The sequence below is a fragment of the Diabrotica virgifera genome, chromosome 7 (genome assembly GCF_917563875.1).
Source record: "Diabrotica virgifera virgifera chromosome 7, PGI_DIABVI_V3a".
NCBI classification, from domain to species: Eukaryota; Metazoa; Arthropoda; class Insecta; order Coleoptera; family Chrysomelidae; genus Diabrotica; species Diabrotica virgifera.
The window spans coordinates 24,888,848-25,015,241 of record NC_065449.1 but is presented as its reverse complement, the minus strand read 5'-3'; the positions used below and the strand labels follow the sequence as shown (position 1 = coordinate 25,015,241).

The following is a 126,394-nucleotide window of genomic DNA, read 5'->3' as shown; positions in this document are numbered from 1 at the left end:
ATGTAAAAAAAACGTGTATTTTTGGATGTTAGAGGTGGCATTCGGATTTTTGCAGATAAAGTTAGGTGACACCTTCAGTAATAATTGACTTATTCTCCTTCTCAAATATGCCCGGAACATTAATAAAAAAATTAAAATATTTAAAAATTTTGAAAAACATCGATTTTTTTCTGCTTTCTTTGCTTATAACTTTAAAACGATTCGTTTTGGAACAAAGTTGTACAGAAATAAAATAAAGATAATTGAATTTTGTATGATATGCGGCTGGTCAAAAATGTCTTAAGGTATTACCTTTTCTGCAATATAGTAATAAATACAAAATAAGGGGGCAAAATACGCCTGTTGTTATTTAATGTTTCTTAACCACTTTGGTGGCACTTAGAACCTTAGTAATTCGCTTAGAAAATTCTTATAACTTACTTAAATGGTCTAGGGGATTTCATTAAAATCGATCTAATAGATTTTGCATAATAAATTTGCAATATAAATGTTTTTAAAAAAGTTTTTAATTTTTTAAAATCTTTCTGAACAAAAAGAAGATCATTTAAAAGTTGGCTAATTTTCTTACATATAAAGAGGTGCTCTACCTATCTAATACACTTTACAGAATTTAAATCGGATTATTTAAGGGGCCTCAGCAATGTATTAAAAATATAAACAATTTTTTGGCTTATAAACAAATAGCTTTGTTTAATAATAAAAAAATGAATTTTTAGCAATGCAAATAATTAAAATCGGTATAATTTGACTAAAAATTTCAAATGCTGTCAGCAGAATTGCTATTCTATTTTTTAATCAAAAGTTATTCTCGTTCAAAAATTGCAATTTTTCGATTTTTTGAATGTTCCACCGCGTTTATCTCAAAAACTATGCATCCTACGAAAAAACTTGCAAGAACATTTCTTGCTTAGAATTACCCAAGAAATACAAAAAAACGTTTTATTTTGCGAAAAATCGATGCCATGTAATTCCTCAAGTTCTTTGTTTATAACAATCTTATCGACATCCGGATCAACTGTCACCCAAAAAATTCGTGTTCTACGGGTCAAAATACATAAAAAAACTTAGGTAAGTCCATCTAAATAAAGGAGCCAGTAGCACCCCCTCCTGGACACAGCACTAATTTGTTTATAAGCCTAAAAATTGTTTATAACTTTAAAACGTTGCTGAGGCTGCTTAAATAATCCGATTTCAATTCTGTAAAGTGCATTAGATAGGTAAAGTGCTTCTTTATATGCAAAAAAATTGACAAATCTTTGTATGTGTTAGTTTTTGTTGTGCAAGATTTTAAAAAATTTTAATTTTTTAAAAAAAGTTTAGATTGCAAAATTATTATGCAAAATCTAGTAAGTCAATTTTAATGAAATTTGGTGGACGATTTAAGCACATTACAAAAATTTTCTAAGCGAATTAGAAAGGTTCCAAGTGTAACCTAAGTGATGGAAAACATTGAATAAAGACAGGCTCGTTTTGCCTCCTTTTTTATATTTATTGCTATTTTGCAGCAAGGGTGTTACATTAGACATTTTTAACCAATCGTATCTGATAGAAAATTTAATTATCTTTGTTTTATTCCTATACGACTTTGTTCCAAAATGAATCGTTTTAAAGTTATAAGCAAAGAAAGTAGAAAAAAAAAACGAAATTTTTTGAAATTCTTAATTATTTTATTTTTTTTATTAATGTTCCGGGCATATTTGAGAAGGAGCATAAGTCAATTATTATTAACGAAGTTATCACCTAACTTTATCCGCAAAAATCTGAATGCCACCTCTCACATCCACCTAAAAACAGATCCTTCCTTGTCTATAACGAAAATCGTAAAAAATGACAAAAATCGCAAAACGATGATTTATTTAACAGCTTATTTTAAAGCGACACTCTTCACCTTTAAAACACATTTTGATTTTTGTCGATAAGACACTCTGATCGAATTTTTACCGTAAAATTTTATTTAAAAAGATGATATCGCGCGCGTAACTGATATTCCAAATGGCCGGTCACTTCAAGCGTTATTTGTGAGAGAACGTTTCATTTTACACAAAAAGTGCTAATAAACATTTTTGTTCAAAATTATTTCAGCTATATTTCTTGTTTGAAACATTTTTTCCACGGCGTGTATATTCTTGATAAATCTCCTCCACTACGAAGGAGGCTTTAGGGGGAACCCTGGAGGTAGGAGTGGCAAACTTTTTTGCACCTCTTTGGGGTTACAAAATTGAGATTCTCATTGTGGTTCAGTGACATTTTCGTCACTGACAACTGGATTATAAATAGAATAGAAACATTTTTGATGTTAAGCGAAAATTCGAGAAAAACACATTTTTTCTACGGCCGTGCCAAAAGAGCCGCTTTCACGCACGCATTTCGTTTCCGAAAGTTGCACTTTCCCGCATAGCGTGCGTAAAAGTAAATTTTCTCACACGGCGTACGGGAAAGTAAAATACCTTGTAATATGGCATTATAATATATTATAATACATGCAATAAACTACTATTTAGATATTATTTACTAATTTATTTCAAATTAATCTTATTTTGTTCATGTTTTAATGAAATCAGATAATTAGATGAAATAAAATTATTTTGACATAATGTTTAAACGTTAGATCAATAGACAATTACAATGGTTTTGAATCGTCGTCATGGAAACCAATATCGTCGTCGTGGTAACCCATTATATTGAAAGTTTGGTTTTGACAACCTTGTCAAAGAATTAATTTGTGTATTTTCACTTCTAAATAAAAATTGATATCTATTTTTTGTGGCTTTTTTTCAAACGTACGTCCCTAGAAAAAATATTGTTCCTAACTCATGCGGAAAGTGTCTTCCCCGCACTAGACTGCTTGCCCGAACGCCGCTATCGCGTCGTTCGGGTCAACGGCAGTCTCGTGCGTGAAAGTATCACTTTTCGCACTAGTTAGGAAAATACCTATTTCGCAATAAAAATATCTATGTATAGGTAGGTAGCTACCTTCTAAGTCAAAAGTCAACTACATGAGTGGCGCGCCCAAGGGTGGTTTTGGGTGTTAAATTTCCCCTCCCTAGGGCATATGAAAAATATATGAAGAATAGTAGGAAAATGTAACTTGTCTTTCACAAACAATATAAACAATTTCTGTGCCCAAGCCCCCCCACCTTCAGAGGAAAATGGTGCGCTACTGACGTATACCAAAGTTACTTTATAGTGGTGCTATTTGTTTCCTTGTCCATGCCATTGGCAGGGCCGCCAAGAGGGATGAGCGAGCCCTTGTAAGAAGTAAAAAGCGGGCCCCCGGCAAAAAGTGAAGAGCGAAAAAAATTGGTCAATTCTTATCGCTTTTGTCGTTTCCCCATTACTGAGGATCGTGATTTTTTCCAATATTCCTAAGAATGTTTCTCCATTGGTCTCTATCTTCAGCTGCTCTAAGAGCTTCGCAGAATGAGTTTCCAGCTGAATGCTTTATTTGGTCGGACCATCTAGTTGGTGATTGCCCTCTTGTTCTTCTCCCCGGAACGTTTTCAGAAACAATTAATCTCTCCAAACTGTCGTCCCCTCTGCGAACCACGTGACCAAAAAGTTGCAGAATTCGTTGCAGACATATTGTGGACAGCCTTTTTTTAATATTGAGTTGGTTTAGAATGAATGGTTCTTTGTCCTATGAGCTATCCAATGTATGCGCAGCATTCTTCTCCAGCACCACATCTCAAAGGCATCAATTTTTTGGCGCTCGCATGCGCGATGAGTCCAAGTCTCTGCTCCGTATAGAAATATTGAGAATACAAGGGCATTCACCAGTCTCATCTTGACATTTTGAGAGATAGATCTGCCTTTCCAAACTTTAGTTAGGCGACTCATCGCATTTTTTGCCATACCAATACGTCTCCGAACTTCTGCTTCACAGTTACCATCGTTAGTTATACTAGACCCGAGATAGACAAAGGTGTTTACTATCTGGTATTCCTGTAATATGTTAGTCAGTTGAATAGTGTCAAATCTGTCGACCACCATTATTTTTGTCTTAGCTTTATTGATTTTCAGACCAACTTTATTGCTTTCGTACTCAACTCCTCGCAGAAGAATTCTTATAGAAATGTATATTTTTTACTTTCATAAAATTATAGAAATGAAATTATAGAAAGTGATAAAATAATAATAGTGAAAATTTTTAAAATACAGGTGCCTTCTGAATTTTCTGATTGGCAAAGATGTCTATAATTGTCGAAAAATCGCATGATTTTATCAAGTAATTCTCAATGCACGAAGTTGCTAGAAAAGCATTAACCGATCCTGTTTGATTGTAGATCCCATATCTCATTTTTATGCGAGAAAGACAACTAAAACATCTGTCCTTTTCAGCGACAGTCACCGGTAATGTGCAAAATATTATTAAGGGGGTAGGCGTAAAATCTTGGTCCAATGCTATTTAAATGCCATTCATTTTTTTCGAATCGTGAGAAAACGAATAAGTATTTTTGAAAAATTTAAATGCAGAATGAAAGATTACATTATTACCAAGGGCCGAAAGTCCCTGAAAACTTCTATTTCTATTTGCATAAGTTACAGGGGTGAAAAAATAAAGATACAATTTAGTGTGATTTTTAATATAAAATATTTCATTCAAAAGAATTTTTTGTTTATTCTAAGGGACTTTCGGCCCTCGGTAATAATGTAATCTTTCATTCTGCCTTTAATTTTTTCAAAAATATTTATTAGTTTTTTCAGGATTGGAAAAAAAAATGAATGCATTTAAATAGCATTGGACCAAGATTTTGCACCTACTCCCTTAACGCAATAACGACGTTAGGAAATAATCATTCCAATTTGAGATGTTTAATTTTATTAAGTAAATCTATTGGAGAAAGTTGAGATTCACCAATATTATCCTTGTACATTATATCGCTCTAAAATGAAAAATTTCATCTTTCAATAATAATTCTTCACTGATGTATTCTTCATAAAACTCGCGCAATATAATATATCAATTTTTTTCTTAATATTGACGTCATCTTCATCTTGGAATGTCCATAACATGTTAAATAGCGAATGATTTTCATTTGCTGCATTAAATTTTCTGGTTAAATTGCTTATTATATTTTATTATGGTAGGGGAGCCCAAGCGGGGATTTTTGCAGTTACTCGAGCGCGTCAGATTAGCATATGGGGAGAAACCTGGTACCCTGCAGATGTACCTCTACCATATATTGGCGCTTAACACAGGGGAGTTCGTTAAGGGGGGCCCGAAAAAATAAATCTATCCTTAAAAAAACTCGAAATTGTCAGATTAAGATAAGGTAAGTTAAGTGCATGCAAAAGAGTGTATATTTCAAAAATCTGACTATTTGAACCGGGCGTAAGGAAATGGGTGAGTCCCAAAGTTTCACCAGAAAAAAGCGAATATTTCGCGAAATGAATGACATATCGAAAAACTAAAAAATATGTGCTCAATATTTTTTTAAAATCTATCGAATGATACCAAACACGACTTCCCAAGGAGAGGGGTGGGGGGAAAATTAAATATTTTTAATACGAATCCCGCGATATTTCGTGAAATGAACATCAGATCGAAAAACTGTAAAATACACTTATTCAATATTTTTAAAAAATCTATCGAATAGCACAAAACATGACCCCCCACGGAGGTGGGGTAGGGGGTTACTTTAAAATCTTAAATAGGAGCCCTAATTTTTTATTGCATATTTGGATTCCTTACGTAAAAATAAGTAACTTTTATTCGAAACATTTTTTCGAATTATGGATAGATTGCGTTATAATCGGAAAAAACGATTGTTGGAAATGGAAAATTAAATAAAAAAATGGCAAGCGCCCACTAAAATGGAAAACTTTACTTAACTTTTCTTGATTTTAAGACCTGCTCTTCACAACCCAATAGGTCCCCAAAGCGCTCGAGTGACTGCACATTTAGCATACTTTGCTCCCCTACCATTATACAATCTATGATAACATTAAATATTTCACAGTGAAATATTTCGTCGGGCTCAAAATTATCAGTCGTGTCATTACTAGGCCCAGGCAAATCATTAAAAAATCTGGCAGGCTTTTTGCGCCGTTTTTATAATAAAAATAAAACAATAAAATATATTTCAAAATAGAGGTAAAGGTCATAGTAAATAGTCGAGTATTAATTAAACGCATTATGCATATAAAGTGAAGAGCAAAAAAAAAACGGAAAAAATTACGTCTTTGGTCTGGTCGACGCCAGGCCCCTTAGATCGCCGGGCCCCGGTAAAATGTACCAGCTGTATCCCCCTCTCGGCGGGCCTGTGTATAGGAACAAACAACAAAATCATTAATAGTTTTCCACGCAATTACTTCAAATTTTATTGTCCGGAAACCTTTCATCGCAAATATTTTTCTAACACAGTGTGTAATTAAAAATAAACACCAAACTGGTGTGGCACGAAATCTAACGGAACGGCTTTAAGGAAAATGATTATTTTTATTTATAATCCATAGCAGTGATTAGAATGTTCAAATAGTCGTAAATTATTTAATAAAACAATATTACACGAAGCAGTTCTTTAAAGCGTTTCCTGGTATTTGGAAAAGTTGTTTATCGAAAGGTGTCCATGGACTGCAGTTGTTGCAGTTGCAGTTTGAACAACTGCGGGATAGATTCCCGATACAGAATATATATACATATAGTTACTGTACACCCCGATGAGGGGCTAAGTCGTGAAAACTTTAGATCCTATTTCTTTTGCTTATGTTATCTTCTTAACGATTTCTCTTAATTTTTTCCTATCTCTAGTTTTCCCCGACATTCTCCGACTCCTGCGTTTTTAAGTCTTCTTCAACTTCTTGCAACCGTTTTGATATTGGTCTTCCTCTTTTCTTTCTTCCTTCTGGATTCCATTCTATCATAGCATATGTCACTGCTTCATCTCCTGCCCGCCAGATGTGACCTAACTATCTAACTCTGCATTGCTTTACTTTGGTCACGATATCTTCTTTCAGTACTTTCCTAATCTCTGCGTTTGTTCGGCTTCTATATTCATTTGCTCTATTCTGACTGGTCTTGGTTCTGATTTGGTATGGTTCTCACGATCTTTCTCTCCACTATTCTTAAGTTTTCTTCATCTATTTTAGTCATCGTCATTGTTTCTGCTGCGTATAATAATATTGATCTAATTATGGTGTTATACATTCTTATCTTGGTCTCACAGTCAGCATTTTACTTTTAAGTAGTGTTTTATTTGCAAAATAAGCTTTATTCGCTGCCAATATTTTTTCTTTTATTTCTGGTATTCTTTCACTCGTTTTGCTTATTGTCACTCCCAGGTATTTGAAATGTTCTACATCTTCAAACCGTGAATTTCCTATTTTGGTTTTTCCTTTTATTGCTGTTTTCCCTAGTCTTAATATTTTTGTCTTTTCTTCATTCAATCTGAGTCCCATTGTCTCCCCTTTCTCTTTTAGTTCTTCTAGCATTTCTTTCATTATGTTGTTTCTATTCTTTCCAGTAATAACAATGTCGTCTGCGTAGACGATTATTTGTCCAACTCTTGTTCTTAGATTATATTTGTTTACATTTCGTAGTACATATTCTAAAGCTAGATTAAACAGTGTTGTGGATAAGGCATCTCCTTGTTTCACTCCTTTATTTATAATAAATTCACCTGTCTCGCCTCTTTGCGTTTTTATGCTAATTTTGGTAGTGCCCATTTTCATATTTATTAATTTTCTGAGTTTATGTGAGATTTTTAACTTTTCCAGGGCATCATTAGTTCTTTTCTCTTAATCGAATCAAATGCCTGTTTGAAGTCGATGAATAACTTTTCTAACTAGTTTGTATGCAGTTGCTTGTTCCATTATTTGTTTTATCATGTATATAGCATCTATTATTGTCGATCTTCCTTTTCGATACAGAATGCTCATACATAATATTGACAAGAAAGCTACAATGAAAATACAAATAGATGAGAAAACCAACGCTGTACCAATCAACAGAAGAGTTCACCAGGGAGACGTTATCTCACCAAAGCTATTCACACTGGGACTGGAAGACGTGTTTAAAGACATTAACTGGGCAGATAAAGGAATAAAAAATATTAATGGAAGAAAACTGAGTCATTTGAAATATGCTGACAACATTGTAATATTAGCTAAAAGTTTCGAAGAATTACAGACCATGATGACGCAACTACTCCTAGCTTCGGAAAAAGTAGGTCTTACGATGAACTTGGAGAAAAGAAAAATAATGACGAATACACCGATAATTAGAGAAATAACGTTGAACGACATAAATTTAAAATCAGTAAGCGAATACATTTATTTCGGACAGATAATGAAAGTCAACAATGAAAATCAAACTGCCGAAATTACCAGAAGAATAAGATTAGCGTGGGCAGGATTTGGAAAACTGAGTTGGATCTTGAAAAACACTAAAATCGAACAAAAACGATAAAATGCTTTATAATAGGTATATTTGTTAAAATCCTTAAAAAGGGCTACATCACAGAACAGAACTAGTTTTCGATCGGATGACCGATCATCATCAGTGTTTAGCTAAAATGTGTATAATTTGAAGAGATAATGCAAAGTATTTAAAATTTTGACTACGGTTTTAAAAAGTTATAGGTTATACGCACGTGAATCTAACATGCTAACCACAAAAATAAAAAATATGTGGGTAAAAACCCTTTGCAATTGATCCGTCATAGGAACATAGATGAAAAATGTGAAATTAAACATGGATGTTTAAAATAACCAATGTTTTATGCTCTAGGTACCATTGAGCTTGAATTTGACTTGTTTACGTCATGACTCTATGGTACGAAGTGGTAGTGACAGCGGAAATTCCGAACGATGACATGACAGAAATGACAGTTCCACAGGACGTTAAAAATTTCCCTGTTAGTTATGTGAAATCTATTCACAAAATCTATATAAATTTTTAGTTTCCTGTGGAACTGTCATTTCTGTCATGTCATCGATCGGAATTTCCTCTGTCGCTGCCACTTGCTACCATATTTATAGTCATGATGTGAACAAGTCAAATTCGAGCTCAATGGTACCTAGAGCATAAAACATTGGATATTTTAAACATCCATGTTTAATTTCACATTTTTTATCTATGTTCCTATGACGGATCAATTGTAAAGGGTTTTTACCCACATATCTTTTTATTTTAGTGGTTAGCATGTTAGATTCACGTGAGTATAACCTATAACTTTTTAAAACCGTAGTCAAAATTTTAAATACTTTGCATTATCTTACCAGGTTATACACATTTTAGGTAAACACTGATGATGATCGGTGATCCGATCGAAAACTAGTTCTGTTCTGTGATGTAGCCCTTTTTAGGGATTTTAACAAAAATATACCTTTTATAAAGGATTTTATCGTTTTTGTAATATATGGTATACAGCCAACTACAGGAAAACTTTTTCCTCGTGGATTTTTAAAATAGAACAATATTTGAAAACCAGAGTTTACGATCAGTGTATCTTCCCTTTACTTATGTATGGTTCACAGATGTGAACCAAGGCCAATATGGACAAAATAGTAAAGGCAAAAAGAGCGATGGAAAGATCAATGCTCGGAGAAAGACTTATAGACAAAAAACAAACAAATGGATTAGAAGAAAACCCAAAGTAAAAGAGGCAGGAGAACATGCTGTGCCTTCTTTTATGCAGTATTCGCTTGGTTTCCAAGTAAAAAACTACGAAGGCGTAAGCAGAAACTTGGTCTCATTAAAGGTTTTATTTCACCGGAAAAAACCTTCGAATTGCTTTAAGCAGGCGTTGCTACGGGATCCATGTCGAGTTATTTTGTTATGATTTGTTACTAGGAGGCTTGGTTTGTTTCACTACGTTCATAGATAGTCATATATACACCCTTTGAAGACCTTTGAAGAGAGTGAAACTAGTAAGGGCGTTTATGGTGCTCTCTGAACGAAGGGAAATATAACACGTCTCTTGATTTCGTTTTACAGCGAAAATTGAATATAAAACTTAATCTTCAACGTGTATGGACTATGGACACCTTTATTAAAGAAGGGAATAAACTTCCACACTCTTCCACAGCTAGTTTACAGATCACTGTCCCCTCAATGGAGAGAGGTGGTCGGTTAGATTTTTCCTAAAGCTTAGACCAGACCCAGACCACAGATCATTCTTCGTCGTTCGGGGATCGTCGGTTGACTTGATAACACAGAGTTTGCAGAGTATTGCTTCGAAGTATGTACTCCCAATCTTATAGATTTACATGTAGAAGTAGACGTTTCCCCATTTCTTTACAAGCCCCTATCAAATGAGTTTGTCAATTTCGAAATTCAACTCGTCTGAAGTCATTTTAGCTACTAATAAATTAAATGATAAAAAATCTCCAGAGTATGACTTGATCAATAGAAAAGTATTGAAAGAATTACCTCGAAAATGCATAAAACTTACAACGTTTATATTCAATGCCATATTAAACTTAGGTTACTTTCTCGATCACCGGAAAGTATCTCGGATAATAACAATTCTAAAACCGAAAAAATCTCAAGAAAAAACTACATCTTACGGATCAATTAGTCCCTTGCCAATCACGTCTAAAGTGTTCGAACAACTGTTCGTCAAAAGACTCGAACCCTGGATCAAAAATCATATTCCAGATCACCAGTTTGTATTTCGGTCTCATCACTCAACAAACCAACAAGTTCACAGAGTGGTAAAACATATAAATGCCGATATTGGACCCAAGGGGTACTGTTCAGCGGCATTTCTGGACGCTAGGCAGTCATTTGACAAGGTGTGGCAAGCCAAAAAGGACATTACCGCACAGCTTTTACATTCATCATCATCATTGGCTCGACAGCCCTTTCTGGGTCTTGGCCTGTTCCAGGATTCTTCTCCACTCTGATCTGTTTCGTGCTTTTTTTCTCCAGTTTTTTATTTTTAAGGTTTTTATATCATTTTCTATTTGTTCTAAATATCTCAGCTTCGGTCTTCCTCTTGTTCTTTTTCCTACTGGCATCTGTTTGAATATTTTGTTTGGTATTTCGCCTTCTTCCATTCTTTCTACATGTCCCATCCAACGCAGCCGTCCTATTTTAATGAATGTTATGATATCTGGATCCTGGTATATTTCGTATAGTTCAAAGTTGTACCTTCTTCGCCAAATTCCATTTTCTTTTGTGCCCTTATATATGTGTCGCAAGATTTTTCTTTCAAAGGTGGCTAGCAATGTTTCCTCTCTTTTAGTGAGTGTCCAGGTTTCTGAGCCGTATGTGAGTACCGGTCTTATTAGGGTTTTATATATTTGGCATTTTGTTTTCCTTGCGACGTTGTCTGATCTTAGTTGCCGAATTAAGCCATGATAACTTTTATTGGCAATAAATATTCGCCTCTTCACTTCCTCTGCTACGTTATTATCAGATGTGACTAGGGATCCCAAGTATGTAAAGTTTTTTACCCCCTCAATGTTGTATTCTCCTATTGTTATATTTTGTGGCTGCCTTATTTCTGTGTTTTTACTTACCTGCATATATTTTGTTTTGTTCTGGTTGATTTTCAGGCCACTATTTTGTGCAGCTCGTTCTATTTGATTGAATGCCTCTATCATTTCTCTTCTTGATCTTGCGATTATGTCAACATCATCTGTAAATGCTAGTATTTGCACGCTTTTACATTATCCTGAGTCATTTATTGTCATACATTTGTCAGGTAGGTGTTACTTCATTAACTAGCAATATGCAACTTTCAAACTCTATTCTATCAAAGCTGACGTTGCTGGGTAGCGTGCTGGGACCTACCTTGTATCTCTTGTTTATAGCAGATATACCACAACTCTTCAGGAACCACTAGAGGAGGGACCACCTTCAGAAGAAATGATACTAGGAACATTTGTGGACGACACTGCAGTCTTAGCCTCACATCCTGAACCAATTTATGCCTCGAATCTCGTTCAAGCGTATCTAAACAGAATACAAGATTGGTCCCTGGAATGGAAAATTAAAGTTAACAATGGAAAAGAGTTAATGATAGAGCAAACCCAAATAGAAAAAGTAAAGACATACAAATATCTGGGAACCTGGGTCGATGACAAAAATGACCAAAGCAAATAAATTAAAGTCCGAATTGAAACTGCAAGGCAAGCATTTATAAAAATGAAGACACTGCTTACAAACAACTTACAAACTCAGTTGCCTCTCAGATTGAGGGCTCTAAGATGCTACATATTTTCTATATTGCTATACGGAATGGAAGCTTCGACATTGAAGAGACAACACATAAGAAGAATAGAAGCGTTCGAAATGTGGTATTACAGAAGAATATTGAAAATTCAGTGGGTTCAAAGGATTGCCAATGTTGAAGTGCTACGACGTTTAAATAAGGAGTTAGAAATTATGAAGAGTATAAAAACTAGAAAACTGGAATATTTGGGTCACATTACCAGAGGAGAAAAATACGAGTTGCTGAGAATTATTATGCAATGAAGGATCCAAGGAAGAAGAAGCATAGGAAGAAGACGCATCTCCTGGCTGAGGAACCTTAGAGAATGGTTTAACTGTAGTTCATTACAACTGTTCAGAGCAGCAGAAAACAAAGTGACCATAGCCATTATGATATCCAACCTCCGATAGGAGAGGGAACTTTAAGAAGAAGAAGATGGAAAACCTATTTATGTCACCGTTACAACACGAAGAGGAACTTGCCCCCTCGTAACTTTAAATAATCATCTCTTCTTCTTGCAGTACCGTCTCCTATCGGCAGTTGGCTACCATCACAGCAATTTTATCTTTGTTGGCTACAGCTCTGAACAATTGTATTGAACTGCATCCGTACCACTCCCTTAAATTTCGCAACCAGGAAATCCTTCTATGTCCCACATTTCTTTTTCCCGAGATTATTCCTTGGATTATGAGCTTTAGCAGGGAGTACTTTTCGCCTCTCATTATGTGGACTAGATATTCCAGTTTTCTCGTTTGTATTGTTTTTATGACTTCACATTCCTTCCCCGTCTTCAGCAAAACATCTTGATTTGTTACTCTATCTGTCCATAATCATAATAATAAAAAATCATCAATTACCAATTACTTCTAATTGACTATCGGGACCTAGATTTCGTTGGAATTTTGCCACGCAGAATAGGCAGGAACTGAGGTGCAAATTTTAAAGCCTGCGTCTTCTTTTATGCAGCATTCGCTTGGTTTGCAAGTAAAAAAACCACGAAAGCGTAACGAGAAACTTGGTGTCATTAAAGGTTTTATTTCTACGGAAATAAAACTTTTTTTTTTTTTTTGAAAAATGGCTTTGGCAGAGCCAATTAGCCAGACTTGTTTGTGATTGATTGCAGATTCATAGTCATAAATTTCTTATAAACATAAGTACATGCTACAATATTATTTTTATAGATACAGAAATAAAACTTCGAATTGCTTTAAGCAGATGTTGCTGCGGCATCCATGTCGAGTTATTTTGTTATGATTTGTTACTAGGAGGCTTGGTTTGTTTCACTACTATACGTTCAGAGATGGTCATACATACACCCTCTGAAGATCTCTAAAGAGAGTGTAACTAGTAAGAGCGTTTATGGTGCTCTCTGAACGAACTGAAATATAACACGTCTCTTGATTTCGTTTTACAGCGGAAATTAAATGTAAAACTTAATCTTCAACGTGTATGGACACCTTTATTAAAGAAGGGAATAAACTTCCACAGCTAGTTTACAGATCGCTGTCCCCACAAATGTAGGCTACATTATCAACAATGGAGAGAGGTGGTCGGTTAGACTTTTCCTGAAGCTTAGACCATTCTTCGATTCTTCGTTGTTCGCTCGCGGAATCGCGGATCACCGGTTGACTTGATAACACACAGTCGTGGTATCGTATATGCACCGCGAATCACTGAAGCGGCTTTTTCAACTCCTTTCTTTCGGTGAACGTTCAATTAACTCTTGATTAACATACCTGTAACAAATGAGTGCTGAATGGTCCGATGATCGGTGTATTTTTGATGATCTAGACTTGATGAATTTGTTTATGTGCTGCGCGTTGTGATACTTTTTTCTTTGGACTACTTTTGCGAATTATGTGCTGCAGGCACTAGGACACTAGCTGTTTGTTATTGTTATGTGTTTAGTAAGGTAAGATGTGTTTGTTTTTGTAATTATCTCTAGTATAAAAGCAAATAAGGTCAGTAGGTAAGAATTAAAAAAATGGGCTTTAAATATTTGTCTTTTTTATATATTGTTATTGTGATAAAAATATTCATGATTTCTTTTTGCCTAATGCACCCTCTCTTCAACCCTATCTTACTCAAAAGAGCATTACAATTGCCTATCATTTTTGATGTTTTTGTATCTTCTTAGCCTTATATCGTCCACGTTTGGACGTAGGCCTCTTCCAACTCCTTCCATCGGTCTCTATCTTGAGCAACATACCTCCAATTTGTTCCTGCTACTCTTTTAATATCATCAACCCATCTCATCTGTGGTCTTCCTCTCGGTCGTTTACTTTGGTAAGGTCTCCAGTGTTGTATTGTTGCATTCCAACGTTGGTCTTTTTGTCTAGCAGCGTGGCCTGCGAAGCTCCATTTAAGTTTTGCAACTTTTGTTGTTATGTCCTCGACTTTTGTTTGCGATCTTACCAACTCGTTCCTCTTATTACCTGACAATCGTAGGTATACCTTCCATTGCTCTTTCCATTGCTCTTTCTCTTGTGGCTAGTTTATTTATATTTGCCTTGGTTAGGGTCCAGGTTTGACATCCATATGTCATGAAGTACATGATGATCTTGTATGTAGATATGTATTTGTAAGATCTGAATAAAACAAATCAATATCATCATCTGAAGCACCGACTGGTCGCCGCAGATATTACACAACGTCAATTGTCTTACCTTCTTTTTAACTTCCGCGTATAGGTAATATGTATGAGGATATTCGGGACAAAGTAGCAGAAATAACTGCAAAATATGGTTTAAAAGTGGATATTTAAGACAACACTCTTGTTGTCAAGGCTATCTATATTTTCCGTGATATGACTTGCTACTTGTTGTTTATTTGGGTTTATATGACTGCTCCGCGGACACTTACACTTATGCCTGGTTACACCAACAAATCTTAAGCTCCAGCTTAGCCCACCGCAGGATAGGGCCGCCTTTAAGTCTCACTTACGTTGCACTATAATTTTCGATTCTCATCTAAGCACGTCTTAACTGAGACGAAGTTTAAGATGCAATCCACATGGTGATCCATTGTGGAAAGCTGAAAATTTATCTAGGACTCAATGGTGCAATGTGTATGTTTAGTAAGCTTAGCTTTATCTCCATTATTGGCTGATATATTTATGGAGTATGTGAAAACTAAGATCATTTCTAAACAAAATTTAAAACTCACAGTATGGTGGAGATATGTAGATGATGTGTTTTCAATATGGCCTCATAGATCAGAATTGTTGGATACATTCCTGAATATTATAAATGATTAAGAAGAGACAATAAAATTTACAATGGAAAAGGAATACAATAACACTTTGCCTTTCCTCAATGTTTTAGTCTCAAAGAAGGATACTGGATATGAGACTCAAGTGTATAGAAAACCAACACATACCAACAGATATCTCAATTATAAATCAAATCACAACATCAACGTTAAAAGGGAATCATTAAATCCTTATATGATAGAGTCAAAATTACTTGTTCTAACAAAAATTCATTTTTAGAAGAAAAACAATTGTTAACATCTGTTTTATTAAAAAATGATTATCCTTTATCGTTTATAAATAAGGAATTGTCAAGATTGGATCGAATGGAACAGAACAACTTAGAAAGGGATCCTACAACATTCACAAGAAATATTACGAGGAAAATATCAATACCATAATATATAAAAGGACTATCCGAGAAACTTAAAACAATAGGAAATAAATTCAACATTTCAACAAGATTCAAAACAACAAACACATTGAGATCTATTCTATCTCAAACTAAACCTAACAATGAACAAGAAAGGACAAAGAATTGCATTTATAAAATACCTTGTGAATGTGAACAATTTTATTTAGGTGAAACATCAAGACCATTAAACGTTAGAATAAGTGAACATCAGTCTTATATTAAAAATAGAGAATTTGATAGAGCTCAAATATGTCAACACGCATGGGATAATGAACATAGAGTTCAGTGGAGAGATTCAAGTATAGTCCTGAAAGAATCAGATAGTAAAAAGAGAAAAATCAAAGAAGCGGCCCTAATTATGCTAAATGAAACCAATTGTGTCGCAAATTCCTCGGTAGAATGCAGTAGGATGTGGTTACCCATACTGAAAGAGGAAGTCAATAAAAAGAAAATACCACGATTAGTAAGAAATAACATATCAAGTTAGTACAAATTTTATATTTTAGTATTACTGATTGTATATGTATGTATTATTAATATTATTTATAATTGAAACATATTAAAGTCAGAATTTGGTATTAGTTTTTTGAAAGTAAATTAAATGTAAGACCAAATACTTACGACGTCGGAATAGTATCACGAGGTTTTTTCCTGGTATTCCCTCGTGATTTACTATGGAATCTCTAACGCGAGAATTTTACTGTCATCGTTGCATTTGGTTGTCTTTTTAAAGACAGATCACATGCTATGATTTTTTTGGTGACGGATATTCTTGAGTTGGGATTGATTTCATGTAATCGAATGAACTATCTTTTAGTAAAGTCGTCCCAGGAACGCAACTCATAAATATTGGCGATATCATTTTAAAGTCTTCTACTTTAAAATGTATAATATACGTCTGAATTGCCAATATAAATGAGTCAGATTAAATAAATTATTAGAAGAATTTTTTTTACTTAGCAACAACATTTTTGTTTATTTTAGTAGTATTTTGTATTTTGACAACGAAACCCGATTTGGGCTTCGAAACGTTAATAAAATCATTTTTGGTAAAATTGCGGCTTGTTTCCCATTAAAAATAGTTGATTGTAAAAATGCCACAAGGAAATAGCTTCAGAATAATATTAAGCTTAGCTAAGCCACGTTTTAAGCTTAAGATCTGTTTGTGCAACCAGGCATAAATCCATTTTATCGATTCGCCCATGAAATAACTATATTATTGGCAGTTACAATTTCGAAAATATCCAAAACATAAACAAATGTAAATATAGCGGTGTGTATGCATGTTTCATTGATTTCAGAAGACATTTGACAAAGTACCACATGAGAAACTAATCGATATCCGAAAAACACCAAAACCCGATGGTAAGGAATAAGATTAATCTCAAACTTATATCTCCAACAAAGAGCAGCAGAACGATTAGAAAATGAACTATCTGAGATATTCGCAGTCGGAAAAGGAGTTACACAGGGTTGCATACTGTTATCGGCATTATACTCTGGTTAACATCTTTAGAAAACCCTTGCATGAATCAGAAGATGGTATAGCAGTGAATCGCCAACTTATAAACAACATTAGGTATGCAGACGATACAGTATTGCTGGCAGATAGTGCACAGGGGCTTCAAAGGATGATGGATAATGTTGTGTAAACAAGACTATACCTTGTATAGTTGTTGACTATAAATTGTAAGAAGACCCAAATTATAATAAGCCTTACACTCTTACTTGTTAGATAAAGTGGTGAAAATATGCTGTTTGGTCTGCAATAATAATGATACTTGGGATCAAAGCTACAAACTAAAAAAATTATCTGCAACTTATCGTTAAGTATCAATATCTTCTTCTTTTTCTTTTTCTTCTTGTTTTTGTATAGACATGAATCTGTCTGTTTTTTGAATTTGGCTCCAATAGGTTGTCGTTCCATTGTTTTCGTGGTCTTCCCACTGATCGTCTTCCTATTGGGGAACCGTCTCTCGCTGTCCTTACTATTCTCTTTGTTGTCATTCGGCTTATGTTGTCATTTAATTCTACTCTTATGTTTCTTAGCCAGTCATAAATATAAGAATTCTTATGTCTTACTGTGAGGAAGGAACATGAAGGAACATTATGTTTCGTCATATACGACAAAGAGAAAGGGATAGCTTTAACAATAAATTATAAACGGTTAATTAATAATCATTTTTAGATAAAAAGCGATATTCTTCAGTAAGTTTTATGCCTCTCTATTAAATACCATAATAAATGATATCCTTTAGTTTATTCCAGTAGAAAATTGAAATAATATCTTTATTTGGTAATGCAATCAAAGCGTGAAATTGCCAATTATATCTGTATTACTAGTATAATTTTATGGTATTAGAATTACAATCGATTTGAATCTCTTTGATGTTTATTGAAATATTAAAGTGAAGGTGATTTGTAGACAATTCCTGAATTTAAAATAATCGTAGTAAGGTAGAAAACTTAGTAAGCCTGACTTGCAAGTTTATTCCTCTGGATTCGTACCTGAACTGAACTATACAGGATTCAAAAGCTATACAATATTCAATACTTCGTATTGATGTAATTTTTAGAACTGGTTAAGAAATGATCGTAAAACCACCAGATAATCTCTTTTCTTCTTCAGCTTGTTTGAATCCACTTCTGGACAAAGGCCTCCCCCTAAGTTCTCCATTCTTCTCTGTTTTGTGCTCTTTGGTGCCAGTTCCTCCCAATTTTTTGCTTTAATGTAGTCTAGCCGTCATCGTTGTGGTCTTCTTCTACTACGACTGTGCGTGGTCTCCAATGTACCATGTTTTTCATCCACCTTTCGTTGTTTTGCCGTGCCACGTGTCTTACCCAGTTCCATTTCATTTGCGCAATCCGTCCAATTACACCTTACACCTTCTTGGAATATTCGTATATTATGTTCCCTCAGAGATACTCCTAACATAGCTCATTCAATCATCCTCTGTATCGGAGACCAGATGCTATAATGAAAATATTTTAAAATCACATAAAAAAGGGTTGGAATTTTTAAGTTTAAAATACTTATCAAACTAAAACCAGGAATCAATTGAATATAAAGCAGAATTGAATAAAAATATATTGAGAAGGATATTGGGACCAATCCCAAGGATTGGAAGGATGAATAAGGTTCAACCACGAGTTGTATCAATATTACAAAGAACTTTCTCTAGCAAATTATGCAAAAATCAAAAATTGCGCTGGACAGGTCACCTTGTAAGAATGGATAATAACAGAAAGTCTATCAGAACGCTTAGTGGAACTATGGTGGTACTTCGGCCAGTAAGAAATAAGGGCCAAGAAAAAGATGGATAGACGAAGTGAGAACCGATGCTAAAGAGATATTGAGGGTGGATAACTGGAGGAGAGCAGCCAGTGACAGAGATACTTAGAGGCGGATGCTGGGTGAGTCCCAGGCTGTAGCGTCATAGGAGACAGAGACAATTTGAATATTTTTTTTATTATTTGCTTTAAGTTTGCCTTGAAGCCGACTTTGATCAAAGTATCTGTCAATGATTTATAGGCCAGGGTAATAAGACAAAAATTTACCCTGTTCGTGACACTTCAACAGCCAGGGTACTGAAGCATTTTTTCGACAGATAATACCTATAAGAATAAATTGTAACTATTTCCTGCGTGGGATCTGGCGGCCATTTTTATTTATAAACAATTTAGTGTCAAAAAACGGCTTTTTCCCTTTTTTTTCAAATTAATGGAAAACAGTAAAACTTATGGTTTTTTTTAGTACACACATCTTCGAGAGAATGGACAAAGCTTTAAAATGGCGTATTACAAAGTTTAATACAGTCATTTATTGTTAATATAATTGCGAACAAAGATCGAAATTTCAAAAAATTTATTTTGCAATAACTATTGTAAAAATAAGTATAGAGCTTTGAAATTTTTGTCAAATGAGTGTTCTTTTGTGCTTAATATGTGACAAAAATTTCAAAGTGATTCATTTAATTGTTTAAATATTATTCAAATTGTTTATCCCAGAGAGCTTTTTTTGCAATAACATAAGACAGAAAAAAATAATGTTACAACCATCATTCTACAGGTGTCAAATGAAAGAGCATAAACTAAAATTTCAAATTGGTTTAAAAAAAGTGAATAAAAAATGCGTTTATTAGTATAATCACAGAATAAATAACCACACAGAAGCGAATCTGACTGTCGTTTCCATTGATTTTGTAGGGACCCAAATATTTGACCTTGTGCACCAGTTACAGAATAGAACTTGATGTTCTAAAGAATAGACCATTCCAAATTAGGTAATATTTTTGTCAAGTATAAAAAACTGTATGGTTATTTATTCTGTGGTATAAATAAATTTTTCTTTTTTTGAATCCTTTAAACTTTTTGAATATCTTTTTTCAAAAAAATCTATTTTTTACAGTTTTTTAGGTGCATAACTACCAAGTAATGTTATTTATATGATAATTAATGAAAAATTGTAATAAATATTTATAATTTATTATATAAAAAAATTAAAAATTTATAAGGAAAAATTCAACATACTTTTGCATAATTATTTATTACTGGTAAATGCATTTTTTATTCACTTTTTTTAAACCAGTTTGAAAGTTTATCTCATTGTCTTTCACTTGACACCTGTAGAATGGTTCTAACATTATTTTTTTGACTTATGTTATTGCAAAAAGAAGTTCTTTGGGATAAACCATTTGAATAAAATTTAAACAATTGTTTCAAAGCTCTATATTTATTTTTACAATATTTATTGCAAAATTAATTTTTTTGAAATTTCGAGCTTTTTCGCAATTATATTAACAATAAATGAGTGTATTAAACTTTGTAATACGCCATTTTAAAGCTTTTTCTATTCTCTCGAAGATGTTTGTACTAAAAAAACCATAAGTCTTACTGTACTCAATTAATTTGCAAAAAAAGGAAAAAAGACCGTTTTTTGACACTAAATTGTTTATAAATAAAAATGGCCGCCAGATCCTACGCAGGAAATAGTTACAATTTGTTCTTACAGGTATTATCTCTCGAAAAAACGTTTCAGTGCCCTGGCTGTTGAAGTGTCATGGAAAAACCTTATTACCCTGGACTATTATGGGTTTGCTACAGCTTCGCGCTTTCTAGATTATCTTACAATATACAATACGGTCAATTTGATGTCAACTTTTGTATTTACCAAAAAACTACCATTTTATATACTTATTGCATAAACTTATTTATTGTTTCCCAATTCTTTTTGTATCACAACTTAGTGAAAACCAAAGTTACACCACCACTTATCTGTTCTGCATATCACTTAACACTCCACATTGAGCGCTTGTTCTATTGTTTTTAGATTTTAGAAAATTGTGTCGGTATAAAACCTATAATCAAAGTTGCAAAAGTGAACGTGATAATTTCTCGTAGGAAACACCTTTTTTGCTTAAATAATAATGTGGATATCGTGATAGAATCTCGTTTTTTACGATGTAAATGTTGGTATAACTTGGTTTGTCAGTGCTATTTAATCTCCAATTATTAATATACATTAGCAGTGATAGAAACTAGAAAGTGGTTGTTGAATATTAAAGACAGACATAAGAAGATATGTCTATATGTTTTTTGTTTATAATATTGCGAAAGTTGGTGGTATTTGCGATAAGAAGTCATTCTTTTAGCTTCTTCTTAGAGTTTTTTAAGGGTTTACGTTGATTGGCAAGATAACTTACTGTACTATATTTGCACATTATTAAGTCAAATAAGTAGTTTACCTAGCGATGATAAGATCTCCAACTGCTTTTAATTTTGTTTAAGAAAATTATTGTTGAGAAACACGGGCGCTCATATAAAAATTTTTAGGGGGTGGCCAAACAACGTGAAGATATTGTACATTATATTTGTATACTTTGGATAACCATATATACTTTAAAGCAGCCGAAAATCTAGGGGGGGGGGACACGGCCCCTCTGCCATGGGTATGGGCGCCTATGCTGAGAAGTAACAGAAAAATATTTTTTTTATGCTCCTCAATAACCTATACGAGCTATGTAGCAATGTATGTTCAATCTTTATGTTCCCTTTAACCCATCAAGTTCTACTACTCTCTAAAAGTTTTCGACCACCAGTCTGTTTCTTTTCCTCTTTGGTATTTACAACTCTTCGTGAGTTTTTGCCCCGTTTACTATTGCCTTCAATTGGTTCCGACCCTGTGCTATTATTTCGCATGTTCTCACTTCCATCTTCTCCAGGTCTTTCTTTGAATGCATCTTTCCACCGTCCTGCCGGTCTTCTACCGTCTGGTCTTTCCTAAGATATATTGCTAATCAGTGCCTGTCGTCATCACTCCGTACCACCTGGCCTGCCCATCTTACTCTATTGGCTTTTATGTATCTCACGATGTCTCCCTGTCCAAAGAGAGTCTCTAATTCATTGTTGTATCTGCTCCTCCATTCATTTGTCACACTGTCCCTGCAATGACCATAAATATATACCTCGCGGGTTTTTGCGTTCCCTTACTAATAGTTTATTAATTTCTTTCTTTATCAATGTCCATGTTTCACTTTCGTATATCACTGCTGGTCGTATTATGGTTTTCTACATTTGGATTTTGGCACGTTTTGAGAAAAGCTTTGACCTCATTAGATGTTGAATGTATTCGCATTCCCCGCCAGTATTCGTAGCTCAGAGAGCTATGGAACGGAGAATGCTCAACATTAAGCTTAGTGATCGCAAGTCCAATGAAGAGATAAGAAGGCGATCAGAAGTAACATATGTGATTCAGAAGGTTACCATGTTAAAATGGAACTTGGCAGGACACATAATAAGAATGGAAGACAACCGCTGGACAAAGCGAATTCTCGCGTGGCGACCAAGGGCAAGCAAAATAAGTAGAGGCAGATCTCAAACAAGATGGACTGAGGTCATCAAGCTAATGGCTGGCCACGAATGGAAGCAGCAAACAACGAACGAACAGATATGAATGGACACACCTAAGGGAAGCTTACATCCGACGATGGATGGAATAGCTGTCGATGATTCGCATTCCAATCTCCCGTTCTCCTGTGTTGTCACTGGTAATTCTTAAGTATTTGAATCCTTTGACCACCTCAAAATTATGATCGTTTATGATTGTTTAGCACCAGTCGATCACCCAAAATACCAGCTCATACATTTAACTTTTGCTGTTTCTGTTTGCTGTAATTTAGCATGTTAACAATTACAAAAAAAACAAAGGTTGCCCGAAGCAGAACTATTAGCAATAGAGTTCTGTACTCAAGAGTGCCTAAGGAAAGGCCTCAACTCAGCAAGAATATTTATTGCATCTGATAGTCAGGCTGCTTTGAAGGCTCTGAAGTCCACAAATTACGAGTCAAAAATAGCCTGGAATTGCAAACAATCCCTTAAACAACTGGCAAGTCGCAACAAACTAACGTTGATATGGGTGCCAGGGCATAAAGGAATTGTCGGAAATGAGATTGCCGATAGTCTCGCAAAGGAAGGAGCTTGTACTCCTTTCATCGGACCTGAACCATTTTGTGGCATACCAAAAAGCCGCATAATGGAAGAAGTTCGAAAATATGAAAAGGAACTCAGTGCAGCCTACTGGAAAAATGTTCCAGGCCAAAGACAGGCAAAAAGGTTATTACGACCCTCTGCCCGGTACGCGAAATTACTCTTAGAGCTTCAGAAATCTGATCTCAGAGTAATCACAGGAATTCTCACTGGACACTGCTCACTCAGATATCATCTCTGTAAAATGGGCATACTGGACAGTGGGACATGTAGATTCTGCGATGAGGCAGATGAGACGTCAGAACATATTATCTGCAATTGCAGAGTAATTGTTCGGCAACGCCATAAATATCTGGAACAGGTATTCCTTGATCCTGATCAGATTACACACCTAGCTCCAAAACGGATAATGGACTTTCTTAGAAGCCTAGACCTTTTGGACTAAAATATAGATGTAGGGTATACACAAAAGATCTTATAGGTCGCAGTGTAGTAAGGTCAACTGGGCCAATCGACCCCTTTTGCAATCTACAAATCTACAAGGTTGCCCGATCTAATCTTGTTCTAACTATTAATTATTAATTAAAATTAAAAAATCACATTTTTTTTATAAAATTTAAAAATTTTTTTCGACCCGGGCAGATATTATTATTTCAGATTTTTTAGGTCATTCTAAACAAAAAAGGTCTTTTGCAATTTTTCTCTAAAGTTGACCGTTTTCTAGTTATAAACAATTTAAAACTGAAAAAAGAACGAAAGATCACGATCAAGGCTCAAAAAAGTATGAAGTATTATTTTTAAAATTACGAAGTACCTAAATTCAAGTTCAAACCTTATTCTATCAGTTCTTGATAAGTCTTTTGGAATTATTTCATTCTGAAACATTGTTTTTTAGTTGTTAATGCCTGTCTCCCCATAAGAAACCTTCCTCATTAACAATTAAAAAAATATAGTTTAGAATAAAACATGGCTAAAATTCTTATCGAGACCTGATAGAAAAAGGTTTAAACTTGAATTTATGTAGATACTTGATGATTACAAAACTAGTATTTATCTACTCTATCTCATATTATGTATAAGTTTTTAGTTTTAGTCTGGGCTGATTATCGGAGAATAGGCCATTTTTGGGAAAAGTTATTTACCAGCAATTTTATTGCTGGAATCGAATCTTATGATTGTATATGTTACAGTTCAAGTTGATTCTCAGTTAGAGTTGACTCCAACTAGTTGGAGTCAACTCCAACTGAAACGAGCAGTAAAAGTTGATTTTAAAAATGTAAATCAACTTTTACTAGTTGGAGTTGACTCTTCCTGGATCGATTCAGTAAATGTTGATTATACGAGAATTTGAAATGCATTTTTGATGAGTGTGCGTTTCTTTGTTTTGACCGTTTCAACTACTTATTAGTATAGTCTGTAACGTCGCCCCCGTTAGGTAAATTATTCTGATTCGATTTTTTGCACAAACTTACTAAGAAATAAATCCGTATAACAATCCTTATAACAAATACATAGGGTGTCACGTGGTACCGCGGTCGAAAAATTGTTTAACCAACCAATTTCAGTAAAGTCAGTCAGTAAAGTGACTCTTTATCGAACGAGTCTGATATTACGAGCAGAGGAACAGACGCGTTCGATAAAGAGTATTGAGGTGATGTGTACAAAATTGTATCGTCAATCATAAAAAACATTAACACTTACTTACAACTTTGAGGAATTTTTTTTAATTTTAGACGAAATAAAAAAATCGAATGACAGTAATGACAGATGACTTTTGCATGATGGCCGGTTTTGATGTTTAATCGATAGTTATCAATATTGTATACCTACCTAATTACTAAATCTGTAAAGTTTTGATTTAATTTGTATGAATATAATTGCGAAACACTACAGAATTTTACTTTTTGACATAAATTTTATTAATAATAAGATAAATTTTGTACAATATTTTTAATAATTAAAGTAAATAAATTTTAATTTCACTCAAATAAATAATCGATTGCTGCCATTGACTACTTACATTCAATCTCGGTTAAATTGATTAATTATCGCGGCAGGTAAAGTAACATTCTTCTTTCAATACAACAAAGTGAGGGCAAATGAGTACAATACTGCCGAAAATGAGGGCAAATGAGTACAATAATGAATGATTTTAGCGACGTTTGGCGATAAACAATGATTTTAAACAAATTCGCAAAAATAAATTTTTTCACTTCGTACAAATTTTTTTTAGATCCTTTGGGCCTTTTTTTCTCTAAAATTGACTGTTATCGAGTTATTAGCGACTTAAAATTTGAAAAACGCCAAAATAACCATTTTCAAGGTTTAATAACTCGGTTAAAAATAATTATTGTGAAAGTCGAGCGAGCGGCCGTGGAGTAAAGGCATAATCGCTGGCCTCATACGCCAGTGTACGTGGTTTCGAGCCCTGCTAAAGACAAACCATTTTCATTTCCAATAATGACACGAGCCGTCTCACCGTGCCTCGGAGAGCACGTTAAGCCGTCGGTCTCCCTGGGCTAGTGTACATCGACACTAGTTACTTGAAACAGGGTTAAAGATGTAATTGGCGCCGGAACTGTCCGAAAGGCAAAAATGCCATACGATATTATATATTATGAAAGTCAGAAACTAAAAAAGCTACCTCTATAAGATCCTGAAGAAATTTTTGTCATTATTTCAATAATAAGATATTATTTTTAATTATCAACAATGAGCGCTAACCGTGTATTGAGGCGGCCGTCAATGTGAGTGCGAGTGAGATTCACCATTGGACGGCTGGAATAGTGCATCTCTTTAGCACTCACCATTAACGGCCGCCTAATACGCACTTAGCGCTCATTGTTAATAATTAAGATAAAGCTTAGTAATAAAATAGTGACAAAAATTTCTGCTGGATCTTGTAGAGGGGGCTATAAACTTTGATTTGGTCCTTTCCGACTTTCATAATAATGGATTTTAACCGAGTTATTAAGCCTTGAAAATGGCTATTTTCGCATTTTTCAAATTTTAAATCGCGTATAACTCGACAACAATCAATTTTAGAGAAAAATCGCAAAATACCTTTTTTCTACGAGCGTGCAAAAATGTCTACTTTCGCGAACGCGTTTTAGTTTAGAAAGTTTTACTTTTCCGCACGCGTTTTACTTTTCCGCACGCGTGTTAATTTTTTAAAGACTCGTAGAAAAAAATATTGTTCCTAACGCTTGCAGAAAGTCTCTTTTCCGCACTCGACTGCTTGCCGAACTCCCGCTTCGCGTCGTTCGGCAAACTGCAGTCGCGTGCGGAAAAGTATGACTTTCTGCACTTGTTAGGAAAATAACTATTTTTGCTCAGAATAACCCAAATGATCTAAAAAAAAATTGTTCGAAGTGAAAAAATTATTTTTGTGAATTTGTCTAAAAAAATTGTTTAAACAATTTATCGATCAAGGTACTGCCTGGCACCCAGTAGATTTGTTATAAGGACCTCTTTTTGAGTAAGTTTGTGCAAAAAATTCGAATCGGAGTAATTTACCTAACAGGGGCGACGATACAGCCTAGACTAATTTGAATATATTCAGTAACATTATTTAATTTCTAGAATCGGCTGTTTGTGTGAATCAGAATCAACTTTTACTAAATGGCATTGGGAAGAGTATACTTTTCCTAGTTGGAGTCTACTTTTACTAGTAAATGTTGAATATAAATCTTCATTTTATATTTATAATCAACTTTTACTGAAACCAGCCGTTAGAGTTGACTCCAACTAGTTGGAGTCAACTCCAACTGGATAATCAACTTGAACTGTAACATATATATTAATAATATAGGTATGCAAAGTCCGCAGATAGTGTGCTACTTTTTTTATAAACAAAATGGCGCCCGACAATCGTGTTTTTTTTTTCAATTTTTGCTCTATAACTCCAAAGATTTTAACTTTATACCAAAAACACTCAAATAAAAATTCACCGTAATTAAATTCTGCATAGAGACGTTTTTTTCCGATTTACTTCGACGAAAACTTTCCCCGGAAAAAGCGGGTTTTTCCAACAAAATCTTTAATTTTCAACTAAAGTTTTAGATAAGTAATTGTTAATCAATAATTAAATAACTTGGTAATGCAAAAGCCCTTTTCGTAAAGATTATAATTCCAGAAGCTGATGGAAATTGAATGAACAGTTTAGCAACAATTGAGTTGTTAATTAAAAATTTACGGTCGCTATAATAACGACAATAATTATGACACATAAGAATAACTGTGATTTTTTTATAAAAAGACACTATACCTATCTAATGTACTTTACAGAATTGAAATTGGACAATATAAGCGGCCTCAGGAATGTTTTAAAATTATAAAGAATTTTTTGGCTTATAAACAAATATAATATCTCGGGAAATATTAAACCAAACTAAATTTTAAAAACGGTATTCGAAAAACAGCGGCAAAACGCTTCTTTTAAAAGAAAAAAAGTTTAACTATGATGAGCAGTTCCTGAGACACAACCGGTCAAAGTTGACCGAAATTTACGGCAAAGATATAAACAATACGATCATAATTTTCAAACCATCACCTTTTTATTTTTGTCCTCTTTCTCCAAACCAATTTTCATATCCTTAAAATACTCATAACATATATTATTATAATAAAAACTATCGATAATACGTGTGAAAATTGCCAAAAATAGCAAAATTCCAATCAAAAATTAGGTTGGAGAAAATGTAACCCTCAAAGTTCAAAATCGGTATACGTTAAAAAAATGCATTTTCTCGGCTTTCCATGGAGCAATTTCCTTCATTCTTTTTCTGTTCCCAAGTAACTCGAGTAGAGGCATCGAACTAATGCATCACTAAATGTCAAACTTGCTTTTGTTTTGTTATAATAAATTCATTTATTTATTATAACACAAAATTTTAATTTGTTTAAATAAAAATTGTTTAAATAATTATACAACTTTCAAATGAGAATCTTTATGTTTTTAACTTTAGAAGGTACACTTGTAGTAAGTTTATCTAAAAAAAGCCTACAACTGGAAAAAATATGTAGTTTTCTGTCCTTATAAATAAATTAATCTATTATAACAAAACAAAAGCAAGTTTGACATTTAATAATGCGTTAGTTCGATGGCTCTACTCGAGTTATTAGGGAACAAAAATAGAATGAAGGAAATTGCTCCATGGAAAGCTGAGAAAATGCATTTTTTAACGTATACCGATTCTGAACTTTGAGGGTTACATTTTCTCCAACCTAATTTTTGATTGGAATTTTGCTATTTTTGGCAATTTTCACACGTATTATTGACACTTTTTTTATAATAATATATATTATGAAAATTTTAAAGATATGAAAATTGGTGTGGAGAAAGAGGACAAAAATAAAAAGGTGATGGTTTGAAAATTATGATCCTATTGTTTATATAGTCCTGTCGCCAGGGGGGGTACAACGGCCTCGTTAATTCAGATGGACTTACTCAAGTTTTTTTTATGTATTTTGACCCGTAGAACACGAATTTTTTGGGTAACAGTTGATCCGGATGTCGATAAGATTGTTATAGACCAAGAACTTGAGGAATCAAATAACAGCGATTTTTGGCAAAACAAAACAATATTTTGTATTTTTTGGGCCATTTTAAGTAGAAAATATTTCTACAAGTTTTTTCGTAGGATGCACAGTTTTCGAGATAAACGCGGTTGAACTTTAAAAAAATCGAAAAATTGCAATTTTTGAACCCGAATAACTTTTGATTAAAAAATAAAATAGCAAGTCTGCTTACCGCATTTGAAAGTTTAAGTCAAATTATATCGGTTTTGATTATTTGCATTGGTAAAAATTTATTTTTTTATTGTTTAACAAAGCTATAAACACGTAGGGTTTCCCGTGTTTTTACATGCGTTTTAACGCATGTAACGTAGAAATAGTCTTGATTGCACTAGTACCTATTCTACCTACTCGTTCGATTTTAAATGAGAAATCATAGAAACATCACTCACGCACTAGTTGTTTGTAGCTTTGTTTAGCAATAACACAATAAATTTTTAGCAATGCAAATAATCAAAACCGACATAATTTGACTTGAACTTTCAAAGGCGCTAAGCAGAATTGCTATTTTATTTTTTAATCAAAAGTTATTCGGGTTTAAAAATTGCAGTTTTTCGATTTTTTGAAAGTTCAACCGCGTTTATCTCGAAAACTGTGCATCCTACTAAAAAACTTGTAGAAATATTTTTTGCTTAAAATGACCCAAAAAATACAAAATATTGTTTTGTTTTGCCAAAAATCGCTGTTATTTGATTCCTCAAGTTCTTGGTCTATAACAATCTTATCGACATCCGGATCAACTGTTACCCAAAAAATTCGTGTTCTACGGGTCAAAATACATAAAAAAAATTTGGGTAAGTCCATCTGAATTAACGAGGCCGTTGTACCCCCCCTGGCGACAGGACTAATATCTTTGCCGTAAATTCCGGTCAACTTTGACCGGCTGTATCTTAGGAACCACTCGTCATAATTAAACGTTTTTTCTTTTAGAAGAAGCGTTTTGCCGCTGTTTTTCGAATACCGTTTTCACGATTTAATTTAGTTTAATACTTACCGAGATATTCTATTTGTTTATATGCCAAAAAATTGTTTATAATTTTAAAATATTCCTGAGGCCGCTTAAATAGTTAAATTTCAATTCTGTAAAGTATATTAGATAGGTATAGTGTCTTTTTATGAAAAAATTATGGTTATTCTTATGCATCATAATTATTGTCGTTATTATAGCGACCGTAAATTTTTAGTTAACAATTCACTTGTTGCTAAACTGTTCATTTAATTTCCATCCGCTTCTGGAATTATAATACATACGAAAAGTGATTTTACATTACCAAGTAATTTAATTATTGATTAACAATTACTTATCTAAAATTTTAGTTGAAAATTAAAGATTATGTTGGAAAACCCGCTTTTTCCGGGGAAAGTTTTCGTCGAAGTGAATCGGGGAAAACACGTTTCTATGCAGAATTTAATTGGGGTGAATTTTTATTTGAGTGTTTTTGGTGTAAAGTTAAAATCTTTGGAGTTATAGAGCAAAAATTGAAAAAACACGATTTTCGGGCGCCATTTTGTTTATAAAAAAAGTAGCACACTATCTGCGGACTTTGCATACCTATATTATTAATACATACAATAATAAGATTCGATTCCAGCAATAAAATTGCTGGTAAATAACTTTTCCTTGTATTTTGCTAATTAGCCCAGAGTATTTGTGAAAACTGTCATTATAGATAGCAGTGCGTGAAGGATTTAAAATGTGCGTGAAGTAACAATGAATTTTAAATGGGATTTACTTTTTCGCACTGTTTTTTGGCACACTTTCATATAATCAAATATCCTTATTTTTCGCGTTGTCGTGGCGGTGACATGTGAGCAATAAATTACAACAAAAGTGTTGACAGTTTTGTGGTTTGAAAGAAGTTAGAATTTTTAAATGTCAAAGTTCTAAAAATTGTAGAATATAAATGAATTCCAGTGACGAAGAGTTACTTACAGTTTTTTTATTTGTTTAGGTATCGTAGATACAATATTGTATGAAACTGTGCATGAAGTACTTTTTGCGAACTTACGCGATGTATAGCACTCGCTCCGCTGTCACTCGTGCTCTAAAAATCGCGTGCGTTCGCGAAAACCTAATGGTTTTCATCCTTCCACGCCAATATTATACTTAGCAAGACACATATTTAAGAAAAAACATTTACTTATAATTCCAGGCTTTCACATTTAATGTTTTCAACGTGTATATTGAATTATAGTTATGTTGAACGTCTAGTTAACCAATCCATAAAAAAAGAAATTTTTAAATAGTCAAGTGCGACCACAGAGAAAAACAAAAGATCACGGTGACTGCATCGGGACTTTACGGTTTAACAGGTTTGACATTGTTGTTTTTCTACTCAGCGTAGTGCATAATTTTTTTCGATGGTTATTTCATATGGAAAGTTATACCATTGTTGAATTAAGCTTTGGACTATTTGGAGGTATATTGTTGTATATAATTTGATTATTGTTGTATAATGCACAATATTTTCACTTTGACAGACACTTTGACAGAAACTATGTTGATTAATTAAATTGATTATTATTTTAGAGGTTTCTTTGGTATTTATACACTTGTGCAAATGGTTACTCAAACTTCTTTTTTTGTACCTATACCGGGTGGAAGAAAAGAAATATTTTTCTTATGTTACATAAGTCTGAGACACCCTGTAGGGAGAACAAGGTACAATTATTGTGAGTAAACATCGAAATCATATTGTAGTCTTATGTTTTGTGATCATTTTGTTTTTTGAATGTGGCTGATATCTTTAAAAACAAAGAAAATATACGGTTTTATGCGTTAACCTGTGTTTTAACTGAAACAAAAGTTTGAGACACTCTGTAGGGAGGAAATGGTACAAGGGTCAGTATACATCGAAATAATATGTTATAGTCTCATATTCTGTGAACATTTTATTTTTTAGTTTCTGTGAGATCTTTAATAGCAAAGAAACTAGACGGTTTTACTCTTTAATATGAGTTTTAACTGACGACATGCGATACGTGAGAAGGCCATGCCTTATCATACCACTAAGATGAAATTATTTCCTAGATATAGTGCGAAAGAAACAAAGTGTTTAAAGAAAGAAATATTTGCAGTGAATGAAATCTCTGCTGAGATGAAATTATTTCCTAGGTATAGTGCGAAAGAAACAAAGTGTTTAAAGAAATAAAATCTATACAATGTACCTCTCGCTATTTAAATTGCCTCCACGTAGATACCAAATCCATACTTACTCTCAAGGAAATTCAACCCCATACTATTACAGAGCCTCCATTAAACAATCTCGTTTCTCTTATATGGCGCTGTGAATACCGCTCACTTGGTCTCCAAATAACTCAACGTGTTGACCAGAATAGTTGTTAACGTTATGTGCCTTTCTGTTTTAAAGTTTTTAACTGTTTTTTTATTGTTAATTTAGTTTTGTTTCAGTTAAAACACGCCATGTTAAACAATAAAACCGTCTGTGTTATTTGTTCTAAAGGTATCAGGGGCATTCAAAAAACGAAATACTATAAAATCCTTTATAAAAGGTATATTTGTTAAAATCCCTATACAGGGCTACATCACAGAACAGAACTAGTTTTTAATCGGTTGACCGATCATCATCAGTGTTTGCTTGAGTCTAACATGCTAACCACCAAAGTAAAATATACACTGCTGACCAAAAAAATCGAGACACCTTAAAAATGGGTAATTTTTATGTCTCGAATCTCCTAAACGTGTTGTCCGATTTTAGTGATTTTTTTGAGTTTTAATTTCAATATTTTTTAAATGCTAAAATATTCCACAGGGTGTTACGAACTTTCAGGAAATAACACAGTATTATTGTTACACGCGGTATACAATGACGTTTACATTTTCAGGAACACTATTACTTCATCGATATTCTTGGAGAATAAGGCTATAACGTATTAAAAAAATCACTAAAGTTGGACAACAGGTTTAGGAGATTCGAGACATCAAAAATGACCCATTTTTAAGGTGTCCCGATTTTTTTGGCCAGAAGTGTATTTGGGTGAAATCCCTTTACAATTAATCCGTCATAGGAACATAGAAATAAAATGTGAATTTAAAATGGATGTTTAAAATATCCAATGTTTCATGCTCTAGGTATAGTACCCTCGGAGATCCGTGGAAAAAATTTACACCCAAAATAACAAAATTCAGTTTGGCAACACTGTGCGAATGTTGATAGTAACATATCCTTTTTAAGATAAGCACAACTGTAATTTAATCCAAACAAATTAATATATTTTTTGCCAACAAAAATGAGATTTTTCAACCAAATAATGTTTCAAATATGGTGTGCAAAATAATTTTTAATTGAGTTCTGCTAATGGGCTTGCTTTTTTGTCATTAAAGTAAAAAAAAACTAAATTTTACTCATTAAATCAATGTTGTCCGGTTATCGTCTTAATTATTTTAACTGTACTAATATCCGTTGCGTATTTATGAATGATTAATAGGTCGTTAAAACATTTTATCTGTAGCGGCTTCTGGAATATCTTAAAAATATCGAATTTCATTGATAAAATGCGCATATTCCACCGATCTTCGCTTCGACAATACCATTTAGCTCGAATTTGACTTGTTCACATCATGACTGTATGGTAGCAAGTGACCACATTTTTTCGACAGCGTTTGTTGTTTTTGTTCTACGACGTATTTCTTCGTTTTGGATTCGGTCTCTCAAAGAGACACCCAACATCTGGCACTCTATAGATCTATGAGTTATATACGCGAATCTTGTTCACTACTATGTTTGTGAGTGTTAATGTTTCGGCTCCATAAGTGAGTACAGGCAACACACACTGGTCAAAGATTTTGCTTTTGAGGCATATGGGTATTAGCGGAGTTAAAATAATTTTTCTGATAACTCTATTGCCTAAAAAATGCACAAAATGTACAAAACATCCCTAGAATATGCTAAATAGGCAAAAAGGCATATTGTATTTAATCCGAGCTTCAATTATAATATTTTTAATTATTTTTTCAGCCTAAAAGTTTGCCTTTATCTCTACTCACGATCAAGTGAACTTAAATCAACGTAAAACACCTCTTTCAATATTTAAAGCTTGAATATTTAATTATTAGGAAACAGATAAACAGAATAATTAATAACATGGTGTAGAAATTATGGAATCTAAACAATTTTCTGTGGGATTTCAGTGTGTGGGAAGACAACTCTATTATATTTCGATAACAAGACTATTGGTATTTATGTAATCGTGTTTGTTTTGTTTGTTGCTGACAGGTAGTTACAATAAACTGTATGCATTTTTAACACGATATATTGTATAATAAAATTTATTAAATAAAGGAAACAAAGGAATATTAAAAAATATGTGGTTAAAAAATTATATTAACATTACCTCATCACTCATCATCAATATCGTTACAACTCTCTTTTCTTTTCTGCGTCTGTATGTTCTCCAGATACTCTCTGATTGCATCTTTTCACCTTTTTCTAAACCGTCTGTTTCAAACAAGATAACTTCTACTTTAGATTAACTTCTTTATCTTGTTCTACTCCTTAATTTGCCAGGTTTCGAAGTAAAAACCAATCAAATTAGGTTAGCTGCAACTAATTAATGGAAACTCAGTCAAATTCAGTCAAATTTCGTTCTTTTTACAAATTTTTCAACGTTTTATTACTTTTTCTCTGACACTGACAATTCTCAATTTTTATATTAATAGCTTAATAGGAGAGATTTAAAATACTAATTTTGTTTACAAATTAGATAGCGACTGAAAAGATTACCTAACTTAATATCTGCACTAATTAATTGAAGGGCTCGGGTGAAGATAATGGTATCTAACATTTTTGGCGAAATCTACTTTTTATATGGAATTAATGGTAAATGTGGCTAGAAATAGATTCCTTGTGAAGATTTATCGATATCTTGATAGATGGCGCTACAGTAGCACCCTAACATCCTGGTAACTAACAGTCGTCGTGACGAATATAATGGTATCTGTCATCATGGCGGCGAACACTAAGTTGTTGTGTGAACAAAATAACAGAAATTTGCAAGAAATATGTGACACAAATGGTAGTTCTGAATGCGATGATAGCGATAAAGATCCAGACTACAGTTTTAACGAAGAGATTGGCAAGAAAAAGGTAAGTTTTTGAATATTTGTTTCTAACTTCATTTAGCATGAAAATAATGGTAATTGTGTAGATACCATTTTTTACGTATAATGACGAAACTAACGAATATAACCAATTCACGAGTAGTTACCATTGTTTTCATCAATTTACATGTGCAGTGATACATTGTAAAGATCGGGCTAATGCTTTTAAATGCATTTATTTTTTTCTAATATTGAGAAAACTAATAAGTATTTTGGAAAAATTTAAACGCCGAATGAAAGACTACATTATTACCGAGGGCCGAAAGTACGTGAAAACTTCTATAATGTTTATTTTAATAAGTTACGGGGCTGAAAATGAAGAGAAAATTTAGTGTGATTTTTAATTTTAAATATCTTATTCAAAAGAAACTTTTTGTTTATTCTAAGGGACATTCGACCTTCGGTAACAATGTAATCTTCCATTCTGTGTTTAAATTTTTAAAAATACTTATTATTTTTCTCAGGATTCTAAAAAATGTAGGCATTTAAAATGCATTGACCCGAAATTTTCTTATGTTTAAAAATGTTCTGTATGTACAAATTTATATTTTCTTTTGCAGAAACATCGTAAGATATGGCCTACACCTTTGCCCAACAACAATACTAATGCAGTATCTGGTGAACCTGACAAGGAAAACTCTGTTCGAGGAAGAAAAAGGAAACGCGGATGTAACATTGATCAGCGACAACAAAACAAACGGAACAGTGGTCAATCATATACGTGTAAAAGAGGAAAGGGAAACGTTATACTACAAAAATCGATGGGAGAAGATTGTTTGTGCAAAAGAAAATGTTTTGAGGTAGTATCAGCAGACGAAAGGAATAGCTATTTGTATAACAAGGGAGGAAAGTGCTTCTTTTCCTCCCGAGAATGAAGTTTACTGCCCGACGCGTAGCGGAGGGCAGTAATCATTCAAGGGAGGAAAAGGCACTTTACTCCCATGTTATACATATGGTTTTTCCACCTTCCTCAAATAACAAGTCATTTTATCATTTTTACTTAATTTATTTATGTAACTAACCAACAAAATTTATTAGAACTTAAACTAGCAAGTAGGTACAATATAACTGTCAACTGTCAAATATAAGTCAAATTATTAATGTAAACATTGTTAAATCAGAATAACAATTTACTGTTTTTTACCATTCTGCAAAATACAGAGTGTTTTTAAATAAACGTTAAAATGTATAGATACTTACGTAATAGAAAATATATATTGTACAGGGCGTCAATAAGTTATATTTCATGAATGAAATACCATGACGTCACTTTTACTTTTCCTCCCTAGGGAGGAAAAATATTTTCCTCCCTAGGGAGGAAAAGTACAACTTTGCTCCCTACAATCAGGTCCGAAAAAGTATACTTTCGGTAGAGGTAGGTGGAAAAAGTATTTTTCAGAAGTTTTGGGAGATAAATAATTTTAATACCCAAAATGCGTATTTATTTGGATGCATACAGATTAAAATAAAGGCCCGCAGTACCAAACCAAAGGACTCGCCTTCCCGAAGGAGTCACACTGTCGAATATCAGCTACAGGCAATACGAGGTATCAAATTTGTAAGAAAGCATTTCTGAATATTCATGGACTACAACATAATAGGGGTAGAGTCGAGAATATTGCTAAAAACATCAAACAAGGTTTACTAACGCCGAAAATGGATGGAAGAGGACGTCATGCAAATCACAAAAAAAGTTTTCTAATGAGCACATCCTATTTCTTAAAGAATTTATTGAAAGACTCCTAAAATATGAGAGTCACTATTCCCGAAATGACAACTGTAACACGTATTTTATGACAATGGACTATACAATAGAGAAGTGTTATGAGGTTTACAAAATTGAATGTCTGTCTCAAAATCAAGAATGTGTATCTGCTGATAAGTTTCGAAGAGTATTTACCGAAGATTTTAATATTAAATTTAAATCACCTAAATCTGACACGTGCCACATATGTGATTCAATCTATGTTAGTATGAAAGAGGCTACGATACAAAGAAATGAGGAACAAATCCAAGCGCTACAATTGAAGCAAGAACTGCATCACAGGAAGGCTAAAGCTGGACAAGACGCTATCAAAAACGCAACAAAAACAGCACAAGAGAACAACGAAACATATGCAATAACATTTGACCTTCAACAAGCACTTCCAACCCCCAAATTGTCTACTGGTCCTACATTTTATAAAAAGAAACTTTTTTCTTACAATCTCGGTATAGACTCATTGTATCCCTCACAGGGATACTTTTATTTATGGGACGAGTCAACCGCTGCTAGAGGCGCAGACGAGATCGGAAGCTGTCTGCTTAAACATTTCCAAATCCACAATATTAAAGGACATACGTTAATAGCTATTTCTGATAACTGCATCGGCCAAAATAAAAACTGGTCTTTGGTTGGAGTGTGGCTTCGTTTACTAGCTCTGGGAAATTTTAAAGAAATAATACATATTTTTCCACAGGTTGGACACACAATGTTACCATCAGACAGAGATTTTGCTGTTGTAGAAAAATACGTACGAGCTCATTGTCAATATGTATATTCTCCAGCTGAGTGGGAAAACATACTGAGAACATGCCAAAGGAAAAATCCATTCATCGTTTACAAGATGAATCAAGAAGATTTTTTAAAAGTGTCTGAAATGAGAAACTATTTTGTACAACCCAAATCTACACCGGCTAATCCATGTAGTATTAGAAATGCTGTGCGAATGCGCTTCTCTGCTGAAAACTTTGAACATATCGAAATCGCTGATACATACAATGGTGAGTTTAATTCATACTCAATTCAAAAAAGAGAACGAACTGGGATCCTACAAGAACATTTTATTCAAGATCTTCAGAAAAAATATGCTACACGGCTTGGTATTGAACCTAGTAAACTTGAACATGTACTTTCGTGTTTGGAATGGATTCCCAGCGTTCATCACGAGTTTTACAGGTCGCTATTTGCAAAGTCCCTGTAATGTATTTCTTATTTCTATTATTGTTTCTTGTGCTTATTTCTAATAACATTGTTAAGTATATTTGTTTCATTTTTATAACCTATGTGCAATTTAATAAACGTAAAAAATGGTATCTACAGTGTTTTTTATTCAAAGTATCGTTTTACTAATAAAACTAAACTTCATTTTCAGCCGTGAAGTCAAAATAAGCTAGTTAGAAGATTAACAATTATACATGTGAAAATACTGCTCTGACAAATGTCATTACAACAGAGTAATTAATTGGTAAACTTTTAAGTTGAGTTTCTGGACATTTGCAGAAATGTGACTTACCATTATCTTCACCCGAGCCCTTCAATTATCTAATTACTATTAGTCCAACCAACAACACATTATTTATAAGACGATTGTTGTTATTCGATAATCCGATAATAATCGGATCTGATATCTGAAATTTTTTTCCAATAATTGAGGAGGTTTCCGGACAAGGGGCACATAGGCCTATGTGCCCTTTTTCCGGTAATCGTTTTAAATGAACGGCCATGTTTCAAAGAGTAACTCTACAAAGTTTCATTCCTGTATCTTTGTTCTATAATGTGTGGGAGATTTTTGAATGCAAGTTGGTACACCTGTTTTGGGCAATATCATGCGGTGTTTGTTGACAACAAACTGTTGACGGTCTCTGCTTTGTTATTGAGTTCAAGATTACGTTTTACTTTAGGTAAACTAATAAGAGTATTCATTTCTGGCATGGAAGGTGTTGGTATTATTAAAAAGAAACGTAAGATTTATTCTCATGAAAGTGTGAAACGTGAGTGTTCTAAGAAGAGAAAGTGTAAAGGAGAATCATACATCAATCGTTCTCAGATTGTTATGGCAAAGGAGTTTTGTATTGTAAGTAGCTGTTTCTTGGACAGTTGCTGTAGTAATATCGATGCAGACTGTCAGTTACAACTTTACGATACTTTTTATAGTCAATCTAAATCACTTCAAGGTGCCCATTTGGCTAGTTGCATGAAAAAATCTGACAACACAAATGTCAAGACACACCAAAAGAAACCTCGTGTAAATATGTGGTCTTATGTGATTAATATCAATGGTCTATAACTAAAAGTGTGCCAAAAGCTTATTTTATTATTATTTCAAATTTCAGTGAAACGTGTCACAATTATTCAGTCAAAAATCTTAGAATGCTTAGACTTTGAAGAGAAACGTGGCTTACATAAAAAAAGCCCTCATAAACTGACTGAGGATGTCATTGACTTTATGGGATCTCATTTATCATCTATTCCACATGACAAAAGCCATTATTGTGCAGAGAAAACATCCATTTTGTATTTTGAAAACCCAGAATTGGGCGTGAAAGACCTTTATAGAAGTTTTCAAGAATATTATCAAGACAAGACCGGGCGGAAACTTAAAATGTCCTATGTGCATTATTTTAGAACTTTTAAATTTCATTTCAACTATGGATTTAGGGCTCCTAAGACAGATTTTTGTGATTTCTGTTCTGAAAGTGTGGAGAAACTGAAGCGAAACCCCTTAGATGAGTGTAGAGTTCAGTTCGAACTACACAAAAGAAAAATAAAGAGGCGGCAGTACTGGCGAAACATTACATTGAACAGTCAAAGACAGATCCTACTCTGGTAGTCTTATAATTTGACTACGGTCAAAACTATCCTATCCCCAAACTCAACCTAAACAGCCAGTTTTACAAAAGAATGTTGTGGCTATATGCTTTTAATATTCACAATCACAAAGATGATTCATCCTATTTCTATTGTTTTATGGAAACACAGGCAAATAAGAATGCCAATTCTGTTGTGTCATTTTTGTTCCACTGTTTAAACAAAATTTTTGTTAAGTATCCTGATGTAAAAAATATAGTTCTATTATCAGACGCAACAGGTGGCCAAAACAGGAATGCAACTTTACTTAAGTTTTGTTCTTGGCTTTCAAAAATTCGTAAGGTTACAATAACACACCTTTATCCTGTTAGAGGCCATTCATTTTCACAGTGCGACAGGAACTTTGGGATAGTGCGCTCTAGTATTAAGAAAACAGAAAAGATTGGAACTGCAAAACCTTGGCTAGAAGCCATTGTAACATCAAGACAGAACCCTTGTAACTTCGAGATTTTAATGGACCGATCTATTATAAAAGACTGGGAGACAGCCTTGGCTCCTTCTATTCATGAAAAATTTACCATCATGAAGTATGTGATGATAAAGTTCAATCCAAATGGAACAATCCTCACTTCTAAAAACTACCACCCAGCATTCACTCCCTTCCAGTATATGAACAGAGTGAGCATTGAAAAATTAGAAGAAGTTCAACCTTTGACAGTTCCTTTTCCAGAAGTCAGTGAGGCAAATATTAAGGATGTGAGAAGTTTGTATAAACATTTGGACATAGATAGCGCTGAATGGCTTGAGTGTATGCTTAACGAGAGACAGTAAATGAGGCTACTTTAATATCTTTTCCTTTCAGATTTCAAATCAATGTATTGTTTTTTAATAGACCTTAGTATAGTATACATAGTATACATAGTATACATATTGGAACATTTATAATGTTATTTTCTGTCTGAATTGTATAAAAAAAGTTTTCTAATATAGCCCGATGTTGATTTATAGTACTTTGTTATGATCAATAAAGGAATAGCTGTGTAATTCTAAAAGATGTTAAGTTAATATATTTATTTGTTCTACCCATGATCTCACAGTACAGTTTGTTGAAAATAACCTTAAATCACACAAAATAAATGAAAGTTAGAATAATTTGCACCAAAAAAGTCTATTTCCGGAAGAAGGGCACATAGCACTCATATTTAGACATTTAACTGTATTCATAAATATATTACATACTACTAAAAGAGTTTAAAAAACTGTAGCTAAGGTTATATAAATTATGTAAAATATTATCACACAAACAACTTCATAAACGTGATTAAGTTAAATAAAACTTAATTTTAAATTGGGTTTTTCTCAAAACCACCATTTTTGCTATGTGCCCTTTGTCCGGAAATGTCCTCAATTGTACCTCCAGGTTCTATTTGTTTATTTTTGTGAAAAGACAGTTTGTTTCCTTTCGATAGGGCTTTTCATTCAGTCATTTGTTTCGAGCTTCCGTCATAATGTTGTATAATCCGTGTATATTAATATTATACACGGATTATACGACATTTGACAGAAGCTCGAAATAAATAACAATCGATGAAAAGCCCTATTCAGAGGCGATACACAATCTTCAGACAGCTGTTTGTGCCTTGCGGCGTCCTCAGTGGAGCTGCTACACCTCTAGTCTCTCTGAGGTGTGCACGCGAGAGGAATAATTAAAACGATCGAAAACATCTACCAGAACAACACAATAAAAGTAAAAGTAGGAGTAGAAGATGAACTAACTGACCCAATTGAAGCTGGCAATGGGATATGACAGGGGGATTCCTTTAGTCCTTTATTTTTTAACCTGATCATGGATGAAATAATAAAAAAGTAAGAACTAAAAAAGGACACGAAATGGGAAAAAACAACTTAAAATAATCTGCTATGCAGACGATGGAATACTAATCTCTCAAAGTGAAGATGATTTACAACGTATGCTGCCAGTGCCGGTTTAACCTAACTTCGGGCCCTGGGCGCTGGAGGTTTAGGTGCCCCATTCATTGCTATTCGTTGTCAGTTTTTTAACAAGAAAACAGATGCATTAACTATAAAGGTTTATTGTAAAATTCATAAAATAATTTTTTTAACTAGCAAGAAGAATAGCAAACGTAAAAAATAATCCCGGGCCTGCGTAGTTCAGGCGGTAGTATGCTTGACTCGCGTGCTGGTAGCAGTGGCGGCTCGTATAACTTTAGGAAGGTAGTGCCAGAATCCGGGCAGCTGCCTAAATTTTTTGTGGCGGTTTTACGATATGGTCAAAAAGGATATAAAATATAAATAAAAAAAAAATATCGATTCTTATCTACCTGTTCATTATGTTTAATTAGAGTATCACGATAAGCTGAATTTAATTGGGTTTTTATATTTAACTTACCAAGCATTGAAAAGCTAAAAACGTTATTCATGTGCACTTTAGATTTTTCATGGGATTTCAATTTCTCCCATATATGTACAAGATCATCGGTGCCTTTGTTTGACCAAGTCTCGTCACCTCCAAACAAAACGCATACAAAACAGAAGAGTTTATTAGTTTGTTCGCAACCACACAACCAGCTATTTTTATCATAAATAATTTTATTAAACTTACGACAGCGAAGTTTTTGTCCATTTCCACTTTGTTTTTCAATTTTTAAATCGGGTAAAGGCCGACCGAGTTCTTTAATTTGTAGTTTTTTTTCTAACGAAAAACCACCAAAAGAGTTTTTTAATATACTAATTTGATTCATTGTCAATAAATAAATTAAACGTAGAAAATAATCAAAATATTATTTTTATACCTACGACACCCACGATCACAACGCACTAACTAATAATTACAAATTAAAAAATATAGTAGAGTATAAACACAAATATACAATACAGTAGTAGACAATAAACACAATAGCGTCAAGCGAACGCGTAAAGAAACTAGAAATATGTAGATCTAAAACATTGTATCTTAAGATCCACTAACTTCCTTTTCGAGATTTCGAGCCTGGCACGGAGACTCCAATTTAAACGTATGTTAAAAGTGCAATACCGCTCTCTCTCTGTCACTTACACAGGATGCTCATACAATCTTTCTCTTTTCTCACGAGCCACTATGCCGTTTGGCACTGGGATTTTTATGATTTTCATCCTTTATCCGGTCATCTGTGGGTGGCCAGAGTCGGTAGATTTGCATTGCGCTACACAGTTGCCAGATTTGATATAATTTATAAAAATAAAGAGAAATATTCACAAAAAAAATAAACAGGCATTAAAATGTTTTTAAGATAAAAAATATGTTTCTGCATAGTTAGCAAGGTAGTGCCATGGCTCTATGGCACTACCTCACGGGCCGCCACTGGCTGGTAGGTCGGGGTTCAAATCCCAGCGTCGGCAAGAACAACTAGACATTTTTAAAATGTCTATAGGCCCCAGGTCGACTTAGACTTAAATAAAATGCGTACCTTGGGTAAAACCAGGGGTAATAATAGGCGGTTGAAGCGTAGCACTGGCCCTGTTACCCTCCTTGTATACCGTAGGCCCTAGATATAGCAGACTACGCTGCCATAATCCCAAAGCCGCGTCAGCGGTATAAAACGGGAGACTATTATTATAAAAAATAATCCAAAAAATTCATTTAAAAACATAAATCAAAAACAGAAAGTTTCACAAAACAACACATGACAAACAAAAACATATTCTAAAAGATACATAAAGACAAAAATTAGATCACTTTTTTCTTGATTTGGCATTCGTAAACTGCCATATAATATTATCACAATTCAGTTTCTCCAGTTCTTCATTCTCTATATACAATAGTGATAATGCATCTACGTTTTCTTGACCCAAATTTGACCTTAAATAGGTTTTTATTCTTTTTAAAGCCGAAAAAGACCGCTCGCCTGACGCATTAGAAATTAGTATCGCCAAATGAATTTGCAGTTAAAATATTGGAAAAAGTTGCCTTTACATCCTGGATGACATCAAATTTTTCATAAAATGTATGTTTATTTAAATTTTGGCATAACTTTACAAAATGGGTAATTTCATTATGCAAGTTCTCTTTGGTTTCATCAACATCTTTTTTATATTTCTCTCATAAAGTATTAATTGACGTCATGACTTCTTCTTTATCTAGCGTAAAAGAACATCTAAAAGCTGATGTTACATCCTTGTAGCATTCAATTCACTTTAAAAGATCTCGAGTAATATTGTCGCATATAACATTAAATACTTTAATTCTGAATATCTCTTGCCCCTTTAAAATGATTTGACTTTCACCTGCTTCTTCGAAAAATGTTTTTATTTTCTTTATTCTTTGAAGGCCAGTTGTATAGTAGATGTTTGAGATATCCTCGCCTTCGCAAAAGAAAGTTTTCACTTCTTGTTCAATTTCGCTAAACTTATATTTTACGTCTCCAACAAAGCTCAAAAGAGATGCCATTAATTCTACCCCAATTGACACGTTCTACGTTTAAGTCCACAGTTTCTAACGTTTTGCTTGTTGCATTCACTCGTTCCAAAATTCTTGCCCAAATCAGTGTCAAAAGAGCTGTCTCAAAGGTATCCATTTTATTGTACAGTGCCTTGGCTTCACTTCTATCTGCTGATTTTTCATCTCTATTATTGCTTAACTGAAAAAAATATGTTTGATGGATCCGTAGTTTCTAAATAATGCATTTACAGCGTCAAATCGGGCGGACCATCTAGTTCCAATTATTCTTTTTACACATTTGCCGCTTTCTTTCAGTAAAGCCACCTTTGAGGAGAAGCCGAAAAAAACGTGTAGATACTTTGAACAGTTCTGAAATAACTAGTTGCTTCCAAGCTGGATTCACATGCAAAATTCACTACAATTCGAGACATCTTTCTGACAACTTTCTGTAGTTTTTGGAAAAGGGCACCGCCACAAACATTGAAAAGGGGCCCCTGTGGGGCTAGGCTACGCCACTGTGTATAGACGTGAAGTTAGGTAACAATAGAACATAGGCGTTTGCAGTGTATTGGCGTATCTGTGTATGAGATTATTTTCGGAAAATATGTAGATTATTTAGCGACTTTATTTTTTTATAAAATAATTAAAAGAAACGGGCCCCTCCGGGACCCGGGCCCCTGGGCGCCCGCCCCATGCGCCCAGTGGATAAACCGGCACTGTATGCTGCACCATTTTAATATAACCGCCAGAAAATTTAACATGTTAATTTCTCCAAAAAAGACAAAATGCATGGTTATAACAGCAAATCCAATAAGATGCAAATTGGAGCTGGAGGGTCAGATTAGGCCAGGGTAATAAGACAAAAGTATACCCTGTTCGTGACACTTCAGGAGCCAGGGTACTGAAGCGTTTTTTCGACAGATAATACCTATAGGAACAAATTGTAACTATTTCCTGCGTAGGATCTGGCGGCCATTTTTATTTATAAACAATTAACTGTCAAAAATTGGCATTTTCCTCTTTTTTTTTCAAATCAACGGAAAACAGTGAAACTTATGATTTTTTTAGTACAAATACCTTCGAGATTATGGAAAAAGCTTTAAAATGACGTATTACAAAGTTTGACATACTCATTTATTGTTAATATAATTGTGAAAAAAGGTCGGAATTGCAAAAAAATTATTTTCGCAATAACTGTTGCAAAAATTAGTGTACAGCTTTGAAACTTTTGTCAAATGAGGGTTCTTTGGTGCTTAATATGTGATAAAAATTTCAAAGCGATTCATTCAATTGTTTAAATTTTATTGAAATTGTTTATCCCAGAGAGCATTTTTTTCGCAATAACATAAGTCAGAAAAAAATGACGTTAAAACCATTCCACAGGTGGCAAATGAAAGAGCATGAGCTACATTTTCAACATGGTTTAAAAAAGTGAATGAAAAATGCATTTATTAGTAATAAATAATTTTGCAAATGTATCGTCAATTTTTCTTTATAAACTTTTTGAATAACTTTTTCCAAAAAAATTAATTTTTTTACCCTGTTTTAAGTGTACAACTACCAAGTAATGTTATTTATATCGTAATTGATAAAAAATTGTGATAAATATATATAATTTCTTATACGAGTATAACAAAATAAAAAGTTTATAAGGAAAGATTTACGATACTTTTGCATAAGTATTTATTACTAATAAAGGCATTTTTTATTCACTTTTTTTTAAACCAAGTTGAAAACATAGCTCATGCTCTTCCATTTGACACCTGTGGAATGGTTCTAACGTCATTTTTTTCTGACTTATGTTATTGCAAAAAAATGCTCTCTGGGATAAACAATTTGAATAAAGATGAAAAAGGGGGTTCGAGGCAGGTTTTGTTTATATTTGATTCAGAGTTGGACCACCATCTCCATATAGCTATTTCAGCATCCTTATGCGTCTTCAGTGAAGCTCAGAAGTCACAACAAGTCAATTTGAATAAAATTTAAACAATTGAATGAATCGCTTTGAAATTTTTACCACATATTAAGCACCAAAGAACCCTTATTTGACAAAAAATTTTAAGCTGTACACTAATTTTTACAACACTTATTGCGAAAATAATTTTTTTTTGCAATTCCGACTTTTTTCGCAATTATATTAACAATAAATGAGTATATCAAACATTGTAATACGTCATTTTAAAGCTTTTTCCATGATCTCGAAGATATTTGTACTAAAAAAACCATAACTTTCCCTGTTTTCCATTGATTTGAAAAAAAAGTGAAAAATGTCATTTTTTGACACTTAATTGTTTTGTAAATAAAAATGGCCGCCAGATCCTACGCAGGAGATAGTTACAATTTGCTCTTATAGGTATTATCTGTCGAAAAAACGCTTCAGTACCCTGGCTGTTCAAGTGTCATGGAAAAAAACCTTATTACCCTGGACTAGATAATAGAACAAGTGATGAAGTTTAAATACCTAGGCATCACACTATCTAGCTATGGATATACGGTATGAGAAGTATCACAGTACTACATGAAATAAGAAAAACAGCAGAAGAAAATAGTCTTGATATGGTTTGCATTTAAGAACCATACACAAGACTAGGAAAAATTCAACACATGCCAATTAATGCACAATGTGCAAGCATAGGAGAAAATCCAATGGCGGTAACCGTATTATTCAATAAAAATATGAGACTTCTAATTCTAAAACAATTTAGTGATCGACACTGTATCTGTGTAGAATTGCTAACAAAAGCAGGTAAATTTATCATAGCTAACCTATATTGTCAGTTCTGTGAAGATATTGATGAATACGTGGAAAAGATAAGAGCTATATTTATAACGTATAGAGAGGAAAAAGTTATAGTTGTAGCAGACGTAAATGCAAAATCAATATTGTGGAATTCAACTCAAACAGATCAAAAAGGATTATTAGTAGAAGATATGATTAATGAACTAGAGTTGATAGTACACAATAAACCAGGAAACCCACCAACTTTTCAAAACAGAGCTGGTGCGGCTAGCAATATAGATATAACAATATCAAATGTTGCAGTAGCACACCCAGTTAAGGATTGGAAAGTGATGGAGCATGCAACAATAAGTGATCACAACCTTATAACTTTCAATCTTAATAACCTAAATCCACGTAATACGGAAATATCTTCGGTAAGATACAATATACGTAAAGCAAATTATGAACTATTAAAGTCTGAGTTTCGACCACCTTGTCTGGTACAAAGGGGATCTAATATAAATATTGCAACAAAAGAATTAACCAAACAAATTAAAAAAGCAATGGATATAGCAATACCAAAAATAAAAGAAAATAGTAAAGTAAAAAACTCAGCCTGGAAGGAAAACCTCACAAGAATGAGAAGCAGAGTTAGATATGCGCGAAAGCGATATCAACGATGTGGTATCTATCTTGAGAGGCAAATCCTTCTAGGTGAATATAGAAGACTAAAACAAGAATATAAACAAGAAATAAAAATAACAAAAGCTAAAAGTTGGGAAACCTTCGTATCAAGACACTTAGAATTAGATATGTGGGGAATACCATATAAAATAGTTTCTAAAAAAATTAGATGTCCGACAATGCTTTCTACTTTAAAAAAAGAAGATGGAACATTTACAGAAAGTTGGGAAGAATCGGCCGAAACATTACTTAATGTATTATTACCTCCAGATAAATTAGAAGGAGAAACAGTAGAACAAAGAAATATAAGAGAAGAAATGATACAAGAATACCAAATAGAAGAAGAAAGAGAAATAGAGGAATTCACAGAAGAAGAAGTATATGAAAGTATGAGAGAAATGAAAAGAAAAAAGGCACCTGGACCGGATAATATTCATGTTGAAATACTTCAAGCATTGTCGGAACAAATAATTCCAGTACTAACATCATTATATAATGAATGTCTTAGACAAAGAAGGTTTCCCAATAATTTTAAACAAGCAGAAGTTATAATAATACATAAAGGGGAAGATAAAGATCCTGCCTTACCGAAATCATATAGACCGGTATGTTTATTGAATACAATGGGAAAATTACAAGAAAAATTACTATGTAAAAAATTAAATCAAATAAGAACAGAAATTGGACTACATCCTGGTCAGTATGGTTTTAGGAAAGGTAGATCAACAGAAGATGCAATAAATAAAGTATTTGAAATAGTAAACGAAAGCATAAAAAAGTATGTTTTAATGATCTTTATAGACGTGTCTGGGGCTTTTGACAATCTTTGGTGGCCGTCATTCTTTGAAAGACTTCGAAGAATGAGATGTCCAAAGAATCTGTACGGAAGTCTCAGAAACTACTGTCAAGACAGATATGCAAGCCTAAGCTGTCCAACAGGAAAAAAGACAAAACATATCACAAAAGGATGTCCACAAGGATCAGTTTGTGGACCTATGTTCTGGGATGTAATGCTAGAGGAACTGTTGGAACAATTGACTATAGATCCTGAAGTGCTTGGAAGCATAGCATATGCAGATGATTTGTTGTTGATCATAGATGCAAACTCAAGAAGAGAATTAGAAAATAAATCAAATGAAGTGTTAATAAGAGTAAATGATTGGATGAATAAAGTAAAATTAACAATATCAGATTCAAAAACAACATATAGTTTAATAAAAGGAAATTTAGAAAGAGATCCAATTATAAAAATTAGAGGGAAAACAATAAAAAGAAAAATGGAAACAAGATATTTAGGTATTATAATAGACGAACAAAAATTATTTACAAAACACATGAATTGTCTGTGAAAAGGCAACAAAGATCATGCATAGCATTGCTAGTCTAGCACAGAAGAAATATAGAATTTCGTTCCGACAGATGAGAATATACCTAAGTACAATACTTGCATCAATTGTAGGATACGGTTCAAATGTATGGGCACATAGATTAATAAATAAAAAAAACGCAGAAAAATTAAATAGAGCTCAGAGAGGATTTCTTGTAAGAATGACGGGAGCATTTGGAACAACTGCAACACAGGCACTCACAGTTTTAACTGGAGTAATGCCAATGCATTTAGAAACACAAAAAAGAGCATGTAATTATTGGCTAAAAAAAAGAAAAATATGAAAAAATAATACAAATAATAGGATTAGATATAAGAAATAAAAGAGAATTAAAAGAAATAATAAATAGAAAAAGACAAAATGAATGGGAAAATTCAACAAAATCTAGACGTTTATACAATTTTATACCAATATTAGAAAACTTTATTACTAGAAATTTTATACCATATATTCGAATGGACGGATACCTGTCTGACAAATGCACTTTGGAGAAGGGAGTACGCCAAGGATGCGTTTTATCTCCCTTATTATTTAACATCTATTCGGAGTTCATAATGCGCAGAGTCTTGGATGGTTGGGAGGGAGGAGTAAACCTAGGTGGTGTTAAGATATCTAACTTGCGTTTCGCAGACGACACTACACTTCTAGCCTCTACTCCAGAAGAAATTATTGAATTATTAAAAAAACTCGAGGAAGAAAGTGCTAAATTTGGACTCATGGTTAACTACAACAAAACCAAAATCATGGTTATTGATCGCCAACAACAGTTTCCTGAAACCCAAACTATTGCGGGATGCGAGGTAGTCTCATCTATGATATATCTTGGAGCTCTAGTTAACAACACAGGCAGTTGTGAACCCGAAATTAGAAGACGCATTCAACTAGCAAGAGCAGCAATGAGTGAACTAAACGGGGTCTGGCGTGATCGTCACATTACTATGACAAACAAAAAGAGACTCGTTTCAACTCTGGTCTTTTCCATATTTTACTATGCATGCGAGACATGGACAGTCAAAGAATCAGATAGACGACGTATAGACGCCTTTGAAATGTGGACATGGAGACGCCTGCTTCGAATTCCATGGACGGCTCGCCGTACAAATGTCTCGGTTCTGGATGAAATTAAACCGGATCAGCGTCTCTCCAGTACCGTTTACGCTAGAATTTTAAAGTTCTTTGGTCATATCCATCTGAGTGATCACAAAATGGAGCGGTTGGTGGTCCAAGGAAGGCCTCAGACTCAACGCCAACGCGGAAGATCTCCACAGCGATGGGCGGACATTACTAAAAAGCTTCTCAACAAACAGTATACTGAGGCAATACATGTAACTGATGACCGCGACCAGTGGAGAAATATTATCAATCAAACTGTCCGAGCTGCTGAAGCCCAATTATGAACCACAACACATCTACTAAGATGTTAATGACTATGATGATGATTAGAAAACATTCCAAATTATTTTAATCCAAAACAAGGTTTAATACAATTTTTAACAGGACATGGACCGTACCCAACATATTTGGAAAGATTTAACTTAAAAGATGATGCATATTGTGAATGTGGAGAACTAGGTACACCAGAACATATAGTGTTACATTGTGAAAATACTATAGAAAATGAAGAACACAGAGAAATGAGAAGAAGATTAGAAAGAATTGAAATAAGAGATATATTACAAAATGAAGAATATTTTGAAATATTAAACAATCTCACACAAATAATATCTAAAAAACAACAAGAAATCTATAATAATAGAAGAAGACAACCAATAATCCAACCCTGATGAAGTTGAGTAAGATAAAGTTAAAATAAATAAAATAAAATATAAATTCAAAAATAGATATTTACAATTATAATAATAATAATTCAATATAAAATAAATAAATAAAAATAATAATTCAATACATAATTCATGAAATTAAAAAAAAACTACCAACTCTCTTCTGAAAATAGACTTTCTTTATAACTTAGAAGGGAGTTGATAGTACCAAAAATATTTTAAATTGTTTATTTAAATTTGTTTGTTATACGTAATTAAGAGATTATGGCAAATTGTTATTTTAAAAATAGATTTAGTAGGTTGAGTAAAAAATGTAAAAATATATAAAAAAAATATCTGTAATCCCATCAGGAAAAAACGACCTGGATTAGTCACTAGAGGCCAGGTCATATGTATAAATAATAAAAAAAAAAAAATATCTAGCTACGGAAGGCTCGAAACAGAAGTGGAAGATCAAGCGAATAGACCAAATAGAGCCGCAGGTTGCCTGAATGACACAATATGGAGAAATAAAAATATCGGAAAAGAAATTAAAGGCAGAATTTACAAAACAGTCATCACGCCAATAATAACATACGCGGCAGACACACGACCTGACACAGAGGGGACAAATAAATGGCTCGAAACAGCGGAGACAAAAACCCTTCGAAAAATCGATGGTAAGACCCTATGGGACAGAGCTAGAAGTACAGATATACGACGAAGATGCAAGTTGTATAACATTAATAACTGGGTAAGAAACAGAAGAGTAGAATGAAATGACCACATAAGCCGAATGACAACAAATAGAGTAAGGGCAGCGAGGGACGGTTCCCCAATAAGAAGACGATCAGTGGGAAGACCACGAAAACGACGAAACGACAACTTACTAGGGGCACCTTAAAAAAACAGAGAGAATCATGTCTATATAAAAGAAAGAAGAAGAAGAAATTTATGGTCTACTTTCAGCTAGTTATCCAAGGGAAAATAGGCAGCAGACGGGGTCCATAGAGGAGGAGACACTCATGGCTCCAAAACTTGATGCAATGGTTCGGATTGTCATCTGCCGACCTATTCAGATCTGCCGTAATCAAAGTCAAAATACCCATGTTAATTGTCAAGGTTCTGAACAAACAAGGCACATGAAGAAGAAGAGTTTCTGGTCATGCTCAATTTATTTTGTTTACCAACAAGTCAAATTTTCCAAACAGATACCTCAACTATAACAAGATCCATCTTTTATTAAATCACTTGCTAATAAGATACTTTCTTCTCAATTATTGCATTCTAAAGAGATATTAAAATATCTTTTGTATGCCATAACCTGTTATTACAGTTTATTATTAATAACAAATTAGAAGAAACTAAAAGTTAGCACGTCGTTCAGTTGAAATGATGTCAACTGTAAGACGGTTATTATGACATGCTCTTCGCCATTATATCTTACATAATAATTTTATAGCCTGCGCTGCTTCATTTCATAAAATCATAAAAAGAACCGCTCATTATTTTAGTTCTTGAACGAAAACGCACATTGCCTTGACGCATAACTAGGTACCCATTTAAATGGTCTGGTTGGTTCTTGCACAAGTGATTGTTAAGGTTCAACGATTTAGCAATATATTAATTTATTATATCTGTATGTACAGTATGTTAGTGATGTAACTTACTTAGTGGTGTTTGGAATTGTAGACAAGAAACAAAGACCAATACAAGACTAAAAACCTTTAAAAGTATGGTTTTGGTTCTGAAACTATGTTCTTGTGGAATTTCTGTACTGTGCCAAACCTTTAATCACGATTTTAATTGGAAAAAACTTCCTGTAGCTGGCTGTATACCATAAATCACAAAAATACTAGATTTATTGTAAAAGGTATATTTAAAATACCTACCCTAAATAAGGGTTACATTATAACAAGACGTTTTCGGATTAAGAAATCCATCATCAGTTACTAAAAAGCCAAAAAATAGCATGCCTGAGCCACCAAAATGTTTTGGGTAAAAACCCTTTAAATTTAAATGTAAACAGTTATGTTATGTTACATATTAATAAAAAAGTTTAAAGATGTTGTAGATATGCCTGGATATTAACCAGGGCAACACAGGACTCTTGCCACGTGATTGGAATTTTTTTTGAGGATTAAAAACTCCTCCAAATATTGAAGTTCGCCATTGAACATCAATATGTGACGTTTTAATCCACAAAAAAAATTGCAACCACGTGAGAAGAGTCCTGTGTTGCCCTGGGTAATATCCAGTCATATCTACAACATTTTTAAACTTTTTTATTAATATGTAACATAACATAACTGTTTACATTTAAAGGGTGATTACCCAAAATATTTTGGTGGCTCAGACATGCTATTTTTTGGCTTTTTAGTAACACTGATGATGGATTTCATTAATCCGAAAACGTTTTGTTTTAATGTAACCCTTATTTAGGGTATTTTAAATATACCTTTTACAATAAATCTAGTATTTTTTTTATTTTAAAAATGATGTATTCAGTGATTATTTTAGATTCTGCATTTCTCATTAAATAATAGAGAAGAGAATAGAAAGCTTGCTGGTCACTAAGGTGTATATTATATTACTTTCATTTACCTTTTTTACCAAAAAACTGCACTTATTTATTTTGTAAAATTCCTAGGAAAACTTTTTTCGGGATTAAAGAAATATCAGTGGGCAATGATAGAAATATCAATAGAAATACTTTTTTTTTCAAAATAAAGAGTCTCAGATGCAGAATCCACCACTTTAATAAAATTAAAATGGTAAATAGTTATTTAAATCTGAGACTTTTCGTGTTGAAACTTCTTTCTGGTACATCCTTAGTCTGCGACTTTTACAATTTATAAGACCGCAGACGACGAATATAGAAAACGAAAAGGACTCTACTATATGCAATCACATTCCGTTTTCATTCGTCTAGGAAAAGGACAGAAAGAAACTTCCTAGTACTCAAATCTGAGTAAAGATAGAAAAGTAAAAGATGGTTTTGCTTGTTTTCGATTCAGAGGGATGCACAATCGCTGGACAGCTGTTTCCACCATTTCAGGCTTTATCAACAGCGCTAGCCTGCACTCCTCTGAATTGAAAAACAGCTCAACCATCATTATGATGCTCGCCTGGAGTGCACGCTAGCGCTGTTGATAAAGCCTGAAATGGTGGAAACAGTCCAGCGATTGCGCATCCCTCTGAATCAATCAATCAATCAATAATCTTTATTTCATCTGACTTTTACAAGTATTGAAATGCGTCAAATACAATATATCAGTAAAAACTATAAGTACATAAAAACAGTTAACATAAAAACATATAAAATATACACAAAAGCATACAAATTGTTAAAAATATGCCTGCAAGTATTCCTCTAACGAATAGAAAGAGTTTACCAGAAGTAAGTCCTTAACTGTTCTCTTAAATACATAAATATTTGACTCTTTAACATAATTAGGCAATTTATTATATAAACGAATGCATGTTGGGTAAGGACCCTTGCCCACAACGGTCAAGCGGCGAGCAGGGGTCACCAAATCATTTCCGTAACGAAAATTGTAGCCACTCATTAAGGAAACATCATTTCTGCAAATAAAATTGCATATATGTGACTTTACATAAACAACACAACTGAAAATATACAGCGAAATTACAGTTAAAATATTTAATTGTTTAAAAACTGGTCTACAGGAATCCAAGCGCCTTCTAAACGTCATGGTACGAATAATTTTTTTTTGAAGAACAAGCACCTCATTAATTCGCGAACAATTTCCCCAACAAACCAAGCAATATTGCAAAATTGACTGTACATGAGCAAAATTGTAAAGTTTTAAGATATCTAGGGAGACAAAATTTCTAAGTTGCCATAGAACATAACAGTGCACAGAAAATCTTCCCACTACATAATCAACGTGAGAGCTCCAAGACAAATTAGAATCCAGGTAAACACCTAACAACCTAGTGGAGTGGCTATTTACCACTGACCCATTGTCAAGTTTTACTAATGGACTCATCTGCATAGTAGAAGGTGAAAAGGTTACCATATTGGTCTTTGATCCATTTAAGATTAGGGCATTATTTAAACAGTAATGAGTCATACTTTTTACAAGACAGTTTGCTTTTTGTACTACATGAAAAAAATTATTGGAATTTAGTGCAATTGTGGTATCGTAAGAAAATTGAGTGACATAACAGCCTGATTGCTGTTCCACGTTTTCTACTCGAACGCTTATTGCATTAGAAAAATTATCTAATGGATTCCGAACCAAACATGTTGAGCTATCGTTTATCAGTTGATTTAAATAATTGACAAAAATCAAAAATAAAAGAGGGCCAATGATACTTCCCTGTGGAACTCCGGAGAGGACACTTTCTTCTGAAGAAAATATCGAAAACGAAATATCTGAATCGAAAACAAGCAAAACCATCTTTTACTTTTCTATCTTTACTCAGATTTGACCACTAGAAAGTTTCTTTCTGTCCTTTTCCTAGAGGAATGAAAGTGGAATGTGATCGTTTCCTTTTCGTTTTCTATATTCGTCGTCTGCGATCTTATAAATTGTAAAAGTCGCAGATTAAGGATGTACCAGAAAGAACTTTCAACACGAAAAGTCTCAGATTTAAGTAACTATTTACCATTTTAATTTTATTAACGTGGTGGATTCTGCATCTGAGACTCTTCAATGTGTTAAGAGATGTCGCTGGATCGTGTCCCAATGGGAATTTGAATGATTTTTCAATTTCCCCTTAAATTGATGGTTGAGCTGTTTTTCCATTCAGAAGAGTGCACGCTAGCGCTGTTGATAAAGCCTGAAATGGTGGAAACAGCTGTCCAGCGATTGTGCATCCCTCTAAATCGAAAACAAGCAAAACCATCTTTTACTTTTTTTTTATTTATTATAAGATATTTCTGAGGAACTTTAGGGGTCGTTTAAGTATTATGCAAGCAATTTGAGGGGAGGGGGTCTTGTAAAACGTTATGGTGCATTCGTGAGGTATTAACTAGGGTGTGTTCTTATAGGAGACCGGTATAGAATCCTTCAGTTTACCATGACAGGAAAAATCGAAGGCCGTAGAATAATTGGAAGGAAGCAGTAATCGTAACTCAAGAACATTTGCGATTTGATCGGAATACGCAGTGCCGAATAACTATTTCGATTAGTTTAAGACCGTGAACAGTTTGCCAATGTAATTGCCAAAGGGGGCCTAATATTAGAAAGAAGAAGAAGAATTGTTTATTACTTTCCATTTTGTTTATCTGTTAAATCTTTACTAACACTTTTTTAATCAAATATTTTTTCTTTTTATCCTTATTATAATCAGGATTTTGGTGTTGAACAATCAATGGCGAAAATTTTTATTACGGAATAATATAATATTCAGCAATATTTATATTTTATTTTTTAATAGGTCCAAATGATATCATTGTATCATTGATGGTCATTAACTTTTATTCCAAAGAAAGTTCTGTAAGGCTTATTTTGGTATTATTTAATCAATTACATAACATGAAAAACTGAAACCTCAAATAAGGAATTTTTATTTTCATTTAATTAAAACAGTCAGTAGGTGTATTGATTGTGCAAATTAGGTAAAAGCGAATCAATAACATATAATACAGAGGCAACCTAGTTCGCCATATAAATCTTCAACCTACATGATATTGGTGAAATTTTTCAAGCTGTTAAATTTCATCATTAGATTTTACTTTCAATTTTCAATGATGCTACCGGCATTTTAAGTGTACGTGAGTGTGAGTGTTGAGGATTCCATATATCAAAAGCTAAATACGTGAAAGCTAAAGTTCATATTCTGATAAACAGTTTTGTTTTAAAACTCTTTATCTGTAATAAATGAAATAAAAAAAAAACGATTCTCATACGAATATCTTTTTAAAGATGGCAAACTAAAATTGTTTTAAAGAGATTCTGAAATTCTTTTCTTGTGCTAGGGGAGCAAAGTATGCTAAATGTGCAGTCACTCGAGCGTTATGGGGACCTATTGGGTTGTGAAGAGTAGGTCCTCAAACCAAAAAAAGTTAAGTAAAGTTTTCCATTTTTATGGGGACTTTCCATTTGTAATTTAATTTTCAATTTCCAACAATCGTTTTTTTAGATTATAGCGCCATCTATCTATAATTCGAAAAAATGTTTCGAATAAAAGTTACTTATTTTTACGTAAGGAATCCAAACCTGCAATAAAAAAATGGGGGCTCCCATTTAAGATTTTAAAGCAACCCCCACCCCACCTCCGTGGGGGTCGCGTTTGGTGCCATCCGATAGATTTTGCAAAAATATTGAATAAGTGTATTTTTCTGTTTTTCAATCTGATGTTCATTTCGCGAAATATCGTGGGATTCGTATTTAAAATATTAAATTTACCCCCACCCCTCTCCGTGGGAAGTCGTGTTTGGCATCATTCGATAGATTTTTAAAAAATATTGAGCACGTGTTTTTTAGTTTTTTGATCTGTCATTCATTTCGCAAAATATTCGCTTTTTTCTTGTGAAAGTTTGTGACTCACCCATTTCCTTACGCCCCGCTCAAATCGTCAGATTTTTTAAATATACACTGTTTTGCATGTACAGCTGGTTCCAAAAAAAACTGATACGACTCTTAAAGCGTATTTTGTAGAAAATTGAGCAGTGTATTTTGAAAGGTAAATAATTATTATTTATATTCTGTCACTGTCACTGCCAAATCTTAAAATTTGTCACATAACTTATTCTGTTCAACGTCAAAAAATGGCTGTTTGTTTGTTTATTTTATTATTTGTCTGTCATAATAAATACAGGGTGTCCCAAAAGTAGTGGAACGGTCGAATATTTCGCGAACTAAATATCGGATCGAAAAAATGAAAAATACGTGTTCAATCATTTTCAAATATCTATCCAATGACACCAAACACCAACCCCCACTACACCCCCTGGAAGTGGGGTGGAGGGTAACTTTAAAATCTCAAATAGAAACCCCTAGTTTTTCTTGCAGATTTGGATTCGTTACGTAAAAGAAAGCAACTTTTATTCAAGACATTTTTTCGAACTGTGGATAGATGGCGCTAGAATTGGGAAAAACGATTTATCCTGATACCATAGGTAAATTATAGAAACGGTCTAATATCTCGAGAACTACACTTCCAAATGAGAAACCAAAAAGAAAGTTTTTATTACTTTTCGAAAACCTATCGAATAACACTAAACATGACACTCCAATCCACCCCCTGGAGGTGGGGTGGGGGGTAACTTTAAAATCTTAAATAGCAACCCCCACTTTTTATTACAGATTCGGATTGGTCATGAAAAACTAAGCAACACTTATTCGAAACATTTTTTAGAATTGTTGATAGATGGCGCTTTAATTGAAAAAATACGATTTACTAGCGCCATCTATCAGCAATTTTAAAAAATGTTTCGAATAAATGTTGCTTAATTTTTGATGACGAATTCGAATCTGCAATAAAAAGTGAGGGTTGCTATTTAAGATTTTAAATTTCCCCCCTACCCCGTCTCCAGGGGGTGGGTTGGAGGGTCATTTTTGGTGTTTGTTGATAGGTTTTCGAAAAATATTAAAAACCTGTTTTTTAGTTTCTCATTTGGAAGTGTATTTCTCGAGATATTAGACCGTTTCTATAATTTACCTATGGTATCAGGATAAATCGTTTTTCCCAATTATAGCGCCATCTATCCACAGTTCAAAAAAATGTCTTGAACAAAAGTTGCTTACTTTTACGTAACGAATCCAAATCTGCAAGAAAAACTAGGGGTTTCCATTTGAGATTTTAAAGTTACCCCCCACCCCACCTCCAGGGGGTGTAGTGTGGATTGGTGTTTGGTGTCATTGGATAGATTTTTGAAAATGATTGAACACGTATTTTTCAGTTTTTCGATCTGATGTTTAGTTCGCGAAATATTCGACCGTTCCACTACTTTTGGGACACCCTATATAATATAATGCCAGATCAATCATACACTGCTCAAAATGATCAAATCTTACTAAGAGTCGTATCAGTTTTTTTAGGAACTAGCTGTACTTAACTTACCTTATCTTAATCTGACGATTTCGAGTTTTTAAAAGGACAGATTTTTTTTTCGGCCCCCCATAACGAACTCCCCTACACTAAGAGCCAATATATGGTATAGGTACATTTTCAGGATACAAGATTTGTCCCCATGTAATAATCTGACGCGCTCGAGTAACTGAAAAAATCACCGCTTGGGCTCCCCTACCATTGTGACAACTTAAAATTATTTACATTATACAGGGTGTAACAAAAATACAGGTCATAAATGTAATCACATATTCTGGGACCAAAAATAGTTCGATTGAACCTAACTTACCTTAGTACAAATGTGCACATAAAAAAAGTTACAGCCCTTTGAAGTTACAAAATGAAAATCGATTTTTTCCGATATATCGAAAACTATTAGAGATCTTTTATTTAAAATAGACATGTGGCATTCTTATGGTAGTAGTATCTTAAGAAAAAATTATAGTGAAATTTGGACACCCCATAAAAATTTTATGGGGGTTTTGTTCCTTTAAACCCCCGAAACTTTTGTGTACGTTCCAATTTAATTATTATTGTAGTACCATTAGTTAAACACAGTATTTTAAAAACTTTTTTGCCTCTTAGTACTTTTTCGAAAAGTCAGTTTTTATCGAGATATTTTGAATATTTGTCAAATCCACAACATATTTGTATATGGCTAAGTACTAGTATGGAGACATAATATGTAATGTGAAAATTTATTTGTGATTTAAATTTTTAGGTATATTTTGAACCATATTAAGAAAGAAGTAATATCTCGATACAAAGTGCCTTCTCGAAAAAATACAAAGAGGCAAAAAAGTTTTAAAAACACTGTGTTTAACTAATGATACCGCAGTAAAAGCTTAATTGGAACATACACAAACATTTGGGGGGTTTAAAGGAACAAAACCCCCATAAAATTTTTTTGTAAACATATTAAAAAAGAAGCCGCAACTCGATAAAAACTGCCTTATCGAAAAAATATTAAGAAGCAAAAAAGTTTTAAAAATATTGAATTTAACTAATGGTACCACAATAATAATTTAATTGGAACGTGCACAAAAGTTTGGGGGGGTTTAAGGGAACAAAACCCCCATAAAATTTTTATGGGGTGAACAAATTTCTCTATAATTATTTTTTAAGATGTTCCTGCCATAATAATGCCACATGTCCATTTTCAATAAAAAATCTCTAATAGTTTTCGATACATTCGAAAAAATCGATTTTAATTTTGTAACTTCAAAGGGCTGTAACTTTTTTTATGTGCATATTTGTACTAAGGTAAATTAGGTTCATTCGAACTATTTTTGGTCTCAAAATATGTGATTTAATTTATGACCTGTATTTTCGTTACACCCTGTATACTAAGGATTTCACAATTTTTACTGCATTCCTTCACTCAACCGTTCTCTCCAGTTCTTTTTGTGTTGCCAGTCCCCTTCCTGTAGGTTTCTTCTCTCCATTGCTTCGTCCACTTCATCTCTGAAGGATCTTCGGGGTCTGCCTCTCTTCCTTTTTCCTATCTGGCTCCACTCTCTTATTCTATTTATCCAACGATTTTGGTCTGTTCTTCTGACGTTTTCGTACTCTATCTCTTCTGTTCGATTTAGTATATTATATCCGAGTTCACTCTCATTCTTCACTTAATCTTTGTGTTATTTACGTATTCTATCTCTTATTGTTAATCTGCAGCTTACTGATTCCATCACTGTTGCTCTTATTTTGTTTTTGATTTTTTTTATTTATTGTCCAATTTTCACATCCAAAAGTGAGAATAAATCCATATAATAAATATCTAAAGGGATATAAGATTAGCATCTTCACTTGCTTTCAATAACAATTACTTATTCTAATCAAATACATTAACTTTTACATAAATTTTTTTAATACATTACTATTTCCACAGTTAGATGAAGATGTCCTGATAAGATGAAAAACTGCTTCCTATTCTTGACATCATAATTCATTCATATAGGTGATAAAGCAAAAGCAACTGAGTAATTAGCAATTATATAAAATTAAAATAATTACTGGCCTTGTTATAAATGTAGAAAGGACAAAGTTTTTATTTTATACTTCAAATTAAATTTGAATAAATATATAATTCTGAGTATCTAGGTAGATTAATAATAAGTAAGACAGTTGCACGTGATCAGTTGCATGTAGTTTCTACTACCTCAGGTATTTGACCAATTAATCAGTGTTTATGCATCAGCAGTAGCAACGGAGTTTTGCATCGCAAAACTTCGTTCTCAGATACAGAAATTACTTGAATAATAAAATATAGCAGGCATGGAATATAAAAAACAAAGAGGAGGTGACACCGCCGAATAAAAAACTAAAAATAAACTAAAAAAATTTTATTTTTAATTCAGTTGCAATGCGAAGGCAAAACAATCTTACTTTTCAATTAGAATACGGAGCGCAGTCCAGTCCTCTGAATTGCGATTTTCGGCTCTTATTGGAGCCTCATCGGAGAGAACGTAGGCTTGTTCTCCATACCCCAATTGATCAGCACTGAGAGGTTTTCCCACCCATTGCAACTGAAGTGAAAATATTAGGTGACTAGCGTCATCTGGCAATTGACTTCATCGAAAACTTCATCTTTTAATTGCCAGTTCTACCATTGATAGTTCTATTGAATTCCCATCCTTTTTAAAACAGCTGTCTTAGAGAAAAAATCTGATCTATGGTCGATCTATTTTTTCTGGAGGAATAGGATGTTCGATAATCTGATCTATGGAATGTTTGATAGGATTTTGTACGTCGTATTAAGTAGGGAGATACTTCTGTAATCAGACCCGTTGGTTTTGTTTCTCTTTTTATGGATGGTTATTATTACACTTTCGTGCCGTTTTGTTGGTATGTATTTTTTCTTCGTTCCATGTACGTGTTATTAATTTGTATAATTGTCTGTGTAAACTTTCTCCTCCATACTTAAAAAATTCGGCCGGTATGTTGTCGGAGCCCGGAGATTTTGTGTTCTTTAATTTGTTAATTGCTTGCAATGTATCGTCTATGTTTGGGTCATCTACCGGTAGGTACACCCCAAGATATATATCTTCCCCACGTTCTTCATCTTGATGTATATTTAATAAATTAAAAAAATTGTTAGCTTCCAATTAGAAATTATAAGCCCCCAATAAAAAAATGCCGAAAAAATATGTTACCAAAAAATCCACAAGGAAAAAGTTTTCCTCTAGTTGGCTGTATACCATATAATACAAAAAACAGTAAAATCCTGTATAAAAGGTATATGTATTTAAAATCCCTCAAAAGGGCCACATCAAAATCACAACATAACTAGTTTTCGACCGGTTTACCAGTCATCATCAGTGCTTACGTGCAATGTACATGCTAACCACCAAGATATTGTTTAACAAAAATATGTGGGTCAAAGCCCAGTAAAAGTTGTCCGTCAAGGAAACATTGGTTTAAAATGCTACAGGATGTTTAAAATATTATATTATATTATTATTACTTATTATATTATATCACTTGCCGTCATATTTTCAACATGTGAACAAGTCAAATCCACAGCTCAGATGTTACCTGGGGCAGATTAGCTTTAATTACTGGGCTTTGACCCACATATTTTTGTTAAACAATATCTTGGTGGTTAGCATGTACATTGCACGTAAGCACTGATGATGACTGGTAAACCGGTCGAAAACTAGTTATGTTGTGATTTTGATGTGGCCCTTTTGAGGGATTTTAAATACATATACCTTTGATACAGGATTTTACTGTTTTTTTTTAATATGTAACTCATCAATAACATGACTTGAAAATATCACGCGAAGATCAAAGAAAAACTGGTGCAAAACTCTTCAATATGAGTGAAAATAATTAGCGTTATAAACGAAAGCAATTAGAAATGAAGTTTTCCACCTACCTCTACCGAAAGAATACTTTTCCGGACCTGATTGTAGGGAGCAAAGTTGTACTTTTACTCCCTAGGGAGGAAAAGTAAAAGTGACGTCATGGTATTTCATTCATGAAATATAACTTATTGACGCCCTGTACAATATCTATTTTATATTACGTAAGTATCTATACATTTTAACGTTTATTTAAAAACACTTTGTGTTTTGCAGAATGGTAAAAAACAGTAAATTGTTATTCTGATTTAACATTGTTTACATTAATAATTTGACTTATATTTGACAGTTGACAGTTATATTGTACCTACTTGTTAGTTTTAGTTCTAATAAATTTTGTTGGTAAGTAACATAAATAAATTAAGAAAAATGAAAAAATGACTTGTTATTTGAGGAAGGTGGAAAAACCATAAGTATAACATGGGAGTAAAGTGCCTTTTCCTCCCTTGAATGATTACTGCCCTTCGCTACGCGTCGGGCAGTAAACTTCATTCTCGGGAGGAAAATAGCACTTTCCTCCCTTGTTATACAAATAGCTATTCCATATTCTTTTGAGTATATTTCCAAAATATCAAAAATACTGTAACATTAGTTAGTTCTTTGTTATTATTGCAAACTATTGCTTTCAATTCTTGGCCATAAAGTTACTCGTGCTAAACCAAGCTAAATTTTTAGACGCCAACGTATATATTTAAAATAATAAAAGTATTTTTGTACCGTCCCAATTTGGTTATGCTTCATTAGATGAGAGAAAAAAATAAACAGGTCATTCCACCGAAACATAAACTAGTGGTTGGCCTTCTTTAAGTTTCTTCCGCTCTGCTTGACAGTGACCAAGAAAGAAATATATATATTTCAGTCAAAATTAACATAAATTTTTCCCACAAGAACTTTCGTAAGTTTAAGATAAGATTTAGTGATATAAATTATATATATGTTTCTGTTTCTTCCGTTAGGTAAATTAGGTTCATTAAAAAGATTTCTTTACCAACAGCTCCTAAATTGAATAGACTTTTAAAATTTTTAAATTTAATTAATGTAAAGTAAACAAAATTATCAAATTTTCGAGCCAGAAGACATATGTTTATTAGCGAATTATTTGAAGTCAAGAATCCAAATCTGCATTAGGTATAGATATAGTATTTTTACTACAAAAGCGATATTACGTAGGTCAAAATTGTTGACGTAAGAGAACTGTCAAAACATTAGAATGTGACTTTTCATTATTGCCATGTTTATTATAAATATGGCAATAATTCAAAGTCACATTCTAATGTTTTGACAGTTCTCTTACGTCAAAAATTTTGACCTAAGTAATATCGCTTTTGTAGTAAAAATACTATAGACACTTTTTTTATTTAGTATTAAGGCTATGGGTACATAATTCGCAAATATTTTACGTGTATCCCTACTTTTTCTGTCTTTACACGGCAAATTACGTGTAGTAAAATTCACACTGGTATGGATATGTAAACATTACTAGAATGTCATTCTACTTGAAAATGTCATCATTAATTTAAAGAGATGGGTTTTGAATGTTCTTGGATAACTGTTATTTTTATAATTGCAAATTATTAATTCAGTTAATAAATGTGATAATTTTTTCACTAACATTGTATTCAGTGATTGTAATAATTTATTTCTACAACAAAGACTAATACTCAATCGAGAAAAGAGGAAAAGTGTTTAAGTGATTTTTTAATAATATATTGTTACTATGAAACGCTTTCAATTTTGAACATCTTTAACAACAAAATACTTGGATCACAGAATATATTATTCTGATGTATTCTCTGCTTGGATCTTCCACAAATAATACACAATAAATAACTTTTTATTAAGTTCACGTCTTAAATCTATTATTTATCAAATACACTATATATCAATAATATTTAATCAATAACTCAACATATTCCCGATACAATGTCAAATATTTAAAATTGTCACTGATTGTCAGTGTCTGACTGACAATATATGCTGACAATATTATATTCGGCTGAGTGCGTTGTAAGACAAAGATAGATTTGGAAAATATTACCACGGCATTGTGTTCATTTTTTTCGAATCCTGAAAAAACCAATAAATATTTTTGAAAAATTTAAACGCAGAATGAAAGACTAAATTATTACCGAGGGCTGAAAGTTCCTTAGAATAAATAAAAAGTTTATTTTGAATGATATATTTGAAATTAAAACACACACTAAATTTTCTCTTAGTTTTTCACCCCTGTAACTTATTAAAATAAACATTATAGGAGTTCTCAGGGACTTTCGGCCCTCGCTAATAACGTAATCTTACATTCTGCGTTTAAATTTTTCAAAAATACTTATTAGTTTTCTCAGGATTCGAAAAAAATAAATCCCCATTTGAATAGCATTGCAGCCGAAAATACGTACCGATCCTCTTAAGTAAATTAGAATAATATATTGTTCTAAAGGAAGCTATTTCCTTGTGGCATTTTTATAATGAACTATTTTCAATGGGAAATAAGCCACAATTTTATCAAAAAAATTAACGTTTCGACGCCCAAGTCGGGTGTCGTCAAAATACAAAATAATACTGAGTATTATATAATATTGTTTTGTATTTTGACAACGACACCCGACTTGCGTGTCGAAACGTTAATAAAATCATATTTTTGATAAAATTGTGGCTTATTTCCCATTGCCAAAGGGCAATACGATATATGTTTGGCCTCAGAAGAATAACACATTGCAGAAGCTACTTCAAAGATCACAGAATTTTAACTCTTCCTTCTTTATTTAGAAATAGGCCAGGGTAACAAGACAAAAATATACCCTGTTCGTGACACTCGAGCAGCCAGGGTACTGAAGCGTTTTTTCGACAGGTAATACCTATAAGAACAACTTATAACTATTTCCTGCGTAGGATCTGGCGGCCATTTTTATTTATAAACAATTAACTGTCAAAAATGGCATTTTTCCCTTTTTTTTCAAATCAATGGAAAACAGTGAAACTTATGATTTTTTTAGTACAAATATCTTTGAGACTATGGAAAAAGCTTTAAAAGGACATATTACAAAGTTTGATATACTCATTTATTGTTAATATAATTGTGAAAAAAGGTCGGAATTGCAAAAAAAAATATTTTCGCAGTAACTGCTGTAAAAATTAGTGTACAGGTTTGAAATTTTTGTCAAATCAGGGTTCTTTGGTGCTTAATATGTGATAAAAATTTCAAAGTGATTCAATTACTTGTTTAAATTTTATTCGAATTGTTTATCTCAGTGAGCATTTTTTTTTTCACTAACATAAGCCAGAAAAGAATGACGTTAAAACCATTCCACAGATGTCAAATGGAAGAGCATGAACTATATTTTCAACTTGGTTTAAAAAAAGCGAATAAAAATGGATTTATTAGTAATAAATAATTGTGCAAAAGTATCAGAAAATCTTTCCTTATAAACTTTTTGAATAACTTTTTCCAAAAAAATTAACTTTTTTACCCTGTTTTAAGTGCACAACTACCAAGTAATGTTATTTATATCATAATTGATAAAAAATTGTAATAAATATATATAATTTCTTATATAGCAAAATAAAAAGTTTGTAAGGAAAGATTTACGATACTTTTGCATAATTATTTATTACTAATAAATGCATTTTTTATTCGCTTTTTTTAAACCAAGTTGAAAATATAGTTCATGATCTTCCATTTGACACCTGTGGAATGGTTCTAACGTCATTTTTTTCTGACTTATGTTATTGTAAAAAAAATGCTCTCTGGGATAAACAATTTGAATAAAATTTAAACAATTAAATGAATCGCTTTGAAATTTTTGTCACATATTAAGCACCAAAGAACCCTTACATGAAAAAAATTTCAAAGCTGTACACTAATTTTTACAATAGATATTGCGAAATTCATTCTTTTGCAATTCCGACCTTTTTTCGCAATTATATTAACAATAAATGAGTATATCAAACTTTGTAATACGTAATTTTAAAGCTTTTTCCATAATCTTAAAGATATTTGTAATAAAAAAACTATAAGTTTCACTGTTTTCCATTGATTTGAAAAAAAAAAGGGAAAAATGCCATTTTTTGACACTTAATATTGTTTATAAATAAAAATGGCCGCCAGATCCTACGCAGGAAATAGTTACAATTTGTTCCTATAGGTATTATCTGTCGAAAAAACGCTTCAGTACCCTGGCTGTTTTTGAGTGTCATGGAAAAAACCTTATTACCCTGGACTAAAACTGTTTGCTTAATTCGTAAACATCTACATGTATTTCCAGCAAGACCGAATCATAACTTCTTCACGAGAAATTCTACCTTTGACGTCTATTTACCGACCCCAACCTCTGAGTTAGTAAAGAAATCCATATTATATTCCGCAAAAAAACTGTACAACCATCTCCCTCTACAACTTAAAGCTGCAACATCTTTCTCCAAATTCCGTGAAATGACAAAAGCCTACCTATCTGAAAGACCATATTATTCAGTAGAAGAATTTCTTAATCAATAACTAAGAAGTTACTGTAAGTATCTTTTGTACGAGTAGTATATTTTTTTTATCTATGTTTGGGTGGCATATGCAGCAGCCTAACTTTTTGCCCGATTAGTTACTAAGGTAGACTATGCAATTTGCAATTTATTTAAAATTTTAAATTTTGCAATACATTTTTTCTGTTTACTTCATTATTATTTTTTTTTGTGTTATATTGACGATTTATGTAATTTTAGTAAATAATTGTATTGTTATTGTTTTGTGACTTTTCATAAGCTTTGTCGATAAAATTGTACAATTTTTCATGATTATTTTTTTCACCTGTCAAATTCTGACGTTTTTGCTTTTTCAGACAATCACCACGCGTCGTTCTAGCCAATCATTGAGTGTAATACTGATAAAACAGCCTCTTCCTTGATAAAACAGTCTATTCCCTGATAAAACTTAAGGTACCCTAAATTTAAAAATATAAAATAATTTATCTATAACCTACTTAAGACATTGATCCTAGTTTTCTTAAAAATATTTCACAGATGCCCGTATTTACTAATAGTACATATTGGTTCACAAAATAATCTTTTCAAATACCACTCGTCCTCTAAATTTTGCTTGATAAATTTTTTCGTTTTCATACTTAAACTTCTTTATTTAGGGTAAAATCACTCAAACAAACCGAAATGGATAAAATCACTCGTCCTTCGGACTCGTGGTTTTATCATTCGGTTTGTTTTCGTAATTTTACCAAATAAAGAAGTTTTCGAGAAAACAAAAAAATTTATCGATAAAATTTAGAGGGCTCGTGGTATTACCTTTGACAATAAAGCATATTTCTAATTCTAATTCTAATTAAAAATAGTTGATTAGAGTAATATGTATTTTAATAATTTGTATTAGCTTTAATAGTTTGTTTTTTCTATTAGTATTAATTATTATTATCAACATGTATCTGGCTAAATAGCTAAGTGCTAAAAACACAAATAAAAAAAATCTGAAATAAAAATTGGGGGCGCTCCTATTTAAGATTTTAAAGTAACCCCCCACCCCACTTGCGTGGGGTGGGGGGTAACCTCACATATTGAGAGTGTCAACTGAGTGTCAACTCAGAAAATTGAGTGTCAACAATTTTCAATATGTGAGGTTCATCCCTCTCATATCACATGCACGTGGGTTAGAGTCCTGTGTTGCCCTGGGTAAATCCAGGAATATTTGCAACATCCAACTATTTTAAACATAATATGTAGTATAATATAAGATCTTATACCTTTTAAAGGGGTTTTACCCATAACTTTTTGGTGGCTCACGCATGCATGTTATTGGCTTAACACTGATGATGGATTATTTGTTAATCAGAAAACGTTTTGTTTTGTGATGCAACTCTTATTAGGGTCTTTTAAATATACCTTTTACAATTGTAATATGTATTTTAAAGGGTTTTTACCCAAATATTTTTAGTTTTGATAGCTTAGCATGTTCGTATTCTGTTCAGCACTGATGATGATCTATACATATCTAAAACGTTCTGTTATTGTGCTGTAGCCCTTTAAGGATCTTTTAAATAATAAATTATACCTATAGACCTTTTATAAAGGTTTTTAATAAATAGAATTCTTTAAAAGGTAAAATTCATTTTGCTATAAGTATGACCAATTACAACAATAATTCTACTTCTTTTATCTTCACTTAATTTATCTTAACATACTGGGAGATCAAATTAAAATCTCTAAAAGAAATCATTAAGATGACTATCAGTGATAATAGTTGCGCTAAATGATTTAATTAAATCTGTGGGATAAGAGACTGTTGTTCGCTTCTTCTTTATTGACTAAACTTTTCTTCGTTAGCAACACAAATGATAACGGTATGTAATTATGACTTATTACGTCTTTATGAGGATAATAATGCATTAGATTTGAAAGATTTAAAAAGAATATAATGTGTGGTAATTAGCCAATTAAACCACATATGTTAAATTCTGTAGGATTTTAAAAAACGATATATTTAATGATGTGGAAAATGATGTGGACTAGTTTGTTTACAGTTTTCTTGTCTTCTGTTTAACTTTATTTAAATTCATAAGCACAAAGTTAATCAGGATGTCTTAGTTAATAATATAGCATTCTTCTTTGTTTCTGCTGCTGTTTGCAATGTTTCCTCGCTTGGATGGCCCAGTCATGGACTAAAATTAAGTCAAATCCTTGATTTAAGTTCGTGCAAAACGAATAGGTAAAGAATGAATATCTAGAAATGATTGGAAGAGATGATAAAGATCTGAGACTTTTACAACATCTATATTAGAATCAAGAAGCTTCTATTCTGGTAGATGGCAAAGAGACAGACAAAACTTGCATTCAGAGAGGTGTCAGACAGGGTTGTGTGTTATTCCCAACTTTGTTTAACGTTTATTCAGAAATAACTTTTAACGAAACATTGGAAGGTCAATGTGGAGTTCAAATCGGGACAGAAACTATTAATAATATCAGATATGCAGATGACACCGCGATCACGGCTGAACGTATCGAATATCTTCAATTTCTTATAGATCGAGTCACTAGAGAATGCTCCAGTAACAGACTTAGCATAAAAACAACAAAGACAAAGTTGCTTGTGATTAGTAAACGAGACATCGGCTCTATGCAACTATTAATTGTCAATAATGAACCGATAACAAAAGTTGACCATTTTAAATACATACCTAGGATGTTGGATAAACGAGACCGAATGATTGCCGGTTTAAGCAACAACCCATTTATTGGCCAATAAATCGGCGTAATCAACAAAATGATCAACGGCATAAGAATGCAGAAGGCAACGGGAAACTACGACGTTAAAGACTCGTTGAGTACCCCTAGTCATATCCTGATGGAACATAGAATATAAGTACTAGTACTGTTGTTCATGGATTTTGGGGTCCAACATCCGGCAGTGGCAAAATAGCACTACACTACAAAGCTTCCTCGATTAAAACTAAGGAAAGGAGAGAAATCTTGTAATAAAGTTACCAATTAAAACAAATATTCTTAGACTAAATTATTTTTTATGAAATCCGTGATACAAAAATAGTTAATTATACTTTAATGTTCTTATTTTTAATACTAATTTGCCTGTATTGAAAACATTTATTTCAATATTACGTAAAAGTGAAATTATATGTTATATACTATACATATTATTTTATTATACATATATATTTTATTATACCTCCTGTTACTAATTTTATTATAAATCATAACCGTTAATTATATAAAAATAATAAGGATATATAAGGATATGTAGAAATAGGATATTAAAATTAAACCAAATTGGCGAAAGTAATAAAAAATATTTTTTCTTATGTTTTTAAGAAATAAAAATGAGATTTTGAAAATGCTGCAATTCGTTTAGACAATGAAATTGTTATTTTGCACCCATCATCATTGCCTTGGGTTTTATTTCTACGGAAAGTAGAAATAAAATTCGATTTACTTTCCGCATTGCATTACAGAAGCCGTTTCACTGATTCAGTTCCGCCCTTTGCTCCTGAGTACTTTTTCTTCTTGTCCACACTGTACGCTAGAAAGTTATTTACTTATTAAGGTTATACCTACGTTCCTATATTTTTTGTAATTTCAATATTATTTTTTAAACTCACCTTCCTATCTGAAGCCTGTTGTTTGTCGGCAAGACTCATTTACTAACTGTTAACCCTTTTCCTTCCTGATTCAGGCTTGGAACCGGCAATAACAAGAATACAATGCTTACCCGACGTACTAGAGCCACAGTGGAGAAAAACCTGCTAAAAACAAAAGAAGAAAAGGATTTCACATAAAAACGAGACCACTTAAAAAATAGTTAAGGGTAACAGACAAGAATTTAGTACAGATATGAACCAATACAGAACCCCAAATTGGAAAATAATAACGACAAGGAATGATGGATTGAATCGATGAGTGAAGTCAATACTTCATATGGAAGAGGAAGAAGGAAACTTCCAAGACTTAGGAGATGTGGCCAACAAAAGAAACGAAATATATGAGAAGTAATATGTGAACCATCAACACCTTCTTCTTCTTCTTTAAGTTCCATCTTCTATCGAAGGTTGGAAATCATCATAGCAATGCGGACCCTGTTGACTGCCGCTCTAAATAGCTCTGCACTACTGCATTCGATCCATTCCCGTAAGTTCTTAAGCCAGGATGTTCTTCTACTTCCCACATTTCGCTTTCCTCGGATTTTGCCTTGCATAATAAGTTGTAATAATGAGTATTTTTGCCCTCTCATCACATGTCCCAAGTACTCAAGTTTTCGTCTTTTAATAGTTAGTATTATTTCCGGTTGATTTCCTATCCCTCTAGTTACTTCCACGTTGGACGTTCTTTGAATCCATGATATTCGTAGGATTCTTCTGTAACACCAAAATTCAAAGGCGGCCAACTTATTCAAATGGACTTAAAGACTAAGTTTTCACTCTAATGGCATACAGAATATCCCACCAGAATGAAAACAATGGGAACCTTCTCTGGTTACACCTCCGAGGCTTCTACAATTTGCAAGCCATACGGATGCTGAGACTAAGGAAGATGAGGGAATTCTACAATTTACAATTCACGTCCCATCTGCTCAGCGCGGTAAAGTTCCAACGAGAATGGTTCCCCTCATACTCCACACAGAGTAAATGTAAATCAAAAATGAATAACCATTTTCAATTTCGTTGCAAAACGAAAATACAGCCGAACCATATTCTAGTCCAATCAGAGAGTGCTGCAAGCACCTCTACCGGTTTCGAAACTTATTAGTCTCTCATCAGGAGGCACATATGCTGCTCTCCTATGCACACCTATACCTAAAACTGCGGAGAAAAAAGTTATAGAACAATGTTTGTGAAAACATAGGGAAAATAGTGTAAGAAATTTGAAAAATCGTATCTCAGTTACTCTGAATCCTAAAACTTTTTTCTGTGAAGCAAGGTAAAGAAAGTTATGTGACAAAAAATTTATATGTACTAAAAGTGCATATAATTCAGCTTAATGCATCCTACTGCATAGGGACTAATTCACAACTTTCTCAAAACGCACCCCTATAAATAGTAGCACTCTGCGGTTTTCTCGCATTTAGCGGTTCATTGAACATATGGAACAAAAAACTCCTTTACACTCAGCTCAAACATTTTCCCTTCCACACCCAGAAAATCTAAATGAATACTTTGTTAATGTGAGTAAAAATATAACATCAACTATTGTGTCACAACAAGATCCCATTTCCTATCTCCCTAATTCAAGAAAGGTCTTGAATTCATTCTCTATAAGACCGGTTGATAAACCTGAACTGATTCAATCAATACATATGGTATCAAAAGCAGTAGTAGTAGTATAAGCAGTATAATAGTATCAAAAGCAAATCTTCCTGTAGTACCGATGGACTATCTATACAAATTTTCTCAAATCTCCCAGACAGTGTGTTGGAAGTCCTCATCTATCTAATTATTGATTATTTTGAGAAAGGTAAATTTCCAGAGTGCCTAAAGACGGCCATCATTATTCCTCTTCATAAGTGTGGTGAAAAATCTAATGCCTGAAATTATAGACCTATTGCATTACTACCGGTACTCTCCAAAATTATTGAGAGACTCATATAAGCCCGACTTATGTCCTTTCTCGTTGATAACAATATTTGATCACAAATACAGTTTGGCTTTTTAAATAATAAATGTACCACAGATGCCATGGTTTCTGTACTACATGAGGTTTATCAAGCATTAAACAATAATCTGCACACTGCCACTGTTTTTCGTGATTATGCCAAAGCTTTTGATTGTGTAAATCACGACATTTTGATAAAAAAACTAGATTTCTGTGGAATTCGAGGTATTTCTTCGAACTGGTTTCAATCTTACTTGGATAATAGGAAACAACTGGCTAGAGCAAATGATACAGACTCTAGTCTCAAAAATGTTGTGTGTGGGGTACCACAAGGTTCAGTATTGGGTCGTCTACTTTTCCTTATCTTTATTAATGACATCACTAGCTTAAAAATCGAGGGAAAAGTTTTTTTTTGCTGATGATACCAGTATCACTTGGAGCAACTCAAACTTCTGATCTACTCACAATAAAATCCTGGTCCGATTCAAATTCACTCTCTTTTAACGTAGATAAAACAGTAGCATTATCCTATAAAGGAGCTCTTCAACCCTTAGCTCTTCATAACAGCCAGATCAGTATCGTTGATTCTGTAAAGTTTATTGGTATTTTTTTAGATAGCAACCTTAAATGTAGCAACAACCTTCATATTGAAGAAACTATCTTCAGCTTGCTTTGCAATAAGATCTGTTTCGAAGGAAATGAATTTAGCCTCTTCCAAAATAACATATTTTTTTTTGATCGAGTCCCATTTTCGATATGGTCTCCCTTTTTGGGGTTTTGGTACGGCTGCCCCATCCGATGTTATTTTTAAATTACAAAAAAGAGCAATAAGATATCTGTTTGGCCTCAGAAGAACAACACATTACAGAAGCTACTTCAAAGATCACAGGATTCTAACACTACCTTCTTTATACATTTTAGAAACTGTTTGCTTAATGCGTAAACATCTACATGTCTTTCCAACAAGACCTAGACATGACTATTCCACCAGAAATTTTACCTTTGACATTTATTTACCGATCCCGTCCAATGAGTTAGTAAAGAAATCTATATTATATTCTGCAAAAAAAACTTTACAACCATCTCCCTCTACAACTTAAATCTGCAACATCTTTCCCCAAGTTCCGTAAAATGACTAAAGCCTATTTATCTGAAAGACCATATTATTCAATAGCAGAGTTTCTTAACCAATAACTAAGAAAGTACAGAGTTCTTATTTATAAGTAGAATCTTAATCTATATTTGAGTGTCATATGCAGCAGCTTAATTTAACTTATTAAATTTCTTAAGGTAGATTATGCAATTTGCATTTTTTTTTAAATTTTACAATAGATTGTTACTGTTTTTTGTTTCACTTCATTATAGGTATTTTATTTATATTGACGATTTATATCATTTTAGTTATTATATCATTTTAGTAAATTGTATTTGTTATTTGTTATTATTCTTATTATTTATGATTCTTGTAAGCTTTGTCTATAAAATTGTTAAATTTTTCATGACAATAAAGCATAATTCTATTTAACGTTGTGGTTTTAGCCCTCGTTTTTTTGGACATATTCAAGAGCCTGCACTACTGCTCTCATTACAGAGTTTCTCGATGGCATATTATTAGCTTTGACAATATAAATCAAGTTCACAAGAAACTTTTATATGCGGTCAAACTAACAGAAACCTCCTTTTCAAGGATAATAACGAATGGTTTCATGAATACATAAAACATTTCAATTTACATAATATGCATTGCAAGAAATGGAAACCTAATTGTTTATGTGCTGGGTCCATATTACTCACGAAAACATTTCCTTTTGCTGATAATTTCAAAGTTGAACAAACGGAATACTAATCTTGACGTTGAAATTGCATTGTTGTGGTAAGGTGTCTACCAAACGCGTCTGTAAACACTGATTCATAGGTTGAACCCGTTGATAGGTTTTAATTGCTTTCGAGAAAATGTTGACTTCTATTCATTAATAAGGTGTGGAGTTTGGTGGTTGACCGCTGATCAAATTGAACGTGTTTACTGATAAGGAAAACAAATTTGGGTAAATTTAATTTCGTAACAGTGGTTTACAATATATCAACGAATCGGTAATGTAGTGAAATACTTCTCAGTGATGTTATAGTACAATATTCAGAATTAAATGCACGTGTTTTTAAATGTGCATCGTATTTAAGTGTTTGAAGTTTCAAAAATATTAAATGATTTAGGTAAGCAATTGAATATTTCATTCTTCTTTTTCATCCTCTTCCGATTTTTGTGTAGACATGATTCCGTCTCATTTTCAATGTGCTTTCAGTAAGTTTTGTGCCTCCCATTGGTCGTTTTCCTATTGGGGAATAGTCTCTCGCCATCTTTACTACTATATTTGTTGTCATTCGGCTTATACAGGGTGTCCCGAAAAGATTGGTCATAAATTATACCACAGATTCTAGGGTCAAAAATAGGTTGATTGAACCTCACGTACATATATACAGTAGTGCACACAAAAAAAGTTACAGCCCTTTGAAATTACAAACTGAAAATCGATTTTTTTCATATATCGAAAACTCCTAGAGATTTTTTATTGAAAATGGACATGTGGCACCCTTATAGTAGCAACATCTTAAAAAAAATTAAAGTGAAATTTGTGCACTCCATAAAATTTTTTTGGGAGTTTTGTTCCCTTAAACCCCCCAAACTTTTGTTTGCGTTCCAATTAAATAATTATTGTTGCACTATTAGATAAACACAATATTTTTAAAACTTTTCTGCCTCTTAGTACTTTTTCGATAAACCAGTGTTTATCGAGATATTTTGAATAATTGTTGAATCCACCACATATTTGTATATGGTTAAGTACGGAGAGTTGTTAATAATCTGAAAATTTATTTATAATGTACATTTTTGGGTATATTTTGAAAAAGAAGCCACATCTCGATAAAATGTGACTTATCAAAAAAAGACTAAGAGGCAAAAAAGTTTTAAAAACACTGTGTTTAACTAATGGTACTACAATAAAAACTGGCTAATCGAGAAAATACTATGAGGCAAAAAAGTTTTAAAAACGTTGTGTTTAAATTTATTTATAATGTACATTGTTGGGTATATTTTGAAAAAGAAGCCACATCTCGATAAAACGTGACTTATCAAAAAAAGACTAAGAGGCAAAAAAGTTTTAAAAACACTGTGTTTAACTAATGGTACTACAATAAAAACTGGCTTATCGAGAAAATACTATGAGGCAAAAAAGTTTTAAAAACGTTGTGTTTAACTAATGGTACCACAATAATGAATTAATTGGAACGTACACAAAAGTTTGAGGGGGCTTAAGGGAGCAAAACCCCCATAAATTTTTTACGGGGTGGGCAAATTTCACTATAATTTTGTTTTAAGATGTTCATGCCATAAGAATGCCTCATGTTCATTTTCAATATAAAATCTCTAATAGTTTTCGATATATTGAAAAAAATCAATTTTCATTTTGTAACTTCAAAGGGCTGTAACTTTTTTTATGAGCACATTCGTACTAAGGTAAGTTAGATTCAATAGAACTATTTTTGACCCCAGAATGTGTGGTATAATTTATGACCATACTTTTCGGGACACCCTGTATAATTTTTCCAGAAGTGGGTCAGGCGGCAGATGAACGTCAAGTCTTAGAAATCTGTGGGAATTGCTTAACAGATCCTCTGTTCTCTTATTCGGAGCTGCTGTCAACAAAATTAGCATAGTCAATTTGATAGCCAATGCACGATAATCGAGCATGGCATAGGTAAAAGAAGAAGATCGTTTCATTCTACTCTTCGTTTTGCAGTCTTTGATATTCTTCACTTTGTATTTCCGTCGTATATCTGTACTTCTAACTCTATCCTGTAGGTACACCATAGTTTTTAAATATGATAGGTTAATTTTTCAACTTCCTGTGGAACTGTCATTTCTGTCTTGTCATCGTTCGGAGGTCTCTATCCATTTCATTGTCACTTGCTGTCATACTTTCACCATGAGAACAAGTCAAATCCACAGCTCAGATATTACCTGGGGCAGATTAGCAAAATATTTTAAACATCCACGCCTAATGTAGCATTTTAATCCGATGTTTCCTTGACGGACTACTTTTACAGGGCTTTGACCCACATTATATTTGTTAAATAATATCTTGGTGTTTAGCATTTACATTGCACGTATGAGTATAACCTACAACTTTTCTTAACCGTAGTCAAAATTTCAATATCTTTGCATTATTTTACCAGGTTATATTCATTTTAGTTAAGCACTGATCGAAACCAGTCGAAAATTAGTTATGTGATTGTGATGTAGCCCTTTTGAGGGATTTTAAATATACCTTTTATAAAGGATTTTACAGTTTTTTTTTCTATCCTTTAGTGCCTTAACCTCGATTTTTCTAAGGATTTTCACCTCTGCTCTTTCATGCATTATTTTTAACATCTCTGTCTCGGGTCATATTTCTGCAGGTTATTTTATTATTGGTCTTATGACTGTTTGGTAAATTGTGCCTTTTGTTTGTTGTTCTAAAGCTATTTTCTTGTGGCATTTTTATAATAAATTACTTTTAATGGGAAATAAGCCACAATTTTACAAAAAAAATGATTTTATTAACGTTTCGAAGCCCAAATCGGGTTTCGTTGCCAAAATACAAAATAATACTAAAATAAACAAAAATGTTGTATAATAATATATATTTATATAATAACAAAAATGTTGTATAATCAACAACATTTTTATTTATTTAAGTAGTATTTTGTATTTTGGCAACGAAACCCGATTTGGGCTTCGAAACTTTAATAAAATCATTTTTTTGGTAAAATTGTGGCTTATTTCCCATTAAAAGTAATTTATTGCCTTTTGTTTTTTTCCCGATATTTTTATTTCTCCATATTCTCTCATTCAGGCATCCTGCGGCTCTGTTTTTTATATTAACTTGATCTTCCATTTTTCTTTCGAGCTTTCCGCAGTGTAATGCCTAGATATGCCTAATAGTCCTGTCGCCAGTGGGGGTACAACGGCCTCCTTAATTCAGATTGACTCACCCAAGTTTTTTTTATGTATTTTGACCTGTAGAACACGAATTTTTTGGGTAACAGTCGATCCGGCTGTCGATAAGATTGTTATAAGCAAAGAACTTGAGGAATCACATAACAGCGATTTTTAGCAAAACAAAACATTTTTTTTTGTATTTTTTGGGTAATTTTAAGCAAACAATGTTTTTACAAGTTTTTTCGTAGGATGCACAGTTTTCGACATAGGCGCGGTTGAACTTTCAAAAAATCGACAAATGGCAATTTTTGAACCCGAATAACTTTTGATTGAAAAATAAAATAGGAATTCTGCTTACCGCATTTGAAAGTTCAAGTCAAATTCTATCGGTTTTGATTACTTTCATTGCTAAAACTTATTTTTTTATTGTTAAACAAAGCTATAAACACATAGTGATTGAATGATGTTTTCAATGCATTTTTCATTTGAAATCGAACGAGTAGGCGCGCATACAGACAACTTCTACGTAGATTACGTACATTAAAACGCATGCATTGGGCACGGGAAACACTATGTGCCTATGGGTTTGTTTAACAAATAAAAAACTTAATTTTTAGCAATGCAAATAAGCAAAACCGATAGAATTTGACTTGAACTTTCAAATGCAATAAGCAGAATTGCTATTTTATTTTTTAATCAAAAGTTATTTGTGTTCAAAAATTGCACTTTTTCGATTTTTTGAAAGTTCAACCGCGTTTATCTCGAAAACTATGCATCCTACGAAAAAACTTGTAACACCATTTTTTGCTGAGAATCACCCAAAAAATACAAAAAAATGTTATGTTTTGCCAAAAATCGCTGTTATGTAATTCCTCGAGTTCTTTATTTATAACAACCTTATCGATATCCGGATCAACTGTTACCCAAAAAATGCGTGTTCTACGGGTCAAAATACATAAAAAAACTTGGGTAAGTCCATCTGAATTAAGGAGGCCGTTGTACCCCCCTGGCGACAGGACTATAAACTCCATCACTTGGTTTATTATCTGAACCTCTGGCTATAACTTACATATTAGCAGATTTGCTGCTAGAACCATGCATTTTGTCTGTTTTTGCGAAAACTAACGTGTAAAATTTTCTGGCGATTATATAAAATTGGTGCAGCGTAGAATGTAAATGATATTAACTTTAAGAGATTGGTATTGCGTCGTCTCCATAGCAGATTATTTTAAGTTGTCTTTCTTCCATTTGGTATCCTTTTTTCGTTCTCACTTTTTTTAATTTTTCATATATGATAAAGTTGAATAATAGAGGAGGACTCTGGGAGTCTCCTTGATTATTAAATATTTTATTGATGTAGCCCCTGATAACCCCTTTTTCGTGCCCTGATTTTAACGACTTCTGATAGATGGTAACCAACTTTTATTTGCGCTCTCTGATTCCAGTAGGTAATTGTTGATAAGTTTATTATTGTGATTATCTAAGAATATTATTGTTAACTTGTATTGTAATCGGACATTTATAAGAAGATGACCATGATCTAAACTTTTCAATTTGTACTGGAATTAGACAGATTAAATTGAATTTATTGACTGAATATGTTCTTTTTCTTAGTCTTCTAACATCCATTTTTGGACATAGTCCTCTAGCAACTCGCTCAATCCATCTCTATTCTTGAGCAACATACATCCATTTTGTTCCGGCTATTTTTTTGATGTCATTCACCTACCTATCTCAAATATGTGGTCTTTTTCTTTGTCATCTACCTTTGTTAGGTTGCCATTATTGTATGTAATATGTCTTTACAACGTTGTTCGTTTTGTCTAGCACTGTGGCCTGCTAAGCTCTATTTCAGTTTGGCAATTTTTGTTGTGATATCTTCGACCATCCAACAGTCATATATCTAAGATTAATAATTATAGTAATGACTAGATAATTAAATAATCTTTCAAGTGAACTATCACACGACCCCTACTCTCATTAAAAAAATAAATGATTATGTCATCATGCTCAGATGGATAGCGTCACTTATATGATCTATATACATAAAAATCATAATTTAAAAATCTCATCAAATCAACCAATCTCAGCAAAATCATAATTTTTCCCCTCACTATATTTTAATCATAAACCATGATAATTAATTGACAACAAAAAATAATATTTTTCTAATTAAAACTGATTAACTTTTGCCTAAAAAGAATGTATTATATCCTGCCTGCATTATATCTAAGAAAACATTGACCTGTAACTTCATTGCCATGAAACCGAGGTATTTTCCCAGCAATTTAAAATGTCTTACGAATTATATCTCGGTCTCTTATTAAACTTTCCCATGGGTAATTTGTATACAAATCGCGGAGCCAGTGATGTACCACTTTCACTCAATTGTTGCAAAAATTAACGTGCCTGCAACTATCAATTACATTCTATCATTCGAATCTAATCGATTCCCGGCGATAGTGGTCGATTCTTCGATTGTTGCAGAACAATAATTAAGGATTATGTAGTAGAAGTTTATACTGGTTGTCACTCATGTATTAGGTAGTTTACTATAAAAACACCACCAACAATCTCAAAGGTTTTCTCAATAATTCTCAAAGGAAGTTTTTCTTCTTTTTTTTTTAATTACTCTGAGGTTTGCCTTTACTTACTTATCCGTGACTTTATGTACACAGCATATTCTGTTTGCCGTTTACCACAACACAATCGTCATTTATTCTTTTTGTCATAAATATATCTTCTTCAGTGAAATCTGTTTTTCCATTATTTTTGAAGTTATAATTCTTTAGCCGCGATTGGGAGTGAATTTTTATTATCCTGGGCGCATGCGCACACAGACAGTATGGAGTTCGTTGCTAAATCCAAAGAATATATTTACTCTCCATCGCTATATTCTTTGCTAAATCTTTCAAGTTATGTATGTATCAGCGCAATAAAGGTGTGGAAAGAATATATTAGTGTTTTTAGTAAATATATTAATTATAATTTTTGTGTCTTTGGATTTGTCTTGCTCGGGAGAGTAAGATAATAAGTATTATTAAAACATTTTTATTTTTATACTTCACTTGATTAATTTGTCACCGTGATTGTAATTATGTCCGGGAAGTGATGTAAACAGAGCCGTGGTAGCTTATTGATAGAGCATTCGATTATATACAGATCGAGAGGTCCGGCGTTCAAATCCGGACAATTCATTTCTTTCTTTTTTTTTTTAATTTTTGGTATTGTTTTAACAAAATTTTTTTTGTAAGTGGTAAGTATTAAAATTAGTTTAAGATTTAAATAAAATGCAAATAAAAGTATATTTATTTCGTTGAAATCATATAATAGAAGTATAACTTCTTACGTGCGTACAAAGTACACACATATTCTTTTTTATATGTACATTCCACTGTAATCTAGGTTTTCTCCCTTTTCTCCTTCCCTCTCAAGTGTCTGCTTCGTAGGGTAATAAAGCTTTTGACTCTCGTATTGAATACATTGTTTTTTGTTGCTTTTTATCTGACTTGTTTGCCTTGCCAGATTTTATTTAACTCAATTAACGCAATGAAGGCGAATTGTTCCTTCGTCTTGCTTGTATGTCTTTCATGCTTCCTCCTTTTCTTTCCATGATTGATCCCAAATAAGTGACATTCTCTACTTTTACAATTTCTTTACTTTTACTTTATTTTATTAATTTGCGGGATATTTTTTTAAACTTTTTGTCTTCTCTGCATTTATCTTGAGGCCAAGATCTGGATGTCAGAGTACTGTATTAGCTAATCGATGTTTTTGCATGTAAGTTCTGTGTTCTCTTAACAGGTTTCCTCCCTCTACTTGGTTTCTGTTTCTAAGTTCTCAAATTATATTTCTTGTCTCGTCCATCTTTTATCTTTCGCATATTATGTTTATACCAGAGTAACCATCATTTTTCTATTTTATCATTTAGTGTCTCCTTCACGTTTATTACATGATGAAGACAGACGGTGCCTGTAGTGTTAGCGGAAAACTTCTAATAAAGGTTTCTGCATATTATCATGCACGTATAGTTTCCGGCACGTAGCGTTTAGTTTCCGAAAAATATTGATTTTTATGGTTTTAAATATGAACAATTCACACTGTCCGGAACGTAACGTATCAGACACCTCTTTGTAACATCAGATTTTTCGGAGACTACGCTACGTCAAGGGCGCCCACAGGATATTTCCTCAGGGGGGGCAAAGGGTATTGAAACAAAAAATACAAGAAAAATTGTTTTGCTGTTTAAAACGCAACACGGTTAGTGTCAGTAAAATGTTACTTAAATAATAATTGAATTCTTCTGGTGTCCATCGCAAATAAGTCAATTACTTTCTGCATGAAGTTTTCTATATTTTCTTTTATTTTTCTTCTGTGTACAGATAACAGGCATAGCCCACTTAGACGATTGTTATTCCTTCGACACGACATCGTATTCCTTATCCAGGTCTTCACACGTTTGAGAGTGCTGTAAAAAAGTATCGAGGTTGTTATATTGTAATGTAAGTTTTAGAAGAACTGAAACAAATGGATAAGAATATAACGTAATAAAATTATAGTTAGTTACCTGAATGATCGCTCGATGGTGCAAGTTGTTGGTGGCAGACAAAGAGCTATTTGGATGGCTTTTGCTACTGACGGCAAAAAGCAGGCATGCTCATGCTCAAGAACCTCTATTAAGTTCAGTTTTTCCAAGGCTTTGGCATCTATCTCCGTGTTTTTCCAAAGGTCGAACCACAGAATTGATTGCTCCTTAAAGTTGTCTAACAATTCACAATACGTGCTGTTTATATTGTTAATAGACTTTTCAAAATCTTCCTTAGAAAGATCTTTCATGATTTTAGGGTGCAGATTGAAAATTTCAAATGATGGTTTGTTTCTATCTGAAAACCTATCTTTCAACGATTGAACCAAAGAATCCAAATAAGGCAAGAAAATGGACTTTCTATAGTATTCGTTGATAGTCTGGGTAGAGTGATTTGGTCTGTGAACCTGTCTCGCAGCAACACGAGGACATGTGAGCTCGATTCCAAGCTTGTTTGCTGTTGTTTCAACATTTGCCATAATGTTATCAAACTCTTTTTCTCCATTTTGTCGGTCTGAACTGAATAGCTCAGTAACCTTCTGAATGTGTTTTGATATCTTCAAAATATCTACACTGACACCTTGTAACATTTGCGTAACGATTTCTAACTTGGCAGAGTATTTGGCAATCACATGTAGACATATCACAAATGCTCTATTTGTGTGCTGTATTTTGCTTCTACAATCGCAAAATTATCCGATGCGGTGGCCGTTACAACGTTAGTTTCTCTTTGAGAGGCGGATACAGCTGACTCCAAGCTAGATGGCCCTGCTACAGCTAAATCATTTTGACTGCATTACTATACTACTGTTTTCGGTACTGTTCGGTATGTCAGATCCATCATCAATTTTCAGCCGCTTGTTTGGCTTGTTAAAGAACTTCCTTATGTCCATTTTTCTACAAATACAGTAGGCTAATTAAATTGATGCATTCAATCAGCTAAGTGTTAGGTGTCAAATAAATTAACGCATTTAACCGGGGAGTAGGCCCATAAATGGACAGAATAAGACCAAATGGATAATTTAGTTGCATTGAAAAATATTTTTAAAACCTTTTAGAGAAGTAAAAAATTCATCTAATTTAATTAAAATTTGTAGATTAAAATACCTACCTTGCACAGTTGAATATCTCAACTGCGATACAGGAATAACTTATTTTCTAAAAGTAGGAAGGGTACTTATAAAAAATGTTATTACTTCAAGCACAATTTTTGAAATAAATATTGTAATTGTACTTCATAGACGCAAATGATGTTATTTCCGTGGGCCGTTCAGCCCACCTATTTCATTTCTCAACTGGATAAGCCTAGACCGGACATCATCAGTGCATGCGGCATGCGCACCGAAAACGATGCGGTTCCATCCAAACATATGCGTCTCAGTCAGAAGGGATAAGGGATTGAGAAAAAATACATTTAAACTGGCATATCTCGTGAGCGATTATGATTAATATGGAATTTATTTTATAATATAAAGTAAGAGAGAGCTAAATATTTTTTACACGCTTTCGCCAAATTCTCAGGGGGGGCGATGGCCCCACCTGGCCCCTCCCTTGGGGCGCCCTTGCGCTACGTGCTGGAAACGATTCGAGCATGATAATCTGCCGCGACCTTAACTGATATCTTTTTTAATTTTTATTAAAAACTCTTACATTGGGCCTGATGATGAGGCATATATTGTAAGTCTCGAAACCGATCGCCTTAATTAACAACAATAAAGATTATGAGTATTCACCCTTTTTTCATATACTATACATCATGGACTCACACCTGCAACCATTTCATCACTTTAAAGTAGTTCTCCTCTTAGGGCTGCCTTATTCCTTTACTGATTGTTGGCGACCTGACACACTCGTTTGGATCGTGTAAGGCTACGAAAAGTGCATGAGTGTGGAAGTTTGTCCACTCTCTTATATTCTTTAGTTATGAGTATTTCTTTTTCCCGAGGGGCTTATTTCTCTCTAATATTCTCTTTCGTAACCAATTTTAAAAGGTAGGCACTTGAAGTTCCTAAATATATGACCAAGGTAGGCTGTTTCCCTTCGATTTACTATTTACACCAGTTGTCTTTCTCTACCTATTTATTTCGTTTACCATTGTCTTTCATGTTTATCGGTCCTGTGCCACCATTTATCATTGTCTCATTCCAATTTTCTCCAAATCTTCTCTGACGGCATCTTTCCACCTTTTTCCAGGTTGTTCTATAGACCTTCTCCCATTTGGCCTTCCCTAACAACATTGTTTATAAGGTGATTTTCGTTACTGCATACTACATGCCCTGCCCATCTTATTCTATTTATCCAAATAAAGACTCTAACTCGTTATTGTCTCTGCGCCTCCATGCGTTTGTCACGCTTTCTCTGCAAGGGAATGGCCATAATAATATATCTCTCGAAGGATTTTACGTTCCCACACCAGCAATTAATCTACTTTTTTTTGTTAGCGTCCATGTTTCGCTTCCATACGGGACTTCTGGTTGTATTATGGTCTTATATATCTGTTCAAGATCTGTTCCGCCGTCATTCGCTTTTCAACTTCTCGTTCTATTTTACTGTCATCGGTGATTATTGCTCCCAGATATTTAAACTTTTTAACCACTTAGGAGTTTATAGTTATATTTTGCCTTACTCGCCGTTGTTCTTGCGTTGAAACGACCGCGTATTTTGTTTTGTCTTCATTTATTTTTTGACTGATGTTTAATGCAGCTTCTTTACAGCTTAACAAAACATCGTTAACTTTAACTTCTAATAATGTTGATTGTGCTACTGTATTTACGTGCATATCGGCAAAGGAGATGATCCGTCCAGGGCGTTTTATAAGTATTCTCATATTAATAAATGTTGTTATTGCTTATTTAAATTGGGGGAAAAAAAGAAGCCCAATTGGAATATATGCATAACAAGAAGAAATGGCGATTGGTATAATATGGTCAATGCCAAACAGAATATGCTGTGTAAAGCCACGAATTAGTAAGTAATAAAAGGAAATTGTTATAAAAACAATTATGAAAATACACTACAATAAATTGTTAATACTGGACAACGCTAAATTGAGTAACTGCTTTAAAAAGCGGTCATTCGTTGCTTTGGAAAAATAACTTATTCATAATTTCTTTAGCTAATTATGATTTTTTGTTGGCACTTCGTATATCTGTCTTTTTTCCACTGCATTTTTATGGCTTTGTATCCACTTACAACAAGCTAAAATGATCCCAGTGTCATAACCCACTTTTAAACTAGTTGCATTGATACGAATAATACTGTGGTTACATTTTGCAGTCTAATAAATTATTTGTGAGAAATTTACAATCTTTTGTGGGAGTCCAAGAAGCATGACTAATGGCTTGAGAATACGTTGCGTCATAAAAGAAGGCTAAAACCGGGTTTGCAAAGTATCTGGCAGGATATTTTAAAGAGCTGCATGTATGTATTTAATACATATCAATATTTCGATCTTATTTACGTTATTAATTATAGGTGTTGTTTTATACAGTAGGAAAAATGAAAGAATACCCATGAACGAACATATAAAACACGCTGTATTTTCCTGTCGCCGTGCCACACAAAAAATTGTCCAGCGCAAGTACATGTAAGAATTATTATTACATGTACTTGCGTTGGACAATTTTCTTTGTGACACGGTGACAGGAAAATACAGCGTGTTTTATATGTTCGTTCATGGGTATTCTTTCATTTTTCCGACTGTATGTGTGATGTTATCACAAAATATAGGTTTATGAAATTCATCTTAATATAGGTACATTAGATCATTTTACAATCCTCATTACATAATTTAATAGTGATCTACTTTATAATTAATAATTACACTTATCCAAGAAATTAACGCACCACTTAAATATAAATCAGTTTTATTTGTAAACAGGCTAACAATAATAAATGAAATTTCCCCAGATTTATTCTACATTTTATTAGTAATTATAGCAATCTGTCAACCATGATTCATGTTGAAGTACAACAGAAAAAAATACAACGGAAAATTCTAAAAGAATAGCGTTAAGAAAATTATTAAACTCTGTGGTACTAAGGTGGTACTAATATATGAAATATGTCTTAATAAAGAGTGTTTCCACCTCTACCACGTATGACACCTTCACATCGTCAGCCCATACTTAAAATTAAATTTAAGTCTAGTTCTCTCCAAATCTGGATCAGCTTCTCTCCCACTTCCTGTAAGTTGTTTGGTTGGGTTGGTGTCGCTCTTATCACCTACCAAGAATATCCCAGAGATTTTCGATCGGATTTAAGTCCGGGCTACGTGCTGGCCATTCCATAGTGTTAATTTCTACCACTTCTAGAAAATTTCCGATTATCTGTGCAACGTGAGGTCTGGCATTATCTTGCATTAGTAAGAAATTTTCATCGATATAAGGGGCGAATGGTACTACTGTTGCCCTAGGATCTCCAATATGTACTTTTCAGCTGTAACAGTTGCATCTTGTATGACCTCTAGGTCCGTACGTTCAGTCAAAGAAAAAGCACCCCACACCATAACGGATCCTCTACCTCCACCAAATAACGTGGTGTGTGAGAAGTTACACTGAGAATATCGTTCGTTGCGTCCGTCGTCTAGTCTCAACACACGAACACATCTGTCGTTATTTTATAAATAAAATCGGAATTCATCATTAAATAGCACTCGTTCCTGGCAAAACCTAGTCTCTCCGTTCGATGCTCTGCACTTATAAACGGAGAGCTAGAGCCGAAAAATCATCGTCATAAGTACGGAATGGGACGTTTCATCGCCGCCGTTTCGATGCCGCCGGTTCATCGCCAGTCCATTTCATCGCCGGCCGTTTTATCGCCAGTTAGTCAGTTGATCTTGTATTATGGGAGATGACACGGCACGACGTTAAATTCAGTTTAAAACTCATGACAAATAAATAGATAAAAAATATTATTATATTAAAAAAAAGACTAAGTTTTCACTCTAATGGCATACAGCATATCCCACCAGAATGAAAACAATGGGAACCTTCTCTGGTTACACCTCCGAGGCTTCTACAATTTGCAAGCCATACGGATGCTGAGACTAAGGAAGATGAGGGAATTCTACAATTTACAATTCACGTCCCATCTGCTCAGCGCGGTAAAGTTCCAACGAGACTGGTTCCCTTCATACTCCACACAGAGTAAATGTAAATAAAAAATGAATAACCATTTTCAATTTCGTTGCAAAACGAAAATACAGCCGAACCATATTCCAGTCCAATCAGAGAGTGCTGCAAGCACCTCTACCGGTTTCGAAACTTATTAGTCTCTCATCAGGAGGCACATATGCTGCTCTCCCTGATCCAACCAAAACAAACCCCAGCGTGCAGTCCCGAATTGCAACGAACGAAATGGTATAGATGCCCTAGCGGCAACTGCTAGCAAAAGACTAAGTTTTCACTCTAATGGCATACAGCATATCCCACCAGAATGAAAACAATGGGAACCTTCTCTGGTTACACCTCCGAGGCTTCTACAATTTGCAAGCCATACGGATGCTGAGACTAAGGAAGATGAGGGAATTCTACAATTTACAATTCACGTCCCATCTGCTCAGCGCGGTAAAGTTCCAACGAGACTGGTTCCCTTCATACTCCACACAGAGTAAATGTAAATAAAAAATGAATAACCATTTTCAATTTCGTTGCAAAACGAAAATACAGCCGAACCATATTCCAGTCCAATCAGAGAGTGCTGCAAGCACCTCTACCGGTTTCGAAACTTATTAGTCTCTCATCAGGAGGCACATATGCTGCTCTCCCTGATCCAACCAAAACAAACCCCAGCGTGCAGTCCCGAATTGCAACGAACGAAATGGTATAGATGCCCTAGCGGCAACTGCTAGCAAAAGACTAAGTTTTCACTCTAATGGCATACAGCATATCCCACCAGAATGAAAACAATGGGAACCTTCTCTGGTTACACCTCCGAGGCTTCTACAATTTGCAAGCCATACGGATGCTGAGACTAAGGAAGATGAGGGAATTCTACAATTTACAATTCACGTCCCATCTGCTCAGCGCGGTAAAGTTCCAACGAGACTGGTTCCCTTCATACTCCACACAGAGTAAATGTAAATAAAAAATGAATAACCATTTTCAATTTCGTTGCAAAACGAAAATACAGCCGAACCATATTCCAGTCCAATCAGAGAGTGCTGCAAGCACCTCTACCGGTTTCGAAAATTATTAGTCTCTCATCAGGAGGCACATATGCTGCCTCTCTAGTCTAGTCTCTCATCAGGACTGCACGCTGGGGTTTGTTTTGGTTGGATCAGGGAGAGCAGCATATGTGCCTCCTGATGAGAGACTAATAAGTTTCGAAACCGGTAGAGGTGCTTGCAGCACTCTCTGATTGGACTGGAATATGGTTCGGCTGTATTTTCGTTTTGCAACGAAATTGAAAATGGTTATTCATTTTTTATTTACATTTACTCTGTGTGGAGTATGAAGGGAACCAGTCTCGTTGGAACTTTACCGCGCTGAGCAGATGGGACGTGAATTGTAAATTGTAGAATTCCCTCATCTTCCTTAGTCTCAGCATCCGTATGGCTTGCAAATTGTAGAAGCCTCGGAGGTGTAACCAGAGAAGGTTCCCATTGTTTTCATTCTGGTGGGATATGCTGTATGCCATTAGAGTGAAAACTTAGTCTTTTGCTAGCAGTTGCCGCTAGGGCATCTATACCATTTCGTTCGTTGCAATTCGGGACTGCACGCTGGGGTTTGTTTTGGTTGGATCAGGGAGAGCAGCATATGTGCCTCCTGATGAGAGACTAATAAGTTTCGAAACCGGTAGAGGTGCTTGCAGCACTCTCTGATTGGACTGGAATATGGTTCGGCTGTATTTTCGTTTTGCAACGAAATTGAAAATGGTTATTCATTTTTTATTTACATTTACTCTGTGTGGAGTATGAAGGGAACCAGTCTCGTTGGAACTTTACCGCGCTGAGCAGATGGGACGTGAATTGTAAATTGTAGAATTCCCTCATCTTCCTTAGTCTCAGCATCCGTATGGCTTGCAAATTGTAGAAGCCTCGGAGGTGTAACCAGAGAAGGTTCCCATTGTTTTCATTCTGGTGGGATATGCTGTATGCCATTAGAGTGAAAACTTAGTCTTTTGCTAGCAGTTGCCGCTAGGGCATCTATACCATTTCGTTCGTTGCAATTCGGGACTGCACGCTGGGGTTTGTTTTGGTTGGATCAGGGAGAGCAGCATATGTGCCTCCTGATGAGAGACTAATAAGTTTCGAAACCGGTAGAGGTGCTTGCAGCACTCTCTGATTGGACTGGAATATGGTTCGGCTGTATTTTCGTTTTGCAACGAAATTGAAAATGGTTATTCATTTTTTATTTACATTTACTCTGTGTGGAGTATGAAGGGAACCAGTCTCGTTGGAACTTTACCGCGCTGAGCAGATGGGACGTGAATTGTAAATTGTAGAATTCCCTCATCTTCCTTAGTCTCAGCATCCGTATGGCTTGCAAATTGTAGAAGCCTCGGAGGTGTAACCAGAGAAGGTTCCCATTGTTTTCATTCTGGTGGGATATGCTGTATGCCATTAGAGTGAAAACTTAGTCTTTTGCTAGCAGTTGCCGCTAGGGCATCTATACCATTTCGTTCGTTGCAATTCGGGACTGCACGCTGGGGTTTGTTTTGGTTGGATCAGGGAGAGCAGCATATGTGCCTCCTGATGAGAGACTAATAAGTTTCGAAACCGGTAGAGGTGCTTGCAGCACTCTCTGATTGGACTGGAATATGGTTCGGCTGTATTTTCGTTTTGCAACGAAATTGAAAATGGTTATTCATTTTTTATTATTATATTAATTTACTGTTCTATTTCTACTTCCCCCTAAATTTGATACTAAACAGTATTAAATTTGTAGTGTTAAATTATATTTTATATTATAAAACTTTAAAAGTCTATTAAAAGATTAAAAGTATGGCAACGGGAATGGTCATATCTCGCATTTCCTAGAATCCTAATTAATACTAAAAATAAATAATAAATGTAACTGTCGAAAATTGGTCGAAAATTCGTAAGTATATCAGTTAGCGATTAACTGACTGGCGATGAACCGGCGCGGCGGCATCGAAACGGCCGGCGATGAACTGGCGGCATCGAAACGGCGGCGATGAACTGGCGGCGATGAAACGTCCTAGACCCTCATAAGTAATATGGAGTTTGGCATGTTAAATGTGTCTATTGTATATTGATAATTATGACCTCTTTCAGGCTGACACCTCAATGGATACAGGAAGTAGCAATAAGGGATGAAAAGGGAAAGTTAGTGTAGTCATTAAAGGTTTTCACCTCCTATTTTGTTAAACCTCCATCGATTTGCATGAAAATTGGTGACTAGTTAGAGCATACCTCAAGAAATAAAACTGATTTGGTGCCAACTTGCACTTTTACCCTGGGGGTGGATACCACCCCTTCTCGTGGGTGAAAACTATTTTATTAAAAATAAACCCACAAATCGATAGATGGACAAATTTTAAGTAAAATTTGTTATATCATGTTATTAAAATAAATCAATACTTTTGAGTTATTAAAGATGAAAGATTTGTCTATTGAAGAGCACATGCGTGAAGTTACGGATGATAAAAGAAACATATGAATTAATTGTATGTTAGTAAAATATTATTTTTATATTATTTCGATATTTAATTGAATTTTTTCTATCAATATAAACTGAATATGTTCAGAAACTGGGGGTGTCCAATAATGGGTACATCTGACATATTCGAATACACTATTGCTAAATTTATAATATCGAAATAAAATAAAAATAATATTTTAGTAACATACAATTAATTAATATGTTCTTTTTATTATCCGTAACTTCACTCATGTGCTCTTAAACAGACAATAGTCCAGGACGCATCTGTTTTCAGATGGACGTTGAGAGGTGACTCAAATTTTTTTGCAGAAATTGCTTGAAAATAACTCTTATAATAATATTTGAGTTATCCTCCCACTCAAAATGGTCCGGAACATTGTTTAAATAATCAAAATGTCAAAAAATGAAGGAAAAATTCGATTTCTTTCTTCGTTTTTTGATTATAACTTTAAAAGTATTCATTTTCAAGAAAAGTTGTACAGACAAAAAGTTGCATAATTAAATTTCCTACAATATAGAATTGGTTAAAAATTTAAAAAATAGTCACCCTTGTTGCAAAATAGCAATAATTGCGAAAAAATCCATACACAAACAAGTATTCGCATTTTACGTTTTTAAACCATTTATGCTACACTTAGAACCTTCATATTTTACCCAGAAAAACTTTATGATTTAGTAAAACAACACTGAATATTTCATTAAGATCGGTTTAATAGATTTTGCAAAATAAATTTTGCAATCCAGCTTTTGCAAAAAATATCATTTTTTTAATGTTGCAGGACTGAAAATAAAGCAGATAGCAAGTTGAATTTTTTTTGCTTATAGAAGAAGAATTTACCTTACATTTGCAATTTGCAAAATTAAAATCGATTAATTACCACGGCGCGGCGTCAGGAAATTTTTTAAATAAACATTAATTTTTGGTGCTATGCGCAGGACAGCGGTGTTCGATTCACATAAGTTGATTTCCACCAAAATTTCTTCCAATCTTTATTTAATATATTATTTTCTTACTCTATATTTTGTTGTATTTTAATATTTTAATTCCACAAAAATCAAACTAATTTTATTATTGTTTGTGAAATATTGTTTAAACAATTGCATATGTTCAAAAATAATAAACTTTTTATTCTCTAAGTTAAAATATATGACCAAAGAAAGTTTTTGCTAAAAAAAGTGTTAGGTCTGGATCCGGCGAATGAAAAAAAAGTTGATTAATAGCAAGCTGAAAATTTGTTAATAGCTTAAGGGTGTCTAGTCGGATAAACTTTGATATATGGGAACACTGGAACAGGGGCAGTTTTAATTGTGGAACAGGTTAAAAACTTGGAACGGTCAGACCACGAAAACGGCACATTTATTTTGTCCGACAGAATAGACTTAAATGCTCCAAACAGAGATTAAACTCTCATGCAAAAATCAGACTGCTATTTATCACCTGTCATAATTCCTGTCATTTGACATATTCTACATGTTCCACTCATGAAAACGCCCATTTGGTGATAATTAGCAGTCTGATTTTTGCATGAGAGTTTAATCTCTGTTCGGAGAGTTTAAGTCTGTTCTGTCGGACAAAATACATGTGCCGTTTTCGTGGTCTGACCGTTCAAAATTTTTAACCTGTTCCACAATTAAAACTTCCCCTGTTCCAGGGTTCCCATATATCAAAGTTTGTCCGACTAGACACCCTTAAGCTATTAACAAATTTTCAGCTTGCTATTAATCAACGTTTTTTTTCATACGCGGGATCCAGACCTATGTTATTTCAAAGGATAGAGTATGTGTTTTTATTTTGCAATAAACAAATTTATTTATTTATATCCAAATGCAATAAAAATTAAAATGTATCAATCATTATCAAAGGTCATTGGAATGCCCAATCAGAGCAAACTATCCGCTGTCCTGCGCGTAGCACCAATAATTAATGTTTATTTAAAAAAATATCTGACGCCGTGGTAGTTAATTGATTTTTATATTGCAAATTGCAAATGAAAAGTACACTACACTTCTATATGCAAAAAAAAATTCAACTTGATATCTGCTTTATTTTCAGTCCTGTAACATTTTGGAAAAATGAATTTTTTTGCGAAAGCTGGATTGAAAAATTTATTTTGCAAAATCTGTTAAACCGATCTTAATAAAATTTACAGAATTATTTTACTATATCATAGAGTTTTTCTGGGTAAAATATAAAGCTCCTAGGTGTAGCACAAATGGTTGAAAAACGTAAAATGCGAATACTTGTTTTTGGATGGTTTTTTCGAAATTATTGCTATTTTGCAACAAGAGTGACTATTTTTAAAATTTTTACCCAATTCTATATTATAGGAAATTTAATTACGCAACTTTTATGTCAGTATAACTTTTCTCCAAAAATGAACGGTTTTAAAGTTATAATCAAAAAACCAAGAAAAAAATCGAATTTTTCCTTCATTTTTTGATATTTTGATTATTTAAACAATGTTCCAGACCTTTTTGAGAGGGAGGATAACTCAAATATTATTATTTGAGTTATTTTCAAACAATTTCTGCAAACAAATTTGAGTCACCTCTCAACGTCCAAATGTACTAATATTTTTACAGATGCGCCCTGGTCTACAAATCTTTTATCTTTAATAACTCAAAAAGTATTGATTTATTTTAATAACATGATATAACAGCCCCTCTATCGATTTGTGAGGTTATTTTTAATAAAATAGTTTTCAGCTCCGAGAAGGGGTGGTATCCACACCCCAGGGTAAAAGTGCAAGTTGGCACCAAATCAGTTTTATTTCTTGAGGTATGCTCTAACTAGTCACCAATTTTCATACAAATCGATGAAGGTTTAACAAAATAGGAGGTGAAAATCTTTAATGACTACACTAACTTTCCCATTTCATCCCTTATTGCTACTTCCTGTATCCACTGAGGTGTCAGCCTGAAAGGGGTCATAATTATCAATATACAATAGACACATTTCACATGCCAAACTCCATATTACTTATGACCATGATTTTTCGGCTTTAGCTCTTAGATTATTAATAAAGGACCTCAGGCGGCGATCCTATTAGGTGTTAATTTGCATTCCTAAGTCTCTGGCGAACAGTTTGAGTGCTTATTTGTATAGCATGTACGTCTCGAAGCTGAATTCGTAGACTTTTGAGTATTATTGTATTACGTAGTTCTAGTTTTACCCTTTTTTTGCGTATTCTGACTCTGACTGAAGTTCCTTAAAGTTTTACATGCCTCTCTCGATTTTGAGCTTCCCCTTAAGCCATCTATATCTTTATATTTTTTTGCCAAAATTCAATATTTGTCATCCACTTTTGGTAAGATTTCTTCTTTTCGTTTATATGGTTTCCTCTCTTTGTTGTCCATCAATATGTTTTTTTTGTTTTTATAATTTATCTGTCATTTTTCCTTCCAATGGCTTCTTCTGTTGCTAGGTGTATTGGGGTTTTCATGATTTCATATTGTTCTTTATTTGTTATTGCTTGTATATCTTCTGTTTTTGACGCTAGTTGCAATTTATAAAGAAAAGAGATCGACTCGTCTTTTAGTTTATCTGTAGTGTACCTTTTTGACTTTATATTTTCACCCTCATTGCATTTTATTTTAATTACACAGTTGTGATCGGTACTTATATTCTTAACGAATGCTGGTCACATAGATCAATCTCGTCTCGTTCCATTTTCATTTAAGACATTTCCTCCATATGGGCGTACTATTTTGGTACTCTTCTTTCTTCCAGTTCTTTCAATAAGGTCTTCCATCATTATAATAATTTCTTTCCGAGTGTTTACGTTTTCTAGTGTTTTATTTTTGTTTTTTGTTCCTTATATATTTTATTGTTATAAAAATACTTCTTTATCAATGTTTAATTCGTGCATTTACTATTTCATGTAAACATGTAATGTAGTGCTTTATATTGGGTAACAATTTCTCCTTCCTTTGGTCGTTTATAGAGTTTCCGTTATAGTAAAGATTATTGTTTATAGCTGTTTTCATGTTAGGTCGTGCGACAAGTGTTGCAGGTGTACGAGAGTAATTAAAAAGTTGCTTGCACAATTTTCACTATTTTTGCAACTTATACATATTATAGATAATATTAATGGCATTTTTCTACTCTATTATAATTACCTATTTCGTACTTTGTCTCGTTTATTTCCGTTCGATTTTTTTCTATTTGTATCGCTGTATTAATCATCAATTTGCATGCATACTGGATTCAACAATTTTAAAATCAGTGTAATGAATCATGACGTGGTATTTAACTCTTAGGTCGAACAACGGAAGTCATTAACAACAGCAACATTCACTTTCTGCGAATATGTTGTCTGGACCAGAGTAGCACTTAGGGTGTAGACAAAATTATCTTAATACACATGGCATTACACAAAGAGCTACTGCAAGACTTGTAAGTCTAAAATGGTATTCGGTAAGATGGGCTTATACCAAACAATAAAAATAAGTAGCAACCCACATACCTTAAAACAAAGGGTACAATATTTGTATTCCACCAGAGCCTCTAGTTTTGAATCCATGACTCCAAACTTTAAAACTCCAAACAACATAAATAACTATAGAATGAGCACTCATGCTCAATGTCTTCCTGAGAGGTAGAATTAGAAACGAGGAAATTTGAAAAAGAAAAGTTACAGGTATTATAGAAGAGAAGGTACTATATTTGTGACCGCTTTATACAAAAATAGAGCTTATGTATATTCTACTATTGCTCAATATATTCTATTTTTAAATTCTTCTTAAGGTGCCTTCTCGATTACTGAAGCTTCGCTATAACTACAGCAAATTGCTCTCTATCTTGACCTGTTCTTAGTATCGAATGTGTCTCTATGCCTGTCCATTCTCTCACATTCTTCAGCCAGGACCATTTTTTTCTTCCTGGACCTCTTTTTCCTTCCACTTTCCCTTCCATTATGAGTCATCGAAAGTTGTATTTTTTATCCTCTGTAAAGATGTCCTAGATAACTCATTTTTCTGTTTTTTACAATATTTAGGAGTTCTCTCTCGGTTCCCATTTTTCTCAGCACCTCGTTGTGGGGCATGTGCTCTGTCCAAGAGATCTTTACATCCATCGAAAAAACAACATCTCAAAGGCTTCTATACGCCTCATACTTGTAATCCCGAGAGTCCATGTTTCCACTCCGTATAGCAATGCGGAATAAATAAACGTTTTTTAAATTGGTATCCAATATCCATTGATAAGGTAAAGTTTACTAATAATTTTTTCATCCTTTGAAAAGCAGATCTAGATTATACAGGGTGTCCAGAAACTCTACCGACAAACGAAGACAGGAAATTCCTCAGATAATTTTAAGATAATTTAACCCAATTCACCTAGTCCGAAAATGCTTCCTAAGGGAGCTAGAGCTCTTTGAAGATGGCGTCATGTAATTAGTTTTTCTTAAATACCTACAGAAGGCTTCTATTTAGAAAAACGAAAATTGGTATACACATTTACTTTCCAGAAATGAATCGATTCCATCCATTGCTATTTTCTAGTACAGGTCATAGGCGTCCGTTTTGGGTAGGGCAACGGTTATTTTATCGCCTAACTTTTTTGTCTTTAATTTTTAAGCATTTTTTACTCTGAATTATTTAATTGTGAGTTATTCTAGTACTAAAAGGTACTCTTAGTTTAAGCCGATAGGACACACCGTTTTCTAGAAAAATCGATTTGAAAATTTTTCGTTCCTTGAATTAAAAAAAAAATAAAAAAAAACTATTTAGAAAGATGAAAACTGGTACATTTATTTATATTCCAGAGATTAATCGATTTCATTAATGGCGAATTTCTAGTACCGGTCATAGGCGTCCGTTTTGGGTAGGTCAACAGTTATTTTATAGCATACCTTTATTGTCTTTAATATTTAAGTATTTTTGACACGAGATTATTCAATTATGAGATATTCGAGTACTAAAAGTTACTCTTGCTTTAAGTTGGTAAAATTCATCGGTTTTTTTTTTAAATTTTTTTTAACTTTTTTTTTCAAATTCCCAAAACTAAAAAGTTTCAAATAGATTTTTCTAGAAAACGGTGTATCCAATCGACTTAAAGTAAGAGTACCTTTTAGTACTAGAATACCTCACAATTTAATAATCCAGTATCAAAAATGCTTAAAAGTTGAAGACAAAAAAGTTATGCAATAAAATAACCGTTGTCCTACCCAAAACGTACGCCTATGACCGGTACTAGAAATTCGCAATGGATGGAATCGATTCATTTCAGGAAAGTAAATAAATATACCAATTTTCGTTTTTCTAAATAGAAGCGTTCTGGAGGTATTTAAGAAAAACTAATTACATGGCACCATCTTCAAAAAGCTCTAGCTCCCTTAGGAAGCATTTTCGGACTAGTTGAATTGGGTTAAATTGTCATAAAATTATTTGAGGAATCTCCTGTCTTCGTTTGTCGGTAGAGTTTCTGGACACCCTGTATATGAGCACATATTTCGACCTCGTGGTCAAGATCGTTCTTTAAATAAAAAGACTATTGCTTCTTCTACATATGTTTTCAATTATGGAAATAGTCATTTACATTACAACACTTCCACTAAAAAGTATTTTTTCATCTTTCTAACCAAGTCCAAACCTGTAGTCTGAAGTACTTCGATAAACTGTTATTTTAGGTTTGTGGTACACGATAGTACGACTTCTTGGTTGGCTTTTTCTTCGGTGTCGGATAAAAGATATTAAAACAGGTTTTATGTTTAAACCAGAGAGAAACCGTTAAATAATTAAATCAATTTAGCTCTTAAAACATATTATTTTGTCAACAGTTTCCGTTTTTATTTACTTTTTTGTTATAAATTAATTCATTGGATTGGAAACTTTTAGTTTAGTCTAGTTAGTGACCTCGATGTTGGTTCTTGTTAATTCTGAAGGTAATGGCATTGATTCGCAAGCTGGTTATTTCTAAATATAACAATCGCATTATTTAAGATCTTCAATTTTTTTTAAAGATTTTTATAGATAAGATTCACCTTCTTCCTTAACCTTTAACTACCCGCGCATCATACATAACTACACTTTGTACGCCACAAGAAAATACACTTAAAAACAGCGGATTTGTTTAATTTTTTTTGAAAAAATACACTTAGTTGTTTGTTATAAACCTTATTCGGCGACAGTGAATACTTGGAGTTCCTTTTCAGTAAGCCAATTGGGATTTATAACTGGAATCATGGAATAACTGGATTTCATGATAAATAAAATTACTAATAAAAAATTTTTTTAAATGTGATTTTTTACAGGAGAAAAAGTATTGTTTACAAAGAAAAATCTATTTTTTGTCATAATGACTAAAAAACAATTAAAATATGTACTTATATTACGACTTATAGTAATATAATCCTGGGGTACTGGGGTATATTGTCCACCACCGGAAACAACAAATAATAAAATGTAAATTACGATCTTTCCAGAACGCCGATTATAACGAAACTAATACCAAATTGTAAAGCACATTCCAGTGATAGGTTAGAAAAATAAGCAAGGTCAAAAATTAAATTTTTAAATATATTTCCAGTAGAATTCTTATATCTGGCGTACAAAGTACGCCAGCGCGTGTAGTTAAAGGTTAAATGCTACACATAGAACAAGAGTCTTCTCTTCTTTTTGGCACTTCTTTGGGGCAAAGCTGACTATTGGCTGATACCTCTGTAAGTGTCACGGTCTGCATTATATACAGTCGGAAAAATGAAAGAATACCCATGAACGATCACATCAATCACTTATTTTGTATTTGCTGTCTTTTTCTATAACAAACGTTTGTTATTTAAAGAAAAAGACAGCAAATACATAATAAATGATTGATGTGATCTTTCATGGGTATTCTTTCATTTTTCCGACTGTAGGTCATAACTAGTAGAATATAATTGTTGAATATCCTTTTCTTTTGATTTATTGGTATCTTTTTATTTTTCAACACAACGCTAAGTCTTCCTACTGCAGCAGTAGCTGCCCAAGTCATTCGGATTCTTCTAGTCATCTCTTAGCTTATTAGTATTATGTCGTCGGCAAATCGTAGATGACTTAAAAATCTGCCATCAATTTTAACTCCTCGTTGTTCTCAATTTAACTTCTTGGACAAGAGATTACATTATGTACTTAACCCTTAAAGAACGGACTTTTGTTTTTATAAAAAAACTGAAAAAAAGTTCGTGATTTATGTTTTATTTTGAACAAATATTAAAATTATAATAAAAAAAAATAAACAATTTAAGTATTTTTTATAAAAAAAAAGATTGCCATATGGCAACCGTAGTCCTTCCTACTACCTATATTATAATAAACATAAAAAATTACTATAACTATGAATAACAATAAAAACTATGAATAACAATAAAAACTATAAATTATTTAGTGTGAAATTGCACATTGCACGTTAGGCATAAGCCAACGTTACATTTAGAGCACATCGTTCTCATTATAGACTTGCACCTTTTATTTGCACATTTCTTTTTTTTATTTTCCGGAGTAGATACCAGAAAATGGCTAAGATTATCATACCTAACATCATGTCATATTCCATGTCCCAGTAGTATTTTTGCCAGGTAATTCGTTATATCCAGTTATGATAAAAATTATTATAAAACATTTCATGTCGTTGATCGTATTTGCGGATCTGCTAGATTTTTAAAATGTGCATACCTCGTAGATTCTGTAACCAATAGTTCGATTAATTCGTCATCAAAATTTTTTTCCAAAAGTTCAAAGGGCGTGCAGTTACTGTATCCTTCGCGCTGGATGCTGGAAATGGCCTAGCAGTTGGTTCCAAATCTCCCTCTTTGTCCCAGTTTACCTAAAATAAATAAAACTTTATCACCTATATTTTTCGTAAAAATACAAAATATACCTTGGTAGCGTCTATTTTCTCCATTGCAAAATCCTTTTCGTTCAAATTGCGAACCTGAAACTCGGCTGGAGCTCATAATTGGCTTGCTGGTAAATTATCTATCATACCACCATAATGGTGCCATACATTATCCTCATCAGCAGAATCTTCATCGGTCAATTCATGTGTGTCTGGTGGTTCAATGTAGATTCCCTCCACATCTAAATCGTCCGCGGACGTTCGCCATTTGTAACGCCTCTTCAAGAGCAAAGCCTCTTCTAAAATAAAATAAAAACATTCAATAATAGGTACTGAAAGAGACTCTGGTTGCCTTATGGCAATTTCAGTTTTTCCCGCCGTAAAATAATTACACACTAAAAGAAAAAGGCAAACTAATGCAACATTTTTAAAATCTAGTATATTCTTATACATAAAATCGTATACTAAACAAAAAATAATTTATATTAGGTATTAAAAAGTTACTTACACAAATCTGATGTCCATTTTCTTGCACCAACAAAAATCGGATAAATACACAACGATGTTAAACAAACAAACACTAACTTGAGACTGAACTTTCAGTACTACGTTAAAATATACTTATTTTACTATTCAGAACAGCATGCGCCTTCTGTTTTTTAATAGAGAAACCTACTGAAAAAATTATTTAGATCACTGCTTACAATGGTTGCCCTATGGCAACCATAGTCTTTTAAGGGTTAATCGAAATCAATGCTTCTTCTTTATGTGACTCATTCTTTAGAGTCATTGGCCATTGGCGATCATTATGGCCAATTTTATTCTCTCTGCAGCGGTTCTAAAGACTTGATCAATGCTTAAAATCTCTTATTGAAATAATACATATTTCATCATTTTATTTTTATTATTATTAAATATTTAATATTACTTAACATTATTGTGCAGTCTGCAGCTTAAACATGTTTAAACAAGGTGGATTAACTAGACCAGGGGTCACCAATTAGCTTTCATGGGGGTCAGCTTCGAAAACCTATGACACTTCCGGGGTCCGGATTTATGCTGCCTGTTCTGATTCGGCTTCTTTGCGGATTCTTGTTAAAAATATCCCCTATAAACAAATCAGAAGGGTGCCGGGCGAAATTTTTGGGCAGAAATTGTTTAACATTTTTTTTTAACAAATTCAAAACATCACCTTTCTTGTCCCCGAAAAAATGTTTTTATCATTTTTGGGTCATCTTAAACAAAAAATATCTGTCACTTTATTAAAACGTTAGAGTTTTCAAGCATCGCAAATGCATAATTTCGCATTTTTCAGATTTTAAATCGCTTATAAATCGAAAACAATCAACTTTTCGGAAATATGACAAGAGACCTTTTTTGTTTACAATTACCCAAGAAACCTAAAAATACATTTTTCGAGGCAAAAAAGTAATTTTGAATTTGCTTAAAAAAATGTTTCACCCTTCTGATTTGTTTAAAAGGGACATTTTTGAACAGGAATCCGCAAAGAAATCGAGTCAGAAACATTTTTCATACGAAAGTGGCCTCACACATGGACTAATATGGAAAGGAAAACTAATAATATTTGATTGTTTTTTGGTTACTGTATATTTTCCTGTAAGTTTTCCTGGTACAATAAATAAAATATAAATTCATTGTTTTGATGTTATTATCAGTATATTTTGAAAACAGCAGTATTGTAAATTGTTACTGAGAATATTTTAAAAGGTAGGGATTTCTATTTTGAATGCTAATGAAGTTTTAAGACATCTTCAAATTTGTAGAAAGGAAACTGAGGAATTTAAAATAAATAATCATAGGACAAAATGCTAATTAACATGTTATCTTTTCTACATTCGTGTCAATGCAAAGTGTTTGTTGCAAACTTATTAAATCTGAAATTTTTTTGCTCAATTAGAAATCCAATGAAATCAATTAATTTGTGGTCATCTGATTGAATACAACCAATAAAACCAACATTATACTGAAAACAGATCCCATGGGCTGTTTTCACTCAATCATGTAGCTATGGATACCTACATTTCGTTTCATTTCGATTTTGACATTTCAAAAACCGTACTTGAACATTGACGAAGAACATCATAATAAAATTATTAACAGCATGCGTAGTGGAAATACATCTTCATCAATTATAGAAACTAACATGTCTGGATCTTCATTAAATTTTTCTAATTGTTCATTTGTTAATTGCACATTTAAATAAATTGTTTCTGCTCTGTATTTTTTTTTCATAACCAGCAAAAAATTTTCTATCCGAATAACCCTCGAACATTGATAAATGCTCAAAAATTTTTTAACAACTTTCTCAAGCTTGTTGCTTACAGGCAACAGCCCTCCGCCTACGGCGTCGGTCTGTTTCCAAGCAACAAGCTTTCGAAATCTGTTATAAAATTTTTTCGAACAATTATCAATGTCCTTGGGTTATTACTACTGAAAATTATTTTAATTAAATGCACATCTGAAAAGTACTCCTACTTAAAATATAGTAGAGAGGAAATGAATATAAAAAATGCACATGACAATTTTATATTACAGTTTACTTAATTTCAAAATTAATGATTAGTAATAACAATAAGGGAACTTTTTAAAAAATTAAATTATCAGAGAGAAAAATGACATTTTTTATGTACAACCTGTCTTTGGAGTGAATTTAGTGCAACTAGTGAGTCTCATTAGGGAGTTGAGATATTCATCTGTTAAGTGAGATCTCTACCGATTTTTAATAAAGTTCATTCTTGATAAAGCGGCTTCGCACACATAAGTTGAGCCAAACATAGTACACAATTTAATGGCCAAACATTTTCAAAATTGCCAAACACTAGGTATATTCTGAATTTATTGACGGTCCGCACAAAACTAGCTCACGGTCCGCATGCGGACCGCGGTCCGCTAATTGGTGACCCCTGAACTAGACAATAAATTTTTTTGTTCCAAAGTTCAGTTCAATGAGACAGTTCCCATATGTTATGGCAATAAGTATCAATATTTGATAAGTTTAAGAGCGTGGGAGCAAAATTTCGGCCCAATGCTTTTTAAATGCACTCTTCATTTTTTCAAATCCTGAGAAAACTAATAAATATTTTTGAAAAATTTAAACTCAGAATGAAAGCTTACATTATCACCGAGGGCAGAAAGTCCTTTAGAATAAACAAAAAGTTTATTTTGAATGACATATTTGAAATTAAAAATGACACTCAGTTTTCTGTTTTTCTTTTCACCCCTGTAACTTATTAAAATTAACATTATAGAAGGTTTCAGGGACTGTCAGCCCTCGGTAATAAAGTAACCTTTCACTGCATTTAAATTTTTTGAAAATACTTATTAGTTTTCTTAGGATTCGAAAAAAAAATGAATGAATTTAAAAAGCTTTGGCACGGAATTTTGAGCCTAAGCTCTTAAGGTATAATTCAAATAATTTTAGTACAATTTGCAACAGTTTAAATGTTCAACTTTACTCTTGATATTTGATACTTCTTCAAATTTGTATTATTGCAGCAAATTATATATTCTGTATTTGTTTTAGAATGAGCATCGGTGTGTTCGTTCTTCCACTTCTACTCTTCTATACACTGTTTTCCTCGACAAATGGCCATGGAAGATTGATAGAACCTCCCAGCAGAGCTTCAGCTTGGAGATATGGTTTTGATACTCCCCACAACTACAACGACCATGAGTTATTCTGCGGGGGATTTACTCGACAATGGGTGAAGAATGAAGGGAAATGTGGAGTATGTGGTGATCCATGGGATGCCAAGTAAGTTCAAATTTTGGAATAATTTGAATATACCATAACTTATACTTCATTGGTCCAAATACTGCTTTAGTACTAAAAGCTTATTTCACTGCTATTATTTCTGTTTTCCTTTGTTCTTCTATTTTCTTCTCCTACTCCTTAAATCAGGCAAGATTCGTTAGTCTTTGTACTATACCTTGTTTCTTCCCTTTAATTGTAAAAGTCTTGTAGCCTCAATGAAGACCAACAGTTTTCTTATTGATATTCTTGGGATCTCTTCTGGTTCAAACCTCAGTTGACCAGTGCCTCACATCACTTACCCCATTTCAATCCTATAGGATGTGGGTGTGTGGTGTGTGTGTCAGTCTCTTCTTCCATTTGGAACTTTATGAAGCATGGTTCAATCACCTGATGACCTAGTTTATATAGGTGATTTTTCAACGGTTATGTTCAGTCACTATTTTAGTGATCATTTTGATCTCTCGTTTATTGAGATTCATCAAATTGTTCGAGAGTTTTTTATCAATATTCTTGCTCATTTTTTAAATGTGGATTTGTCCTTGAGTGACTTCTTATTTCTTTTGATGATCCCTTATCAGTCACTTCTGAAATTCGTTTTTCGTAGCATTTTAGTGATGCCACAGAAGGTTTGTAAGTCTACAAAGGTTTCTCTCGAGTCTTGTTTTTGCCAACAGATCTTCACGTTCATTACCATGCACCGCTTTGTGGCGTCCATATTAAAGAGACTTTATTATCTTTTACCAGGTTTTTAAGGATATCTTTGCAGTTCCTCACTAGTTTTGATTTGGTGAGTGGGTTCTTCACTGCCAAAATAGCCACTTGACTATCAGTGTAACTGTTAATTCTCTTTGCTTTGAGGTATCCAACTATGATTTCATCAATGCAGGCCACCAAAGCAAAAACTTCATCCTGAATCACAGTTGTATATCGACCTAGGCTGTAAGATTTATTATGATTGCATGTTTGCCCAAAGACTCTTGATCCAGTACCATGGACAGTTTTAGATCCTTCAGTGAACCATATTAAGTCCCCATTAATATCTTCTCAGCAAAAATTTTCACAATTATTATTCCTCTATGTTCCTTTTTTATTTTCTTATATCATTATACTGTCTTTTATATTTTTTGTATTTTTTTCGTATTCTATCGTATTTTATTGTAATCTTTTTAAGTTTGTGTTTATTCCTTCTTTGATATCTTATTTTAATATTTTGTAGACTACCACGAGCACATGAACTAGGAGGCACCTACGGAAAAGGTGTCATCGTACGAAAATATTCTCCAGGTAGTAAAATAACCATTCGAGTAGAAATCACGGCGAACCATTGGGGGTACTTTGAATTTGCCATTTGTCCAAACTACAAGACCCCAACGCAAGAGTGCCTGGATCAAAATATATTGACTCTTGTACGGCCGCAGGAAAACGTTGAACATAAAGGAGTTAGATACTTTCCAAAAGAAGGAAATAAGGTGTACGAAATGAAGTATAAATTGCCAAAGAAGTCATGCGAGCATTGTGTTTTACAATGGAGGTATATTGCAGGTTAGTAAATAAGTATTTCATCAAAAATTTGTAATTTTGCCAGTTCATTTGCCAATTCATGAAAATCCACTACCCCCTACACTCACTGCACTCTTTTTGCCGACTTCCTTCTATTTTATCGCATCTCCCTCCAATTTTTTACGAGTCTCTTCATTTTTTGTAATTCTATCAATTTTTTCTGATATCTACAATTAAATATTAATTGAAGCTAGGACAAATAATCCCCGGACAAAAAAAGCCCACAAATTTTCCCTGGGTAAAAAATCCCCTGACAAAAATTCCCGGACAAATATTCCCCGGACAAAAAGTCCTCACAAAAAGTCCCGTACAAATAATCCCCACATTTTTTTACCAAAATATCCCTACAAAAAATCTCGGACAAAATATTCCCAAGAAATATTTGCTGATGAATAGTTCTCTAAAAGTTTTCGCGTGAATGAAATCGACTCAAATGTTTTTCAGCCTCAGTGCATGAGAGTGATAGATAGCAATAGCCATGAAACCGCTTTTTGGCACGAAAATAATGAATGGCAATTAAGATTAAGCATGAATTTTGTAATTTCGGTTATCAAATTTCGAATTCCAATTCCACATCGAAAACTTCAAATTTTACATTAAAAAAGAGTGTGAGTTTTTTCAAAAATCGTGGAAGAATGAGGAATGAGCTAAGGCTGTGGGAATCATGTAATTGTTTGCTTAAATCTTTTGCTCACTCTGCTTTGAATACCTACGTTCAAAACATTACATATTCGTGATGATAACTGCTGATCTTGAAAATGATAATCTTGATTGTAATGCAAAAAAACCTATTCCTTTACCGCTGGTCTTGAAAACGATAATCTTGATTGTAATAAAAAAAAACATGTTCCTTTTTGTAAATTTAACCTCAAAAATATTTTAGTCATCATCATGTTCAATGTCGCATGTCGCTATAACTCTTCGAGAGTATTTGACACGTTTACTATTGCCTTCCATGTTTGTCGGTCCTATGCCACTATTTCCCATTGTGTCACTCCCATTTTCTCCAAATCTTCTCTGACTGCATTATTCCAGGCCTTACTACAGACCTTCTCCCATCTGGCCTCTCCCCGAGCAGCTATGTCTGGTTTGAATTTTGGTTAAATTTTTCGGATGACATATTAAACAACAATGGGTACAACGAATCTCCCTGTCTCAGTCCAGAATTTACGGAGAAATCGTTTGGTATTTTTCTCCATATTCTAACTTGTGCAAAGGAGTTACTTAAATACTTTTGCGTTACCGCAGTTAGTTTCTTGGGTACGCCCAGCTCGGCCATTTTATCACAGCCGGGCTAAAAATTGTATTCCATATAGTGATGGACGATTAATTAAATCATAAGTCTGTTTGGAATCTATAAATATCTGATGCACGTCTTGATTATACTCCCAATCCTTTCAAGCATTTTTTGTCTGATAGTAAATATTTGATCAACAATCGGCCTTCCAGGCATGCAATCACACTGGTAGTCACCAAATATTTATTCGGCATATGGTAGTAATATTTTTAGTAATACCGAAAAATATTTAGTCATCAGTTTCAATTCAATGCAAACAACATTTCAAAAACCTGCTTCAAAAGCTGTCAAAAGCTATGTCAAAAACCTGTGTCCTGCGTTTTCATAACAAAGCTAATCATTCGAAATAGGGCAAAACTTTTGCATGGATGCACACAGTTAATTGGCCATGTTTTGAACATAGTTATTCAAAGTAGAGTTACAGAAGATTTAAGCTTATAATTACAACATGATTCCCACAGCCTTAGCTCATTTCCCACATCTTCAACGATTTTTGAAAAAACTCACACTCTTTTGTCATGTAAAATTTTAAGTTTTCGACATGGAATTGGAATTCCAAATTTGGTAAAATTTCGGGAATACTTATAGAGAACTATTCGGCAGCAAATATTTCTTGTAGATTTTTTGTCCGGTATTTTTGTGGGGATTTTTTTGTCAGGGGATTATTTGTCCGGGAATTTTTTGTCCGGGAATTTTTTGTCCAGTGATAATTTATGCGGATTTTTTGTCCGGGATTATTTGTTCGGACCCCCTTTTCTTGTATAAGTAATTGGAAATATTATCTTTTTATGTAATTATTCATATTTGTAGGTAATAACTGGGGAGTGTGCACCAACGGTACAGGCGCTGTAGGATGTGGACCCCAAGAAGAATTTCGGGCATGCGCTGATATCACAATAGCAGGCAAAGCAGAAGAACCATTGGTACCAGAAATCGAAGAACCCTCCACCACCACAACGCAAGCAACACCGTCCAGTACCATCTTCGTTCCAACACTGCCAACGCCAGAAGAATCATACAACCCATTGTCAGCTTTACTCATTTCCTTCGTTTCTTTTTTAATAGCATTTTCGATTTTGTTCCTTATTTATTTACATTTCTACCACATTGGTAGCCAGATTAAGAACTGGATCAAGAGGCCAAAGGAAAAGGCCAGTTTGACTGAGATTCCTCAAGCTCCTCGTCCTCCTCCAAGAACTAAAAGAGCGACTAGTCCTACTAGGAGAGCCAGTACTGATGGTATGCAAGAGATAGACTTGAGAAGTGAGAGCTTAGCATAGCAATGAATTTGTTTAAAATAGTTGGATTTTTATGTTTGTTTTATATTTTAAGATCAAGAAAGTCAAATAGAAATCTTTAGTTCATACAAATTTTACAATCAGGATAGAATTTACAAAATAGAGTTTATTTAGACGAGTCCTTAGGCCCTGTTCACATGACACGAGCTTAACGCACGATTTGATAACGCGCGATTACAACTACATACATTTTACATGCATTTTACGAACAGCATAAATAAAATGTATGTAGATGTAATCGCCCGTTATCAAAAAACAGGTTAAATACTTGTCATGTGAACGGGGTCTTACAACGAGGTAAGAGTGATAAACTTCCTTGATAACTTCTGTTGTTTTGTTCGTACTTTGCTATCGTTATCACCAAGAATGTAATAAACTATATTATGACTATTTTTACACCTTCTTTTATCACATTATGACGCATTAATCACTCAGAAAACAAAACACAACATGATTATGACAAACAAATGACTAACTGCAATAACTATTTTGTAAACAACTATTTTATTGCCATTGATATGAAACAATCAAAATATTATACTGAAATAATTTCTATGGATGTATTATCATCACATTATGACGCATTAACCACCCAGAAAACAAAACACAACATGATTATGACAAACAAATGACCAACTGCAATAACTATTTTGTAAACAATTATTTTATTGCCATTGATATGAAATAATCAAAATATTATACTGAAATATTTTCTATGGATGTATTTACTAAGTACCTATTTTAAAAGAAATAATTTTAATGCAATTTGCGAAATATCAATGAGGCACTTCTTTGCTCTAGTAAAAAATAGCTGACAAGGTTTTTTAACTTTTGTGAAAAATCTGGACATGATTGGTCTTAAATAAAATTCACATTCAGAATCAACGTACCAATATTTACTTCAGGGAAATAAGCAAAAAATCAACCATGTTCGGGACACTGAATGATTCAAATATCTGTTAAATTTTGAGTTATTATAGACCTATAGGAAGAAAACCTCTAAGTCTCCTGCCTATAGTTCGGGACCGTTTTATAATTATTAACCGTTTAGTACAAAAAACATGATTTTTTCGATTTTTGGCATCCCATTAAAACACCAAATAGTTAATAAAATTACAAAATTTTATTTTTGGTAACATTGAGAAACCTCCAAAAAACTGATTTTTTAAAGTAAGAAGTCAATTTGTTGCTTCACAAACTGCAAAAAAGTGTAAAAAAAATAAAAAATAATACCATTTTAAATTTAACAAAACATTTTACACGTTTCACAAATACAAAGTAAATAAGCTGTTTTCTAATATTTCCAAATTTTGAATTTTGAAATTTCTCCTAAGAAAATTTGAGTCAAAATTTAAAGGTACTTACTGATTGATAAAACACATGTTAGAGGTTTTGGAAGGCTATATCCCATTACAATCTATATTTAACAGAAATATATATATCTAGAAATACATTATTTGTGAAGTCTTGTCTTCTCAGGCAGTCAGCAATTAACCAGTAGAGATTTCAAGCCAGACTTCATTGAAAGTTGTCAACTATTTAAAAAAATCCCTTCTTTTTTTTCTCCTTCTTCCCATCCACAGTTTCTCCTCCTACCTTCTTTCTTTCTAGAGAGAGTTTTATTAACTCTTCTAAAGTAACTTTCGATGACGTGACGTTCTTTCTCCCACTGATCAACTCCACAGCTGATTATTTGCAGGAAATCAAAATAAGAATACAAAAGACTACAGCCAATTTTAACAAAATGAGAAAAGTGTCCTGCACAAGAGATTTGAAGTTAGAGCCAAGAGTTAGGTTTCTGGGGCTATGTAATACTTGGTTTGAAGGACGCAGTTCTTCGAAAACACGCAAGTGTTTTCTCTCAACAAAAGCCTATAAATATGTGCATGAGTAAAATAAACTTCTTGTAGCTGGCTGTATACCATAATACTGCTGTATTAATGTGACCCTTATTTAGGGTATTTTAAAATAAACATTTTACAACAAATCTCGTATTTTCCTAAAGATATGTCTTTGGAAACATTATCATCTGATTCTAATAGAGATGATACAAGCAAAACATCCATTCCAGAAATCATCATAGAACGTCCAAAACCTAAGGAATTATATGGGTATGTAAGACTTGACAATATTCCTAAACAAGTATATCGAAAAGCTGTTAAAAAAGGGTTTGAATTTACTTTAATGGTCATTGGTGAATCAGGCCTTGGAAAATCAATATTAATTAACTCAATGTTTTTAATTGACATCTATAATGCATCAGATTATCCTGGACCTTCTCAAAGATTAAAAAAAAAGAGTGGCTGTCGAAACAACAAAAGTACTATTAAAAGAAAATGGCGTTAATCTGTTGCTTACAGTAGTTGACACTCCAAGATTTGGTGACTCTGTAGATTGCAGTATTTGTTGGGCACCTATAATTGAAATTATAGAAAGTAAATACGAAGATTATTTAAACTCACAAATTGAAGTTATCAGAAAATCCATGCCACATCAACGTGTTCATTGCTGTTTATACTTTATTCAACCCGCTGGACATGGATTAAAATCTTTTATTATAGAATTTATGAAAAGACTGTTCAATAAAGTTAACATAATTCCAGGTATAGCAAAAAGAGCTACACTAGCAGCAGATGAATGTGCTTTCTTCAAGAGACAAATTTTAAATGAGATTGCTCAGAATAAAATTAAAATATATGAATTTCCAGACACTTCTGAGGAAGACGAGGAATAAAAACAAAACAAATCGCTCAAACATAGAGCGCCATTTGCAGCAGTAGGAGCAAATTCTCTATTAAAAGTAGATGGCAAGAAAGTTAGTTGACGTCAGTACCTCTGGGGTATCGCCAGCAGTAGAAAACCAGGAACACTGGGATTTTATACCTTTGAGAAACATGGTTATATGCACATATTTTGAAGACCTTAAACATGTCACCTATAATATCCACTATGAAAATTATAGATGTTGCAAATTAGTAGGCCTATATGTAGATGGCAAACCATCAACTAAACATCTATTGGCTCAAATGAAAGAAACAAAACGGGAACATGATCCGAAATTGGAAATGGTCGAAACTGACATAGCACTTATGTTGCATGTGAAAGTTTGTGCAGGAAATTTTAATAGATGTCGCAGCAGAGTTAACCAGAAGGCACGAAGCCACCAAAGAGGCTCTAGAAATTCAAGCGAAAGAATTAGAAGAAAAACGTCGCCAGTTCGAAACTGAAAAAGAAACCTGGGAGAAAGAACGTCAAGCTACTTTCAAAGAGTTGAGAAGACTCTCTCTAGAAGGAAAGAAGGTAGGAGGAGAAACTGTGGATGGAAAGATGGAGAAGACAAAGAAGGGATTTTTTTAATAGTTGACAACTTCCTGTGAAGTCGGGCTTGAAATCTCTAGTGGTTAGTTGTGGACTGCCTGAGAAGACAAGACTTCACAAATAATATATTTATAGGTATATATCTTTCTGTTAAATATAGATTATAATGGGATATAGCCCTCCAAAACGTCTTACATGTGTTATATCAATCAGTAGGCACCTTTAAATTTTGACTCAAATTTTCTTAGGAGAAATTCCAAAAATTCAAAATTTGGAAATATTAGAAAGCAGCTTATTTACCGTGTGTTTGTGAGACAAGTAAAATATTTTGGTAATTTTAAAATGGTTTTATTTTTTATTTAATCAAATTTTTCTTTTATTATTAGTACCTATACTAAAGTTACAATAAAGATGCACTAGAAATAAACAAACCAAGACACGTTGAATGTTACGATGAGCACTCCCAAATCATGACTTACATTGTATATATACATTCGGAAATGTATATACACGTTGAATGTTACGAGTAGTATTCGGGAGTGCTCCTCGTAACATTTAACGTGTCTTGGTTTGTTTATTTCTAGTGCATCTTTATTGTGATTTTAGTATAGGTGTTATAGTCAAAGCCCGAATTTCAGGCACTCCTAGGTTTGACTAGGCAATCCTCAGGTCTGACTGACGGTCTTAGTCAAAGCCCGAAATAAATTACAGTTTCGGCCTTTGACTAGTCAAACCTAGGAGAGGCTAAGTTGGTCAGGCAAAGGTCGAAATTTAATTTTATGAAATCGGGGTTTGACTAGTCAAACCCCGATCAGCTATTAAAATGTAGTAATTTGTTAGATTAGGTTAATAATAGTACATTGTTTACCGGGTAGGAAAAGCTTAACATTCCTGGACGACTGTGAAGATTGCTAAGTCGAGGCGCAAGCCGAGACTTAGCAACACAGAGTCCAGGAATGTGGCTTTTCCTACGAGGTAAACATACTATTTTTCCGCAAATCGTTTAAAATTCGACAGATATTGATTGATTTAAAAAAAAACGCGATAATTTTATTCCCAAATAAATGGTGCTTTGAAATTCCTAATAAAATTACTTGGGTTACTATGGAAACGTATTGAGGTTGAATTGTCAAACTTGACGCTTATAAATTTAATTGCTGGTGTTCTCGAAAGTAAAATGATAAGTGATGATGAAATTTCCATTCCTGGGACTCCTCCAGAGCTGGTTGAGGCAGTGAATACTGCTTCATTAGAATTATTGCCAAAGAAATCAAGAGAAAAGTACGAAAATGCATACAGACGTTTTATGGATTATCGCATGAGTAAAAATACGAGTTCTTTCTCAGAAAATGTTGTAATGGCATACTTCCTAGACCTTTGTTTAAAGATGAAATCTTCAACATTATGGGCCAATTATTCAATGCTGAAGTCAACCCTTGCACTTAAACACAATGTAGATATATCTACATACTCAAAACTTCGTTCTTTATTGAAACGGCAAGCTCAAGGTTATAGGGCAAAGAAATCTAAGATTTTAACGAAGAAAGAAATTGAAAAATTTATCCAGGAAGCTCCAGATAAAGAAAATTTAATGATTAAGGTAATTTACAAGGTTTTAATAGCAATGTGTTTTCTATCATTTATGTAGAACACTAACAACTGTACGGAAATATCATTTCCTTACAGTAAGGAAGTCCTGACTTTTTCTTCAAGAAATTTTGACAGGAATGTCAAAATTTCCTGGCGATTTGCGGAAAAACGGCATTTTTTAATTGTAATGTTTATTATTTTTATATTGTTGTAATTAAAATAAAAAAATTAGTGTTTATTCTCACATGTTGAGGCATTATGGCATTTAGAGTTGCACAATACGTTTGACCTTTTACACTTACATGGTTTTGAAGAGCATTTCTTACTGCAGTGGTATTTTATAAATCCTTGTCCTCCAAACTTAGAATATTTTGTACTAATTTCTCTTAGAGATAGCTTAACGTCTGGAACATCTTCGAAAATAGGAAAATTCTCTTTGCATTCTCTTATTTGATTTCTTGAAAAAGTGTGTTTGTTTCGTGTGTTCCGTATTTCGTATCAACTCTATATAAACCGTCAATTATTGTTTTATCTTGTATGATACCTAGTGTGACCAACTAGCCCGAAAAATCCGGGACATGGCCCGAATTACGAAGTGGTGTCCCGGCGTCCCGGACAAGGCTTCAGGGCCATCCGAATTCTCAACGTTTTCGTAAAATTCTATTTTAAAATTTTGAATACGTTATTCTCCTAAGAATTCACATCAAATTGAATTGGTGGGACGAAAAAAAGTCGACAATTTCTAGCGTGTAATACTAATACCACATCCAAAACGTCCACATTTTATATCGTGATATTATAGTTCTACGAAAACTCAAACTCTGGACTTGTCCGTCCCGTTTCTGTATTTTAATTATCGTCTTCTGAAAAGACGATTCAAAAACATGGATATTAAATAATGATAATTATATTTTTATATTAACCGAAGGTTCTATTTACATGGAAATCCAACATCAGTTAATTTTTTCCTTTTTTGGATCAACAAAAATGTAATTATCAGTAGTAATTGCACAAGAGCTCTAAAATTCTATATTAATTTTAGAGTTCGAGTGCAATTTGTTGCGATTATTTCATGAATAAAACTGTTCAAAACCAAAATTTTATTGTAATTTATATATGTAAGTACCAATTAGTGAAATTAAACACACAGTTGTTATAAATATGTATTTGACGGTTGAAAGTCATCTCTTTTATAATTTTTAAAACATTTGTCATTAATGTCACTGAATGTATTTTTTCGTAGCAACGAAGGGCATCTGACGTAATATGCTTAACGACGGGAGATTATCAAAAATTATCACCTTAATTTGCATGTCTGTAGCTTTCTATTGGTCAGAATCTCCTATGAATGAAATAATCATTACAGCCCATCCCATCAAAAAAAAATTGTTAACATAAAAATGTTAAATAATCAATAAAATGATGATATTATAGTTGTAGATATATTTAAAAAAAATAGCCCGAGTTTCATTGAAAAGTCCCGGATTTTAGGTATATTTTTCAGCCTTGTCCCGAATTCGACTGAATTGGAGTTGGTCACACTAAATTGATACCCAAAATATTTCGAGCATCTCCTTGGCACGCGTTCGAGCATGCGTTGTGCGCAGACAGAAAAGAATAAAATAAATATAGTCCATGTGGTGAGACCGCTCCCGTCTGAAAAAATTTCTGATTCGGTTTCTTTGTGGATTCCTATTCAAAAATGTCCCCTTTAAACAAATCTGAAGGGTGCTGGACGAAATTTTTGGGCAGAAATGGTTTAAATATTTTTTTTTAAACAAATACAAAAGATCACGTTTTTTTGCTCTAAAATATATATTTTTAGGTTTTTTGGGTCATTCTAAACAAGAAAAGTATCTTGTAATTTTTCTCAAAAATTGATAGTTTTTGAGTTATAAGCGATTTAAAATCTGAAAAATGCGAAAATACGCATTTTGAGGCTTAAAAACTCATATTTAAATTAGTATTTTTGAGGTTGCCAGATACTTAATTTAAAGGTTAAACATTCAGCTTCAAGATTCTGAAGAGTGATCGCGTCTAACTTTAATTTATACCGTTGTTTTTTAATTGTTAAATATGCATGTTTATCCGATTTTTTTGGTGGTGCGGCGCGCTCTTTTTCAAAATTGTCCTATTTTCCTCCGAAAAATATTTTTTCTAGATTATTTGGGATATTCTAAATAAAATAAGTGTCTTGACATTTTTCTCAAAAGTTAACAGTTTTAAAGTTATAAACGATTTAAAATCCGAAAAATGACAAAAAACATATTCTCGGTTTTTAAGTCGCTTATAACTTTAAAACTATTAACTTTTGAGAAAAATGTCAAGAAACTTTTTTATTTAGAATGTCCCAAAGAATCTATAAAAATTATTTTTCGGAGGAAAATAGGAGATTTTTGGAATAGACCGCGCCACACCGGCAAAAAAATCGGATGGGCATGCATATTTAACAATTAAAAAACAACTATTTAAATTAAGGTTAGACGCGATCACTCTTCAAAATCTTGAAGCTGAATGTTTAAACTTCAATTTAAGTATATGGCAACCTCAAAAATACTAATTTAAATATGATTTTTTAAGCCTCGAAAATGCGTATTTTCGCATTTTTCAGATTTTAAATCGCTTATAACTCGAGAACTATCAATTTTTGAGAAAAATCACAAGATACCTACCTTTCTTGTTTAGAATGACACAAAAAACCTAAAAATATATATTTCAGAGCAAAAAATGTGATCTTTTTTATTTATTTAGAAAAATTGTTTAAACAATTTCTGCCCAAAAATTCCGCCCGGCACCCTTCAGATTTGTTCAAATGGGACATTTTTAAATAGAAATCCACAAATAAACCGAATCAAAAATTTTTTTAGACGGGAGCGGTCTCGCCACATGGACTAATAAAGAAAATGTGATTGAAGGTCTTCATGCCCAGCCTAATGCTATGAAACAATTAAGTGAACAAAAAGTCCTCCAGTTTCGATCGGAAAAACTGTAATAATACTTATCCCCAGCTTTGATAGAGCCAAAGGAAATGCTTGAAATATTTTGGGTATCATACAAGGTAAAACAATTGACGGTTTATATAGAGTTGGTACGAAATACGGAACAATAAACACTTTTTCTAAGAAATCAAATAAGATAATGCAAAGAGAAATTTCCTAATTTCAAAGATGTTCCAGACGTTAAGCTGTCTCTGTCTATAAGAGAAATTAGTAAAAAATATTCTAAAGGAGGACAAGGACTTATAAAATACTACTGCAATAAGAAATGCTCTTCCAAATTACGTAAGTGTAAAACGCATAACGTATTGTGCAACTCTAAATGCCATAATGCCTCAACAAGTGTGAGAATAAACAGTAATTTTTTTATTTTAATTACGACAATATAAAAATAATAAACATTAAAATTAAAAAATGACGCTTTATTCAACCTAATCTAATAAATTACGACATTTTAAGCTAGATCGGGGTTTGGCTAGTCAAACCCCGATTTCATAAAATTAAATTTCGACCTTTGCCTGACCAACTTAGTCGCTCCTAGGTTTGACTAGTCAAAGGCCGAAACTCTAATTTATTTCGGGCTTTGACTAAGACCGTCAGTCAGACCTGAGGATTGCCTAGTCAAACCTAGGAGTGCCTGAAATTCGGGCTTTGACTATAACATAGGTACTAAAAATAAAAGAAAAAATTTATTAAATAAAAAATAACACCATTTTAAAATTACCAAAACATTTTACACGTCTCACAAACACACGGTAAATAAGCTGTTTTCTAATATTTCCCAATTTTGAATTTTGAAATTTCTCATAAGAAAATTGCAGTCAAAATTTAAAGGTACTTATTAATTGATAAAACACATGTAACAAGTTTTGGAAGGCTATATCCCCTTACAATCTATATCTAACAAAAATATATATAGCTAGAAATATATTATTTGTGAAGTCTTGTCTTCTCAGGCAGTTCACAACTAACCACTAGATACTTCAAGCCAGACTTCACTGGAAGTTGTCAACTATTTAAAAAATCCCTTCTTTTTCTTCTTCTTCTTTCCATCCACAATTTCTCCTCCTACCTTCTTTCCTTCTAGAGAGAGTCTTCTCAACTCTTCTAAAGTAACTTGACGTTCTTTCTCCCAGGATTCTTTTTCAATTTCGAACTGGCAACGTTGTTCTTCTAAATCTTTCGCTTGAATTTCTAGAGCCTCTTTGGTGGATTCGTACTTTCTGGCTGAGTCTGCTGCGGCATCTATTAACATTTCCTGCTTTTCACAAACTTTCACATTCAACATTTGTTCTATGTCAGCTTCGACCATTTCCAATTTCAGACCATGTTCTCGTTTTTCTTCTTCTATTTGAGCCAATGGATGTTTAGTTAATGGTTTATCATCCACATATAGGCCTGTTAATTTGCAATATCTATAATTTTCATAGTGGACATTATGAGTGACATCTTTAAGGTCTTCAAAATGTGTGCATATAACCATGGTTCTCAAAGATATAAAATCCCAGTGTTCCTGCTTTTCTACTGCTCGCGATACCCCAGGGGTACTTACGTCCTCTAACTTTATTGCCATCTACTTCTAATAGAGCATTATTTGCTCCTACTACCGCAAATGGCACTCTATTTTTGAGAGATTTGTTTTGTTTTTGTTCCTCGTCCTCCTCAGAAGTGTCTGGAAATTCATATATTTTAATTTCATTCTAAGCAATCCCATTTAAAATTAGTTTCTTGAAGTGGCACATTCATCTGCTGATAGTGTATCTTCTTTTTCTATAACTGGAAATATGTTAACTTTATTGTACAGTCTTCTCATGAATTCTATATTTAAAGATTTTAATCCATGTCCCATTGTTGAATAGAGTATAAGCAGCAATAAACACGTTGATCGGGCATGGATTTTCTGGTAATCGAAATTTCTGAATTTAAATAATCTTCATGTTTTACTTTCTACACTTTCAATTATAGATGTCCAACAATTACTGTTATCCACAGCGTCATCAAATCCTGGAGTGTCAACTACTGTAAGCAACAGATTAACACCATTTTCTTTTAATAGTACTTTTGTGGATTCGACAACCACTGTTTTTTTAATCTTTGAGAAGGTCCAGGGTAATCTGATGCATTATAGATGTCAATTATAAACATTGAGTTACCCAATGTTGATTTTCCAAGGCCTGATTCACCAACGACCATCAAAGTAAATTCAAATCCTTTCTTGACAGCCTTTCGATATACTTGTTTAGGAATATTGTCAAGTCCTACATACCCATCTAATTCCTTCGGGTTTGGACATTCTATGATGATTTCTGGAATGAACTCTTTGCTTGCACCATCTCTATTAGAATCAGGTGATATTGTTTCCAAAGACATATCTATAGGCTTTTGTTAAGAGAAAACACTTAACTGCGTCCTTCAAGCTAGTAATATTAATTAGTAACCACTTAGGTCGCACTCTATCGAAACAGTCTCGTCGACTTAATGGTTGTTTTCTTCTTTCTCCAATTGCCAATTTTACTGGTGATGAGTAATGCTTATCTGGTTAGCCACGCCAGAAGTTTTAGTCATTTAGAGTTGAAAAGATTAATGAATTACTTCATCATCCAGCCTCAAAAGTCCACTGCTGAACATAGGCCTCCTCCCCTCGTTTCCAACCCCATCTATCCTGCGCCGCCCTCATCCAGTTTTTATTTACCTTTCTTAAGTCGTCAGTCCATCTTGTAGGCGGTCGACCGACGCTTCTCTTGTCTTCTCTTGGCCTCCATTCCAATAACCTCTTCGTCCATCGCCCATCTGTCATTCTGGCTACGTGTCCTGCCCATCTCCACTTCAACCTGGCTATCCTCTCGATGACGTCAGTCACCTTTGTTCTTCTCCTGATTTCTTCGTTTCTGATTTTGTCTCGCAGAGTTATTCCTAACATTGACCGCTCCATTCTTCTCTGCGTGACTCTTAGTTTGGTAGCCGAGGCTTTAGTTAAGGTAAGTGTTTCTGATCCGTACGTCAAGACTGGGAGGACGCACTGATACTACACCCGACCAGTGTAAACCAACCCTATTCAAAGTGCGTCAAAAATGAATTACTTATCTAAATATAAATCGAAAAAATAGTCATAGCAGACATAGAGATGAAACAAGCAATACATTCAAAGTCCTTGAAACCATCCTGCTAGCAAAAGCCAACACATGCACAGAAGTAATCGTTGAAAACTATCAATGCGGATTTAGACCGGGCCGTTCTACCATAGACCAGATATACAGGGTGCGCCAAACCTCTGGGTTTCTTTGATTACGGCTAAAATATGGGATATACAAAAAAATATTTTTAACAAAACTAATGTATATCAAAACCGTCTATAATTTAAAATTCTTTTCGATTATACAGGGTGAGTCAGAACGACGGTATGAACCAAAGTTTTATTTTTTTTAAATGGAATACCCTGTATATTAAATCATTTTTGAATAGTTTTTAAAAATATGAAAAATGGTATTATTTATAGGGCTGTGGATTATGTTCCAAGGTAATAAAAATTTAAGTGGTAGGTGAAAGTTTTTAAAATATAGTGTCATTTTAAATAATTTAATATCTTTTACTTATAGCCATAAAATATACAGTGTGATCACTATTTGCAAATACAAAATTTTCTCATTTTTTTTTTAAATGCACACTCTGTATAGTAGTATTGCATTTTCGGAATGGGACGTTTCGATGCCGCCGGTTCATCGCCGGCCGTTTCGATGCCGCCGGTTCATCGCCAGTCCATTTCATCTCCGTCATATCTCGCATTTTCTAGAATTCCTTATTAATACTAAAAATAACTAATAATTGTAACTGTCGAAAATTCGGAAATATATCAGATAGCGATTAATTGACTGGCGATGAATCGGCCGGCATCGGCATCGAACTGGCGGCATCGAAACGGCGGCGATGAAACGTCCTAGACCCTTGCATTTTGTAGTAAATATTTAAAATTATTAAAATAAAAAATAATTTTGTTAAAAACATTTTTTTGTATATCCCATAATTTAGCCGTAATCAAAGAAAACCAGAGGTTTAGCGCACCCTGTATAGGTACAGACAATAAAACAGATTTTTTATTATGAGACACAGATTATTAAATCTATGAAAAAATCTTCATAGATTTTAAACAGGCATTTGATGGAGTAGGTATGCAAGGTTAGACTGTGGATAGCAATGAAAGAACTTGGCTTATCAAAAAAACTAGGTACTCAATTGGAGACAGATGTGTTTGGAAGGGTTACGATGTAAGGTGAGAGTTGACCAACAATACTAAGAGACATATTTGAAATAAACAATATCAACTAAAGTATTCCATCGAGAAGGAGAAGAAGAAGAAACGAGAAGAAGCTTACTGTTGGCATTTGCAGATGTTATCGATCCAATTATTCATCGTTCATCGACCTAATTAAGGATAAAGTAGACTTTCATCAGGTTCGAGAAGAAAGTATGAAAGAAGGGGTTCCTAATCAATGAAAACAAAACTAAATATAGTATGTATATAAGATTTTTATTTGACTTTCTGTTTTTTGGATACAAGAACAAGATGTATAGCTGATCATCAGTTACAGCACAGTTGACTATGATCTTGATATTTGAACTTCATAATTTGATATGTTAGCTAAAAAAACCTTTGTAACCTGTTTCAGCGTTTTTTACTTTCCAAATTTCTACTAATTCCCACATAGGCCTTTAAAGCCAGCTTGATAACGATAAGTTAAATATCCAGGAAATAATAGTCCCAGTTAACTCTCGAAACTGACAGTGACAATACATAAAATATGTCATGGGTCTGATAGGGAAAAGTAGGTCTGGCAGCTTAGTCATGTAACATTGTGCACAAAAATGTAGCATATCTGTATGAGAATGAGATTGTAACCTAGTTCGTTAATATATGCCAAGTATGCTAAAGTAGAAGGTATATTGGAAATGTAAAGGCACGTATCTACTATGTTGGTGCTTCGCACTCCTGGAACTGCTCCACATAGTGGATATGTTGGCGCGCTCCCTCGGTGCAACAGTGCACGCTCCGCCTAGGCGCTCCAATTGGTGGCGGTTTATATTTAAAGGAGCGTATGCAGTTGCAGGAAGCACGGAGCACCAACATAGTGGATACGTGCCTTAATATAAGTTCATGATGATGTATTAACTTGAAATAACTTGAAATAACTGATTACTGTACTGATTATACACTTGCAATAATCTCTTCAATTATGGTTTGAAACTTAGTATTTTTAATAGTATTTTTTATTTTCCCGAATTTTAAGACCAGTTTTTCAATACAACATTCCCTCCTTACTCCTTACGCCCTTTTCTTCCTTAATTGTGTGTAACATTATACATTGTAGGTACCTACAAAATTTGGTATTATATTCTATTACAGGTAGAGTGTAGTTATTTAGGTAAATTTATTTATTTATAATTCTTGTAAATATAGCGTTACACATTTTATGTACAGAAGGTTTTTTTAATAAATGATGTGAAAAATAATTATTTATTTGATATTTGATATTGGAATATTTAATTCACTAGTACTAACCTTCATTTTCGTTATCTCTACCTATATGATTAGATTTGCCTTCCCTAGGTAGATTTCTCCATGAGTGCTTCCTGGGTCATATCCATATTATTAACTCTTTCAAAAATACGTCTTGCCTAAAGTCTCTCAACACCTTTAAATCCATCTTTCCTACTGCTTCCAAACTTTATCCAAATCCATATTTCGGCGTTAAGAGGCCCTTTATCTATTGAATTGATACTCTATTATTTTGGCATCTATTGGTGCCATACTTAGACTTTCCTTTTGCATGCGTTTAACCCAGGCAAATCAGTGCCGGATTTACCACTAGGCCGACTAGGCCGCGGCCTAGGGCCGCAAGCAAAAGGGGGCCGCAGCGTTTCGTAAAAAAAACTTTTCTGGTAAAAAAATTTTTACTAATTAAATTGAAATCAGTAAACAATTTTTCAAATAAGAGAATGGCTATTTTACAATGGCAATGCAATGGCATTTTACAATGTTTTGACAAGAGTAGCAAATCATTGCAAAAACTGCTACAGACTTGAATGTGACTTGCGACATACAATCTCTAAAGGAGTACGCATTGAGTCTGAGAGACAACTTTGATTCCTATAAAAAAAGAGGAATGGATTTGTCTAAAAATGAAACCTATATTCTTGAAATTAAAAGACGAAAGACGCCCGAAAAGAAAAGCTCTCCTTGGCTAAGACAAAGAAGACGAATCCACTGAACCCCACTTTAATGCCAAAGAAGACTTAAAGATTAATACATTCAGGACCGGTTGTTCGAACGCTAATCAAAAATGGAATCAACTGATCATTATCAAATATTTAATTACTGTCACCAACTGTCAATTTAAACTTTGTTGGGGTTGCTGAAAACATACTTGACTATGTTAATCATCATAATCAATTATGTTAATAATTGTTATGTTAATTAATAATTAATAATTAATTAATCAACCAATTATGTTAATTATCATAATGTTATTAACATAAATGATTACAATCAACTGATTGGCGTACGAATGAGAGGTGTTGTTATTTGATGGTTGTTAAGGGGACTTAATTATAATCAACTTCTTGATTACCGTTCGAACAACCGATCCTAAATGTTGTAATTGACACGCTTTATTCAGAATTGAATGAAAGGTCCGAAGTTTATTTTAGTCTTAATGAAAAATTTGGATTTTTAAACAACTTATCGTCAATTTCCAATGAAGAAATCAGGGTAAAAGTTTCTATTTTGACTAAAAAGTATCGAATCGACATAGATGGTGACTTTGGAGAAGAGTGTGTACAGTTCAAAGGCTCTGTTGAAGGTATATTTGATGAAGAAAGAGAACCTCATGACAACAAGATTACCAAGTCTCCGAGGAATACCTATACTTTTGGATTATCTGAAACTCATTCATGAAAAACAGTTAACAACATTATTCCCGAATATGGACAAGACTTTGCGCATTCTACTATGCGTGATGACGTCTAATGCATCTGGAGAAAAATCATTCAGCGTGTTAAAAAGAATCAAAAACTACTTGAGGAATTCGACTTCTGTCGAAGATTCTAGATTGTCTAGTTTGGCTAATTTTGTTTCAAATGCTGAACTTTTTCAAGCCTTAGACTTTAAAAATTTGAATAAAGATTTTGCAGCCAAAAAAGCTAGAAAAGTGAGTGTTTAGAGTTTAGATATGACTGGTTGCACCAACAGATCTTAAGCTTAAGGCGTGCATTAAAGAAACATATGCGTTGCACCATTGAGTCTTAGATCAATTTTCAGCTTGCTACTATGGATTGTCATGTGGATTGCATTGATAAGAATTCAAAATTATGGTGCAACGTATGTGACACTTAAATCGGCTCTATCTATAAGCTGAGCTGGGTTAAGCTGGATCTTAAGATTTGTTGGTGCAACTAGGCATTAATATTCTTATTTTTCAGTACCGTAGCCTATTTAGTACAGTTCATATTATTTTGCTTGTTCTTCTACTTATAATGTCTTTTCAACTCGGCATTTTTAGTCGTTTGTTATCATCTGTACTTTTCCCTCGGAATGAAACAAATGATATTTAATTTTAACAATTAACTACAATACAATTAATAATATAATAATTTTATCAATATTAATAATTTTACAAATAACTGCTGTTTGCTAACATTTTGAATTATATATTTCCTATCTTCTTCTTAAGGTGCCTTCTCCATTACTGAAGGTTGGCTATGATTACAGCAAATTGCTCTCTATCTTGAGAGGTTCTTAGTATCGAATGTGTGTTCATACCTATCTAGTCTCTCACGTTCTTCAGCCAGGAGCATTTTCTTTTTCCTGAACTTCTTTCCCAGATAGCATGTAAACTTGTGGCAAGTTTGATAGAATAGGAGTATGCTTTATTGTCACTGAAAATACAAATTTTATGGACAAAGCTTAATTAAAGTCAGAAAAAATAAATAAATAATATCTAACAATAACAATAACAAATACAATTTTCTGAAATTTGATAAATTGTCAATATAAAAAAAATATACATAAATACAAAATATAAGTTAATAAAGTAAAGAAAAGAAAACAAAATCGATATATTTGCAACAATTTATAGAAATTGCAAAGTGAATATACAACAAAGTAAACTATTTATAGACATAGGAACTAATAAGTTTAGGCTGCTGCATGTGACACCCAAATATAGATAAGTTTGGTTACTTGTACATTACTGTAATTTCTTAGTTAGTCATTCAGAAACTCTTCTACTGAATAATATGGTCTTTTAGATAGATGAGCTTTTGTCATTTTACGGAACTTGGGAAAAGATGTTGCAGAATTGAGTTGTAAAGGAAGATGGTTGTATAGTTTTTTTGCGGAATATAATATAGATTTCTTTACTAACTCAGAGGACGGGATCGGTAAATAGACATCAAAATTTGAATTTCTGGTGGAGTAGTCATGACGAGGCCTTGCTGGAAAGACATGCATGTGTTTACGAATTAAGCAAACAGTTTCTAAAATATATAAAGATGTAAGGGTTAAAATGCCGTGATCTTTGAAGTAACTTCTGCAATGTGTTGTTCTTCTGAGGCCAAACAGATACCTTATTGCTCTTTTTTGTAATTTGAAAATAACATCTAACTGGGCAGCTGTACTAGAACCCCAAAAGGAAGACCATATCGAAGATGAGACTCGAACAAAGAAAAATATGTTAGTTTAGAAGATGCTAAATTGAGTTCTTTCGAAACAGATCTTATAGCATAGCAGGCTGAGGCGAGTTTCTTACTTAACACATCGATATGAAGGGACCATTTGAGGTTGCTGTCTAAAAAAATACCAAGAAATTTTACAGAATCAACGGTAGAGATCTGGCTGTTATTAACAAGCAGGGGTTGAAGAGCACTTTTATAGGATAATGCTACTGTCTTATCCACGTTAAAAGAGAGTAAATTAGAGTCAGACCAGGTTTTTATCGTAAGCAAATCAGAAGTTATAGTTGCATGAAGAGATGCAATAGTTGAGTTGCTCCAAGTGATACTGGTATCATCAGCAAAAAGAAAAATTTTTCCATCGATTTTTAAGTTAGTGATGTCATTTATAAAGATAAGGAACAGTAGAGGACCCAATACTGAACCTTGTGGTACTCCACATACAATGTTTTTGAGACTAGAGTCAGTATCATTTGCTCTAACTATTTGTTTCCTATTATTCAAGTAAGATTGGAACCAATTCAAAGAAGTACCTCGAATCCCATAGAAATTTAGTTTTTTAATCAAAATGTCGTGATTTACACAATCAAAAGCTTTGGCATAGTCACAGAAAACAGTGGCAGTATAAAGATTATTGTTTAGTGCTTGGTAAACCTCATGAAACACAGAAAACAAGGCATCAGTGGTACATTTATTAGTTAAAAAGCCGAACTGATTTTGGGATAAGATGTTGTTATCAATGAGAAAGGACATGAGACGGGTTTTTATGAGTCTCTCAATAATTTTTGAAAGTACCGGTAGTAAGGCAATAGGTCTATAGTTGCAAGCATTAGATTTTTCACCACCCTTATGAAGGGGAATAATAATGGCTATCTTTAGGCACTCTGGGAATTTGCCTCTTTCAAAGGAATCATTAATTAGTGAGACGAGGTTTTCCAACACATTTTCTGTGAGATTTGAGAAGATTTTTATGGATAGTCCATCAGTACTACAGGATGATTTGCTTTTGATACTATTGATAGTTTGGATCAGTTCAGTTATATCGATTGGTCTTAAAAAGAATGAATTCGAGAACACTCCTGAATTGGGGAGATAGGCAATGGGATCTTTTTGTGGCAAAATAGTAGAAGTTATATTTTTACTCACATTAACGAAATATTCGTTTAGATTTTCCGGGTCTGGAAGGGCAAATGTTTGAACTGCGTGAGTTCTATTTCGAAGATCGTTTATTATGGACCAAGTTTCTTTTGCAACACTTTTAGAGCTTTCCATACGATTTTGATAGTAGGCTTTTTTAGCTGATTTGATGAGTTTTAGATAGGTTACCCTGTACTTGGTGATATATTGAGTGACAGAGACGTTGGTAGCAAATTTCTTGATATACAATAGTGAGCGCATATTTTTGGCTGATATGCGAATACCTTTTGTAGCCCAGGGTTTGTGATGTTTTGGCTTAATTGAAATTAAAGGAAATGCCTTATTGAAGATAGAGACAAGCTTTTCTATAAAATCGTTGAAATTATAGTCCACGTCCGCAGAAGGAAAATGCCACTCAGAAGTTAAGCATAAATTTTGAAATTTATGAAAATTCCCAGCGGAAAAAATCCTACCTAAACGTCGGGTTTTCGAGGAGGGTTTGCTGAAGATGTTAAACTTCGTAAATACTGCTTCATGATCTGATAATCCCGCATTAATAATTGTAGAGCAGACATCAAGGGGTGAGAAATCTGAGACAATATAGTCAATTATGGTAGATGAAGTTTTTGTAATCCTTGTAGGAGAATTAACGTGCATTGAGAGACCATATGATTCAAATATGTTGACCAAGGACATTTGGGTAGCACAAGCAGCATCATAATTAATGTTGAAGTCCCCGCATATAATTTTTCTGCTTCTATGAGGCAAGTCATCTAACAAATTTAGCAGGTTCTGAAAAAATAGTTCCACAGGGGAGTCAGGTGATCTATAGATGCAAATAATGTAAAGATTAAGATTTTTATTATAAACTAGGGAAAACTCAAAGAAGGCTTCATTTAACAGAAAGTCATATTTTGTAATCAGAGAAAAATCATTATTTCTAGAAAGAATTAGGGTGCCTCCATGAGCTGAACTTGGACGATCATACCTAGCAATTGTGGTATATTTTTCTACAAAAAAAGGCTCGTTGACTTCAAGCCAGTGCTCTGTAACCGCAACTATCGGGGGAAATCCTAATTCTTCCAGAAACAAAAATAATTCGTCAGTTTTATTTCTTATAGAACG

The 126,394-nt window shown here is 33.4% G+C and overlaps 2 protein-coding genes and 2 pseudogenes across 6 annotated transcripts; 3 read left to right on the top strand and 1 right to left on the bottom strand.

Annotated features, from left to right (window-relative positions):
- Nucleotides 1-13,745: 13,745 nt before the first annotated feature.
- LOC114333082 (uncharacterized) lies at nucleotides 13,746-107,894 on the top strand. Of its 4 annotated transcripts, none has more exons than XM_028282905.2 (4): nucleotides 13,746-14,073; nucleotides 103,119-103,349; nucleotides 104,566-104,891; nucleotides 107,017-107,894. In XM_028282905.2, exons 1-4 carry the CDS (start codon nucleotides 14,060-14,062, stop codon nucleotides 107,484-107,486), a joined length of 1,041 nt encoding a protein of 346 aa, XP_028138706.2. In that variant the 5' UTR covers nucleotides 13,746-14,059; the 3' UTR covers nucleotides 107,487-107,894. The 4 variants fall into 4 exon arrangements, with proteins under 4 accessions (XP_028138706.2, XP_028138709.2, XP_028138708.2 ...); XM_028282908.2 differs by lacking the exon at nucleotides 13,746-14,073 and adding an exon at nucleotides 74,556-74,614; XM_028282907.2 differs by lacking the exon at nucleotides 13,746-14,073 and adding an exon at nucleotides 74,571-74,780.
- On the top strand, nucleotides 34,664-38,086 carry LOC114333083 (uncharacterized). 2 transcript variants are annotated; one of them, XM_050655509.1, is made up of 2 exons: nucleotides 34,664-34,995; nucleotides 35,570-38,086. In XM_050655509.1, the coding sequence occupies exon 2, from the start codon at nucleotides 36,803-36,805 to the stop codon at nucleotides 37,970-37,972; it is 1,170 nt and encodes a 389-aa protein (XP_050511466.1). In that variant the 5' UTR covers nucleotides 34,664-34,995; nucleotides 35,570-36,802; the 3' UTR covers nucleotides 37,973-38,086. Both variants share the same exon structure in this region, with proteins under 2 accessions (XP_050511466.1, XP_028138710.2).
- Nucleotides 107,895-108,043: 149 nt separating the features above from the next.
- Nucleotides 108,044-120,913, top strand: LOC126887742 (protein peanut-like; annotated as a pseudogene).
- LOC114333084 (protein peanut-like) lies at nucleotides 116,421-117,922 on the bottom strand (annotated as a pseudogene).
- Nucleotides 120,914-126,394: the final 5,481 nt, after the last annotated feature.

Coding starts and splice junctions, on each gene's coding strand:
- LOC114333083 (XM_050655509.1), top strand. CDS start 36,803: ATGACAATGGACTATACAATAGAGAAGTGTTATGAGGTTTACAAAATT.
- LOC114333082 (XM_028282905.2), top strand. Junction 103,350..104,565: donor GGTGATCCATGGGATGCCAA/GTAAGTTCAAAT, acceptor AATATTTTGTAG/ACTACCACGAGCACATGAAC. Junction 104,892..107,016: donor ACAATGGAGGTATATTGCAG/GTTAGTAAATAA, acceptor TCATATTTGTAG/GTAATAACTGGGGAGTGTGC.